At 38.4% G+C, this 144,179-nt stretch overlaps 1 protein-coding gene across 1 annotated transcript; it reads left to right on the top strand.

Moving 5' to 3' along the window:
- The first annotated feature begins 39,704 nt into the window (after window positions 1–39,704).
- On the top strand, window positions 39,705–141,004 carry ARHGEF12 (Rho guanine nucleotide exchange factor 12). The gene is made up of 41 exons (XM_065881648.1): window positions 39,705–39,721; window positions 41,250–41,335; window positions 42,954–43,010; window positions 61,687–61,785; window positions 62,464–62,513; window positions 64,651–64,708; window positions 66,998–67,176; window positions 68,858–68,935; window positions 69,132–69,251; window positions 70,783–70,923; window positions 75,746–75,820; window positions 78,102–78,194; window positions 79,770–79,880; window positions 80,168–80,266; window positions 85,510–85,552; window positions 85,842–85,947; window positions 86,378–86,515; window positions 87,011–87,043; window positions 87,358–87,472; window positions 88,179–88,284; window positions 89,726–89,938; window positions 94,745–94,877; window positions 95,180–95,215; window positions 95,582–95,736; window positions 96,711–96,857; window positions 97,954–98,039; window positions 101,169–101,294; window positions 102,921–103,035; window positions 104,684–104,784; window positions 106,661–106,738; window positions 107,859–107,934; window positions 108,464–108,631; window positions 109,482–109,569; window positions 110,053–110,139; window positions 110,277–110,356; window positions 110,652–110,885; window positions 113,045–113,515; window positions 114,408–114,724; window positions 115,859–115,928; window positions 138,287–138,897; window positions 140,912–141,004. Exons 5-41 carry the CDS (start codon window positions 62,475–62,477, stop codon window positions 141,002–141,004), a joined length of 5,019 nt encoding a protein of 1,672 aa, XP_065737720.1. The 5' UTR covers window positions 39,705–39,721; window positions 41,250–41,335; window positions 42,954–43,010; window positions 61,687–61,785; window positions 62,464–62,474.
- The last annotated feature ends 3,175 nt before the right edge of the window (window positions 141,005–144,179 follow it).

Genomic DNA, 144,179 nt, shown 5'->3' with positions numbered 1-144,179 from the left:
TTTTTCTTTTCTGTATGAATTTTGGGATCAGCTTATTAGATTCCATAAAAAGCCCTGTTGGGTTTTTAATTGTACTTGCATTGAAGGTTGAGTTTAATTTGGGGAAAATGAACACCTTTATGATGTTGTCTTCTTATACCTGAACATGGTATTTCTTTAGAAGTTTCAGGTCTTCTCTTATTTTCTTCAATAATAATTGGTAATTTTATCTGTAGAAGTCTTAACACATTTTCTGTTAAGTTTATTCTAGATACTTCATAATTTTCACTGCTGTTATGAATGGTTGGCCTCCCTTCCCTCCCCTCTCCTTCTGTTTCCTCCCTCCCTTTCTTCCTTCTTTCTTCCTTCATTTTTTTCTTCTTTCCTCTACCATTCCCATCTCCTTACCTCTGTCCTTCCCTCCCTTCTGTATCATCTAATATTTTAATTTTGTGTGGTCTTCGCCAAAAGTTCTGTTTAAAGTAGTGTAGCATAGAGGAAAGCATATGGACATCAGAATTGCTAAAATGAATCCTAGCTTTGTACCTCAAGGATGACATGATAACTAAGTCAACTTTTTTGTTCTGTTTTTTGAGCCTAATTCTCCTAATCTATATGGGAGAATAATACTTTCATACCATCTACATCACAGGATCAAATGAGATTTGATTTTTTTTTCTAATTAAAAACTCAGTGCAAAAAGTTGTTACTTTGGGGCAGAGGGAGGTATTTATTAAAATCAATAATATTAAAGAAAAATGCATGAATACATACACTTATTTTGACTTAAAAAATTATTTATAATGTTTATACTCCACTTGCCCAAAAGGATGTGAAGTGGTTTATAATAAAGAACACACACACATATACACACATCCCAACTGAATACATGCAAAGAAAAGTAGGAAGTCAAGTTATTACAGCGAGGTCAGTGCACATATTACAATTATGATTAATACAACCATTGTGGTCAATCCTCTCTGCTTTTGGGATGCTGTGGGAAAGAGATAAATATGATTTGGCTATTAGTGGGTTTATTTCCTCCTTTGTAACGAAGCAAAATTTTTATTATTTGCCATTAAATTCATAAAAAATATTAGTCACATGGGTTTCATGACAATACTGTTTCTCCTACAACAGTTTCATGACAAGTTAAAAGCAATTTAAAAAATGTCTTTTCTAATCACCTTTAATAAAAAACTGAGGAAGTAATATAAAGCGTAACTTACTGAAACTGATTCTTTGAGTGGACTAAGCTACTGTCAGTTAGATATTTTGTAATCTAATTTATAAGGCACTAACTTGGATTGTAATCTAGAGAAGTGGTACGCTATATAAACGTTTTTGTGTTACCTTCATACTTTTGAATATTGGAATTTATGGTGACACCTTAAAGCCACTAAAATTTTCAAGAGAATGCTAGATAAGTAATAGTAACTACAAGATAACCACTACCACAGTAAAAATACCTTATAAATTTCAAAAGAATCCACAGCTATGCCATTATTTAAGTAGTCCCCATTAGCACTGCAATCTGGGTTTCAGGAGAACTGTTTATTGCTCTAATAATGTTTTCTTTTGTGTTCAGGAAGCAAAGTTCTTATATGTTCTAATAGATATACCATCTTTAACATTGACTTGATATTATTTAATGTCTCTGAATTATAGTTGTTTGTGCTTCACTACACACTGTGTCATGTACTAGGCTAGTACAGGGTTCTTTTAGCAAACCTTTCTCCCAGTGTGTTATTAATCAGTTTGCTTTGCAGGGTTGGATCTGCTCGTAAACATATCTTGATCTTCTCTAGGCAAGTGAGCAACAGAATGTAAGAATCCTTTCTTGGTTAACTCCTTGCATTTGAAAGATTTATTTATGGAAAACTGAAGTTTGTTTTTTAGAGGTAAGACAGGTGCTCTTTTTTTGTGGGATTTCCCACATTTTTTAAGTGTCTCTGTAGCAGTTCAGCAGGTTAAGCATTGCTTGGATATTTTATTCTTGGGAGGAGGAGAAACATTCACTCCTTTTGATTTAATTGCCTTTAAAGAGTAGGGAGGTACTTCTGGAGATTAAGTTGGATTATTGTTATAGCGAAGTATGTGTGTGAACATTATGATACTTGATAAAAACAGCTTCACTGAGCTACTGAACCTCTCTAGCTGATTTTTCTGCCCATTTCCATCCAGAAGTTTACAAAGCTAAGAATTTCTTGAAGTAAGTTTCTTTCTTTTTTTTAAATTGAAGTATAGTTGATTTACAATGCTGTGTCAGTTTCTGGTGTACAGCAAAGTGATTTCAGTTTTATATATATATATTCTTTTTCAGATTCTCTTCCATTATGGTTTATTACAGGATATTGAATATATTGGGTTGGCCAAAAAGTGCCTTTGGTTTTTAAGTAAAAATAAAAGACATATTTTTCATTTTCACCAAGAACTTCATTGAGCAGCGTATCCACCCTTTTGTTCCACTACCTTCTGCCATTTTTCATGCAACTCCATAATTCCATCTTCCCAAAACTTTTTATCTTTTCAAGCAAAGAACTGTTCCAGGTGCCTTTCACAGTCTTCCAGGGAATTGAAATTTTTTCTGTTAAGAGAATTTTGTAAAGACCTAAGTAAATGGAAATCCAAAGGTGCAATGTCTCGTGAATATGGCAGATGAATCAGAACTTCCCAGCCAAGCTGTAACAGTTTTTGCCTGGTCATCAAAGAAACATGCGGTCTTGCCTTATCCTGATGGAAGATTATGCGTTTCCATTTGACTAATTCTGGACGCTTTTTGTCGAGTGCCGCTTTCAGTTGGTCTAATTGGGAGCAGTACTTGTTGGAATTAATCATTTGGTTTTCTGGAAGGAGCTCATAGTAGAGGACTCCCTTCCAATCCCACCATATACACAACATCACCTTCTTTGGATGAAGACCACCCCTTGGTGTGGTTAGTGGTGGTTCATTTCTCTTACCCTGCGATCTCTTCCATTCCACATTATTGTACAGTATCCACTTTTAATTGTCCATCACAATTTGGTTTAAAAATGGAACGTTTTTGTTACGTTTAAGTAGAGAATTGCTTGTGGAAACACGGTCAAGAAGTTTTTTTTCACTTACGTGGAACCCAAACATCAAAGCGATTCACATAACCAAGCTGGTGCAAATGATTTTCCACACTAGATTTGGATTATAGTATGTCAGCTGTCTCTAGCGTGGTATAACGTTGATTTTTCTCAATTAATGTCTCGATTTGATCGCTATCAACTTCAAACTGGTCTACCCGACCATGGAGCACCGTCCAGCAAGAAATCTCCAGCACAAGACTTCGCAAACCACTTTTTTTTTTTTTTTGCGGTACGCGGGCCTCTCACTGTTGTGGCCTCTCCTGTTGCGGAGCACAGGCTCCGGACGCGCAGGCTCAGCGGCCATGGCTCACGGGCCCAGCTGCTCCGTGGCATGTGGGACCTTCCCGGACCGGGGCACGAACCCGTGTCCCCTGCATTGGCAGGCGGACCCTCAATCACTGCGCCACCAGGGAAGCCCCCTAAATCTTTGTTTTATTTATTTAAATCTCTATTTTATTTCCTCTCTGATCTTTAGTATTTCCTTCCTCTGCTGAGTTTAAGTTTTGTTTGTTCTTTTCTAATTCTTTTAGGTGGTAGGTTAGGTTGTTTATTTGAGATTTTTCTTGTTTTATGAGGAAGGCCTGTATTGCTATGAACTACCCTCCTAGAACTACTTTTGCTGAATCCCATAGATTTGTATGGTTGTGTTTTCATTGTCATTTGTCTCAAGGTATTTTTTCATTTCCTCTTTGATTTTTGTTGTTGACCCATTGAATTTTTAGTAGTATATTGTTTAGTTTCCATGTAATTGTTTTTTTCTTGTTTCCCTTTCTGTGGGTCGTTTCTAGTTTTATGCCCTTGTGGTCAGAAAAGATGTTTGATATAATTTCTATCCTCTCAAATTTGTTGAGGCTTATTTTGTGTCCTAGTATGTGGTTAATCGTAGAGAATGTTCCATGTGTACTTGAAAGAGATGTGTATTGGTTTTTTTTTTTTTTTTGATATAATGTTCTGAAAATATCAACTAAGTCTAAAACTATTCTATTGTATCATTTAGGATCTCTGTTGCCTTATTGATTTTCTGTCTGTAAGATCTATCCATTGATGTGAATGAGGTGTTAAAGTCTCCTACTATTATTGTATTCCCATCAGTTTCTCCCTTTATGTCTGTTAGTATTTGTTTTATGTATTTAGGTGCTCCTGTACTGGGTGCATATATGTTAGCAAGTGTAATATCCTCTTCTTGTATTGATCCTTTTATTATTATATAGTGTCCTTTATCTTTCTTTGTGGCCTTTGTTTTAAAGTCTGTTTTGTCTGATATGAGTATTGCTATCCCTGTTTCCTTGTCATTTCCGTTTTCATGAAATATCTTTCTCCATCCCCTCACTTTCAGTCTATGTGTGTCCTTTGCCCTAAAGTTGGTCTCTTGTAGGCAGCATGTTTTAGGTTCTTGGTTTTTTTTTAAATCCAGTCTGCCAGTCTGTGCCTTTTGATTGGAACATTTAGTCCATTGACATTTAAGGTAATTATTGATAGATATGTGTTTATCGGCATTTTAAACCTTGTTTTCCAGTTGATTTTGTATTTCTTCTTTGCTCTTTTTGTTTTTCCTCTTGTGGTTTGATGGTTTTCTTTTGTATTATGCTTGTGTTGTCTTCTTTTTGGTTTTTGTGAATCTGTTGTGTGTTTTTGATTTTTGGTTACCCTGTTTTTGAATTAAGTTTCTTACTTAATTCAGAATTCAGTAATACAACATATACAACATTGCAGAAATTACCTTTCAGTATATAAAATTAACCTTGTGAATTTTGATATAACATTCTCAGTCCTCATAAGTTGCAAACTTAGAAAAAAGTATTTTTAAAAACAAATTTCTCTTTGAATAGTGAAGAATTTATGTGATGGTTTTAGCAAAGAATATGTTTTGATGAATAACTGATTACACTGAATCATGTAGATTAGTGATTTAACTCACCAACATAGCTCTATTAAGTTAAATCTATGATACAGAATACAGATATTTTGGATTTTGAAGTTTCAAAAATGTTGGAATCCACCCTCAATTTTGAAGGGCACACTAACAATTTGCTTTTACCCAACCAAATCTTTTTCAGACTTGTAAAAGAAATGAAAGAGATTGGTATTTCACTCTGGTTTCCCAGTGAAGATTAAGAATGAGAGTTAAATGACTTAAAAAGCTAAGAGAGAAGACTTAATTTAAACTTAATTTAAGCATGCTTCGAATGACCCTCTCCATTTCTGCCCTTCCTCCTCCCATAGTTCGCCACTATAATTCTCAGAGTTTAAGCAAAATTAGTTTTCTCATCATGGAAACTGTTGACATTCATTAACAAGTGGTTTTACTTTGAAATTTATACAGCAAACACCAAAGAGTGAAATGTTGCTATAATCCATGGGAGTCTTGAGATTGACGTCAAAACACTAGTACAGCTGTATAAGCAGTGGGAAGAGTATTTTTAACATCCTTGTTAGATCATCTTTTAACCTTTTTTTTTGTGCATTCTCTTCTTCCAGTAAATAGTTAAAAAAAAAAAAAAGGCTTTGCAATGTAATTTTCTACCAAAGCTGTAATGATGTTCTTTAAATTAGCACCTGTACCATCCTTTTCTTGATCCCCTTCCCGTTGTTTCTTTCCCTTCCTTTCTTGTAGTGTTCTAAGTTTTAGTGATGAGATGGACTTTTTAATTTGGCAATGAGGGAATGGAGGAGGGAGAGCTTTTTTTAAGAGTTTATTTTTTAGAATAGATTACATTTATAGAAAAATTGAAAAGCTAGTACAGAGGGGAATGTGTATCCCATACTTGACCTCAGATTCCCGGATTATTAACATATTACCTTAGTACTGTACATTTGTTACAATTAATCAGTGAGTTTTAATACATTATTATTAACTAAAGTCCAAAGTTTATTTTGATTGCCTTAGTTTTTACCTGTTCTCCTTTTTCCGATCCAGGATCACACCCAAGATACCACATTACATTTAGTTGTCCTGTCTCCTTGGGCTTCTCTTGGTTGTGACAGTTTCTTAGACTTACCTTGTTTTTGATGATCTTGATAGTTTTGAGGAGTACTGGTCAGGTGTTTTATAATATGCTGCTACATTGGAATTTGATGTTTTTCTCACAATTAGACTGGAGTTATGGTTTGTTGGAAGGAGGATCACAGAGATATAGTGCCATTTTCATCATACCATATCAAGGGTATATACCATCAACATGATTTATGACTGTTGACAGTGACATTGATGACTGGGCTGAAGTAGTGTTTGTTAGGTTTCTCCATTATAGAGTGTTGGAATGTTCTGGTAAGAATATCCTAGTTACAGGAATTGCTCTGGTAATTACTTGGCTTTAGGTATTAAAGTAAGTCATCAGGCTTCCCTGGCAGTCCAGTGGTTAAGACTCCACTGAAGTGCTTCCACTTCAGTGGATGCGTGTTCAATCCCTGGTTGGGGAACTAAGATTCCGCATGCCACGTGGCGTGGCCAAAAAGATCATCATATTGATATAGTGCTCATTGAAATGTCAAATATTTTTACAAACAGTATTTTCAGAGCTAAGAATTAAATTTTTAAAATGTTCAGCCTTTCAAGTTTTATCTTTGAAATAAAAGTTTATTTTCCTGTGTCATTCTAAAGATTTTATGTTTATCTAAAGCAACAATTAAGGTTTTAATATTTTAGGTAGGAAGTTACAGAAGTTAGTCAATTTATAAGCTGTTTAAATTCTGGACTTACTCTATTTTATCTTTTAAAAATAAACTTATTTTGAGATGCAGTTTACATATAATAAAATACACTCATTTTAAGTGTATATTTTTTTTTTTTTTTTTTTTTTTTCGCGGTACGCGGGCCTCCTCTCACTGTTGCGGAGCACAGGCTCCGGACGCGCAGGCTCAGCCGCTCCGCGGTATGTGGGATCTTCCCAGACCGGGGCACGAACCCGTGTCCCCAGCATCGGCAGGCAGACTCTCAACCACTGTGCCACCAGGGAAGCCCTTAAGTGTATATTTTGATGAGCTTTGACAAGTGTATGTAATTTTTAATTAACCCTATAGTTTAACTAACACTATAGTTACCTAACACTGTAATTAAAATACAGAACATTTCTGTCACTCTCAAAAGTTCGCTCATGCATTTATTCACCTAAAACCATTGATCTGCTTTCTGTCACAAGAGTTTTGTCTTTTCTAGAACTTCATGTAAATGAAATGAAACAGTGTATAACCTTTTTGTGTCTGTCTTCTGTAATGCTTTTTTGATTCATTCAAGTTGTTACATATTACAGCAGTTTGCTTCTTTTTCGTGCCATATAGTATTCCATTTGTGTGAATAGTTTCTTTATCTATGTACCTGTTGATGGGCATTTGGATCATTTCCAGTTTGGGCTATTTCAGATAAATCTGAACATTTGCATATGAGTTTTTGTGTGATACACATTTTCATTTCTTTTTGGTAAAAGCCCTGAATTAGGATTGCTGAGTTGTTTGGTAAGTGTATGTTTAACTTTACAAGAAACTGCCAAACTCTTTTCCAAAATGATTAGCATTTTACATTCTCATCAGCAAGGTAGGAGAGTTTCACATGTTCCACATCCATATCAATACTTGGTATTGCCAGTCTTTTTGGTCATTTTTGTCAGTGTGAATGGCCATTTCATTGTATTTTTTATTTACATTTCTCTTAAGATTAATGATGCTGAGGACTTTTCACATGCTTTTTGCCATTTGTTTTCTTTTGTGACGTGTCTGTTCAAATCTTAAAAAATTGGCTTATCTTGTTATTGAGATACAAGATATGAGCCCTTTATCAGGTATGTTTTTGGTAAAATTTTCTCCCAGTGTGTGGCTTGTCCTTTTATTTCCTTAACAGTGTCTTTCAAAGAACAAACGTTTTTAATTTTGATGAAGTTCAATTTATTAACTGTTTACATTTTTGCTTTGTGGATCCTATCTGAAAAATCTTGACCTAACCCAAGATCACAAGAATTTTCTCCTGATTTTTTGTCTAGAAGTCTTAGTTTAACTCTTATGTTTAGGCATTATGATACATATCAAGTTAACATTTGTATATGGTGTGAGGTAAGGATTGAGGTTTGTTTGTGTGTGTGTTTGTTTCGGCATATGTTCTAGTGCTATTTGTAGAAAGGACTATTCTCTCCTTACAGAATTACCTTGACATCTGTGTTAAAAACTTATCATCTTCTCCTGGGTCTATTTATGCTCTCTCTGTTACGTTTTTTTTTTGTTTTTTTTGATAAATATGCCTATCCTTATGTCTTGTTTTAGCTTTACCTTAAACCTTGAAATAAGATAATGTAAGTCTTCCAACTTTGTTGTTTTCCTAAAAATTCTTTTGGCTCTTCTAGGTCCTTTGTATTTTCATATGAATTTTAGAATCAGCAAGTCAGTTTCTGTTTTTTTAAAAAGTGCTGTGATTTTGAGTATGATTATGTTGAATCTAGTTGAGATTGGGGAGAAACAGTATTTTAACAGTATGAGTCTTCTGATCCATCAACATATTCTCACTCTTCATTTATTCAAGTCTTTAGTTTCTCTCAAAAGATTCTACAGTTTTCAGTGTAGAGGTTTTGCACGTAGTTTAACTTCATCTCTATCTGTTTCATGTGTTTTGAGGTTATTTTAAATGGTATTTAAAAATTAATTTTTGATTTGTTGCTAGTAATAGAAATATAATTGCTTTTGGTGTATTGATCTGTGTACTGTTTTCTTGCTAGACTTATTAGTTCTACTAGGTTTTAAAAATAAATTCCTTTAAATTTTTTACATAGATTACCACCTTTCATTAAAGAAAATTGTACTGCTTTCTTTCCATTCTGTGAGCCTTTTATATTTTTATTTTTATTGTGTTACTCCTCTGACTAACATGTTAAATGGAAGCTGTGAGAGCAGGCCTGTAGACATCCTTGCTGTGTTTTTGATCTTAGAGGGAAGGCATTCAGTCTGTTAAGTATGATGTTAATGTGTTTACTTTTTTTTTTTTTTTTTTTGAGGTATGTGGGCTTCTCACTGTTGTGGCCTCTCCCGTTGCGGAGTATGGGCTCTGGACACGCAGGCTCAGCGGCCATGGCTCACGGGCCCAGCCGCTCTGTGGCAAGTGGGATCTTCCCGGACCGGGGCACGAACCCGTGTCCCCTGCATCGGCAGGCGGACTCTCAACCACTGCGCCACCAGGGAAGCCCCTGTGTTTACTTCTTTATAGATGTCCATTATCAGTTTGAGGAAGTTATTGTCTGTCTTAGTTTGCAAGAAATTTTTATCATTAATGGGTATTGAATTTTGTAAAACGCAGTTTCTGTGTTTACTGAGATGATATATATATATATATTTTTTTAGACTGGTGTTATGGTGAATTACATTGAATTTTGAATGCTGAGCCAACCTTGCATTCCTGAGATAAACCCCATTTCATCATTATGTATTATTTTTTGTATATATTGATAGATTTGGTTTGCTAATATTTTGATAAAGATTTTTATATCCGTGTTCACAAAGGATATTGGTTTTTTATTTTCTAGTAATGTCATTAACTTGTTTTGATATCAGGGTAATGTTGGCCTCAGAAAATGAATTGGGAAGTGTCATCTGTTTTCAGGAAGAGTGGGTATAGGATGTTATTGTCTCTATTTCTTTTTTTTTTTTAATTTTATTTATTTTTGGGTGCTTTGGGTCTTTGTTGCTGCACGCGGGCTTTCTCTAGTCGTGGCAAGGGGGGGCTACTCTTCATTGCAGTGCGCGGGCTTCTCATTGCGATGGCTTTTCTTGTTGTTTAGCATGGCTCTAGGCACACAGGCTTCAGTAGTTGCAGCACATGGGCTCAGTAGTTGCGGCATGAGGGCCCTAGAGCGTGTGGGCTTCAGTAGTTGTGGCACGTGGGCTCAGTAGTTGTGACTTGTGGGTTTTAGAGTGCAGGCTCAGTAGTTATGGCGCATAGGCTTAGTTGCTCCGTGACATGTGGGATCTTCCTAGACCAGGGATTGAACCCGTGTCATCTGCATTGGCAGGCGGATTCTTGACCACTGTACTACCAGGGAAGTCCCTATCATCTCTTTCTTTATGTGTGGTGAGAATTCATCAGTGAAGTCATCTGAGCCTAGAATATTTTTTGTGGGAATGTTTTTTTTTTTTAAATACTTTAATTAATTAATTTATTTGGTGGCACTAGGTCATAGTTACGGCAGGTGGGCTCCTTAGTTGCAGCTCGCCAGCTCCTTAGTTGCAGCGTGTATGTGGGATCTAGTTCCCTGAGCAGGGATTGAACCTGGGCCCCTGCATTGGGAGCTCAGAGTCCCAACCTCTGCACCACCGGGAAAGTCCCTGTGGGAATGTTTTTAACCAACAGTTGCAGTCACTACCTAAGAGTGCTTACTATTCTGACTTTAGCATCATGGGCTAATTATTAAATAACGTTTTTATTTTGGAATAATTTTAGATTTAATGAAAAGTTGTGAATAGTATAGAGAGTTTCCATATACCTCATACCTAGTTTTCCTCATTGTTAACATCTTACATTACTGTGGTACATTTGTCAAAACAAAGAAACTGACACTGGTATTAACTACCAATGGTATTAACTACACTACAGATTTTATTTGTATCTCACCAGATTTTTCATTAATGGTCTCATTGACCAGGATACCATATTGCATTTAGTTTTCTTATTACCCCAGTCTCTTCCGGTTTCTCAGGCTTACCTTGTTTTTCATGACCTGAACAGCCTTGAGGAGTCCTGGCTGGGTATTTTTTAGAATATTCTCCTGTCTGGGTTTGCTGCTGTGTCTCATTATTAGGGTTATGCATCTGTGGAAGGAATACCCAGAGGCAGAGTCCTCTTTTCCCTTTATCTTATCAGGGTATATGAAGTCTACATGACATTCATGTAGCATCACTGATGGGATTAACCTGAACCACTTGTCTAAGATAGTGTTTGCCAGCTTTCTCCACTTTAAAGTTACTCTTTTTCTCTTTCCATATACTGTTCTTTTAAAGCAAGTCACTTAACTCCAATCCACACCTGAGGGAGAAGGAAGTATCTACATATTTGATCTGGAATTCTTCCGTAAGGAAAATTTGTGTCTTCCATCACTTATTTATTTATTCAATTATCTATATCAATATGGATTGTTGTATATTTATTTCATATTTTGAGTTCGAATCCAGTACTGTGTTTTTATTTTGTTGCTCATATTGTTCCAACTCTGACCACTGGAAAGGCTTTCAGATTGGCCCTTGCCCCTATGCTTTTGTTTTTTGAGTGCTTCCTTACTTCCTGGTGCTGTAAGATGCTCAGCCTCATATTGTATACTCTTTGCCCTGATTATAGAATCAGCTGTTTTCCCAAGGAGCTATGATTCCTTTTATTGGAGAATGGTTTTTAGAAGCCAAAATGTGGGCACTGGGTGTGCTCATTGCTTTTGAGGTGCCATTGCTTTTAGGCCCTCTTGAGGGGTAGAGCTAGTAATGTATGTATATCTACACACATATCTATAATTGTTTCTGTATGCATTTGTATCTGTATTAAATTGAACATGAGTTCATACTGATCTCTGATTTTAATCCAGTACCACAGGGTTCACTCTGTTCTTCCTTTCTTGTTTATGTGTAACTTCCCTGTCTGACAGTGAGAAACCTGGCTCTGACCATCCATTATCCATTTACTTATTTGTTCAACTCCAGTATACATGAAAAGCTATTTTAGAACCATTACTCCGTATACCCACGAGAAACACATTTTCCATTTAGAGTACAGTGTTTATTTTTGTTTATTAGCCTTACAATTTCCAGTCAAAACATTGTTTTCCAAAGTTAGTTAGGTCAGCTCCTCCCCTCCCCCATCCCTTTGGTGCAGGTATGCCATATTTTGTAATGCTGTTAGATTCATTCGTCACAGTCCACATTTCATCTTGGAATCTTCCAACCGTCTGATTGATGGTTTTTGTTGTTGTTGTACAGTCAGCATTCAGTGAAGTTCATTCTTCCTAATGTGCAGTTCTGTTGGTTCTGACAAAATAGTTGAGTCATGTATCCACCACCCTAGTATTATACAGAACAGATCCTGCATTCTGAGTGTTCCCTTGTGTGTCCCCTTTGTAGTCAGTCACTCTCCCCTCCCCTAGTCCCTGGTAATTGCTAATCTGTTTTTTGTCTTATCTGTTTTTAACTTCTGCATTTTCTAGAGTTGCATATGAATGGAATGGGATGAAAATCTTTGGATTTTGCACCTGACTTCTTGAACATAATAAAATACATTTAAGATTTATCCATATTGTTGTGTGAATTAATAGTTCATTCTTTTAAAATTGTTAAAGAGTATTCTGTTGTGTGGATGACTCATTCCGCCATTGAAGGACATCTTGATTAGTTCCAGTTTTTTGCAATTATGAATAAAGCTGGTGTGAACATCCATGGACAGGTTTTTGTGTGAACATAAATTTTCACATCACTTGGGTAAACACCTAAGTGTGATTTCTGGGTTGTATGGTTGTGTGGTAAATCATATCACTACTTCTCTATTAAGTACTTAGAAACCATAAATTCAGTAAATCTGTCCTTTAATATTGCCCAAGGAGAGCATTAAAATCAGTCTCTAGTTTAAAAAATCTGTAAAATCTACTAATTTATCTATCCTTTCGTTATTCTTTTATTTTTTACAAGCTACATTTGCCATGGTGTGCTTTCTTAGAAGGCGATTCTTCGTAGATCACTATTTGTGGTTCTGAGATTCTGTGAATTCATCCATAAATTCATAGAACTCTGGGCTATAATTTATGTGAATGACATGATTACTGGGTTTAACTTATAATTAGATATATCCAAATGTTTTAGGGAATGTGTTTTATAAAACAAAGAGTATGTTTTTCATTCATTACTAATGCATTGATCCCAGGAATTATGTGTATGCAAATTGTCAAGTTGTGTTGATTCTTCAGAAAAGGAAGGTAGAGGCTAATGAGTCTAAGTTCTTAGTGTGTCAGTGCATTTGTTAGAGAACAGTGTTTGGGGAAAATTAGTGTATAGAAGAATTACATGGCTTCTAGGGATTAGATGGAATGAGTGTGTGTATTGTCCCTCCCTCATTCTAGTGTAAGTGGCAGGGATGCTAGTTAACAGAATGCCAGACATCACAGTGCCTGGGGCATATTTAGAGACCAGGGAAGATTTACAATAATCAAACACAAGTTGACAGAGTAGCATGAAGAAATTTCAATCCTCTCAGCCTTGCTTACAAACTTAATTAGGCTTATTGGGTCAGAAAATATTTTTCCTCCTCCCATTTTTTATCTGTTTCTCTTTCACCCCCACCTCTTGTTCCAGAGTATCTTTGAAGGGGTCACACTACCAACAAAAGGAGACTCTTTGGGTTAATCCTAATGTATTTGGTTTATTTGGCTTTAGGGAAAGGAACAGTGGCAACAACAAAATTTTAAGATATATGAGGAACTCCATTTTTGATAGAGACACTGTATGTTTTTCTAAAAATCATACTTTATTCAGGAAATTATGAAGAAAATTAATTTTTTGTGGCTCTAGAATTGGACCTTTTACAAGTATTTTTAAATTGTGGGAGCTGCTTGGCCCACCCCCTTAACATATTGCCAGCTGCATCTTTGCTTTATTTATCATTTATGTAATTTTACAGTGTAATCTTTTAGAGCAGTGTGTGTGCATGCTGTTCTTTGCATTTCCATTAGCAGCGCAGTGTTGGGCTTCGGTTGATGGTGGTGGATGATTGGGGGGTGGAGAAGAGGTGGAGTTTCTTCATATCATCCCTCTTGTGGTCAGTAAAATCATCCGACAAATGCCTTTCCAAGGATGTCGAGTATATATAAAGGAAAAGCCTAGGAATGCTAAGGGAGTGGTGTTTTAGTGAGGATTTCATTCTCCTCTACTCCATGGAAACGAGCCTTTTGAGCGTTTACTTGTCTGCTGATTTGTCCGGTGATCCAGGTAATCTACAGCAGTCTTTGTTTTCTCGGTGGTGTATGAAATGTAGCAAAATGGTAGAAAAATAGCTTTAGTGAAAGGGATGTACTTACAAAAGAGGAATAAAATTTAAAAGAAAGAGGGTATTTTACATTGTTCACTATTCTTAAAATAGCTTTTAAGGTTTTTTTTCATGTTTAAAGAGACTAATTTGACCTAAAGGAAGAAAATTCCTAGTTTTAAAAATCTGTGCTTTAATTGCTTAGCTTGAGAACAAAGGTTTTAACATCCAGCATTGCAGGGATATTTTTATTCAAAAGGTTAGGAAGCAGCACCCTTCTTTTACCTTTTGAGAACTGAATTGACATAACTTTTCTTGAACCTTAGCTAGGGATTCTGATTTATTAATCTATAAATTGTGAGTTAATTATCTGAAGCTTCAGGATGCTTGTTTCCCTTTGATACCTAAGAGACCTTGGATGGGATATGAGGGGGCCAGGGATTAATCCTATAGTGGGGGAAGGGAATGTTTTTACAGAGTAATCTTCATGATTTTTCTTTCATTTGAAGCTAACTTGAAATATACAATCATTTGGAAATGGTGAAGATATCCATGATACCAAACACTCTTATCACTTTGAATTATTTTATCCTTTGTTCAGTTTGTGGTATTTTTGCTCTTATCAGCTAAAATGTTGGTTATAAATGAGAAGAAGCTGCCAGATTACTATGTGATGGCTTTGGAATTGCAATTCTGAGGGTTTTTTTGTTTTTTTGCATTCATATCTGTGAATACAGGAGCAGAGGCATGAATGTAAAAAGTAGAAGTGGTATAAAATGCCGCAGGCTTTTTTGCTTTCTTTTGAAGGTGTTCTTCATGGTGGAAGCTGTTTTATTTTAAACAGAAAGACCCAGGACCATAGTTTATGATACTAAGAAGTGTTTAGTGCTACAGACTTTTCTGTTGAGAAATGAGAGACCAAAAACATTTTAAAGTATACTCTGAAGCTTTCAGTTAGTTTGATTATCTCCATCATAGTGATATGAGTTATCATACTATTTGCCACATTTTGAAAGCTGGTTGTTTCCTTAGAATACTAACAAAGTAACAAATGCTCATTGAGTTTACATTACTTTAGTACTTTAGATATAAACATGGTTTATAGTGTAGCAGAGGGTATAAAAAACCTATGCATATCATGCATTATTTTTTTTATGTGTGTGTGTGTGTGTGTGTGTGTGTGCGCTGGAATACAAATATTGGTTATATACTTACGTACTGACATGCAGGTATTTTACGTAAACTACTACATTTAATCCTCATAATAACATCATCACAAAACTATCTCCATCCCTCTTTTATAGATGAGGAAATTTATATTTTGAGAGGTTAAATAATTCATCATAAGTAACAAAACCATAAAGTGATGAAGCCCAGGTCAGTCAAACTCTAAAACTCTTTCTGTAGTTTTAATATGAGTGGATTAAAACATTTTATCACAATTATTTGACATCACAAAGAGTGATGCCAATAGAGTGAGCAGGAGATCCTAGTCTCCGCCAGGAATTGAATGGATAAAAAATTTAGCATCGTATTTATAAAATGTCAAGGTTGGACTAGGTCACCTAAAGTTCAGTTCTAACATTATATGATTGTATTCCATGTAAGAGATTTTCATGTGTGACTTATGGAAACAAATATCATTACTTTCAAGTTTTTATTATAAATATATTTAGTTTCCACTCCTGATCCTTTATAACCTGCTCTGATTTTTCTTCAGAGGCTCTCTGTAGTGCATATCACCACCTAATATATTACAGTATACATTTATATATTAAATCATTGTTGTTTATTGTCTCCCTCTTCCCTTTCCCCCAGATACATTGCAAGGACATAGACTAGTGCCTGAGTACATAGTATGCAGTTATAAATTCATTTATTGAATGAATGAATAATAGACTTTTATAGTACATTGGTGAGATATATAAGTAACTTCATACTTTTTAATACAAACAGATTCTCTTGGGGCTAGCATTATTCATTTTACTATTACAATGACCATTTAAGGAACTAATTAGTGTGAGAGTTTTGAAAAGAAGAAAACCTACAAAACAATTGAGTTTAGGCAAGTAAACTTAAATTTGTTAGAACTTCCCCATACAAAATTATTGATAGTATAGAACTTGCCAACCATAGGTTTACCCAATATTGTATTTTAAAATACTAAAGCATTTTTAGATTCTTTCACATACGCAAAGAAAAACATAGTAGCAAAGTTCCTTTTTGGTTTATCTGTTAATTTATGTATACTTTCAAATGTTATTAATTTACAATGGACAGAAAATATTCAAACCCCACTGAGTCTTTTACTTAAAAGATATTTCATGACATTATGTATGACATTATGACATTATGTCATATGACATAATGTATGACATTAGGTATGACATTATGAAGTATGACGTTATGTTAACTGGTAGTTTTGGTTCATTTGAATGTTAGACTTTCTGAGATTTCAGTAGCTTTATTGAGGTAAAAATTGATGTATAATAAACTGTATATGTCTGAAGTATAAAATTTGATATGTTTATATATATATATATATATATATATATACACACACACACACACACACACATACACACACAACTGGGAAACTGTCCACCCCAATCAAGATAATAGACATATCCATCACCCCATACCTTTTTTAATTCTTCCCTCCCAACCCTCCCCACCCATCGTCAGGCACCCACTGATATTGTCATTATAGATTAGTTTCTATTTTCTTGCTTTTTGTCATTTAGATTAGTTTGCATTTTCTTGAATTTTATATAATTGGAATTTTACAGTGTATGCTCTTTTTGTTTTTCTTTTATTCTGCATAATTACTTTAAGATTTGTCCATGGTGTAGTGTGTATCAATGGTTCATACCTTTTTTTTTTTTTTGCTGAATAATATTCCAGTGTATGGATATACCACAATTTGTTTACCCATTGATGGACATTTGGGTTATTTTCAAGTTTTGGACTATTAAGAATAAATTTGCTTTGGACATATAAGTCTCTGTATGGACATATATTTTCATTTCACCTAGGAGTGGAATGGCTGAATCATGTGGTAAGAGTGTATTTAACTCTTTCAGAAACTGCCAAACTAGTTTTCTGAAGTGGTTTTATTGTATTACATTCCTACCAGCAAAGTTCCAGTTGCTCCAAAGCCTCACCAATACCTGGTATTGTTAGTCTTTCTCATTTCAGCCATTTTAGTGGGTGTGTAATGGTATCATTGTAGCTTTTATTTGCATTTCATCTCATGATCAGTTGACGTTGAGCACCTTTTATGTGTTATTTACCATCCCTGTGTCTTCTTTCATGAATTATCTATTCAAATCTTGTTTTTAATTGTGTTCTTTGTTAATATTGAGTTGTAAGAGTTCATTATATATTCTGGATATGAGTCCATTATTATATATATGATTTGGAAATATTTTGTCCCAGTCTGTGGCTTGTCTTTTCATTTGCTTGGTATTCTCTCTCTTTTTAAAAAGCTTAATTGAGATGTAGTTCACATTTCAAAGATAGAAGTTTTTAACTTTAAATCTCAGTCTGTCAGTATTTTCTTTTATGGATTATGCTTTTGGTATGTCTAAGAAATATTTACCTAACTGATATTTTTCCTGTATTTGCTTTTAGAAGTTTTATAGTTTTAAGTTTACTTTTAGGTCTGTGATACATTTTGAGGTAATTTTTAATATGGCTTGAGGTGTAGATTGAAGTATATATTTTTACATATGAATATTCAAAAGTCTAGCACCATTTCTTAAACTATCTTTTCTCCATTTAATTCCCTTTGAACCTATGTTGGAAATCAGTTGTCCATATACATGAAGTCTCTATTCCGTTCTATTGATTTCTTTGTCTGTCTTGACCCCAAAACCACACTGTCTTGACTACTGTAGCTTTATAATAAGTCTTGAAATCAAATAGAGTTAGTCCTCTATGCTCTTCTTTTTTCAAAATCGTTACCTGGTCTAGGCCCTTTGCATTTCTACATTAACATTGGAATCAGTTTGTCAATTACTGAAAAAAAAGCATGTTGGAAATTTAATTGGTATTACGTTGAATCTGTAGATCTTGTTGAATCAGTGTTGTTAAAATGATGTCTTAACGATATTGAGTTTTCCAGTCCATGAACATGACATATCACTGTACTTATTTAGGTCTTAATTTTTCTCAGCCATGTTTTCTAGTTTTCCATTTTCAGGTCTCATATATCTTTTGTCAGATTTACCCTAAATATTTAATATTTTAATGCTATCATAAACAGTATTGTCTTTTCAACTTTAATTTCTAATCATTCATTGCTAGTACAATATACAGAAATACAATTGATTATTGATTTTGAATCCTACAGTCCTGTTAAGCTTATTAATTAGTTCTAGTAGCTTTTTTGTTGATTTCATAGAGTTTTCTACGTAGATCATTATGTAATCTGTGAATAAAGACAGTTTTACCTCTTCCTTTCCAATCTGGATACCTTTTAGTTACTTGTTCCTGACTTACTGCACTGGCTAGAGTAGTACAGTGTTGAGTAAAAGTGGTTAGAGGAGATACCCCTGTCCTGTTCCTAATCCTAGGGGGAAAGCATTCCATTTTTCACATTAAGCATGATGTTAGCTGTAGGGTGTTTTATAGATGCCATTTACCAGGTTAGGCTTTTCATGAGTGTTTATTGTTATAAGAACTAGAAATGTAATTTATAACACTGTTGCTCAAATTAAATAAAGGTTTTTAAAAGTAGAAAAGATGACATTTACATTTTTTAAGAAGAAAGGCTTTCGGAGTATTTTTCATATAATACTCTTTTAACAGGTGAATTCCACCACTGCAATATTCTGGCATTGCAAGGGACATCATAACTAAACATTTTTAGTATTTTTTCTGCTATGTAATTGTTGTGACATAAATTTGAAGTCAAAAATATTATAAGAACATGATGGGGAAGTAGAAACTATAGATACATAAAATGTCCTTTAAAATAAAGCTTTTTTATAAGTTTATGGATATTTTGATTCCATAAAAATCAATAATAAGGAGTAAAATCATATAACTTCTTTAGCAGTATATCTCAGATTTAGTCTAATCCTTACATTTTACAGATGATGTTAAGTGAATCTCTTGGGGAGTCTCATGTACTTTCATGATTTCTGCTGTCATGGCGATGTCATCCAAATCTGAATTGCCAAATCAGTCTCTTCTCTGAACTCCAGTCCTTAGTAGACATGTCTACTATGATGTCCTGCAGGTACCTTGACTAACATAAAACTGCTTATTTCCAAAACCTGCTCTTGCATTTCTTTCCATGGTGAGTGGCACAGTCAAATGTCTTGCTATCTAAGCCAAAATCCTTTTCCACCTTTTTTCCTAAATCTGCTGGAACTTCAGTGCTTATTTTCATAGTATTATTTTTGGTATTTATCCCCTTTTCTTCATTTCCTTTGTTATTGGACTCTTCATCATTTTTTAATCTGTAATATTATTACTTTCTAATTAGTTTTCCAGCACTCAGCTTCATACCTTTCCTGCCCATTCTTCATGCTGTTTTCAAGGCGGTATTTCTAAAATACATACTGGATCATATTACTGCCTGGCTTACAATCTGTTGGTGTTCCTGCATTGTCTTTAGCAGTGGTTTTTTGGAGGAAGAGTGTTATGGACCTCTTTTGAAACCCTCTCTAGAGAGTCTTATAGTCTAAAATTTTCAGTACCTATAGAAGCTGAAACCTGGATTAAGAACCTTTCTACAGACCGAAGTTTGAATTCCTCCGTACGGTATATAGACCGCCTTTGATCTGCTTACTGTTTATTCTCTCCAGACATCATTACTCTCCTCCCACCCAACCCCCATACTCCAGCCATACTGAGCTACTTGCATTTTCTCCAAACACATCAGTGTATGCTTCTTCCCTTGCTTATAATTTCTCTAGTTGACTCTTTTCTTTGGTTGAATTATTAATTCATTCAACAAATACTTATTGAACACTTTGAGGAGCTATGCCAGGTGCTGGATTTACTGTGTACTTACAGAGCTGTCTAATGATTCAGACCAACATTAAACACAAAATAATTAAATAATTATAAAATGTGGTAAACGGTATTAAAAAAGAAAGAAAAGGGTGATTATGGGAGACAATAACAGGAGGAGCTTAATTTAAATTGGAGAGCAGAGGTCAGGAAAGGCCTTTCTGAGGTAGCACCCTTTAAGCAGAGACCTAAAGTATACGCAGGAGTTGGGCTGGTAGGGAGAGTGTCTCAGAGCAGAATACAAGATATCCTTTTGGGGGGAAGCATGCATGTGAAGCACTAAAGGTAGGCCATTGTGGCTGGAGCATAGGCAGTGAGCAGGAGAGTGGTAGGGTTGAGATTAGAAAGGTAACAAGAGTTATGTTTCATATTTGGGCCTTGCATGTCATGTTTGGTGTTTGGATTTTTTCCTGAATGCAGTGGGAAAGAATTTAAGTGGGGGAGGACATGTTAAGATTGGTGTTTTGAAATTATATGGCTGCTGTATGGGAAAATGAATTGGAGGATGTGTGCAAGACTAGAAGTGGCAAGGCCTATTAAACTATTGCAGTAGTCTAGGTTTGAGATGAGATGGCTAGCTCTAGGCTAGCAATGGTGAAGGTCAGAAAAAGACAAATGAGATATGTATCAAAGGTAAAATCAGTAGACTTTGATGATGAATGTTAACTCCTTGAAAATAATGACATTTATTTTGTGTCTTCAATTTCTAGATCAGTGCCTGGTATACAGTTAATGCTCAATAAATATTGTTGGATGGATGGAGAGTTGGATGCATTGGATGTGGGGCCTCACGGAGAGGAAGCTGTCACTAATGATTTCTAGATTTCTGACTGGATCAGCTAGGTGGGTGGAGGTCTGTTTATTAAGATGGAGAAGCAGGTTTTGAGAGGCAGAGTAAGAATTTAGTTATAGATTTATTGAATTTGAGATGCCAGTGGGATATCTAAATGCATATGCCCAGACGGCAGTTGGTTGGGGCCCAGAAGGAGAGGAAGTCCATCTGACAATGTCTAATATCCATTCTTTCATTAGACAAATATTTATTGAGCACCTACTCTGTGCCTGGTACTGTCCCGAGATATAGCAGTGAACCAGAGATCCTTACATCATAGAGTTTATATTCCTGCAGGTTAGGGGTAGGATGGGTGATAGATCAACAAATAAATGCTTTTTAAAAAATGAGTACAATATGGGGTATAGTGAGGGCACAAGATTAAGACAGATTCTCCATTGAGGAAACACTCATCTTTCACTGGATGGCAGTGGGGGGTTGGCTTTTGTTACAAGTATGTATTAATTTCTGTATGTTAGTTGATTTAGTGCTTACCCTCAGTTCTCTCACCTTAGCTTCTACATTCCTGAGTTGTTTATTTTGACTGTTTTTTATTGGATGGATTTTGGCTTTAAGTAGATTTTCCCTCCTCTCCAAGAAGAGCTCATAGGTGCTTTATTACCTTATTTCTCTAAAGATTTCTTTTATTTCTATTTCCAGTATGTATAAAAACTTTTAAAGGAAATTTAGACATTGTGTCATTTCTCTTCTCACACTGGAGTCATATCTTCTAGCATGTGGAGTCTTATTGTGGAGAAATCTTGAGGCTAACTTAATCTTTCCCATTTGCACATAACTTACATTTATTTGTCTAGGTGCTCATGTAACTTTATTTAAAAATCTTAAATTTCTATAACTTTAACAGTGTATGTGTTAGGGTTGATTATTTTGTGCCTGTTTTTATAAGGTGCACTGTATCCTTCTCATCTTCAGACACAAATTATTCTGTATTTTTTTGAATTTTTAAAAATATATTTTTGAATATTCTTTTTATCCCTGTAAAGCATAATGGTTACGAACAAGGCTCTAGAACTGTAAGGTCTGGGTTCACAACTCAGCTTCTCTGCTTACTATCTGGCCTTGGGCAAGTTCCTTAATTTTTCTGTTCCTTAGTTTCTTCATTTAAAACAGGGATAATAGTAGTATTTACTGAGGATCAAATGAATTTATATATATATATATATATATATATATATATATATATATATATATATATATAAAAAATGTAGTTGCAACAGTTACTGGCGTATGTTACATGCACGGTAAGTGTTAGCTATTACTATTAACTATTCCATTTTCCTGTTACCTACTGTTCTTTTCTGTTAGTGTTCAAAAGGCCTGTGTGGCTCACAGCAAAGTTCTTGAGGTCACAGGGTTTTCTGTGTTTTGTGGCAGTTGCTCTGTGTTTCTATCGTTATCTCCACTTTACCTCCAGCATTTTCCTAAACCTAGGAATGTTTCAACATGTTTTGTTTTGTTTCGTTTTCCTTTTAATTTTACTTTGTCCTGTTGTTCTGTTTCTACAGAGACCCGCTATTGCCTTGTTCTAGCCACACATCTGGATGTTGTGTTCCTAGTCAAAGGATAGTTAGATCTTCATTTCAGATCTGTGATCCTTAGGCTTAAGGAAATCTGATTCCTGTTCAGGTCTGCTAAGACTTCCTTGGTATGCATCGAGAATTTAATAGATTTGGCAGATATGTTTTGTAGTTAGTGGTTTAAGGTTATACTCATGTCCTTCTTTCATGGAAGATGGATTTTTTTCCCCTCTATTTTTGCTTTTAGTGTTGAGGAAGGCTAGTGGAGTAAAACTGCTTTCGTTCTTTTCCATCTTTACCTGGAGTTTAATGCATATTTATTGCGTTGAAGGAATGAGTGGTTTGTGAGAACATTGCCATGAATAAACACATTCAGGTGGAAATAGATTTCTCCTTAGATGCATAGCTGGCAAGTTGCCCGTGTGGCAAGTATATGTTAACTAAATTCTCAACCAAGCTTTGAGATTTGGAGACACAGATTCTGTAGGGTTGGGAATTTTTTCATAACCAGTTTTTATTGGCTTATCTTTGCCTAAAACAAATGAAGGGTATGAATACCTTTCTAGCTAAATATTTTGTAGTTATACCAGATATAGTTTTCTGATTCTCACTCATGTGAAAACTTTTAGTTAACTGTAAAAAACTATACAAAGGGAAGATAATGTTTTCTTGTAAGGTAGTAGTCTAGAGGTTGACAGTAGGGACTCTAGTTAGACTATGAGGATTTCAGTCAGAAGTCCTCCATCTACTAGTTATATAACTTGTATAAGTTACTTAATTTCTTTGAATCTCACAGTTTCCTACTATAAAAAGAAGCTAAAAATAATATTTCTCTCTCTGAATTTTTGTTAGAATAAAATTAACTAATATATACGTATAAAATACTTCATGCAGAGACTGGCATATGGTAAGTACTCAAGTACGTTTTAGCTAATATAATCATGATTTTAACTGTTAATGATTACTCTTATCCTGGGTAATGGAGGACGTATATTTGGAGCAATCTGCCTAACATAGTTTTTAACTACCAAGTGTAACCTGAAGGTATTGAGTGTTCCTCAGCTAATAACCATTCTTCCCAAATGAGTATTTTTCAGGGAATCTAACCTCAAGAAATATGGACCAGCTTACTGTGTTACTCTTTTTTAAAAAATTAATTAATTAATTAATTTATGGCTGCGTTGGGTCTTCATTGCTGCGTGTGCGCTTTCTCTAGTTGTGGCAGGAGGGGGCTACTCTTCATTGCAGCGTGTGGGCTTCTCATTGCGGTGGCTTCTCTTGTTGTGTAGCACGAGCTCTAGGTGTGTGGACTTCAGTAGTTGCAGCATGCGGGCTCAGTAGTTGTGACTCGCAGGCTCTAGAGCGCAGGCTCAGTAGTTGTGGCGCACAGGCTTAGTTGTTCCATGGCATGTGGAATCTTCCTGGACCAGAGATTGAACCCGTGTCCCCTGCATTGGCAGGCAGATTCTTAACCACTGCGCCACCGGGGAAGTCCTACTGTGTTGTTCTTTACCTCTCTAATTTATGCTTATTTCCAGCCAGTTTATCTCTTCTTTAAAATACAAGTTCAGCAGAACGATTTTTCTCATAAGAATTCAGAAACCTTTGTTCTGATGATGAGCCCATTTAAATTTGGGTTTGAGCGCTGATAGAAAACTAAGCTGGATTCCCTTAATGGGGAATCTGTCCATTCACCCTCCCAGGGTAGAATTTTTCTCAGGAACTAAATAGCTTTATCTAGCAGGGTCTTCCTGCCATTAGCAGTGGAACAGTACAAAGGCCACATTGAGCATAGCTGCTGGGGAAACCTTTTTCCTTCTCTGGCCTGTAAATGCCATTCTGTCTCTGTGAAAAGCCCTGACATCAGCTCTTGGAAAAATCCAAACACTTGTGTTAGAACAGGGCTGAAGCACTTGCCTGGGCAGAGACTAAATGGCTGAGCTATGGTTCTAAGTTTACCAGATGGCTCTCAGTCATGCTATGCTTAAAAAAAAAATTGAGGGGCTTCCCTGGTTGTGCAGTGGTTAAGAATCCACCTGCCAATGCAGGGGACACGGGTTCGAGCCCTGGCCCAGGAAGATCCCACATGCCGTGGAGCAGCTAAGCCTGTGAGTCACAACTACTGAGCCTGTGCTCTACGGCCCATGAGCCACAACTACTGAGCCCGCGTGCCACAGCTACTGAAGGCCATGTACCTAGAGCCTGTGCTCTGCAACGAGAGAAGCCACTTCAATGAGAAGTCTGCGCACCACAACGATGAGTATCCCCTCTTGTTGTAACTAGAGATAGCCTGCGCACAGCAGTGAAGACCCAGTGCAGCCAAAAAACAAATAAATAAAATAAATTTAAAAAATTGAGTCTATGAGTTTCAGATGTTATCTAGAGAAATTAGGATAGAAAGGATAATCTAACAGCTACCCCCCCCTTTCTTTGCTAGTTTCCTCATTTTATTCTTTTTCCTAACTTCAAGATAATGTGGAATTCATGCTTGGTGGGGACAGAATATATCAACATTATAAACTTTATATAGTATTCTCCACATATTAGGTGCCTCATAAGTATTTGATTTTGGGGGCAAAATACACTGTTACTGTAAACATAGACTGAACTAAACTTTCTTAGTGTTCACATCTGTGGAATATGAAAGTTCATTCATTAGAGGGCTCCTTTAAAACATAAATCAGGTCATGACTTAAAAACCTACAGTGGTGTTCCATTGTACTTTGAATAAAATCAGAATTTGTTGACATGGCTCATATTCTTACATTATCTGGTTCCTGTCAAAAGATCTGTTGATCTTGTCTTAGTACTTCTCTCTTGGTCTTTATGCTCAAGCCACGGTGGACTTTGTATTTCTTGAAAACAGTAAGCTTCTTCTCCCTTGTGACCTTTGTACTGGCTGTTCCCTTGGCCTGTAAACCTCTGGCTCCAGATCATCTCATGGCTGGCTCCTTTACCTCATTTATGTCTCAGCTCAAATGCTTTAGAGGTCTTTTTTGAATAAACTAAATTAACTCATTTAATCACAGTTACATGTCTTTTATTTTTCTCATAGCGCTTACCACTATCTGAAATTATTTGGTACAGTTATTTGTTTGGTCTGTTGTCTTGTAGAATATAAGCTTCTTGAGAGCAGAGGCCTTATCTGTTCACCGATGAACCTCTAGTGTCTAGAACTGCTTTGGCACAGATTGCTGTTCCTGTAACTCAGTATGCATTTGGCTGCCTGTAACGGGAACTAAGTCAAACTGACTTAAGCAGTAAGGACATTTACTGGCTCACATAAAAAGTCTAGAGGGAGGGTTGAGGGATTTTTGACTTAGTGGCTTAACTGTGTCAGTGGCCCAGGTTCTTTCCATTTTTCCACGTTTGCCATCATTGTCAGCTTCATCTTAAACTAACCTTTAAGATTGGATGCTAACTAGCAAGTTAGGGCTACTCGCTTCCTCATTCACATCCAGTGGGAGGGGAAAAGAAGTTTCATGTGGTTCTCTCTTAAGAGTAAGAAAATACTTTCACAGATGTGTCTGGTAAACTTTGTTTCTATTCTCCAATCGCTTTCTGAATCAATCACTTACCCGAGAATGGAATTACATTAGGCCAAAAAGTTCCATCTCTTTTGCTGGAAATGGAGTCATCTTTCTCTGAGTCAGCTTGGCTCTGAGGAAAGTAGTAGATAAGATAGTCGTAGAGTAAAATTATGGTTTCTGGATTGGGAATCACTTATATCCTCTGTAATTCTAAATAAAAATTTTTTTAATGAATGAATTCATTTAGTAAACCTGTATTGAATTGTCACATATATGCTCAGCACTCTACTAGTTAATTGGAATACAAAATCAGATAGAACATCGTTTTCCCTTTCAGATAATTTAAGGTTTAGTGAGAGAGTCAAACAAGTTAACAGAATATTAAAATTGTTTTAAAAATCAACATGATGGGGCTTCCCTGGTGGCACAGTGGTTGAGAGTCCGCCTGCCGATGCAGGGGACACGGGTTCGTGCCCTGGTCCGGGAAGATCCCACATGCTGCGGAACGGTTGGGCCCGTGAGCCATGGCCGCTGAGCCTGCATGTCTGGAGCCTGTGCTTCGTAGCGGGAGAGGCCACAACAGTGAGAGGCCCGCGTACCGCAAAAAAACACACACACACACACAAAAACAAAAAACAAAAAAATCAACATGATGCACCATGATGACTATAGTTAACACTGCTGTATAACTTGTAGGAAAGTTGTTAAGAGAATGAATTCTAAGAATTCTCATCACAAGGAGAAAATTTTTTATCCTTTTTTCTTCTTTCCTTTTTATTGTATCTTTAAGAGATGTTTTTTAGCTAAACCTATTGTGGTAATCATTTCACAATATGTGTAAATTAAGTCTTCATGCTGTACACCTTAAACTTATCCAGTGGCGTGTGTCAATTATTTCTCAATAAAGCTGGAAAAAATCAATCGATTAATTGATTTAAATAATTGAATCCAAGAGAAAGTGGAAAAAAGTGAAAAGGGGAAACAAAGAACAGATGAGACAAATGAAAAGCAAATACCAATCATGATAGACTTAAACCTATCCATATCAGTAATCACATTAAAGGTAAATGGCCCAAACACCTCAATTAAAAGGCAGAGATTATCAGATTGGATAAAACAGCAAAGCCCAACTATATGCTGCCTACAAGAAACACATCTTAAAAATAAATACACACAATTTAAAAGTAAAGGGATAGAAAAAGATATGCTATGCCAACACTAATCAAAGTAAAGTTAGCATGACTGCATTAATATCAGATAAAGTAGATTTCAGAGCAAAAATATTATGAGGGATAAAGAAGGTCATTTCATAATGATAAAGGGGTCAATAAAGGAGAAGAAAACATAGCAGTTGTAAACTTTTATGCATCTATTAACAGAGCTTTAAAACTCATGAAACAAAAACTGATGTAACCACAACAGACAAATGTACAATCATTAACAGTGATTTCAGTATCCCTCCATAATTGAAAGAAGTAGACTGAAAGTCAGCAAGGATACAGAATACTTAACACTATTGACCAGTTTGATCTAATTGCATTTATAGAACACTCTAGCCAACAACCTAATACACTTTTTTTTTTTTTTTTGCAAGTGCACTGTGGAACATTTACTAAGATAGACCATATTCTGGGCCACAGAATAAGTTTGAATAAATTAAAAAGATTTAAGTCATACAAAGTATGTTCCCTGACCACAATGGAATTAAGTTAGAAATCAATAAAAGAAAGATTTCTGGAAAGCCCCCAAATATTTGGAAATTAAACAGCAGAATTTTGAATAACCCATGGCTCAAAGAAGAAATCAAAAGGGAAATTATTTTGTGCTGAATTAAAATGAAAACACAAAATATCAGAACTTGTGGAATGCCATTAAAGCATTACTTAGAAAGTTATAGCATTAAATACCTATTAGAAAAGAGGAAAGGTCTAAAGTCCGTGACATCAACTTCTGTTTTAAGAAACTAGAAAAATAAGAGGAAATTTAAACCAAATTAAGCAGAAGAAAGAAAAAATAAAGATCAGAGTAGGAATCAATGAAGTAGAAACAGTAGAGAAAGACAGTGAAAGCGAAAGCTAATTCTTTTGAGAATATCAGTAAAGTTGTTAAATCTCTAGTCAGGCTGATCAGGAATATAGACGAGAAGACAAATATTACCAATTTCAGGAATCAGAGAGGTGATATCACTACAGATTCTATAAATATTAAAAAGATTATAAGGGGGCTTCCCTGGTGGCGCAGTGGTTGAGAGTCCACCTGCCGATGCAGGGGACACGGGTTCGTGCCCCGGTCCGGGAGGATCCCACATGCCGCGGAGCGGCTGGGCCCGTGAGCCATGGCTGCTGAGCCTGCACGTCCGGAGCCTGTGCCCCGCCACGGGAGAGGCCACAACAGTGAGAGGCCCGCGTACCGCAAAGAAAAAAAAAAAGGTTATAAGGGAATATTATGAATAGCATGCCAGTAAATTTAACAATTTAGGTGAATTATGGTTTGGAATTTTATAAATCCCAACAATATTAATATATAATACATAAGTATATATAACTATGTATTATATAATATATAAATAGCATATAAAATACATATATATGAACATATAAAAGACGTGTGTGTGTGTGTATGTATATATATATATATAAACATATACATAGATGGGAGCTAGATTTCTCACTGTCAGATTGGGAAGTTAAGCAAAGAGGGAAGGTGAATGAACTCTGTAGTACTGGATTAGAATCAGAGACATCAGTATGAACTCATGTTTAGCTTAATAAATATGCAGATGGATAGAACTCATGTTTAGCTTAATAAATATGCAGATGCAGAGTTAGTATACACACATGAATTTCTTAGCTTTGTTTGCTGAGAGGGCCAAGAAGTGTTGACACCCCAGTAGCAGCAAGTACACTCAGCACCCAGATCTTGGTTTCTAAATACCATTGTCCAATAAAATGACTCCTTAGAGAAATGGTTGATTCTAGGGCTGGAGTAGGGAAGATATAAGATGAGCCTAAAGCACTTTGTAGTGCCAGAAACAGGAAGTGCTCAAAAAATAAAACAGTGGGGGCATGTCAAAGGGATACAGGTGAAGGAACTCTCAATGGCTGAAGCTGAAATCATTTGAGCAAGAAAATAATGTAGTATTGGATTAGAACTCAAAGTATAAAATAAGTATACATGAGTTCATGCTGATAGAAATTATTGCATAAATAAGAGGAGAAGACACAAATTTTCCTTATGGGAAGAATTCCAAGTAGCATATGTAAATTCTGCCTCCTCCAGGAGATGGAGCTTAATCTTCCCAACCCCTAGTATGGACTAGATTTAGTGACTTGCTTCTAAAGAGTAGAGTATGGAAAGGAGAAAAAAGGAACTTTACAGGGAGAAGTCTGGCAAATGCTAGCTTAACCAAATGATCAAGGTTAACATTGCTAGTGATGTCACGTTGATATTGTACATCCTTTGATATGTGATAAGAAAGGCATTTCACCTCTGTGGTATTCCAGAAATAGGCCCACATATATATTTACAACTGATTTTCAACGAAAGTGTAAAGGCAATTCAGTAGAGAAAGGATGGTCTTTTCAACGAATGATGCTGAAACAATGGGATATCCATATGCAAAGAAATAAATTTCTATCCATACTCATGCCCTATACAAAAATTATTGCAAAATATGTCATAGACCTGAAAGTAAAATTGAAAATCATTAAGCTTTTAGAAGAAAAGCTTTGTGTTAGGCAAAGGTTTCTTTTTTTTTTTTTTTTTTTTTTTTTTTGCTGTACGCGGGCCTCTCACTGTTGTGGCCTCTCCCGTTGCAGAGCACAGGCTCCGGACGTGCAGGCTCAGCGTCCATGGCTCACGAGCCCAGCCGCTCCGCGGCACGTGGGATCTTCCCAGACCGGGGCATGAACCCGTGTCCCCTGCATCGGCAGGTGGACTCTCAACCACTGCGCCACCAGGGAAGCCCAGGCAAAGGTTTCTTAGATATGACACCAAAAGTGTGTGCAAAAGACTGTTTCCAAATGAGATCACATTCACAAGTACCAGAGGTTAGAACTTCAACGTATCTTTTTGGAGGACACAATTCAATGCATAACAAGTGTAGTGGTTCCCAGTTTAGGGATTGCTTCTATGTTTGATGCAGGGGAACTGAGAATTTCTCTATATACTAAGTGCAATTCCCATACTGTGTAAGTAAAGCAGCTTCCATATCTTTGCTTACTTTTCTTTCAAATGCAATGATGGCGTTGTAATTAATAAATACAAGTTCATTTGAAAATATTATGAGTTTGTTGTAGCTTTTTGGCATTTATTCAATTTGTGGATAATATACCTCTAACTGCTATTATGTGGATCTCTGCTTTGTCTGTTTTTACTTTTAACAGCAATAGTCTCTTTCACCTATTTTGTGCCGAACTTTGACACTCAGACACCAAAATAATGTTACCTTGGCCCTTTGTCTTACAAAGTCTGTTCCTAAAATAGCTCCTTCAGCTTCTTGCTTCTGTGTGTTTCCTTAAGGGATAGAAATGAGTTCATGGGATTGAGCTAGGGGGATTGAGACACTGCTGTGTCTTCTCTTTTCTGTTTACCTGGTATACACAGAAACTCCTCTTTACTTCTAGCCAAACTCCCATGTGGATTCCTTACTGTAGATAAATTCATCTTAAGGAAGAAATCAAGAGGGAGTGCATAACTTGAATTACAATGATATTTTGTTACAACATTGTTTATTATACTAAAAAGTGGATCTAGCCTAAATATTTACAAATGGGAATTGGTTAAATTAATTAAGTAGCTATATCACAAAGCACTTTGCAGGTATCAAGAATTATCTAGAGCCCTGTTTTTTTAAATCTTTATCTCATTTGTAAGTTCAATATATACAATAAATAAAAGCTAAGCATCTCTGATGTATAGGGAACCTAGAGTCTTCATCTACCCAATTTTGTCCTCTGAGGGACCTCTTTCGAACCTCTAGGATTTTATGCAGCACAATTTAAAACCAGTGCTGTAGTGAAAAATGTAATGATGTAAAATTATGTTGATATTAAGTTTAAAAAATTACCAAAACAATATGTCCGTTATGCTTTAAGTTTTATAAAGAGAACGTTTGTACACTGTTTATACTATATACAAATACAGTAATCTATATCTTGAGAAAAGATGGGGGAAATATTCATTAAAATGCTAGGTGTTGAGATTATAGCTGATTTTTGGTTTCTGTTTTGTCTTTTTAATTTTTAAATTGTGTACATGTATTTCTTTGGGAATAAAAGATATTCTTTCATATTAAAAAGTAGAGAACCATTGCTTAATAGGAAACTTTACATTTTGGGAAAGATAACAGTCTCATTCCTCAATCCCTTGAGAGAGAGGAATTATCTTGAAAATGTTATAAAAATGATATTAGTAGCATAGGTTTATTTAGAAATTATTAATATCAGTAGTCTTATGTGTTAAGCACATTAGAGGATAAGTCCCATTTTTAGCATCTAAGGGAGAAAATGGAACTGAATGTCAGTGAATTCAGAATGAACTGAACTTTGTAAAGCAATGATTCTCAATTCTGGGATGATGTAAGAAGAATGTCAAAATAATTGAAACACCCTTTCTCTCTGCCTTTCCAGATTAAGTGCTCTGGTGAGCCATTGTTACTGATAAGAGTATATACCTCAGCTCTAGTTCCTTGGTTTTAGATCAGGAAAAACTTCTGTAGAAGAAAGGGTGAGATGGCATGCATATCACTGATTTTCTCACCTTTGCTCCACAAAATCAGAGGTTTTTTTTTTTCTTTGCGGTAGTTTGAAAGTTTGGGGTATTCAGGTTGGCAGCAGAAAGTGTGGTTTTATGGTAAACTAAGTGGACAGTTAAGAGGAATTGAGGAATTGTTGATATTTGATGGCAGAACCAAAGTGTTTATGAAGAGAAATGTCTCTAGTTTAAAACCAAAATTTTCATCAGATCATTCATTGTATACATAGACAGTAAAAGTATTTTCAATGAAAAATAATCTCCTCAGAAGAAAATAAAACACTTTTATGGATGTGGAAGGTGTGTTATATAGAAAACTTAATTGTAATGATATTGGCTGTGATCAGTTTTTTCAGTAGTCTTATCTTTACCTATATTTTATATCCGTATAGCCTCTAAATTTTCATTATTTATAGAAATATTTCACCAACTAAGGAATATGACTTAAATATAAGGATATGTAATCAAAATACTTACCCATAAAGCATTTCTTATATAATTTATACAAATCGTAAGTAGAAAACATAGAATATGCTCAATCCTTATTCCCTTAGAGTTCTTCCTGGAAAGTGTATGAGGTTTTTATCTCCTCAAAAGAAATAGACAAATGTTGGTTTAGTTCAAGGAAATTGTGAACATTTTTAGAGTATGTGGGAACTAAGTTTATACTTTTCTCATTCCCTATATTTTCTTGTGATTTGGGGGGCAATCCTTGCCATTTAACTTGGGTTAAGTATAGCTATGGCAGTGATTAGCCTTCCTGTATTCAAGGAATGAGTGCACACCAAGTACCAACACCTGAAGGTAAGCAGAGATCAAGAATAATCTTTTGTGATTTGGGAGTTAGTGTAGTTTCGGTTATTTTTCCTTCTCCCAAGATTTTATAAATAAAAGAGTCCTATTCCTGTAATTGTGTTGACACTTGATAAGAAATGTTTAGGCGCACTTAAGATAAATCCATGATAATTTGTTTTCTTGTTTAATTGGTATTCCTTGCTAAAGAATTCTTCTTTTTTTTTTTTGGAACGCGGGCCTCTCACTGTTGTGGCCTCTCCCGTTGCGGAGCACAGGCTCCGGACGCGCAGGCTCAGCGGCCATGGCTCACGGGCCTAGGTGGCCCATGGCATGTGGGATCTTCCTGGACCTGGGCACGAACCCATATCCCCTGCATCGGCAGGTGGACTCTCAACCACTGCGCCACGAGGGGAGCCCCAGAATTCTATTTTTAAACTGATACATAATAATTTAAATTTTGAGTAGAACTTTTTTATATAATAGAAAATAAAATATTATTTGACATATTTTATATTATAATTTTATATTTTATGAAATTGTCAAGCTCTGATTAATGCTGAAGCTTGTCTCAGTGGCACCTCAATGCAAAAGGTAAAAAGCTGATAACTAAGACTTTCTACTTCTTCAGAAGCACAATTGTATCTTCCTGCAAATTTGCAGAAGAAAGCAGCTTGTCCTAACAAATTTTGCACATTGTCACTTCAGTTTACAAAATATGAACATTTAATATTAATGTATGTTATGTAAAATCTTGTTGGGAAACATGCCTATCCCAGATTGAGGCCTTTTATTCTCTCTCTCATTTTTATTTTCACAAACATACCCTGAAATAGGGAGTTATGAAACAAGATTAAGATTTAAATCCTTATCTAATGAAAATCATACGTTGTCCCTGATTTTTAAGTCATGAGATTATTCCGTAGAGTCCAGTTTCTTGCTGATATTTGTTTAATAATGGATTTGATGGTTTGAATGGTATTTAATGAGATGAGGATACTTAAGTAGTTTGAGGGTCTCAGACTTTTTCAAGTTTTTTTTTTTTTTACTCTTTTTTCTTTTGGAGTGAATAATTTGAAGTCTAAAAAGACACTAAGTTAATGGTGATACTCATGATCTCAAAGGAAATTTATTTAGAAACCTTACAGGAAATACTCACAAAAGTGATAATGTTCCAGATTGTCAATAAAAAGGTGAAAGTTTAATAAGCTGTTATTTTTATTGTGAATTACTTTTTCCAGTTCAGAAACAACCAATATACAGTTTATAATAGCTCTGGCAGAGGGAATTAAAATAATTTAGAATTTACTATTTGATTTGTCAAAGTGTGTCCAAGAAATAAGAGACATTTACTTAGGGTCTGTCTTGTGTTTAAGTTCTTCAGTAAAAGTGGCAGTATACAAGCTATGTTTTAAAAGTTAATTTGAGACCTTACATTACATTCTAGTGAATCATTTTTGGATTTTACACAGAACTGAGCTCCTTGTTCCTTGTCATTCTGTGGTTTGTATTGCAAGGTCCACAAGTTTAAAACTAATAACACCATGAAGAATTCTCCATGAGTCATCCTGTCAGCTGTAGCTTCTGCTTTAGAGCCTGTCTGATATAACTAATTAATGTTTTATTGCCAGCTCTGCTAAACTTTTCATGCTTTGGATCTGTATGCTAATAAAAAAGTACAATGGTAGGCTTCCCTGGTGGCGCAGTTGTTGAGAGTCTGCCTGCCGATGCAGGGGACGCGGGTTCATGCCCCAGTCCGGGAAGATGCCACATGCCACGGAGTGGCTAGGCCCGTGAGCCATGGCCGCTGAGCCTGCGCGTCCGGAGCCTGTGCTCCGCAACGGGAGAGGCCACAACAGTGAGAGGCCCACGTACTGCAAAAAAAAAAAAAAGTACAATGGTAGATAATGTTCAGACTCTTTTTTTGGCTAGTTCCAAAATTTTTAGTTCTTCTAGTGACTCTAAGCTAGACCAGTTATAAATTATAGGTGGGGGCTTCCCTGGTGGCGCAGTGGTTGGGAGTCCGCCTGCCGATGCAGGGGACACGGGTTCGTGCCCCGGTCCGGGAGGATCCCACGTGCCGCGGAGCGGCTGGGCCCGTGAGCCGTGGCCGCTGGGCCTGCGCGTCCGGAGCCTGTGCTCCGCAACGGGAGAGGCCACAGCGGTGAGAGGCCCACATACCGCAAAAAAAAAAAAAAAAAAAAAAAAAAATTATAGGTGGCACAAGAATTTATGACTGGTGTGTTTTTTTTTTTGGTGGGGGGGGGGTAAGGAAGTGGTAGTGGTCATTTACTACTTTTGGCTCTATGAATCTTGCTGTCCAGAGATCTAAAGATTGAATTAACAGTTCAGCTGAAGTCAGTACCATGGTTTGAATCCCTATACTTACGGGCGCTGTGTATTGTAGACAAATGTTCTTTTAGCTGTTATGTTTGTTATTTTGTGAAAAATGATATAATACTTGAGCTAGCTGGTTCATATTCATATTAGAGTAATTTCAAAATTAAGTGCTATGCTTCAGGTTATTTAAATTATTTAATAGAAATATATAAATGAAAAACTCGATTTACATCTGGGACACAGAATGCCTTAATCATTCTTGATATTTTAAAGGAGATGAGGAAATAATGGACTTTTTTGCTAAGTGGCAGGTATGGTCAACATAATTTCACTATGTTTAAAAAAAAATCACTGACCTTACTTGCCAGGAAAATTAAAAGTTTTGGTCGTAACCCGATATTTTTTCTTACCCTGTAGCATCTGGGAAGTTTGTTAACTTGAGTATTGCCATTAATTTTATGTAATATGACTTGGCAGGTTACGTTTATAGTTTCATCACTGGCTTTGAATTATGCATTTCTGTGGATTTTACTGAGCTAAAAACCGATTGGAATATTGTTAGTCTTTATTTTTATTTTCGATTGAATTTGAAGTCATGCAGCTAAAGTTCAGATTTTATTTTTGTTCTCCCTAATAGGTAATAATAATTAAGTGGTTACCATGTGCTAGGCAGTGCTTTTCATTTAATCCTTCTCATTTTCTGATTTAATCCTCAGAACAGACTTGTGAGGTAGGTCTAGTATTGTCACTGTTTTACAGATAGGTTAAGCACTTGCCCACGTTCAAGTACCTTCTCATTGTGAAACTAGAATATGAACCTAGTTATATTTTTTCTGAGGAGTCCCTGAACCTAAGGCCCTGAGATCACTTGTAATTTTCATCGACTATAACAATATTGGAATAGTCTGGTTTTTTCACTATTGTTTATTATCACTTTATGAGGGGTTGAGCCTTAGAATTATCTTAATTGTTATCTGTTTTGCAGAGTTCTTTGTCTAGTAACTCTCCTCACTGGAGTGATTTTTTTTTTCCCCCTGCATTTTAATATCACTAAAATCAGGATGTATCTTACAATGGAATTTTTGAGAATTCTAAATTTAGTAGCTAACATTGTTTGTTAATAAAAGCTTGACCACTATCCAATGTAGGTAAGATTTCCTTAACTTCCTCCCCTTCATTTCAGTTATCCATTATTAAGAACCATCTAACTCCCAAATTCCTCATCATAACTAAACCCAAGGGAGAAACATCTAATATCTTGGAGGAGGCAGAGAGTAGGAATTAAGGTTTGATTGTGATATCCCTCTTTCTGCTTTCAGAACACTTCTCACTGGAGTAGTATCAAAAGGCTAGCTCTTTTCTCACCAAAATCAATAAAAGGAAAATACGATTTCTAGTAGGCTATTTATTATAAGCAAATATGTGATGACACAAAACTTTGGCAGTTCTTTGCAATATTTTAGATCCAGAAGAAATTCTGTTTAACGATCTTAAAAGTTTTAAGTTTTAAAATCTTAAAAACAAGTATAACATCGTGTATGTGTATGTATATTGTAGAATAGTTAAACCTGTCTGGGACTTCCCTGGTGGCACAGTGGTTAAGAATCCGCCTGCCAGTGCAGGGGCATGGGTTTGAGCCCTGGTCCGGGAAGACCCCACATGCCGCGGAGCCACTAAGCCCATGCAACACAACTACTGAGCCTGCGCTCTACAGCCCGCGAGCCACAGCTACTGAGCCCACACGCCACAACTACTGAAGCCTGCGTGCCTAGAGCCTGTGCTCCACAACAAGAGAAGCCACCGCAATGAGAAGTCCGCACACCGCAACGAAGAGCAGCCCCCGCTCGCCGCAACTAGAGAAAGCCTGCGTGCAGCAACGAAGACCCAACGCCGCCAAAGATAAATAAAACTAACTAAATACATTTATCTAAACAAACCCAAAAAACAAAAGCCTGGGTAAAAAATGGAAGTTTTACTCCACTATATATTAATTATAGGTTAGGGTTATTTAATTACCAAATCACATTTCCCTCTATAATAACATATTGGGAGGAATGGGAAAATAAAAAATTGGGGGAGGCCTTTGTATATTGCTACCTAGTGATTTAATGCTAGAGCTCAGAACGAACGAGGAAAAGGCATGCTGAGTCAAGTGAGTGAAAGTATTGTGACATTTAAGGCCCTTGGTTAGGATTTTTGGCATACGAATATGCTTAGTATAGGTAATCAAAAATGAGGGCATCTAGTCACCTTATCCCAATGGCTCAAATTCCTGATAACCCTTTTCTTTACATATTATGGTTCTTCATATTGGCAGTTTGACTTCGTCTTATAACTAGCAGAATACATATACACATATATAAATATGCACAAAACATGTTCATTGTTGGCTAAATGTCTATGTCATCAATATGATACTTTCAAAAGCCAGACACATTTGATTAATTAGGCATATCCAACATGTCAGCATTCAGATACAGCTGTTCTACTTAAATATCTAACCAAAGGAGATTTTCACAATTTTATGATTGGACTATACAATGGACAGGGACTTGAAAATAGGATTTTGTACACCAGAATTGTTTCATCAGCCTTGTGTTGGGTTACTCTGTTGCTTAGAATATGGCCATTTCTTAGCCTTTAGACCTACCTTTCTGTAGCATTTGATAGTATTATCTCTTCTTTATTGGTTCCTAGGGCAACCCTTTCTCCATTCTGATTTATCTTCTTAATCTCCTTCTTTGGCTCTCACATCCTTTCTCAGTTGTTCAGAAGCTAGGTTTCTTTTCCCCAGGATTTGATCCTTGGTGTTTTCTCTTTACCTGCTGTTTTAAATTTCAGTGGCCATCAGTGGGTTGGTGACTCAAATCTACAACTCTAGCCCCAAGTTTTTCTTTGGGGTTCTAGCTTTCTATTTCCAGTTATCTGATTACATCTTCATCTCAATATCCAGCAGACGGTAGGGATTTTACAAAACCATGGGATTCTCTTGGTGATTTTCTTAGCTGGAGCAGAGGGAAGAATGAAATAGCCAGGAGGGCCCTTGACTTTGTTACTTGCATACATGCAACTGCACATACATAGGTACATACATATTTGTTTGTTTTACCACATACTTTAAAGTGGAATTTGGTGACTAGAGAAAAAGTATTGTGATGTAAATAAAGCTTTTCTTGAGAAAAGTTCTTTGTACTTTCTGAATATAGTAAGTCGATTATGATAAGCAAGTTATACTGTAGGGCGGTCCTTCTTCTTTATCTTTTCATTCCATTTTTGTCCTCTTTCCCTTCCTTTCCATTCCCTGGTAAGAGAAAATAACTCAGGAAACTGGTTTACAGTCAGTAGTCTGGGAACTTCCAGATTTCTTTACCAGAATCTCTCTGGATGATGCAGTTTCTGACGCAAGCAGCATTGTTTTTGGGTAGCAGTTTTTATAATGGCTGTCAGGCCAAGTGGCTAAGGTTGCTAACTGCAGGTATTGTCCTTTGCAGAAATTCAGCTGGGAATTCTGCCAACTTTTATGTTCATCTTTAAATTTAAATCCCATTCCCTCCCACCTCCCCCAACAAGTAAGGATGGACTACTTAGGAACTCTTATTTCTGAAGGTTTGGTTATCTTTTGTAATCAGTATATTCTCTAGAGCAGTGTCCTCTCTTTTATCCCGGAACCCCCTTTCCTTATTATCCCTAACTTGGTCGTAGAGTTAATATGCTATCGCTTATTAGGGAAGTTTTTAGATTCTCTGTCTTTTTCTTTGAATCAATTTTTATTTATATAGGAGGTAAAGGGATTTGTAATTAAAGTTGTATTTAGACTAAGGTTTTGTTTTTTTTAAACTAAACCACCTCCATGCCAAATAAAATAGTCAGGTATCATTTTATGTTTTATTTCTTACCACCGTTACTAGTAGCCTTAAAAAAATTTACTGATATTCTTAATAAGCCCTGTTCTTATCACCTAAATAATCTTTACATAAAATGTTATACGTTGAGATAATTCTAAAAAGGACAGAAATGAGAAGAGGAATGGGAGGATGTTTGAGAACACTCTTTTAGACTTAGGTTAGCATTTATGTGTAGCATCAAACTCTTATCAAGAAGCCTCCAGTAATATTTCCTTTAAAAAAGACAACCAGGAGAAAAGGCTGTGGTTCTTTTAGCTTACAAACTGAAAAAACATTTAAAGTACCTTTGTTTTCTACTTTTGGAATATATTTTTAATAACTGATAGTACCCCAGTGGTAATTTTTTCTAGATTTCTGGTATTACCTAAACATAAATAATTGAGAATAATGATTTAATCATGATCAGAGGTTAGACACAGACCAACCAATAGAGCAGTAATAAGTATCCAGATATTTTGAATGGGGAGAGGTGAAGAAGGAACTTTTGCTGGGAAAACTAAGTATAATATTTTAATGGTAAAATATTTCTCTTTGCTTAAGTTTTTTTAATCTGTAAAATGGAAATAATATCTTCGTAGTTATTTTTTTAGGATTAAAAAATATTACAAGTGAACAGTTCAGAATAGTGCTTAGCATCTACTAAGCTCTCAATAAATGTAGCTATTGCTATTATTACTTGAATTTTTAAAAAGAACCCATACTCGGGGACAGCTGATGGTAAATACACCTGCAATTTAAGATTTAACAAAGTAGTTAAGATGTTAAAAAATGGTATCCAACTCCACCTGTTTGTTGAATCTTGCTTTGGGAAAGTTAGTATAAGATTTAAGTCCCTTTTTCTGGTTTTGTAGAATGGATAAGCTTAATAACAATCTTGCAAGTGAAATAACGACATCTACTCTTTTTGTTTTTTCTTTGTTTCAGGTTTCCCCTCAAAAAACCTATAAGGTAAGTTGTTCAGTTGCACTTCATATGTTTAGGTTAAATTTTACTTAGAAGTGTTCCTTCAAAATTATGGTGCATTTTTGTGGTTTTAGAAAATGTGGATTTAAGTAGTTTAAAGTTTCAAAATGTTTTACAAATTTAAAATATAACAGGTGTTGCATATTTTTTCTGGAAGACAACATTATTTTGATAACATTTCCAATGTTTTTAATATAAGCATTTTAAAAGTTTGTTCAAATTGATACTTAAGATCACTCCCTATGAAGAGATTTAATTTTAAAATCTATTGTGACTGTTTTCAGTTGTGAGTAGCTTGGGGAGTGTAAATGGATTGCCAGTTTTTGATGTGTTTTATCACTTGGGTAACTGTAACTGCCTTTTTAGTTAATGAACTTTGACAAACTGGATCAGTCTTAATTACCCTAAGACAGTAAAGGAAAAAATCCAAAATGTCCAAATATGTCTGTGCCTATATCTCCATATTTATTCATTTCCTGGGATTAAATGCCTCTTCCTCAGTACTCGTTCTTCAGCATCTTTTTTCTCTTTCATCTTAATTGTTGTATGTGTTATTTAAAATGTAGGTAGTATGTCATTCCTAATTATTACAGTATTTTATCATTTCTAGTGATGGCATAGTCCAGGATACCAATGCTAATCTTGGCATTTCAAGTAATTAGAAGTGTATGTATTATAGCAGTGGTCTTGTTTACTGCCCAGCCATTATCTGATCAAGTATAATTGGGTAGGTCATAGGAAGAATAATAACTCTTATGCCATCTGGGCCTTGGAAAGACTTCTGTGGCAAGAATTATAGGCAGGCTTTAAGAGAGCCTTGCCCTAGAGAACAAATGTATGGATACCAAGGGAAGAGAGCAGGGGCGGGGGGGTGGGGGGTGGGATGAACTGGGAGATTGAGATTGACATGTATGCACTAATATGTATAAAATAGATAACTAATAAGAACCTGCTGTATAGCACAGGGAACTCCACTTCACTGTACAGTAGAAACTAACACAACATTGTAAAACAACTAAACCCCAATTTAAAAAAAAAAAAAAAAGCCTTGCCTAAGATTTTTCTTTTTTAAAACTGTTCTCATCCATGCTGTATTTACACAGTGTTTTTGAACCTGGCCATAATATACATAGGGTTGGGGAATATGTTTAATTACTTTTAGGTACTGTTCTCTTATCTGTTAAATGGAAATAATAGTGATTAACCTGTGAAAACCACTAAAAGGTTTTAAGCAGTTATGTCTCAGAATAAAGTAGACTTTATTACTAAATACCACTCATTATTTTTAAGCACTTTTTATAACCAGGTAAATAGACTCTGTATCAAACATAGTATAGACTGAATTTTAAAACTCCTTGAAAAATATAAATTAGAGAGTTTTATGAGACTGTCTGTGTAAGGTAAACTGATTTCTTGGTTTCTCTTTGTAAGACACACTTGGGATTTTTAAGTTAAGTTTTTATTCCAATTATTTCCTTATAGTAAAATATTGAATTGCTTTTATTTAATTTAGGCATGGAAGTATTTTGAACCGAGAGTCACCAACAGATAAGAAGCAGAAAGTTGAGCGCAGTACATCACATGATTTTGACCCCACAGGTAAAGCGCTTTGTTCTGCCAAAGAATATTGAGAGTAGTGGAGTTTCCAGTAATAACACTTTAAGCTGCATGACCACCTGAAACACTCAGCAGTAGCTGTTTGATCTGTTTAAGACTCTCCTTCCTCTTCAATTACATAATATAAAACCTTTGCACTTAGGAGGAATACAAGCATTTTTAACTTTCAACACTGTGGATTCCACTATGGAAGCATCGTTATAGACTCTATTATATTTTAAAATAATGATGATAATAGAAATGGTTATTGTATCATAATTGGAGATTTTGGTCAGACCAAGAACTTGGGTAAATCCTAGGTATGAACAGTAGTATGTTTATAAAATCAAGGCTATATTCAAGGCTTGATAACAACTACATATTCTGTAGTCATCTAAAAATTCAGGTGTGATCATGGTAAATTGGAGTATTAGATAAAATAATTTAAAATTAATGATCATCTCATTTTAGAATAAGCAAATGAATAGAAATCCCTTTTTCTTCAAAGAGTATTCTAAACTCAGACAGCTGTCTTTCAACCTCAGTAGTGTTGATCTTTCCTAGAGTCTTCATGCTGGTGGACTTTTGACTGTTTATATTCGTAATTTTGTATCTATAGGTTGAACCCCTCCTGTAATATGTAGGCCTTTGCTTTCCCCTTGTAAACCCACTCAGTATTTAATTTAGAAAAATTGCTTGATAATTTTGCTTTTGTCATTTGAAACTTATTCTTTGTTCATATACTCTTTTATTACTTGTATGTTTCTATGACAAAAGATGAAGTAAGTAAATGCTAAGGTCTCAGATACATAAATATAATATATCTATTTTTAAGTATTTTCACTTAGAAGTAAAATTTTTAATTTTTAATGGAGTATTTTTTGTGTCTAATTAAGATTGTTTAGACTTTTAGTATAGACTGCTAGTTTATTTTGAAAAATATAAATATTATCTAGGAAGGGAAGAATGGGAGGTGAATAGCTACTAAGTTACCTGCATCTTGGGTGGTAGGTGAAAAATCCCAATCATCAATTTAGGAGGCTTTGGTGGTAGAAGTATGTAATATGTAAGTTCTTGCATCTCCATTAAGAAAAATCCTTTATTTCTGACACCTAATTTTGATGTCATAGGGCTCAGAGGCTTTCATTTATATGATTAGTTACTGTCTTGATAATTAGGGTCACATGTTTCTGCCCTATGCTCATCGAAGCATTATAGTCTTGTTAGATTGACTTGACTCTGTATTGGTCACCTGTGATGTGCCTGTCTCCAAAGACAGATTAGCAAAGTGGTATTCAGTGCTTCATAATGAGATTATTACAGCTTTTAGTACTTTTGTCATCTCTACAATTGTCAGATGATATATTTTGTAGACTTTTCATGTATTGTTTTGTTTGAACATATTTTTATTGCACTGTCTTTTCTTTGATAAATCTAAAATATGTCATTACCTGTGCTGTTCGTGACTATTCTAAGGGCTGTCACCTGTGATGTTCATACTTTGTGTTTGCACGATTTAACTTGATCATGATTCATTCCTTTTTCCCCCCCATGAATTTTTCCCCTTACATTGGTCTCCATATTTTCTATATCTCTCTCCTTTTCTCCCGCTCCTGTGCAGATAGCTCCTCCAAGAAGACAAAGTCTAGTTCAGAGGAGAGTAGATCCGAGATATATGGTAAGCTAATGTAGCCAATTCAGCCTTGCACCTTTGGAGCTTGCTTCATGCTGTTTCTTTTCTTTCTTTCTTTCTTTTTTTTTTTTTTAACTGCAGTCTCTTTTGTGTCTGCTCTGCATGGCATGATCTATTGCAGGGAAAGGGAGCCTGGGGTTTTAATGTGGCTGTGATGTGGAAGCTTAAGGTTGCTAGAAACTAACATTGTAGAGTAAGAATAGGCACATTACCCATCTTCTCTTTCGTCTTGTTTATGTTAGGAAAGTGATTATCTCTAATATGTTTGGGTCAAGTTTCTCCATATAACATGGATGAGCTTTGAATTCTTGGCATTTTCTTCCCATGTCCCGTTTGCAGAGTTTGGATCATGTAGAATTTCATCAGTGCTACCAGTCTTTTTCTCTAAGTATAGTACTGATATAGTTTGATGTGTTAGCAGTTCTTTGGAATTTTAATTTTAATTGTTTATTTTTAATTACCTCATCATCTGGAAATGCTGTTCTTGTGTAATTTATCCACAACAGCAAAAATAGCCTAAGTATTTTATTTTTGTAGCATGAAGAATGTCTCTGCCTTTCATAAGTTTCCCTAAAGCTTATTCTGAATGGGAAGATTTCAAAATGACACCTTTAAAAAATAATCTTCGCAAAGAGCAGCTTTAACCTGAATGGTCAAGTTTTGCAACAGATGATTAAAACACTAATATTTCCAGGCTATGTCCTGTCTTCCAAAGATAATATAAACCATGTTTGTGAATTTCAGACATATTTTTCCTTTTCCTTTTCTTCTGCATAGTTTTACCTGTCCTATTTTCTTGATTTGGCATCTAATTAGTGTTTTGAGAAAAGTGGATAAGAGAAGCACTGCCTGGAACCTAGACTTTTTTTTTTGTGGTACGCGGGCCTCTCACTGTTGTGGCCTCTCCCGTTGCGGAGCACAGGCTCTGGACGCGCAGGCTCAGCAGCCATGGCTCACGGGCCCAGCCACTGCGTGGCATGTGGGATCTTCCCAGACCGAGGCATGAACCCGTGTCCCCTGCATCAGCAGGCGGACTCTCAACCACTGCGCCACCAGGGAAGCCCTAGACTTTTAAAATAATCTCTGAAAGACCAGTAAGTTTTTTTTTTTTTAAAGAAGATTCCAAATTTGGCCTCAAAGGAAAACCAGGTCTTCTCCAATAGAGGCCAAAAGTCTATCAAGTGGAAGTTTCCCTGGGTGTAGCTGTTTCCTAGCTTGATATACACATGAAAGGAAAAAATACATGAAAATGCCCCCTTTCTCTTTTAAGACACTTTATAATTTATATCTCCTGACACTTGAACACATAATGGCAGATACTATTTAGTATTATGAGGCCTGTGTTTGGTTATAAATCAGTTAATGCTTCTGTGTTAGATACATACATATAGTTTTTTGCTTGGGTTTATGTGACCAGTACTTTTTCTGTGTAGTTAAACCTTTTACAGTAGTTCAACAGGAAATGTGTACCATGCCCTATAGCATGTCAAGTTCATGCTTTTTCTTCCTTCCAAAGTATTTGGCTCCTCATAAGTTCTTGAGACCCTGTCTTTCTGTTCTATATAAAGAACTTCCTATGGTTTATTCTCTTCTTAGGAATGTGAACACTATCTTTATAGCACCATTCTTTTCCAGCAACCTTTGCAATGTTGTAATTTCATCTCCCCCACCATTTTCCTAGATCTGTGGTATGTATGCAAAAGCTTGCTGTTTGCTTTGGATGAGACTAACAATTTAGGAATCCATGACTAGAAATAGTATACTAAGATTTTTCTTACCAGAGATGGGAATATTAACACTAGTTCAGACATGCCATTGGCTTGGTAGTAATAGAAACATTTTAAGTGGTAATGGGGAAGTAAGGTGTGGCTTCTCTGTGTTTGTTTCTTGAGAACCCTTGAAATACCTTTTTTGGAAGGAACTGAGCCATGAGTTCTCAAAAAGAACTTTTGAGAGGGATGAGTTGATCAGAACAGAGTTAGCATGCTAAATTAAATCTCTTTGACATTACAAATATTTTATCACCTGTGTGAATAGACTTCTTCAGACTGTGTGCAGTTAGCGTAGGTGAAAAGGAATCTCTAGAGAGTTATGGAAAGCTTGGAAATACTGGAATATGACTGAGTAGAATCATAGCAACTGGTGACATTGCTTTAGTGTAGGGTCTCTTAACAATCCCACGTTTAACTTCTAAGATTATATACATTGTCTTCTCTTGGGGTAAAATTGTTAGCTGGGTACTTCACACAAATACTAGTCATTCACTTACAAATTATTTATTTAAACTTTCCTAGCCATTTTTAGAGCCATTTTGTGAGACAGATTTACTTTGCTCATTTTAAGAGGAAACCAAATGTTTGTTTTGTATTCACTTCTTTGTTAAGTTTCTGCCCAGCGCAGTAGGTCAATATTTGTTCCTTTTCCCCTTATTTTCCCCTCTGAACCTTTTGGAGTCTGTTGACCGTGTACAGGTATATTTTCTGATCTGCAATTTTAATGATACTTAATTTTCTATTTTCCTTACTAATATTGTAATAGAGAAATTTTGTGGGGGTTTGAGGAATATGAGAGATTTAACAGGGGAATTTTGAGTTAGTCTACAGCTTCTGTCTTGGTGTCCTGAAGAGATTACAGCTGATGATATTATGTACAAGAAAATAGACCATGTCTTTTTGAAACTGTCTTAGTCTTTTTCAAAAAGACTTCTGTAACAAAATACCAGAGGGGCTTCTATAACAAAATACCAGAGACTTGGCTTAAACAACAGAACTTTTATTTTCTCACAGTTTTGGAGACCAGAAATATGCAGTCAGGCTGCCAGCATTGGTCCGGTTCTGGTGAGAGCTCTTCTCTGGGTTTAAAGACGGCCACCTTCTTGCTTTGTGCTCACATGGTCTTTTCCTTGGTGCAAGCATGTGTAGAGAGGGAAACAGAGAACAAACTGGTATCTTATAAGGATACTAATCCCAGCATGAGGGCCTCACTCTTATGACCTTATTTAACCCCAGTTCCTCCCCAAAGGCCTCATTCCCAAGTACTATCATGTTGAGAGTTAGGGTTTAAACATATGAATTTTGTGGGGGTGACACAAACATTTAGTCCATAACAGAAGCGAATTGTTAGTACTTGAAATATCCAGGTTTGGATACTTCAGAGTGTATTTTCTTTTAATTCATATTTCTTTTTATTCCAGCTTCTCATATCTGTCAAATGAAAACTTCTTGGTTTGATTTTTACTCTCACCAAGTTATTATTCTCTGTTCTTTCTTCAACCTTGCAAAGAGCATTCTACATGAACTTTCTGTGTCCTCGTAAATCACTCACTTCCTAACCTCTTCAGATCTGAACACATACTATCTGGAAGGTGAATCCAAATATCCAACTTGAAAATTTATGAACTTTTTCTCAGTTCTCACCTTCCCGTTGTGCCATCAGGCAATGTTGATGCCCTTTCTTTGATGTATATAATATTAAGTCAACCTGTTTCTTTTCTCTTTATAATGGTTTTGTCTTTTCTGTACTTGCTTTCCTTTTCCTTCTTATAAATATAGGCATGACTCAAGTTTCTGTCCCTGATTTTTCTCCCTGTTTCCAGTCTCATATTTGTAACTGTTTGCTGAATACTTGCACTCTAACTGTCCTTCAAATCCAAATGAGCAGTCTGGAATTTACCATTGTTAACTGTGGCTGGAAATCAGTCTGCCCCTTGATTTCCCTGATTCTTTTAATGACTTGGTCATTTTCCCATTTACTTAGTCTTATTTTCTTAAATTTATCTTTGACTTCTCCGTTTCTCTTGTCCCCTATGGTCAACTACTTGTCAGGTTTAATTGGTTCTGCCATCACATTATTTTTCACCCCCTGCTGTTCGGTTTCATCTCCACTGCCTTGTTCAGTTTGTCATCATGTCATTAGACTATTTTAATCGACTCATAACCTTCTTTCATGTTTGTTTCACATTGATTCACTTCCTTTTCTCCATTCTACTGTATTCAGTCAGATGAGTGTTAACTGAAGTAAGGATTTGGTCATTCACTTTTTGGGAAAGTACAAATAGTTCTTAAGATATGCCATAATTTGTTTCCAATTCATCATTCTCCATTAATCTAGTACGGTTCACCCAAAGGTACCAGACTGTCCTCCAAATTTTCCTTTCCCACACGTGGCTTGGTCCTCTTTCTTTGCTCGTGCCATTCCCATTGTTTTGAATGGATTATCTCCTATAACTCGCTATTAGAATCCTCCCCATCCTTCACGGCCTAGGTTCAAATACTACCTCTTTCATAGGGCTTTCCTAGGTTTACCCAGTTACTTTTGTTGTCTCAGCTTTGACATCCTGCTTTGTATCAAGTTATTTGTATTTTTATTCATCTTTGCATCTCCCATAATGCCTGACACACTGGAGTCACTCAGTTAAGTGAGTTTTGAATGAATGGCTGTTGAGATTGGGATGAAGTATTTTAGTAAAGAGAATTGATGGAATACAGTGTTGATCCATCATAATTGGATTTTTCTTTCCTTTGAAAAATTTTAAGGTAGAAGAAAATGTAACTTTGAAAAGAGACTTACTGTTGGTTATAGTCTAAAAGAATGGAATCGGCATGCTTGGAACTTAAGCCTCCTCTTGCTGGCAGCATTATGCATTTAGAATCAAGAAACTTCTTAATCAAAGGCTTATCTGAGGCCTAACGCATAAAACATGATGTCTGGCAGCGGTTTAAAAATGAGCTGTTCTTATGGAGTTGCACGTGGTCTTTCTCCACACCCTTCCCTGAAGCTAATTTTTAAGAGGTGAGACTTAGAGAAGTTTGGTCATGCAATAAAATCAAAGGTGAAGAAAGACTAATGTGCTTTTCCTAAAGTAAATGCAGTATGAAAGGTTTAGCATGTTGCCTTGCATTTTCATTAGTTTTCTGTTTGGCAATATAGTTGTTGCATTGTTCAAGGAATGTATTACAGTGAAACTTGAGAGTACTTTTTCACCTTTTCAGAATACCTTAAAGACTTCTTCCCCTCCCCACAGCAAAGCATTACAAAGACTTAATTTTTTTCACTTTCAAAATACAATCCTTGGTAATTCACTTTTGAGTAAAAAAACAGTCTTTTTTATATGGGTTTCAAATGCTGCATTGGAAAGGGGGATCAAGGTGGTGGAGTAAGAGGATATGGAGCTCATATGCTCTTAAAAACATGAAAAATACATCCACATGAGGAAAAATTCTCACTGAAAACTAACTGGAATCTGGCAGAAAAACTCCTATACAACCAAGGCTGCAAGAAAGATTCCCACATAATTGGGTAGGATGGGAAGAAAAACATCAGGCTGAGATCTCTGCCCTTAGAAGGGAACTAAGAGGAAAAGGGAGATAGCATGGGTGGACACTCACCCTGGGGAGCCACAGACTGGGCATCCCAGTTCTGGAATCCTGTGTAGAGGAGACAGGCCTCCTTGGCTGCTTGGAGAACCAGTGGGACAAATAGAAAGGCTGGAGAAGCCTAGACTCGACTTGTGAGGTGTATGCAGGTACTGGCTTGCCATCAAAACACATATTTAAAAGGAACAGAGCCAGTTGGAGCCTGACCATCAGAGATTCTGCTCCAGCAACTTGAGAGCAGACTCCACCCCTGACAAGGCGGTGACTGCCACTGAGTAGAGAGGAAATCTAGCCTTAGACCCTGTGCAGCCTCTAGTTCCCCCAACACCAGCCACACTCCCTATCAAGGTGATAGTGGCTAGCATACCCTGAGGATAAATGTGGCTGGCATCTACATCAAGTTCAGCCCTCACACCAGAGACAGTGGCATATACAGTCTACAGTGGGATGCTCCCAAATAAAAACATCCCTCAAGACCACAATGGATAACTGTTTCACCTAAATTCATAGAGACAGAGAACATTAAGTAAAATGGTAAGGAAGAGGAACTACTCTGAAAAGAGCAAGAGAAAACCCCTGAAAAAATAAATAATGAAACAGAGATAATCAGTCTACCAGATAATTAATTCAAGAAGTTTGTTATAAAAATGCTAAATGAATTAAGAAAGAGAATTGATCTAAGCACAGATCATTTTAACATGGAACTAGAATCCATAAAGAAGACCCAATAAAAAATAGATAATTCAACTTCTGAGATAAAACGCACTCTAGAAGCAACGAATAGCAGACTGAATGACACAGAAGAATGCATAAGTGATCCAGAGGATAGAATAATGCAGATCACCCAATAAAGCAACAACAGAAAGACAAATAAAAAAACAGTGAAAGCAACATATGAGAACTTCGGGATAATATAAAACATGCCAATGTTTATATTAAAAGGGTTTCAGAAAGAGGAGAGAGAGAGACAAGGGGATCAAACATGTATTTGAAGAAATTATGACTGAAAACGTTTCGAACCTAAAGAAGGAAACAGATACAGAAAGTACAGAAGGTCTCAAACAAGATGAACCCAAACAGACCCACATCAAGACATATCATAATTAAAATGGCAAAATGCAGTTAAAGGTAAAGAGAGAAGTCTAAAGGCAGCAATAGAAAAACAAAGAGGTATACACAAGGGAATCCCCATAAGGCTATCAGTTGATTTCTCTGCAGAAACTTTGCAGGCCAGAAGGGAGTGGCATGGTATATTCAAAGTCCTGAAAGGGAAAAACCTGCAATCTAGGGTACTCTACCCAGCAAGATTATCATTTAGAATAGAAGGAGAGGTAAATAATTTCTCAGAGAAGCAAAAACTAAAAGAATAAAGCAATACTAAGCCTACCGTAAAAGAAATGTTGAAAGGTCTTGTCTAAATGGAAAAGAAGTAAGAATCTACAGGAAAGGGAAAATCCCAATGGGAATGGTAAATATACAGTAAGGATTAAAGATCACTTTTAAAAAATTGTAAAAGCAACTATAAATACAATAAACAGTAAAGGGATAAGCATGAAGATATAAAATATGACCTCAAAAACACAAAATGTGTGGGAGAGGAGTAAAAAATGTAGATCTTTTAGGATGTTTGAACTTAAATGATTATCAGTTTAAAGCAAGTAGATACAATTATGGGTCAGCATATATGAACCCAGTGGTAACCACAAATCAAAACCCTACAGTAGAGGGTACTGTAAAAGAAAGGAAGAAAGGAATTCAAGCATACTACAAAACAAAATCATCAAACCACAATGGCAGAAACAAAAAGAAGAGGAAATGAACAAAGAACTACAAAAACAGCTGCAAAACAAGGAATAAAATGACATAAGTACATACCTATCAGTAATTACTTTAAATGTCAGTGGACTAAATGCTCCGATCAAAAGACACAAGGTGGCTGACTGGATTAGAAAACAAGAGCCTTCAATATGCTGCCTACAAGAGACTCACTTCAGGGTGAAAGATGCACACAGACCGAAAGTGAGAGGATGGAAAAAGATATTTCATGCAAACAGAAACAACAAGAAAGTGGGGGTAGCAATACTCATATCAGACAAGGTAGACTTTAAGACGAAAGCTATAATGAAAGACAGAGAAGGGGTAAAGGAATCAATACAAGGGATTATACAATGAAGAAGGGATCAATGCAGGAAGAGGGTATTATACTCGTTAAGATATACACACCCAGTATAGGAACACCTAAATATACAAAGCAAATACTAACAGATGTAAAGGGAGAAACTGACAGTAATACAATAATAGTAGGAGACATTAACACCCCACTGTCCTCAATGGACAGATCATCCAGACAGAAAATCAGTAAGGCAACAGAGGTCTCAAATGACACAGTAGATCACTTTGACTTAATTGATACCTACAGGACACCACATTCCCCCCAAAAATGCAGAATACACATTCTTTTGAAGTGCACATGGAACGTTCTCCAGGATAGATCACATACCAGGTTACAGAACAAGCCTCAACAAATTTAAGAGCATAGGAATTATATCAAGCATAATTTCCAACCACAACAGTATGAAACTAGAAATCAACTGCAGGAAAAGAACAAACATGTAGAGACTAAACAATATGCTACTGAAAAACCAATGGGTGAATGATGAAATCAAAAAGGAAATTGGGAAATACCTTGAGACAAATGAAAATGAAAACACAACTTTCCAAAATCTATGGGGTGCAGCAAAAGCAATTCTAAGAGGGAAGTTTATAGTGATACAGGCCTTTCTTAAAGAACAAGAAAAATCTCAAATGACAACCTAACCACCTAAAAGATTTAGAAAGAGAACACACAAAGCCCACAGTCAGTAGAAGGAAGGAAATAGTAAAGATTAGAGAGGAAATAAATTAATTAGAGATAAAACAATAGAAAAGATTAATGAAACCAAAAGGTGTTCTTTGAAAAGACAAACAACATCGATAAACCTTTATCCAGATTCACTAAGAAGAAAAAGGATGCAAATGAGAAATGAAAGAGAATAAAAACAAAAAAAACCAAATAGGACCTGTTCAAACTTATAAGCTTTTGCACAGCAAAGGAAACCATAAACAAAATGAAAAGGCAACCTACAGAATGGGAGGAAATATTTGCAAATGATGTGACCGACAAGGGCTTAATTTCCAAACTATACAAACAGCTCATACACCTCAACAACAACAAAAAACAACCTGATTGAAAAATGAGCAGAAGGCCTAAATAGACATTTCTCCAAAGAAGAAATACACATGGCCAATAGGCACACAAAAAGATGCTAAACATCGCTAATTATTAGAGAAATGCAAATCAGAACTACAATGAGGTACCACCTCACCCTTGTCAGAATGGCCATCATTAAAAAGTCTACAAATAACAAATGCTGGAAAGGGTGTGGAGAAAAGGGAACCCTCCTACACTTTTGGTGGGAATGTAAGTTGGTGCAGCCACTGTGGAAAACAGTATGGAAGTTCCTCAGAAAACTAAAAATAGAATTATCATATGTTCCAGCAATCCCACTCCTGGGCATATATCCAGACAAACCTATAATTCGAAAAGATACATGCACCTCTGTGTTCATAGCAGCACTGTTCACAATAGCCAAGACATGGAAACAAACTTTCATTGACAGATGAATGGATAAAGAAGATGTGGTACATATATACAATGGAATACTGCAGCCATAAAAAAGAACAAAATAATGCCACATTTGCAGCAACTTGGATGCAGCTAGAGATTATCATACTAAGTGAAGTAAGTCAGAAAGAGAAAGACAAATACCATATGATATCATTTATATGTGGAACCTAAAAAATGACACAAACGAACCTATCTATGAAACAGAAACAGAATCACGGACGTAAACAATAGACTGGTGATTACCAAGGGAGAGAGGGGTGGGAGAGGGATGGATTGGGAGTTTTGGATTAGCGGATGCAAACTGGTATATATAGAATGGATAAACATTTATGTCCTACTGTGTAGCACAGGGAACTATATTTTATATCCTGTGATAAACCATAATGGAGAAGAATATGAAAAAGAATGTGTATATATATGTATAACTGAGTCACTTTGCTGTACAGCAGTAATTAACACAACATTGTAGATCAACAATACTTCAATTAAAAAAATACCAAAAAACAAAACAAACAAATAAAAGAAATGAAAGAGGAGAAATAGCATCTGATACCACAGAGATACAGAAAATCATAAGAGAATACCATGAACAGGTATATGCCAACAAATTGGACAACCTAGAAGAAATGGACAAATTTCTAGAAACATACCAGCCTGCCAAGACTGAGTCAAGAAGAAACAGTCAACTTGAACAGACTGAGCACTAGAAGTGAAGTTGAGTCTATAATTAAAAAAAAAAAAAGCTCCCAGCAAACAAAAGTCCTGGACCAGATGGCTTCACAGGGGAATCCTGCCAAACATATAAAGAACTTATACCTATCCTTCTTAAGCTATTCCAAAAATTTGAGGAGGAGGGAACACTCCGAAATTCATTCTATGAGGCCACCTGATACCCAAACCAGACAAAGACATTATAAAAAATTACAGGCCAGTATCTTTGATGAATATAGATGCAAAAATCCTCAACAAAGTATAAGCAAACGAAATCCTACAATACATAAAAAGTATCATATACCATGATCAAGTTGGATTTATTCCAGGGTCACAAGGATAGTTCAGCATACACAAATCAATGTGATACACCGCATTAACAGAAGGAAAGACAAAAGTCACACGATCATCTCAACAGATGCAGAAGAAGCATTTGACAAAATTCATCCATTCATGATGAAAACTCCCATCAAAGTGGGTATAGAGGGAACATATCTCAACATAGTAAAGATAAAACAAACACACAGCCAACGTAATACTCAACAGTGAAAAGCTGAAAGCCTTCCTGCTAAATTCAGAAACAAGGCGAGGATGCTCACTCTCACCACTCCTGTTTAACATGGTATTGGAAGTCCCATCCACAGTAATCAGACAAGAAAAATAAATAAAAGGTATACAGATTAGTAGGGAAGAGGTAAAACTGTCACTCTTTGCAAATGACATGATACTCTATATAGAGAATACTAAATTCTCTTCTGAGACACTACTAGAACTAATAAATGCTTTCAGGAATGATGCAGGATACAAGATTAATATACAGAAATCTGTTGTGTTCCTATACACTAATAATGAAATATCAGAAAGAGAAAGTAAAAAAGACAATTCTGTTTAAAATCACATCAAAAAAATAAAATTACTAGGAATAAAATTAAGCAAGGAAGTGAAAGAACTTTACTTTGCAAACTGTAAAACTCTGATGAAGGAAATTGAAGATGATTCAAAGAAATGGAAAGATATCCCAGGCTCTTGGATTGGAAGAATTAATATGAAAATGGCCATACTATCCAAAGCAATCTACAGATTTAAATGCAGTCCGTATCAAAGTACCCAGGACATTTTCTGCAGAACTAGAACAAATAATTGTAAAATTTATATGAAACTACCAGAGACCTCAAATTGCCAAGGCAATCCTGAGACAAAAGAACAAACTGGAGGTATAACCCGCCCAAACTTCAGACTATACTACAAAGCTACAGTAATCAAGACAGCATGGTATTGGCACAGAAACAGGCACATAGATCAATGGAACAGAATAGAGAGCCCGGAAATAAATCCATGCATCTACAATCAGTTAATCTACAGCAAAAGAGGCAAGGTATGCAATGGAGAAAAGACAGTCTCTTCAACAAGTTGTGCTGGGAAAGCTGGACAGCCATGTGTAAAACAATGAAATTGTAACATTCCCTCACACTATGTACAAAAATAAACTCAAAATGGTTTAAAGACCTAAATGGAAAATCTGAAACCATAAAACTCCTAGAAGAGAACATAGGCAGAACACTCTTTGATATAAATTGTAGCAAAGTTTTCTTGGATCAGTCTCCTGAGGCAAAAGAAATAAGAGCAGAAATAAACAAGTGGGACCTAATTAAACTTAAAAGTTTTGCACAGCAAAAAACGAAAAGAGTACCTATGGTATGGGGAAAAATATTTGCAAATGATGTGACCAGCAAGGGGTTAATATCCAAAGTATACAGACAGCTCATACAATTCAATATTGAAAAAAAAAACCAAAACAAAACCCAAACCAATCAAAAAATGCGCAGAAGAATTGAATAGACATTTTTCAGAGAAGATATGCGGATGGGTAACAGGCATGTGAAAAGGTGCTCATCATTGCTAATTATTAAGAAATACAAATCAAAACCACAATGAAGTATCACCTCACACCTGTCAGAATGGCTACCATTAAAAAGTCTAGGGCTTCCCTGGTGGTGCAGTGGTTGAGAGTCCACCTGCTGATGCAGGAGACACGGGTTCATGCCCCGGTCCGGGAAGATCCCACATGCCGCGGAGCGGCTGGGCCCTGAGCCATGGCCGCTGAGCCTGCGCGTCCGGAGCCTGTGCTCCGCAACGGGAGAGGCCACAACAGTGAGAGGCCTGCGTACCGCAAAAACAACAACAACAACAAAAAAGTCTACAAATAACAAATGTTAGAGAGGATGTGGAGCAATGGGAACCCTTGTACACCATTGGAGGGAATGTAAATTGGTGCAGCCACTGTGGAAAACAGTTTAGACGTTCCTTAAGAAACTAAAAATAGAACTGCCATATGAGTCAGCAGTTCCACTCCTGCTTATATATCTGGAAGAAGGAAAACACTAATTTGAAAGGACATGTGCACCACAATGTTCATAGCAACACTATTTACAACAGCCAAGATTTGGAAGCAACTCAAGTGCTTGTCAGCAGATTATTGAATTAAGAAGATGTATATAGCACAGGAACTACACTCAACATCTTGTAATAACCTATAATGGAAAATCTGAAAAAAAATATATGTATATAACTAAATCGCTTAGCTGTACACCTGAAGTTAACACAATATTGTAGGTCAACTATAGTTCAGTTTCAAAAAAAGGATGTCTTGTGTATACACACACATAGAGACACATACACACACACCAAGGAATATTACTCAGCCATAAAAGAAAAATAATGCCATTTGCAGCAATGTGGATGGACCTAGAGAGCATTACGCTTAGACAAATACTATATGATATCACTTATATGTAGAATCTAAAAAATAATACAAATGACTATATCAATATATGCAAAACAGAAACAGACTCACAGATACAGAAAACAAACTTTTGGTTACCAAAGGAAAGAGAGAAGGGAGGAGGGACAAATTTGAGGTATGGAATTAATAGATACAAACTACTATATATAAAATAGATAAGCAACAAGGATATACTGTATAGCACAGGGAACTATATCCAGTATCTTGTAGTAATAGATAACAAAAATACTGAATCACTATGCTGTATACCTGAAACTAACAGAATATTATAAATTAATGGTACTTCAGTAAAAAAGCATTTAAAAAGAAAAAAAAGTCACGTTATTGTAAGAGGAAAACATGTCCTTTGTTTCTAAAGAAAAAAAATAGGAAAGGATAATATTTACATAAGTTTGATAGACCATCTATCTTTACTTCACTGATAATATGAAGCATGACATTTATTATCAGCTTCCAGGTGAAATATCATATTCCTTAAAAGACAGGAAGTAAAGAATTAGAGGAGTTATTTTAGGGTAGATGGAGTATCAAATTACTTTGGTTAGAATTTAGCCAGGGCAGAAGGTTAGTGTCTGTGTAGAAGTATTTCTCTACTTGGCATAGTTTTCATGGATATGATTTTACTTTTTCCTGAAAAGTGACTGAGTATGATTTATTTATAAAATAAGTTCAGATTTACTTAGTAAATATTCATTGAGCACCTATTATATGCCAGGTACTATGTTAAGGGATAGATATCAAGATAATAGGAGACTGTACCTGCTTTCTAGAAGTTTACAGTCTGGTACAAAAGAAGTGCTTTTTTGTAAGTATGATAATAGAGATGCACTTGGTTACCAATATTCCATATGCACTTAAAAACTAGATAGTTGTGGGGCTTCCCTGGTGGCGCAGTGGTTAAGAATCCGCCTGCCAATTCAGGGGACACGGGTTCAAGCCCTGGTCCGGGAAGATCCCACATGCTGCGGAGCAACTACGCCCGTGCGCCACAACTACTGGGCCTGCGCTCTAGAGCCCACAAGCCACAACTACTGAAGCCCGTGTGCCACAACTACTGAAGCCCAGCCGCCTAGAGCCTGTGCTCCACAACAAGGGAAGCCATCGCAATGAGAAGCCTGCGCACCACAACGAAGAGTAGCCCCCGCTCGCCGCGACTAGAGAAAGCCCGCGCGCAGCAACGAAGACCCAATGCAGCCAAAAATAAATAAATAAATTTATTTAAAAAAAAAAAAAAACAAAACTAGATAGTTGTGGAAAAAAATGTTCATATGGGGCTTCCCTGGTGGCACAGTGGTTGAGAGCCCGCCTGCCAATGCAGGGGACACGGGTTCGTGCCCCGGTCCGGGAAGATCCCACATGCCGCAGAGCGGCTGGTCCCCTGAACCATGGCTGCTGAGCCTGCGTGTCCGGAGCCTGTGCTCCACAACGGGAGAGGCCACAGCAGTGAGAGGCCCACGTACCGCAAAAAAAAAAAATTCAGAGATAAACACACTTGTATGGTGATTATAATTAATACTCTTTATACCAGAGAATAAGGGAATTAGCAAAATAAGCCAACAAACCAACCATGGGCTATATGTGTTTGTAAGAACCAGAAAAAGTTAAAATGATGGAAAGTTTTTTTTTTTAAATTAGTGAAATTCAAAAATGATTATTTTGGAATTAGGAGTCCACCTTTTCTCTCTCCCTTCTTTAATAACATATAGGGCCTGTTATCATATCATTTTAGTTAGATGTTGCCATTGTCTCTCTATTGGTTTCTCTATTATCCTTCCCTTTCAAGATTTTAAGTTCTTTGAGAGCAAAGACTCCTAGTTGTTTTGTATTCCTGCAGGTTACAGTGTTAAATAACGAGCAGACAGATGCTCAATACAAATTTGCTAAAGCAAAGTGGAGGTTTTTTTTTGTCAAAAAGGACATTTCAAAAGTATGATAGTCAGTATTGGTGATGTCAATGTTAAGGGTGGAGTTTATCCTGTGTGGTGGGTTAAAATAGCTTCTGGGCTACAATAAGTAGAACATTTCAGTAATTTGAATTCTACAGATTCTGAATTGGCTATGTATGTATGTTTTCTTTTTGTATTGGTAGTCTAGTAATTCTTAGATATTCAAGTATATCAGAGTCTCAGATTAGTAGATGGACTTAGAATAATAATATTGGTAAATGGACAGTACAGTGGTGTTGAGGAGAGGAAAAAGATGAGTATGATGCTCACATAGCTCTTTCCCTTTTTCCTCTTTCTTCTTTGTTCCTTATCTTCTCCTTTTAATGTAGAATTAAAGGGGAAAGTTATCATGCTGAACAGTTTTGAATTGGAGAATACAGGTTTGCAGTATTCTGAGGCAACCCTAATAAATGCTTTCAGTACTTAGCAGTCTGTTAGGACCCTAAGCATATTTGCTAAAGTTAACTGTGTGTAGTTGTATTTTTTTTTCTCTCTGATCACCTCCCTTTCTGAGCTTCCGTTCATCTCTAGACTCCTATACTTTTGTGATTTTTCGTTAATTCGTTAGCAATTTAAAAAAATTTCCTTTTATGCCAGAACATATACCAGGTCCTGAGATAAGTTTGTAAACAAGATAGAGCCCCTGAACTCTTTCAGGGGAGTATTTAATCTAATGAGAGGATAAAAACGAATACAAATCAGTTGTGAGTGATAAAGATACTCTGAGAGTAAATAGAGGGTGCAGTGGGAGTCTAGAAGGGGGCACCTAACACAGTCTTGATATTTAGGGAAAGTTTTATAAGAGGAGATGATTTGTTTCTTGAGGGCGTCATGCTGTCTCTCATCTTCTAAAGTTACCTATCACAAGAAGCTCTGTAAAATTTCCTTACTTCCTTCCCCATCTCAAAGTAATTTGCTGGTCTATTAAACCAAAACAAAATTCACACAAAGACATCATAAATGAGAATTGATGCTTCTGAGGAGCATTTACATTAATGATAGGAGTTCGTTAACACAAATGTATTTTTAATTGATGGCATGGGTAAATGAGTAATATATTTCTGAGCAGGAAAATCCAAGCGCAACCCACCCCTAGTCATAATAAAATAATACCTAACATTTAGGAACCCTTAGTATTTGTTAGGCATTAAGCTGAATACTTTAGGTACATTATATTCAAGTGAAATACATAAACATAGCAAACTGTTAACCCCCACTACTCCTCTCCCTCATTGTGTACAAGTACCCGATTCTCTACAGGGACCTGGAAGAAAGTCTTAAGAAGCCCAGTGGCTTAGCACAGGAAACATCAATATTAGAATCCTTCAATTCACTCATTTTCAGCCCTTTGAAAGTGAGATGAGATAACTGGGAGGGATGATTATAGCATGAAAAAAATCTATATTCAGTGCTGCAGTTGTCGACTTTTAAAAATTCAAAGTATGTAATTTATTTTGAAATTTCAAATGACTGTAAAGAAAGGCATCAGATGTTTATGTTTCTAAAAGTGGGTGTGCATTTTAAAAGATTCCTGTAAAACATTATTCTCTGATACTTATATTTATTGTATTATGTACTAGAAATTTATAAAGAATGTCTTTTTCCTTGATTTTATGTATTTATACCCATTCTATTTAGAGTTTTTCCTAATTCGTTGAAGGAAGCAACATTAAACAAAAGAAAAATGGTTAAATTCTGACGGGTTATCTTTCCTCTGACCCCATTGCAGTTTCCTATTTTGTAGGAGTGGTGACACCGTGAATTCAAATACTGTTCAGTATTTAGTAGTCTCTAGAATTGAGGTCTCACTCATTTTTTAAATGTTGAAAATTAACTTTTTTGAGATCTAATTTACATAAAATAAGATGCATTCATTTTAAGTGTGTAATTCACTAAGTCTCGACAGATGAATACTCATGTAACCATTACCTTAATTAATGTACAGAACATTTCCATCAACCCAAAAAGTTCCTTCATGTCTCTTTGCAGTCATTCTTACCTCTCCACGCCATCCTGCCCCTAGGCAACCACTAATCTGCTTTTCCTTACTAGTTTACTTTTTGCCTGTTCTACGCTGGAATCGTGTAGTATGTACTCTCTTTTGTATCTGCCTTCTTTTGCTTAACATGATGTTTTTGTGATTCATCCATGTTTGTTGCCTGTGTGAGTAGTTCCCTTTTTTTCTTGCTAAGTAGTATTTTATTGTAATGGCTGTACCACAGTTTGTTTATCCATTTGTCTGTTGACGGACGATTGAGTTGTTTCTAGTTTTTGTCTCTTATGAGCAAAACTGCTGTGAACATTTGTTTACCAGTCTTTATGTGGACATGAGTTTTCATTTCTCTTAGGAGTGAAGTTGCTGGGTCATACGTAAATATATACTTGCCTTTATAAGAAATTTCCACCATTTTACATTCCCACCAGCAATGTATGAGAGTTCTAGTTGTTCCACATCCTTGTTAGCACTTGGTATTTATCAGTCTTTTAAGTTTTAGCCATTCCAGTTAGTGTATAGTGGTATCTCATTATGGTTTTAATTTGCATTTTCCTGAAGACTGCAGATGTTGAGCACCTTTGCATGTGCTTATTGGCCATTGGTGTATCTTTCTTTGTTCAAATCTTTTGTCCCTTTAAAATGTGTCTTCCATTATTGGGTTGTAGAGTTGTTTTTTTAAATGTATGTCTGGATACAAGTGCTTTATCAGATAATTTGTAATGTGAATATTTTCTCCCACTCTGTGCTTGCCTTTTCATTTTCTTATCAGTGTCTTTAGGAAAGCAGCTATTTAAAATTTTGGGTCCCATTTACCAGTTTTTTCTTTTATGGATGCATTTTGCATCCTAAAAGTTCTCTGCCTATCCTAAGGTCTTGAAGCTTTTCTCCTATGTTATCTTATGAAAAGTTTTAGCTTTTATGTTCAGGTCCATAATTTGCTGTAAATTAATTTTTGTGTAGGGTTATAAATTAAGGTTCAAGTTTGTGTTTTCTATTCTGGGATCCAGTTATTCTAGTTTTTCATCTGTAGTAGGCTCATACTTGTGTCATTTCATTAACAGCAAGAAATATGCCTATATATTCATTAACATGCAATCTTTAGCATTTCCTTTGTTTTGTACATCAGACTTATTTAAAAGATCATGGCTCTTTGTATAAAAATCTTAATTTTGAAGTAGTTTTTGTTTTCTAATCATCATTATACTTGTGTTAGTTTACATGTTTTGCATACTGATTTTTGGTAAAACACTTAGATTCTGAAAAGCTGGAAGTATATATTAAATCTTTGGCTAACAAAGAGTTCAGGATCTTCTGATCTTGATCTACGGTAAAACAGCCCTGGGCAGTAATCAGGGTTCTGTTTTGGGACGTCCCTATTCCCTTGGGTGTGGTCTTCTTCTTCTCACCTTGCCTTGACAATTTTTGTTTGCTATTTAACTAGAAGGAAAACAAATTCTCTGTAGGAATCAGGTAAGTATATGAAAGAAATCAAAGAGTTGGTTGAACTCACAGGTTCTTTCTTTATCTTTCCTACTTTTTTTCTCTTTCCTTTTTATTTTTTCTACGAGCCAAAGTCTTTCTTCCCTTGGACTTTTCCTTTTCTTTCCTTTGGACTTTTCCTTTTCTTTCTCCCTTTCAGGAGAAGAGCTGCAGGTGCTCTGTAAGCACTTCCTTCTTTTTTATAGTCTGTTTTTCTGAGTATATTTTATTGAGAGTAAGGTTGGACTTCTCTAGAGTTTACCATGGGATGCTTCTAGCCTAATGTCCCCAAATATTTGATTATCTTGGGTTTAAACACCAGTTAGAGCACCAAAAACACAGGGAGGTGGGGGAGGATTTTATATTACAAATTAATTGCATAGATGTGAATGGGCATTCTGTCTGTCTCCTCTCTAATACTTCATATTTTCCAGTTTGCCTTAGCTGTTTTTAATCTTGGAGCAATTCTGCTGTACCTTCCCTGTGAGAAACCAGTATATATGATTCTTTGTGATATTCTTGTGTTTGTTTTGCTTATGGGGTTAGTGCTCTTATTTTTTATATGGGTTTCATGTGCTACTTTGTGCTTCTCCAGATACACTACAGTTCATTACTAATATGTAATTATTGTCTTTTTCTCTGTTTTCTCTTTCCTTCTCTCTTTACCCTTTGGTTCTTGTGCAGGTCTTGTTCAGCGTTGTGTGATCATCCAGAAGGATGACAATGGATTTGGGCTGACGGTCAGTGGAGACAATCCAGTGTTCGTACAGTCTGTCAAAGAAGGCAAGGCATTTTTAAAAACAGTCTTGTCACTTGGGAGCAAACAGAGTAAGAATAGAATAGTTTAAAAATGTCTATTGCTTAGAATAAAATAATCACATACATTACAGGTCATATGGCCTTATTGTGCTAGAGTTGTCTCTGGTGTTATGGTTATAGGCATGAATTTACCCCAGTTGATTTTCTTTTGTACTTTATGGAAAGAAAACAGTTCTTATATTGTTTTAGAAATCATATGACTCCTTAGTCATGAAACTTTACTCATCATCACTTATAGAAGTTTGTGGAATTTTATTTCTTAATGGCACCAGAGATATTTGGGTAGAGACAGATTAAAGAAGGGGTTGTAGACTCAAAAATATCCATCCTTTTCTCCCAAATGACAATAATATCTTGAACTACTATTACCATATATTGAATACTTCCTTTATCTTGGTTGCTGTAATTTGAGGTAGGTATTTTTTATCTCTATATTACAGGTGATATCGAGGCTTAGAATAAAAAAAACATAAAATCTGTCCATGGTCATCCAACTAGTGAGTGGCAGAGGCAGGATTTGGACCTAAGTCAGCCTGACTTTACAGTCCATGTATTTAACCATTTTGTTACACTGCCTCTCTTTCAAGAAGATTATCAGTGAAGGTAAATGAATTGCATTTTAAGAATTAATTTCTCTTACAGATGGAGCAGCCATGCGGGCTGGCGTACAGACAGGTGATCGAATCATCAAGGTAAGGAAAAGACTATTACGGAATTTATGATAGAATTAAAAAACAGCATATATTAGCCATATTTTGCTTTTTTTAACTTGGATTTTTATTAAAAGCTACAGATTATATATGATGGATTTATTGACTATAAAAACTTACTTCATTCATTCTAAAATTAACGTTACCCTTTACTGAAAAGCATAATAAGAGGCTTGAATAAATGGAGTCATAACTCGCTGTTGTAAAGATCATATTTCTCCAAGTTAATCTCTTAGCAAGAAATTCTCTTCAAAATTTATTAATAAATTTGGGGAGGTGTGCCATTCCTTGTCAAGCTTCCAAATGATTATTTGTTCTAAGTGAACTTTGCAGAGGTATTATGTGTATGGATAAGTGTGAGGTGAGATAGTGCAGATTGATTTGAAGCAAGTGACTCTATTATACCTAGGGACCTGTCTGTGGAACACAGTAGAGAGTCCAGAAACAGCCCTTAAGTTCTGATCAGTAGGGAAAGAATGGATTAGTCACTAATTACTCTTAAGACAACTAACTAATGTGATTACTTAAAATCAAATTACTATACAGGAAAAGACACCATGAACATATTTACAAAGAACTATCTGGAAATAAATATTTGAAATATATTACAGAATATGATAGCCTTAATTGTAAAGAGCACTTTCAAATTACTAACAAAAGAATAAATAGTCTGACAGAAAAAGGGGCAAAGAATTTTATAAAGCAATTCTCCAAAGTAATTGAAATAATATATCAATGAGGATATGTCCAACCTCACTGATAAGAAAGAAGTAGAAATTAAATGATAGGTGAAAATATATTTGGTTGTCAGAAATTTTAAAGATTAATGATACACATTTGGCATAGTTTGGGTATGGTAAAATGGCTACTCTCATAAACATGTTGTGAATATAAATTAGGTAAAATCTGTTTGGATGGAAATTTGTGAATATGTATCAAAAGTTACATATTTTTAAAAAGTATATAACCTTTGACCACAGTTTTGCTTTTAGGAGCTTATCTAAGGTAATAGGTGTTTAAATGTGAAGTGATACGTGTACAGGAAAATTCATTTAAGCTTTATTGTATCGAAAACTTGTAAACAATCTAAATATGCGTATACTGAGGGCTAAAGAAATAAATCGCATTTCACCTCCAGCTTTTAAAAAGAATAGATTAGGTCTGTTTGTACCTATATTGAAAGACATCCATAATGTAATAAAACAGTGCTTTTTTATTTGCAGGAAAAGGCAAGTTACAAAGTATATGTATGTGTGTCTGTGTATCTGGTGTGTGTATGCTAGAATATGTCTCAAAGATTAAACATCATGCTTAACAGTGATCATCTCTGGTGGGCATGACAAGTGTACTTTTACTTCTGTTTTATACCCCGATATATTTGAACTTGTAAAAATTAGTGTTACTTGCATCAGAGAAAAAATAATGTTAGATTCATGTTTGATATTTTTACCTTAATTTGTTTGGTTTAGTGGAAACTTTGGATAACAATTCCTACATTTAGCGTGTCTGAAAATTAATTTTCTTTGTGAAGGTTAGGTGATGATTGGAAAACTAATAGTAAATTGAATATTATTGGAGAAATATTGCTTATTCGTCTTTTAAAAAATTTATTATGCCTTTGGAAAATCAGTGAATTTGTAATTAAAAGCAAAGGGAGTTTTTAATTTGCAAGGGTTCTTCACTGTGAAGGATTTGCAAATCTGTTGCATAGTACGTTTTGTCATTTTTCATGGTGAATAAGTTATAATAGTTATAATATCCTTTTTATTTTTTTAAGCATCTTTATTGGAATATAATTGCTTTACAATGGTGTGTTAGTTTCTGCTGTATAGCAAAGTGAATCAGCTATATGTATACATATATCCCCATATCCGCGCCCCCACCCCGGCTCTTGCGTCTCTTTAAATCAAGGCCTTTTTTTGTGCTCAAGTTCATTTTGTTGCTGAGTATACCTTATAGAATAGTGGTAAAAGTGACTATTGAACCAAATATATATGCATTTTAATATAGTCCTGTTTACTATGTTATAATTGGTTGTATTACATATGATAATTCCTGAAGTCAGTTTAATTGTCTCAACTAGAATTACCTGACAGACACTATTTTTATTTTCTTACAGGTGAATGGAACTCTGGTGACTCATTCAAACCATCTGGAAGTGGTGAAGCTAATCAAATGTAGGTGAATGTTATCCTCAGTTTTGTTTTCTGAAACCCTTACAGCAAAGATAAGCAAACATTTTCTGCAATAGGCCGGATAGTAAATTTTTTAGGCTTTGTGGGTCAGATAATCTACTACTCGACTCTCATTGTAATGTGAAAGCAGCCATAGACGATGCATAAATGAATGGGTATGGCTGTGTTTCAGTAAAACTAAATATTTGCCAAAACAATCTGTGGGTTGAATTTAGTCCCTTGGCTGGAGTTTACTGACCCCTGTATTAAAGGAAAGTCTGAGGTGAAAATTCTTAATTTACTAATAACTGTCTTTAGTCCACTTCATTTATGTGGTTGATTATAATGTCCTTGTTATTCTTGGTAATAATGAAAGTATATTTGAAAGAAATGCATAAGTCGACCTGAAAGAGAAGAGGTTGAGAAATCAGACACAGTGGCCTGGATGAACTGAAATGGAACTTTCAAAATCACGTAGCATAATCATGTTCCCTCAGATAAGTAAATGATTAAATAATCCAGGGAAGTGGTCTTCTCTTGGAAATCTCCAGGGTTAAGAATTTGTAGTCTTCTGCATCAGACTATTTCACAGTGTAATAGACTACAATTAAGAGATAGTTGTTTAAAAAAAAAAAAAGAGATAGTTGTTTATGGCCAAGCAGAAACACTACTTTTTTATTTAATATTACTTCTTTTCATTAAGTGGACATCTTTAGAATAAATTTAATAAACAAATCCTTCTTGGCCTTATTATTGCTTAGATAAAGCAACCTGTGAATCCCTTTATCTCTTCATCAGAGTACCAGTGCTCTAAAATGATCACTTTGATCTTAGTTCTTAACTTTAGTACATTTTAAAAAGCAATGGGATGATCAGAATTAGATCCTCATACTAGAATAAATTTGATTACTTATTTAATGAGATTGTGATTTATGAATTTTTATGTGCTACATAAATATGATGGTTTACGATAATATATGCCTGGTAACTAACTGTTGCAGAGTATGAAAAGATTATTTCTTTAGCTTTTTAGGTTATATATTTTACTTGTTCCAATATCAGTTTTACTTAAAAAATTAAATCCTAGGACTGTAGCAATAGATTACTTATCCAATAACAAGAGCCTAACTAAAAACTCAAAGTAAGCATAAAACACTCTGAGTATCGAAAACGGATATAAATTTGAAATGCCTAAACCCTGTGTGCTATACTTGTAGTAGAGCTCCCTCATGTCCTACTCTTCAATGCATATTCTAGACATAATAAAAGTGATTTCAAATCAAACCAGTTTAAAAACATCTAAAGAAGAGAAGGGAAGAACGAGGAGGCTATGAGAACCAAGCACATGGATGAGTCAATAAGATATATTAGATGACTTCGTGACAGAGAGAAATATGACTGAAAAACTTTAAAAAGTGTGTGTGCTTAAAATCTCCCCAATATCACAGCATTTGTGATCATTAAGTATAAAAAAAATTTTTAGAACCCCAAACACTGTGAAATAATTACTAGCGAGTTTCATGGGAGGATTAAATTGGGGGAAAAAGTATGAAATACAATTTAAAGTTCTACTGAAAAGTCTAAGAGAAAGATTTTGTCATTAAAGGTCAGTTATCTAGAAAAGTTTTTTATTTGGAAAGCATTATTTCTTCTTGATTCTAGATAACTCATGAATGTCTGTTTCAGAGTCTTTCTGGTTATGGGTAATTTTGCTTTCCATAGTTTTTTCCCTGTAAAATGCCTAGTGAATTTGTCTTCTCCAAATTTTTAAAATTAAAACTCACTACTTATTTGTTGTGGGGTTTTTTTCTGCTTTTTGTCGGATATTTCTTGTCACACACATTTCTTAAAGTTAATTTAAAATTGTATCATTACAGAAAATTAGTTAAACCTTGTCTAATTAGTATCATCTTAATATGGTGATTTTTAAAATTTGCATTTGAGAAATTGATTGAACATAGCCATTGTTGATAGTTGATAGTTGATAATAACTTATTCTTCCCTAAATTAAAAAAAAATCACTGGATTTATAAATCTTACTTGCTTTTAAGTAATATCTGACCTCATGAGTAAGTGATTTGCTATCTGAAAATTGCATTGTTCTTTTAGAATTTTAGGGGAGCCATAAAAGAGAAATGACAAGATTCTTCTTCTGTGGGGAAAATGATTAGCAGATGATGAAACTTTCTCATATATCTGGATCTTTTAGAACTATCAAAGATTAAGTAGTAAAAATTTTTTGACAATGTTATTTTCCCTTCCCTCCCCTTTCTTCCATCTGCCCACCCCAAGCGGGTTCCTATGTAGCTCTCACTGTTCAGGGACGCCCACCTGGGTCGCCCCAGTTTCCACTTGCTGATTCTGAAGTAGAGCCATCAGTCGTTGGACATATGTCTCCCATCATGACATCCCCTCATTCACCTGGAGCATCTGGGAATATGGAGAGAATTACTAGTCCTGTGCTCATGGGGGTAAGAGTGGGAAAACGTCTTTGTAAATGCTCAGTTGTATAATAATGCCTTTGCTTTATGTTGAGTTTCAAAGTGTTGAGTTGATAAACAAATTTAAGTTTAAGATTCTAGAAGATAACTTGCTGATAAAAATAATTACCTAATAATTTGGAATGATTACAGGGTATGGGGATAGCAGATATAATTCAACAAATATTTAACACCTACCATATACAAAACAGGGTGCCACCCACAAAAATATAATTAAGATATCCTATGTTCAATGTCCTTTGTTATCTTCGAATATACACTCTAAGAGGACAGGGTTTTTTTGTTTATTTTATTTATTGTTGTGTCCACAGAGCCTGAAATATTGCTTGGCATACAGTACTAAGTACTTAATAAACCTTTGTTGTTTGAAATTGAATCAAGAGTATACAAGTAATTTTACTACAGAGGCAGCTGTAGACATTATGAGAAGGAAAATATTAAGTTCTATGAGATTTCAAAGGAGGGAGAAAGCACATCCAGTTGTGATAAGGAACAACTTTATGGAAAGCTATTATTTGAATTGAGCCTTAAAAAACAGGTAACATCCTAATGGTGGCAGTGGGGAAGAAGGCAACCCAGGTAGAGGAAGCAGGATTAACAGAGGTAAAGAGCCAAGAAAGCATCAAGTATTTTGGGGAAATAGCCAGGACTCTTGTTTGGTTGGTTGCCCGTTAAAGATTTATGAAGTAAGAGATGAGAAAAAAGTAAGACTATTTATTTTGAAAAGTCACAACTACGAGGCCAATTTACAAGTAACTGAATGGGCAGTAAGAATATATTACAAATTTTTTGAGGAAGAGAGTGATGTGATTATAACAGGATTTTAGGAAGACTTATTTGATAAAATATTATAGGGTTGTAAAACAAGGAGAAATGACAGGAGATGAATTAGTGATCTGTCTTAATACTTCAGGTAGGAAATACTGGGAATTTGAACCATGCATGGGGGTTGATAGTAAAAATCCAAAGGAGGGAAAGTGTAAGATATTATTCTTTTTTTCTTTCTTTTTAAAAAAATATTTATTTATTATTTTTTTTCTCCGTTGGGTCTTTGTTGCTGTGCTTGGGCTTTCTCTAGTTGCAGTGAGTGGGGACTACTCTTCGTTGCGGTGCGCAGGCTTCTCATTGTGGTGGCTTCTCATTCCGAGCACGGGCTCTAGGCGCGCAGGCTTCAGTAGTTGTGGCACGTGGGCTCAGTAGTTGTGGCTCACGGGCTGTAGAGCACAGGCTCAGCAGTTGTGGCACATGGGCTTAGTTGCTCTGTGGCATATGGGATCTTCGTGGACCAGGTCTCGAACCTGTGTCCCCTGCATTGGCAGGCAGATTCTTAACCACTATGCCACCAGGGAAGCCCAAGATATTAGTCTTATACTTAAGGCAACTTCATTTCTTCAACTAATATCAATATTTAATGTTTTTTGAACCTAGTTTAGCAAAAGTGAAATAGAAGAGTTGACATTTCCCTGTAACCTTTTATCTTTAAGTGTCATGTTTAAAAGTTTGTCTTCATAACCACCAGAAATAAGAAAATCCTGATAGGTATTGAAAATTGGAGCTGAGATGTAACATTGTATGACTCATTTTCGATACTGAGTTTCACTTTCCTTGTATTGGTTCTTGTCTTTTTGTTTGTTTTTTTATCTTTTTCTAGGAGGAAAACAATGTGGTTCATAACCAGAAAGTAGAAATTCTGAGAAAAATGTTACAGAAAGAACAGGAACGGCTACAGGTACTAAGTTAGAAATGGGGCTGTTTTATAGGCCAGTAAAAATGTGAGTGGGCATAGTTGAGTTGGTATTTATTATAATCATAATTAAGCACTATTGTAATCAACGCCATCAGCTATTTTATTGATTAAGAATAGACTTTTAAAGATTTTCTTGACATAAGTAATTAATTCTTGAAATATTTTTATAACTTTTCAGTTATTGCAGGAAGATTACAGCCGAACACCTGCCCAAAGATTGCTAAAAGAGATCCAAGAGGCCAAGAAACACATTCCTCAACTGCAAGAGCAGTTATCCAAAGCCACAGGCTCTGCTCAGGTAGCATCGCTATTAAAAGTGCTACCCAACCTTTTGCAGGAGAATTTTCTTCTGGGAATGTGTCAGAGAGTGTTGCAGTTGCCTTTTTTTAAAGTTATTTTTTCTAGCATAGGCCAACAGGAGGTCCTGTGTTGGATGTTACAGAAATAATGATTAACTAAAAGAAATGTGGGCTTCTCATTGTTTGCTTGCTCATGATACGATGCTTCTTTGTTCCACAGTAATTTTAGAAAGAATTGAGTGTTTTTGCTTTGATATCACAAATTACAAAAATATATTTAGATACATATATTTACATTTTTGAGATGTATTCTGCCATTGTAAAACAGAACAGCAGTTATGTTTTTAAGTAGGGACGTACAATTTTTCTTATTTAATCTGCACAACACCCTTTGAGATTAGATGTTACTGTTGTTTCCCCCCATTTTACATAAACACTTAGAGAAACTCAGAGAAATTAAATAACTTGTCTGAGGTCATGTAGCTCAAACGTGATGGAACTGGTATTTAAACCCAGTCTGATGAATTCAAAGCACATTCATATTAATAACTATTTTTATTCTAATTTTAAAATAGATTTCAATAGACCTGCTATATAGGTATGTTTTGTTTTGAAGATGGTAGTCTCACTAGAAAAATAGCTTAGCATTTATACATCAACCAGATTTATGTTCTATAATATTTAGATTGGGGATATGGAGAAATGAGTGAAAGCTGCTTACTTGTTATTCTTCATGAGTTAGGTCTGTAGGTTCACAGAACTGAAAGGATTCTTTGAAATCATCTATCCTAATCTGCTCATTTTAAAGTTAAAAAAAAATCATGCAATGGTTGAGAAAACTAGGGCCTAAATTGGTTAAGTGACTCAAACAAGGTCACACATTTGTAAGGCATCCCGACTTCCTGGTTCAGTGTACTTTTCATGACACATTTTTGTTGTTGTTGTTACTTTTAATCCCATTAGCTATATGAAGTTTTGAGTATTCCGCCTCAGTAATATCGACAGTTTATGTTGTGGTTATTACTGAGCAAAGACAACAATCTTACTCTGTTTGAATAGTAAAACTGTTGTTCCTGATTTAAAAGCTTATAATAATTTACGGTATAGCACTGTGTCCCAGAATTGGCAATTTATTGAAATTCTAAAGTGTTGGAAGGCAGTTAACCACAAGTTATAGTGTCATAATCTTTACTAAAGGGCAGGGAATATAAATTATATAAGTTAAACTGTTTTATCTTTTTGCTTTATTTGAAGTTTGAGATTTTATTCTCTTTACTGAAATACCACTTTCCCTGTCTTTAAGGTCATGCCATTTGAGAACCCCAGAATTAGTAGTCATTTACGCTTTTGACTTTTAGAGCTTTTAGCATTCTTGATTACATCAAACTGGGTGAATTTAAACAGTCTCCATTGAGGTTCCAGTGCAACTCTGTTTCTTTATACAGTCCATAATGAAAGGGTTTTTTGTTGTTTGTTTTTAATGTGTGTGTGTGTGTGTGTTTGTGTGTGTGTGTGCTTGATCTGTTTTAGGATGGAGCTGCAGTTACATCCTCCAAGCCATTAGGCGATGGGCTAGCAGTCAGTGAAATAGAAGCAGATCCTGGTGATGGACTAGGCAGAATTGACTATGGCAGTGGAGATGCTTCTCGGCCCAGTAGTGAAAGTGCAGATGTAAGTGTTCTACACCTTTATCTTCTTGTATTTTTCTCTACAGCCTCTTTCTCGATTTGATTGTAAGTTTTGTGAGCTACAGGTGTTTTCTTATTACTTACTTTTTATTGCCACCATCTTTAATATAGCAATTTGATGAACAGAAATTCTGGATACCGTTGTATATGAGCTTTTAATTCCAGACTTCACTTTTTCCCTTGGACACCATTGCCAAATGTTTCTTTTGAGGAGATGGAATTTCCCAGCAGGCATCTTATTTGTGGGTAGAGAAGTTAATAATGCCAGTGCTTTCTTACTGAACCGAGAGGCCAACTGTTGATATCTTTAAGAGCATGTTAATATTCCATTTGTGGTCAGAGTGACTCAGTCTTGAATCATGGGGCACTTTGCCATTACAAAGAGGAAAAGCCTTAGTCCTCTTAGGTAGACTTTAGTTAATAGCCCATGTTTAGTAATGCTTTCTCGATTAACCCAGAAATTACCAGATGTACGTGGATTTTTGTTAAGAAGATGATCAGAAAGTATTTTAAGCTGAATATGATGTAGCACCATAGTTATATGAATACTTAAAAGCTAAGTTCAGTGTTACCTACTCAGCAATACTTTGTAAGTAGTGTGCAATAATAGGAATAACGAATTAAAAATAGATCACCCTCTTTAAAAGTGATGAGGAAAGTAATCTAAATCAGGTTTTTTTTCTTCCCAATGTGGGCCATAAGATCAGTTTAGTGGGTTGGGGCCAGCATTTTAAAAAAATAATAGGATAGGAAGTAAGTAGTACTTTTCATGTAGAAGAGCTAAGTGTTACTTTTTTGACTTTTGTTGTACACACACATATATACACACGTGTGTATATGTACACATGTATCAGTGTGTGTGTGTATGCATGTGGGCACATGCTGGTTAGCAGTGTGCAATTTCTCTTATTGGAGGTTGTAAAAAAAAAAAAGAAAGCCACTGGTCTAAGCCATCATTTAGGAGATCTTTTGAGGCTTAATGCTCAGTGACTCAGTTCCTCATGCAAGGAAAATTTGAGGATTTTTTTTATTTTTTGAAAGATGTTGATAGGAATCTTATGATTTAGGCTGTCTTAATGAAAGATTTCAATTTTGACTCAAGAAAACAGTTATAGTAGTTTACGTTTATTGGGCATATATACCATAAGCTGTAATATGTGTTATATATTTTTTATCTTAGTTAATTCTCAGAACAGCCTTATGAAGTAGTAGTGTTGTTATCACAGCTTAACAAAAGAAATAACTGAGGCCAAAGTGAGTTAGCTAACTTGCCAAACTTACCCAGCTAATAAGTGATCTGCCTCTACCTCGTTTCAAAATACCAGTACTCAGAGACTCCAAGGTATGCAAATGCATAACATTTGGGGAGAGCAGTGAAAATTTTATAGGTGTACTAGGATTATAGATGAAATGGCTGGAATCGATCTTAGAAGCAAAGCCTTCAGCCTTGAGTCCAAGTTATAACTTGTTCTAGCAGTACTGCTTTTGGGAATCCTCACATTTTTCCTTTTTGATTTAGTGCTGGCTCTCCTCTCTGTTTTCATGGCTTGTCTCTACCATTAGATGGAAAGTTTCTTGAGAGGCAAGCACCCATCATATTTGACTTTATGTCTACAAAGACTGGCAGATTGTAGGAATTCAGAACAAGTGATTCAAATGAAAATTTTGAATTTTATCTTGTATTTAGAGAAATGTTAACAATAAAATCCGTGGCTTAGAAATATAACTTTATGAAATACAGAGTGAATTGGCAAGTGTAGGAACAGGCATTCCAGCGAATTAAGACTGTTTGACACATGATTGGTGTTTAATTGGTATTTGAACAACAGAATGAATGAGTAAAGAGTTTGGGCTTCATCATGCATGCAGAAGAGAGGCACAGTCAGAAACATGTCAGTGTGGAAAATGAATTGGAGTAAAGAGACAGGGAGATCAGCAAAAGAAGACTGCTTGGCTTAAGAGGAACTTAACAAATGTGTGTTAAATGGCTGATAAATTGTCACCATATATTGAATACCTACTTTGTGACAGCGGTTGTACCTAATGCTTTACAGATATTCTTTTTAACTTTCATTGTAATCTTGAGGAAGTTGAGGCCAAATACGTGGATGTTGTGGAAATCCAGGTGAGAGATGATATGGTGCAAACTAGGATATTCGCTGAACACCTAACAAACTCGTGTAATTCCTACAGGTGTCTTTTTGAAGCTAGAGATGTGCTGCTTTTAGCTTATGGATTTCCACGTTTGTTTCAGTTGTACTGTATTAAGATTGTAGGAACCGATCAGTGCTTTTAATTTTTTTTTTCAATTTTCTTCTCCTTTTTTTATAAAATAATCTCTTTCTGGTGTTTGTGATATCATTATCATTGTAAAATTCCCTGCTTTTGATCACCTCAGAGAAGGCTTTAAAGAATAGCCACATTTCTGGTTCTCACAAGAGAAGCAACCTGATCACAAATCATCATCTCAAACTTAGAACATCTGCCTCTCTGATTTTCAGTTTGCACCTGACTTTTTAAAAATTATTTTCAGGAATTTCAAACCTATTCAAAAATAGACTAAGCTAATGATCCCCCTCATGTACCTAATCATCCAGCTCAGCACTCATCAACAAGTGCTCAGACTTGTTTGTGTCTGTCTTCCCTCATTCCTCATAACCCTCCAAATGCTGGATTATTTTTAAGGAAATCTAAGACATTATTTCATTAATATGCATCTTTAAGAGAAAAGAAGACAAAGAAATGATAGCCATAATACCATTATCAAATCTTAATTAATATTTTCTTAATATGCACTTTGACTACCCCAGTAGTCTTATAATGATCTTTTGTCAGTGGGTTTATTTGAATCAGGATCCAGTCAACGTCTTCAGCCTTTGGTTGATAAGTCTCTTAAGTTATAATAGTTCCCTCCTCTTATTTTTTTTTGCTGTTTTGTTGTTGTTGTTGTTAAACTGGGTCACATGTCCAGTAAAACCACCCACATTCTAATTGTATCTTCATGGTGTTGTTTAGCATGTTCCTTGAGTATATATTTGCTGAAAATTGGTAGTAAGATCTAGAGTCTTGAACAGATTAACGTTTGAGAGTTGTTGTTTGGCAAGAACAATTCATGGGTGGTACTGTGTATATCCTGTTATATCACATCAGGAGGAGAATGTCTGGTTGTCTCTTCGTGATTGTTAAGTTTGTATAAGGTGTTCAGATGATGTCAGCATGATTCCTTCATTATAAATTTCTCCATTAAGCTTTTATCTAATGTTTTTACCTGCCATTGATAGCAAAATGCCTGCATCCATTATTTAATTAGAGGTTTCAAAATGATAATATAATATTGTCTGTCGTTCTATATTTATTAGATGGAATTATTTTATAAAGAAGAATTTTCCCTTACTAGTTTTAAGTTACCCTAAAATATAGCTTATATATAAACATTTGATTATTTTCCTTTATGTATGTTTTCAGAAGAGTTGATGCCCTAACATACTCCAAAGGTCACTAATGTGGGATGTGTGCCCACATGTGTGTACCTGTGTAATATTTTGAATTTATAGATTTTTAACATATTTGCTTATTGCATTTCAGTCCATTGCAGTCATTATTCTTTTTGATACTTATTAAATTGTCCCCTTTTTTGGGCTGGTGGTAGTTCCCTCAATTTGTCTTCTATGTTCTTTTGACATGACTCCCCAGTAACATAGCTTTCTTTCATTTTGGTGTGACAAAATTATTCTCACTTTATCTTTTATATCTCTTGACCCAGAGTCATCCATTTCTCCCAGGTGGGGCTTATATTTGAAACTACTGTTTTCTCTATCTTGTGGTATCTAGGCATGTGTATAGGTAGCATATATCTTCCGTATAGGCATTCACACAAAAATCTCTTGTATCTCATTTTCAGCTGCTCTGAAGAATGGCTCCCATTGCTTGGGGTGTTCTTCATCCCCCCCAAAATTGAAGTTCTGTGTATCATATAGTTTGTATTTTACATTAGGTCATCCCCAACATACCATGTAAAGTTTATAAAAATCCGTAGATCAGTTTACATGAGGTAGTAACAGAAAAATAGAAGCTTATTTTCATTCATATAAATAGGCCAAAATGCTTTTAACTTGGTTAGAAAGAATAGTTTGGGGCAGAAAGGTTTAGAGGAAATGGATAAATATACAGTTTGATTTTGACATGAAGAACTTTTTTTTTTTTTTTTTTTGGCTGTGTTGGGTCTTCGTTGCTACGCACGGGTTCTCTCTAGTTGTAGCAAGTGTGGGCTCCTCTTCGTTGTGGTGCGTGGGCTTCTCATTGCAGTGGCTTCTCTTGTTGCGGAGCGTGGGCTCTAGGCATGCGGTCTTCAGTAGTTGTGGCTCGCAGGCTCAGTAGTTGTGGCACACGGGCTTAGTTGCTCCATGGCATGTGGGATCTTCCCAGACCAGGGCTCAAACCTGTGTCCCCTGCATTGGCAGACAGATTCTTAACCACTGTGCCACCAGGGAAGCCCTGATATAATGAATTTGTGATATATAATATATCTGGTTAGAGTTATTTGATAGAAATAAACCCTCAGGCCTAAAGATGAAATAAAACTATTCTATATTGTTTTATCAACATAAAACTAAAAAGCTAAGAGAATAAGTGACTTGCCAAAGTCACGTAAAAAGTAGCAGAGCCAAGTATTATATGAAAGATATTCAGTAGTTTCAAACACAAATATGAAATTCAGAACATTATTCTTTCACACAATTTTTCTTTATCTCCTTTGGTGAGCCTATCGAAATGAAACGAATGTCTTTTTTTTTTTTTCTCGTTAGAGTCCCAAGAGTGGCCTGAAAGAGAGGATTTATCTAGAGGAAAACCCAGAGAAAAGTGAAGTAATTCAGGACACTGTGAGTATGAACTCCATGAAATGATAATGTTTTCTTTAGCTTTCCTTATACTTAAGTGACAGAGATATCTGATATGTGTGTGTGTGTGTGTGTGTGTGTGTGTGTGTATTTTTTGGAGCAAAAGCTTAAACTTATTAAAGGAACTTAATAAAGATTTGGTAAATGGAGAGCTACTCTATAGTTAGTAATATTAGGTGGTTAAATTTTTTTTATAATAAAGTGCACATATCATAAAATATACTATTTTAACCTTTTTTAAGTTCATCGGCATTGTTACATTCACATCATTGTGCAGCCATCACCACATCTATCTCTAGAACTTTTTCATCTTTCCCGACTGAAACTTGGTGTCCACTAAACACTAACTCCCCATTATCCTCTCCGTTCAGCTCCTGGCAACCATCATTCTACTTTCTGTCTCTTTGAATTTGACTAGGAGTAGAATCATACAATATGTGTCCTTCTGTGACCAGCTTATTTCACTAAGCATAATGTCTTCAGTGCTCATCAGTGATTTAGCATGTATCAGAATTTCCTTCCTTTTTAAGGCTGAATAATAATCCATTTTGTGTTTATACCACATTTTGTTTATCCATTCATTCATCAGTGAACACTTGGGTTGTTTCCACCTTTTGGCTGTTGTGAATCATGTTACTCTGAACATGGATGTACAAATAAATATCTGTTCAAGTTCTTCCGTTCAGTTCTTTTGGGTGTATACTCAGAATGGAATTGCTAGATCTTGCATCTTCTTAATTGAATACTTTTAGCATTCTGAGTTTATTTTTTAATTAGGACTTGTATAAGGTTTTATAGTAAAAAGATTTAACAGCATATTATGATTCATCTATTATTAGCAACATAAGGACTGTTGAAAAATCAGAAGTATCACATCAAAATAAACAAAGACAAAATAAAAAGTTGTCTCACTGATACTCTAAACAAATTTCTGTTGTTTTACCTGATTTTTTAAAAAAATTATTAAAGGCTTATGGTTTAAAAAACAAGAGTAAAAAGGGCGGAATCAAGTTCAGGAAATGCAAATACATAGAGTTGCAACACACTTAAGGAAGAAAAACTACAGCTATGTGTTATTCACTTAATTTATAACTTGTTGGTCCATGTATATAGTTTCAACTGTAACTACTGTGCAGATAACTTCCAAGTCACTATCAAAGAGAGTCTCACTCTCTTCGCTCAAATCCAGATCGTACAGCATTCAACTGCTGTCATATTTCAGCCAAACTCATTTTTTTCATATTTGTTCCAAATTTTCTATTTCTCTTAATACTGTATGGTCTCTGATTTCAGTGTTGGTAGTATTCAAATATCCCTTATTTTTTGCACTATACAGTAATGTTCCACCGCTGCCTTTTTCATGTGAAATCCAAATTTGTAAGTGAATTGACACATAGATGAGCTATTGCACCGGAGTGAGATCTACCGACCTACAATTTATTTTTACAGTCTTGTTGTCATTGTTTCTATAGCAGTGTTTGTGTGATTACTTGAACATTTTATTGCATTATGGCAGTGATTTTCAACTGGGAGTGATTTTGTCCTTTGGGGGACATTTGGCATTTGGCAATGTCTGGAAACATTTTTGATTGTCATGACTGGGAGGCTGCTCCTGGCATCTAGTGGGTGGGGAGAAGCCAAGGATGCTGCTACACATTTTACAATGCATATGACAGCCTCCACAACAAAGAATTATCTGGCCCAAAACGTCAACAGTACCGGGATTGAAAACCCTGCATTATGTACTTATGAAAATGAACTTTAAATGAAAAAATAAGGTTCAGTGACAGCTTTCAATTATATGACCTTAATAGAAATTTTTGTATTAACCTCTCTGCTAAACTTACTTCTATTCTCATTTTTCCTTTGTCCTGTTGTCTTCATTCACTTTTAAACTAACTTTTAAAAATTGTTAACTATTTATGTAAGCCAGCTTTATTTCTTTCTATAACAAGGTCTAGATATGTATGAAATAATAAATGAAGTATACAGAGAGGGATTAGAATCAGATAACCAAGGGTATAGTAAGCAAAGGGTGTTTATTATTTCCAGGGGAAATGTTCTCCCCCGCCCCCCGCCCCCAAGAAACAATCAACACTGGAAAATTTGAGAACCACTTTGAAAATAAAGTACCTAAAGAAAATAAATAAAAAGAAATCCAGTCAGTTTAGTGAACCATGTCTTTGTGATGGTTTGGCTTTATCCTGTCTCTGAAATTGACCACTGGATAATTTTTCTGTTCCTTTTCTCTGAATGTTACCAGGACACTCAATCACTTATTGGGAGTCCCTCTACCCGTATAGCACCTCATATTATTGGAGCAGAGGATGATGACTTTGGTACTGAACATGAACAGGTGATGACTTTTTTTCTAAAAAACAAATTATTAATTCTCTGAGATGTTTGATTTCTTGCAAAAATGAACACTTTCTGGAGACTGAAATTATATTTATAAGGATTTGAAGCTAAAATCTTAAAACTAAGATAAATTAATTGGCTAATTACCCAGGTTAATTGCTTATTTTAGCTTTGACCAATAGAAATGGCTTTGCTTTTGAAGCTGATAAGAAGTCATTGATTTATACCTAAGTATCTCATCTTGGGAGAGGGGTATGTTATTATAAATTTTTTTTAAAATTTCAAATTCCAGTTGTTTATTGATGGTATATAGGAATATGATTGGCTTTATTCTTGTCCTTGTATCCCATGATCTTGTTAGTAAACTCACTACTTCTAAGAGCTTTTTAAAGTAACTTTTTAGGATTTTCTACATAGACAACCACAAACAGAGACAATTTTTATTTCCTTGTTTCCAATCTGTTTTATCTTTTATTTCTTGCTCTTACCTTTATTGTACTAGTTAGGATTTCCAGTATGAGGTTGAATCGGTGTGGTGAGACAGGACATCCTTGTCTTATTCCTGATCTTAGGAAGAAAGCATTCAGTCATTTATTATTAAGTATGATGTTAGCTGTAGGTTTTTTGTAGATACTGTTTTTTTTAATTGAGAAAGTTTCCTTCTATTCCTAGTTTAGTAAGAGTTTTTATCATGAATGGATGTTGACTTTTGTTGAATGACTGAGATGATCATGTGTTGTTTTTTTAAATTTAGTCTCAATATGGTAAATTACATTAATTGATATTATGAGCATTTTGAAACAGCTTTGTATTCCTGGGATAAACCACAGTTGGTCATAAGTATTTTCCTTTTCATAATAATGTTGGATTCAATTAACTATTATTTTGCTGAGGATTTTTGCATCTGTGCTTATGGAGGATATTAGTCTGTAGTTTTTTGTGTTTTTTTTTAATAATGTCTTTGGTTTTGATACTTGGGTAATGCTGAACTCTTAGAATGAGTTGAGAAGTGTTACTCCTCTTGTATTTTCTGAAAGAGATTGTGTAGAATTGGTATTATTTGTTTAGATTAACTTATATGATTCTAGGTTACCTTAAGTTTAACTATTGCTGTTTTCTGTGTTCAGTGTAGTTTGGGAATATACAAGTATTCTAGGAGTTGTCTTATTTAAAATCATACAGCTCCCTTTCCTACCACCATTTCTACGATTAGCTCGAAAGGAAGACAGCTATTTTGTTATTAGGCAAAAAGCCTTCCATTGCATTTTTAGAAGTGTTATTAGCCTGTTTTTTTGCATACTGATTTGTAGACATGTGAGCTCTTTGATAATCATCTTCTGGACTTTTATTCTCCCAGGATGGTCTTCCCTCCATCCTATTCCCAAGAGATTATTTTCAGAAGAGGAGATTCCATAGCCTGTATTGCTAATAAATTCTAGTGACATTTTTTTAAATCTTGAATTTTTTTAGGGTAGGTTAAAGTGAAATTTGGATGGTTACGTTTAATTGAGCTGATATTACATTTTGCATTTATATATTGACATTATTGATGTATAATTACCTCTTTTTCTAGATCAATGGGCAGTGCAGCTGTTTCCAGAGCATTGAACTGCTAAAATCTCGCCCTGCTCACTTGGCTGTTTTCTTACACCATGTAGTTTCACAGTTTGACCCTGCAACATTGGTAATATATTTTATGATTTCACCAATTCAGAGTTCTTATATTGATTCATATACCATAAAACTTTTCACTTCAGCAAGATGAGTGGATGGACCTTCTTTCAGTTTTCTAAACATATTAGATACGAAAGATGATTAAAATGTTACTAATTTATTTTTTTATAAGACTTGGTTATATGGTAATAACTACATTGTTTATGGTGACCTACTTGTTCAAGGCATTCCTACTCGACGAGGATCCAGCAGATTACATTTTTCATGATTTCTCCCCCATTTCTTTCTCTGCTACAGCTCTGTTATCTCTATTCAGACCTGTATAAACAGACCAATTCCAAGGAGACTCGTCGTGTCTTCCTTGAGTTTCATCAGTTCTTCCTGGATCGATCTGCAGTAAGTTACCAAGTTAATATTATAATCTTTGCTTTAGTACATTGAAGTATTGGCCTCCTACTTCTAGTCTTCCCTCCCATGTTTTTGGACTTCATTGTGCTTTCTGACATCTATATTATATCTCAATTACTGATTATTCTTGACTATAATTTTTGTATCATTTCTAAGTTAGTTGTAGGCATATGAATTCTCACAGTAAGTTTTAAGGGATATATATGTATATTGGGGTTTATACATGTGCATATTTAGGATGAGGGAGTGAAAAAGAGAACATAAATGATATACATATATATTAGGGTTGAAAGGGCAATATTTGTATAATTGAGCTCTGGTTGGCCTCTTTGAAGTTTGGAGGCACAAGGGTAACTGAAAAATGGTGGAAAAGATCTTACTAGTGTAAATGATAATAGATAATAGTAGTGTTTTATTTTACCAATAGAAATCTTAGTAAGGTTTTAAACTAATATGTTTTTGTTTTTTCTGTAATTTTCTTTTTTTGTAGTATCTGTCTGGTTTTGGTATCAGGGTGATAGTGGCCTCGTAGAATGAGTTTGGGAGTGTTCCTTCCTCTGCAATTATTTGGAAGAGTTAGAGAAGGATGGGTGTTAGCTCGTCTCTAAATGTTTGATAGAATTTGCCTGTGAAGCTATCTGGTCCTGGGCTTTTGTTTGTTGGGAGATATTTAATCACAGTTTTAATTTCATTACTTGTGATTGGTCTGTTCATATTTTCTATTTCTTTCTGGTTCAGTCTTGGAAGGTTATACCTTTCTAAGAATTTGTCCGCTTCTTCCAGGTTGTCCCTTTTATTGGCATAGAGTTGCCTGTAGTAGTCTCTATGATGCTTTGTATTTCTGCAGTGTCTGTTACAACTTCTTCTTTTTTCATTTCTAATTTTATTGATTTGAGTCCGCTCCCTCTTTTTCTTGATGAGTCTGGCTAAAGGTTTATCAATTTTGTTTACCTTCTCAAAGAACCAGCTTTTAGTCTTATTGATCTTTGCTATTGTTTTCTTTGTTTCTATTTCATTTATTTCTGCTCTGATCTTTATGTTTTATTTCCTTCTACTAACTTTGTTTGTTCTTCTTTCTCTAGTTCCTTTAGGTGTAAGGTTAGATTGTTTATTTGAAATTTTTCTTGTTTCTTGAGGTAGGATTATATTGCTATAAACTTCCCTCTTAGAACTGCTTTTGCTGTATCCCATAGGTTTTGGGTCATCGTGTTTTTGTTGTCATTTGTCTCTAGGTATTTTTTGATTTCCCCTTTGATTTCTTCAGTGATCTCTTGGTTATTTAGTAATGTATTGTTTAGGCTCCATGTGTTTGTGTCTTTTACGTTTTTTCCCTGTAATTTATTTCTAATCTCACAGCGTTCTGGTCAGAAAAGATGCTAGATATGATTTCAATTTTCTTAAATTTACCGAGGCTTGATTTGTGATCCAAGATGTAATCTGTCCTGGAGAATGTTCTGTGTGCACTTGAGAAGAAAGTGTAATCTGCTGTTTTCAGCTGGAATGTCCTGTAAATATCAATTAAATCTGTCTAGTCTATTGTGTCATTTAAAGCTTGTGTTTCCTTATTAATTTTCTGTCTGGATGGTCTGTCCATTGGTGTAAGTGAGCTGTTAAAGTCCCCCACTATTAATGTGTTATTGCCCATTTCCTCTTTTATAGCTGCTAGCATTTGCCTTAAGTATTGAGGTGCTCCTATGTTGGGTGCATATGTATTTATAATTGTTAGATCTTCTTCTTGGATTGATCCCTTGGTCATTATGTAGTGTCCTTCCTTGTCTCTTATAACACTCTTTATTGTAAAGTGTATTTTATCTGATACAAGTATTGCTACTCCAGCTTTCTTTTGATTTCCATTTGCACGGAAAATCTTTTTCCATCCCCTCACTTTCAGTCTGTATGTGTCCCTAGGTCTGAAGTGGGTCTCTTGTAGACAGCATATATATGGGTCGTATTTTTGTATCCGTTCAGTGAGCCTGTGTTTTTTGGTTGGAGCATTTAATCCATTCACATTTAAGGTAACTATCGACGTGTATGTTCCTATTACCATTTTCTTAATTGTTTTGGGTTTGTTTTTGTAGCTCCTTTTCTTCTCTTGTGTTTTGCACTTAGAGAAGTTCCTTTAGCATTTTTTGTAGAGCTGGTTTGATGGTGCTGAATTCTCTTAGCTTTTGCTTGTCTGTAAATGTAAAGCTTTTTTTTTTTTGTAAAGCTTTTGATTTCTCTGTCAAATCTGAATGAGATCCTTGCAGGGTAGAGTAATCTTGGTTGTAGCTTCTTCCCTTTCATCACTTTCAATATATCGTGCCACTCCCTTCTGGCTTGTAGAGTTTCTGCTGAGAAATCAGCTGTTAACCTTATGGGAGCTCCCGTTCCCCTGTATGTTATTTGCTGTTTTTCCTCTGCTACTTTTAAGAATTTTTCTTTGTCTTTAATTTTTGTCAGTTTGATTACTATGTGTCTCAGCATGTTTCTCCTAGGGTTTATCCTGCCTGGGACTCTCTGAGCTTCCTGGACTTGGGGGGCTATTTCCTTTCCCATGTTAGGGAAGTTTTCGACTATAATCTCTTCAAATATTTTCTTGGGTCCTTTGTCTCTCTCTCTTCTCCTTCTGGGATCCCTATAATGTGAATGTTGGTGCATTTATTGTTGTCCCAGAGGCCTCTTAGGCTGTCTTCACTTCTTTTCATTCTTTTTTCTTGATTCTGTTCCACAGCAGTGAATTCCACCATTCTGTCTTCCAGGTCACTTTTCCGTTCTTCTGCCTCAGTTATTCTGCTACTGATTCCTTCTAGTGTATTTTTCATTTCAGTTATTGTATTGTTCACCTCTGTTTGTTTGTTCTTTAATTCTTCTAGGTGTTTGTTCTTTAATTCTTCTAGGTCTTTGTTAAACATTTCTTGCATCTTCTCGATCTTTGCCTCCATTCTTTTTCCGAGGTCCTGGATCATCTTCACTATCATTATTCTGAATTCTTTTTCTGGTCAGTTCCCTATCTCCACTTAATTTAATTGTTCTTCTGGGATTTTATCTTGTTCCCTCGTCTGGTACATAGTCCTCTGCCTTTTCATTTTGTCTCTTTCTGTGAATGTGGTTTTCATTCCACAGGCTGCAGGATTGTAGTTCTTCTTGCTTCTGCTCTAGTATGTTTTATTATTAGCCTTGCTATAGGGTAAATAACAGTTAGCCCTTAATACCTCTTGAAGAATCATGCTGCATGTCCCTGGTTCTTTCATATTTGCATTTCTCTTAGATGACTGTTTCACACCTTTTCTCTCTTAAACTCTCCATCACTTCCTCACTTTCTCAACTGATGACCTTGCTGTTTCTTTGAGAAATTTAAATTACACGGAAGATAACTTCTACCAGATATATCATCCTACCTCTGTCATACCATATGCTCTGCCCTCTCTCCTGATGCTATATAGGGATTGTTCTGCTTTTATCTAAGGCCACCTCTTCCCCTGTTTATCCAGAGTGTATTTTCTTATACCTACTTAAAGATTAGTTATTCTAGCAGTTCTTCTCTCCTGCATCATCAGTTGTTTTGTTTTCTATTGAATCATTCATATTAGCATGCAGACTCACATAGAAACATTTTGGCTCCACTTCGTCCTCCAGCACTTGCCCCATTTTCTTTGTGTTTTTTGCAAGGTTACCTGTACCCCTACACATGGCTTAATACAGTTACCTTCTCAGTGAAGCCTGAATTCCCTGACCAATTTACTTAAAATTTCATCTCCCCCGACTTTCTGTCACCTTTCCCGTGTTATTTTTGTCTATAGAATTTATGTTTTCTTTTTTAATTTATTTTTTGTCTATATTCCTACTCTTCTACCCCAAATGTAAGCTCCATCAGGGCAGATATTTTTGTTCTGTTTGTTCACTGCTATTTCACCAGCACTGAATAGATCCTGGCAGAGTGGTCACTCAGATAGTTACTGAATGGATTAGGTAGGGTTCTGATTACACTGCCATTGTTTAAAATATTATACAATATATTTATTAAGGTAACTTTCTTTCATGAAGAAATGACAGTTTATTTGTATTTCACATTTCTTAAGAGTGCTTGCTCCATGCTAAGTCAGAACTTTATACTTTGCTGCTCGTGATCTATATAAGTTTATCAAAATGATAAATGATTAATTTGCTAATTATTATTTTATGCCACAGGTCATATTTATTTCATATAAATACCCACATACAGAAATGAACATATACTTTTTTGCATTTGTGCTAGAAATACTTTGAAGAAAGTTGATTTGAGCTACTTTATGGCAACTTCAGTTAAAGAGAAAGCTTTGAAATCCATTTCACTGTTCTTCAAATAAATATTAGAGATCTCATAATTTTTAGCAGTGACTTATTTTCAAATGTAAAACTTCAGGTCTCATGTTAATTGTTTAAATTCTGAAAGGATATGACTTAAGTAGGTGTATAATACAAAGTAAACACGAAGAAGTTAATATATTTTCTCCAAATGCAAAACAATTTTTTTCCAAGACATTTCCCAAATTAACAGGAGATAATTATCTGGTAATGGGACCAAAAACTGCAGTTATTATGTCAACAAATCCTAGCTAAGAAGAAGTAAATTATGACACAGTCGTCTTAGTTCAAGAGTAAGAGCTACACATGGAAGAACTAGAGATTTAAGACTCTAAGGCCTCAACATTGATATCCAACACTTTCTCATTGGGAGTGTGACTATTACTGTGAGGGTTCTTTAGCTTTACATAGCAAAATGGTTGGGAATATCATGGTCTGTAGTGTGAGTATATCAAAAAAGTAAATAAAAATCATCATTATATATGAGTAAATTTTTCATATGATATACACATAGTTGAGGTTTTACCTATATTGATTCAAATGATGTATAACTGATTATCTTAACCAATGATTCTAGAAAGCCCAAGCCAATATTGATTCATTTTAGAAAACTAAAGCCAACAGGAATAAGTAAGGCACAGAAGCATTCAGTCATCTAGTAAAACAAGTGTAGATGTTTCCATTATAATATGATCCTTGGGAAAAAGGCTTATTTTCAAGTTTAACAATAGAACATTCCAGAGCTATGAAATTTAGACGGGTGAAACCCAAAAAATGAGCTTATACCTGAATATTCTTGTAAAAATAGATATTCAAGTTGTATCTCTTTATTTTGTGTAAGTCCTTATATGCATCCTGAAAAACTCTTAGTACTATTTCACTTTTTGTTTGCATTTTTGTTTTAGCACCTGAAAGTTTCTGTTCCTGATGAAATATCAGTAGATCTAGGTAAGTCTGGAGCACCAATATGCTGGAGAATTACATCTCTGTAGATACGTAGCTCAGCTCCTCCCTAAGGTTTCTATCTGTTACGTGGTGACTAGTAGGTGATATGACTCACAGCAGAGAAAAAGCCTATAATACATTTAAGGGTAAATGAAAGATGAATTCTGAGATGAAATACATAAAATGTATTGAACTTCTCTTTGTCTTACTTCAAGTTAAGTTTGCACCAAATAGTGCCAGTTATAATGCAAAAAATATGCCTTAGATCAGGTGACTTCTTCTATTTATGCAGAAAAAAGAAGACCCGAGCTTATTCCTGAGGATCTACATCGCCACTATATCCAAACTATGCAAGAAAGAGTCCACCCAGAAGTTCAAAGGCACTTGGAAGATTTTCGGTAAGCTCGGTGGTAAGCTGATATGGTTGTTCTGAATTAATTTTCTTTTTAAGTAGGAAAAGGTTATACATTAAGTCCTTGGCTTAGCATATCGTCTTTAGCACTGTTACTAAAGCCTAATGCACATCTGCAGTCAAAAGGTTGGCATGGTACTGAGAGCGCATAGTCCCCATTCCTTACGCTCTCAGGAATTGTGCCTAGTATTAGTACTCTGTGCTAAGTGTGTCCTTCAGGATATGTGCCCTGTTGAGTGATTGCCTCTAGAATTTTCTTCCTCCAGTGTCCTAGGTGACATGGGCCCCCAAATAGAAAACTGTGACATTTTGCCTGTTGCTAGAAATTCACAGCTATGGAAACTCTGATGAAACATCTCCAGAGGGAGATAGTTTTTCTCTAGGCTACCTCAGGAAATTTCTCCCATTCCCTTTAGACAGAAACGTAGCATGGGGCTGACGTTGGCTGAAAGCGAACTGACTAAAATTGATGCAGAGAGAGACAAGGACCGGGTAACTCTGGAGAAGGAACGGGCATGTGCAGAGCAGATTGTTGCCAAAATTGAAGAAGTGTTGTAAGTAACAGAAATACGTGTAGAAAAGCCTCTCTACTAAGATGCTAACTGTGCTTCAAGAGAACAGATTTAAAAGGGGGGTCAGGTTGTCTATGTGGAGCTGTTTATTCTGTCGTAATACTTGAGAAGCTGGAATTTTACATTTATGCTGATACTTTCGATGACGTTCTTGTATTTCTTTTTCTGGGTATTGGTAAAATGAGTAACTGTAAAATTTCTAACTGATCAAAAACAGGTTGAATACTTATACTGGCTTCAATTCACAGACTTTGGAAATGTTTCTTGCTATCAGACATTTACGGTTGGTGACATGAGTGTGGAAAGTATATGGTTCCTTCAGGGATTAGAATTTTTCTGATGTTTTATACCAGGTGACAGAGATTTGGGGTGGGTCCCAAAGCATTTGGCTCTGTGCTGCTGTTTCAGTTATCTGAGTTTAATAACAACTCTTTTATTAAACTTTAATATTTCATTTTTAAATGTTTTTATTTTTAGAATGACTGCTCAGGCTGTAGAAGAAGATAAGAGGTAATATAACTACTTTTTTCCTAGAATTTTAAGGAAAAGAGAAACTATCTTGTCTCCTGCCCTAAATTATGATTGATTTCTTTTAACATAAAAATATAGACTGTCTCCCTCTGGTGGCCTGTATTTTACTTGACTAATATTCTAGTATCTTGAGTAGAATCCTTTACTATTCACAGTGAATAGATAGCTCCTTATTTTTCACTTGATGAATTCTAAGAATTTCAGCATTGGGGTTTTGGAAGTCATTTGATATCTTTATTCTACCCACCATCCCTTCCCAGAAGTCTTATTTTACTTAATCCTCTCTCCCTCAGTTCAACAATGCAATATGTTATTCTCATGTACATGAAGCATTTGGGAGTAAAAGTGAAAGAACCTCGAAATTTGGAGCACAAGCGAGGTCGGATTGGATTCCTTCCAAAAATCAAGGTAAGACTAGAATAATAATAGTGTGTTAAGGTCTCCATGCTTCTTTACATTTGATTGCAGTGCTTTCCTTCTTCTTAGTATTTACTTTTTCAGCAAATTAGTGCTAAGCATGCCAATAGGAATAAGATGTGGTCCCTGTTCTCAAGAAACTCAAAATCTGGTGAGAAATCCAGCCATACAAACTAATTTATTAGGCAGTGTGAAAAGTGAAACTAGTAGTTTATACAGAGAGCTGTCCCTAACTGTTCTGGCCTCATACTTTTCTTTTATGGTGCCTGTCAGTGTTTGTAATTATGTATGGCTTGGTTTCTTTTTTGTTAGATTGTAAATCTGGATGAAGATAAGGACCTTCTTCATTGTATCCCCAGCTTTTAGCATAGTGCCTTCGTACATTATTAGCTTAGTAAATATTGTTCAACAGATGAATGAATTACTTAGAACAGGCTCCCAGTAAATGTGCTATAAACCTACCTTTTACTTTCCAAAATTGTCAGTTCTGAAGGGTTTGAAAAGGCATCTTGAGTTTGGTGTGTACATAGTACTGTGTCCAGCCTCTAATGAGTGCCCTGTGTGTGTCTTTCATTTACATTTAACCAATTTCTTTCAGCTGACCATTAGAATGTTTAAAAAGTTTCTGTTTAAAAGCAGCAAAAGAAATCTACTCTGTTACGTATCTGTTATCTTTTTGATTGTACCTCAACTCTAGCAAAGTATGAAGAAAGATAGGGAAGGCGAAGAAAAAGGGAAGCGAAGAGGATTCCCCAGCATCTTGGGACCCCCAAGGAGACCAAGCCGTCATGACAACAGTGCAAGTACGTTGAAGTTTAAAATGCTGCGTTCCCACCATTCCATGCCGTCTTTACATTTAGGCTCATTTAGCTAGAATGGGTTGCTGGAAAAAGGTGTTCTAGAAATGTTTCCACTGAACTTCCGTTGTTTCTATTCAATGTGATTTCTGAACTAAAGCCCCATGTGACTTCATAGTTGTCATAATCATCTTATTTAATGTCAGTAGAGTATTCCATTAGTTGTCCATAACATAATTTACTTACCTGTTCTGATTTTGTTTGCCGTCAAATTCTGATTATTAAATTTATAAAACAAGATGTGCATGGATTTCTCCACCATACTTTGTTTTACCTCTTTATACATACGTTACTCACTTACTCCATACTTCTGCAGTTTTTCCACCTCTTCATTGTGTTTTATTTCCTGATGTCCCTCCACCCTCAGGCCTGTTGGAGAGGCAGTCTCCTAGAGAGGGCTGCAGGAGAAGTAGGGGTGGGCGAGCTGCTGTGGGGAGAGAAATTAGCTCATATAGTGGTCTTCAAGGTGACAGGTACCACATGTGAAAATATTGGCATGGGCTGGAGTTGGGGGGGGTATTGTGATACAGGGAACCTGAATGTCCCACACAATGAGGAACTCTCACTCAAAATGTCAGTGGTGCCCCTTGCTGAGAAACACTGAGAAGATGAAGGAAATTTTTAGAGAAGAGGTTGAGGAGAACAGAGCGTTTCACAGATGCTGACCATGTGTTCCAAGGGATACAGAAGAGGAATTGTAGGAATTGGGGAAGGAAGCATTTTAGGATTAGAGATGTACAAAGCTGTGTGGGCATGTGCCAGGTTATGGGGGATGATGAGCTGAGAGTCTTTAGCTTCTCATGGTGACTGGTGTGAACAGTGGTAATGGGCAGCATAGGGATTATTCTGCATGGTCTCTGAGACATGTCGTGATGATGAAGTTATGAGTGTTAGCGAGAAGCTAGGGGCTTGCTAAGAGCTCACAGAGCTAAAAGGCTTCATCTTCTCTCTTACAAATGAATACAGCTTCGTACGTGTCCATCTCCGGCTCTCGGCATCCCCTCTGCCCCCACCCACTGTTGCTCTCTTCAGCTCCTTTTCTCATGACCCTTCTTCTCCTGCCTCTTCTCACCCACCTCATCTTCTACCATCTCCCACCCTTTTCTCTTCATCCTCCTTCACCTTCCCCTGCCTTTCTCTCTTTCTCTCTCTCTTGCTCTCTCTTTCCTACCTCCTTCCTTCCTTCTCTTTCTTTCTTCCTTTCTTTCCTTTCCCTCCCTTCTTTCTATCGATCTGTTTATCTATCTATCCCTCACTCTGTATAATAATTCATGTTATATTTTTCTAGGGCCCACCATGTTCCAGACATTTTTCTAGATTCTTTCTGTCATCTTTTTTTTTTAAGCTGTTTTGCAGCATGAATTATTAACTATTGCTTTCTGTTCAGTTGGCAGAGCCATGGAACTACAGAAGCAGCGCCACCCTAAGCACATATCCACACCCTCATCTGTGAGTCCTGAACCTCAGGACTCTGCTAAGTTGCGCCAGAGTGGATTAACAAGTGAAGGAGCAGACATTGGATACCTGCCAGCCAATTCCATGTCCTCCGTGGTTTCAGGGGCCACTCTTTCCCAGGAAGGAGGGAAAGAGAATGATATGGGTGAGCTAATGCTGTAGTTCAACTTAGCTAAGTATCAGGATTTTAAAACAACTATACTGAGAAATAGAGTGGCAGATTATTTAAATCAAGACTGAATCCCAGTTTTAGTTTTAATATTTTAATATTATATAACCAGTGACAAATCTGTGCTGAATGGTAATTTTGAGTTCTTGTCCATTCAAAAAATATTTATTACGGACTTCTCTGTCAGGCATTAGCTCTGTGCCAGATGTTATCATACAGTAATATGTAGATTCTTGCCCCATGCAGCTTAGTCTTCTGGGAAGATAAGTCATACAAATAAAAACTTCAAATCGTGGGGAGTGTTGAGAGGACTGGTCAGAAGTTAGAGGCAGATGTGTGTATGCGGGGAGCAGGGTGCATCTAAAGAAGACTTTTTTAAAAAAATCTAAGATTACCAGGGTTGTTTTTTGTTTTTAATGCTAAGGGGAAGCCAGTTGAGAGGAAGAGGTTGAAAATGCGGGAGCTGGACTATGTATCTAATAGAACAAAGTTTTGAGAAGGAGAGAAGCGATGATATGTGGGGTGTATGTGAAGGGCAAGGTTATTAGCTGAGAGTTAGGATTTAGTGAGAAGGGCAAGGGGATTTGAAAAGTAAAGAAAGATAGGAAGTAATTGTAGATAATTGAGGAAAGAGCTTATTACCATATTTCTTCATACTTGTTATAATGGGTTTCTGAAGCAAGTGATATGGAAGAATTAGGTGGTTTTATTTGGAGAAGGAAATGCCTCTCTGTATTGGTGATTTTGGAAGCAGTTCAATTTCTGGTATGACAAGATCAAGGATAAATCTGTGGGAGTGGTCACCAAGGTGGCAAAGAGGGGGTTACTAGAGATGAAGAGGGTAAGGAACCAAGGAACCAAGGGTCTGAATACCTTTATACCACAGACTTTGAGATCACTGCATATGGTAATAGCACAGAGAGGAAAACTGTGAGCCAGCAGCCAAAGGTTCAGTGTTGCTAGATGGTTGTTGGTGGGGGGAGAACATGTGATATTATTCAGAGAGTGAGAGCCTCAGTAGAGCAAGGGATTTTTATAAGAAGGTAAGATAATAGTCTATAAGTAGTACTGAGGAAAAAGAAGGGTCTCTATCTCATCTCCACCCTGCAGTACACAGTGTATGACTGAAACATCAGTCTCTGTTTGAGAGGGCTGTAGCAGAAGAGGTTACCTTCCATGGGATACGAAAGTTTTTACTTAAGACAAAGAAGTAGGGGTGACATTTGTAGAGAAGTGTGGAGGTTCTGTCTTATATGGAATTCTGAAGATGTAGGACTGAGTAATGCATTAATTCATGGCTCTCATGTCTCATTGAAATAAAAGCATGGTAGGTAATGAATAAACAAAAATCATAAAGAGAAAAGAAGTAGAGGAAGAAAAGGTATTATCATTCAGTAAGAGATTTCAACAAATTTTGGGGAGATTGAAAGTGGGCAAGAGTGGTTTGATGGATAAAACAACATAAAGGAAGTCGGAGCCTGTAGTTCGTTTAAGGAGTCCAAGGTGGGAGCCAGTCTGTCCATTAGAACCCAGGAGAGACTTTGGGCTCAGAGTTGGCATAAGTTACGGAGTACATGAGTGAGAAGTAGAGCTGAAAATGATGAATTAATCGAAGGTCTGTAATCAAAACAGTTATGTCAGCAGCTTCTGATCCTTACATTGTAGAATATAAGCAGTCTGTCATTCCTGTATCAGAAGAAAATGAATATGCTCTTTGTTATACAAGTTGAGTGAATTGTATAAGGAGTTAAGTCCTCCATGGTATTAGTGCCCTGGAGCTCACTTTAGGGGACCTGGAGCATGACAATAGGCACGCGGGGGGCTTACCCTGCTCTGAGGAGCTTCCGGCTGAAATGGCCCTACTTCCACATAGCAGAACGGAAAGCCAAGTCAGCTGCCCAGTCTTCTGTTCTTACATATGAACAGCATTACTCACTGTTGGCAAAAGTTATTAGAGTCCAGACCTAAGATAATACATAATGCCAAACATATTAGTAGCATAAAAAAGAAAATACAAAATAAACACAAAAACTGCCACTAGCAGAAAATAAATTAGGCAATAAGTAAGAACTTATAAAAATACCTCTAAATTAGATAGTATTCTTGAAGAAATTAAAGAGTTTATTATATCTAAAGCAAGAATAGGATGTTATAAAAAGGGAGCAGAGACCAAAATGTTTTAGTAACTATTACATATAATAACTGTTTTATTAGTTATTAATTGCTTTGTGATAAATTACCCCAAAGCTTAATGGCTTAATACAAAAAATATTTACTACTTCACATTTTTGGTGGGTAAGGAACTCAGGAGCAGCTTAGCTGGGCAGTTCTGGCTTGGAGTCTCTCATAAAGCTATAGTCAGGATGTCAACCAGCCATCTGAAAGCTTAATGGGGCCAGGAGACCCCTTCTGTGCTTCCGCAGGTGGCTGGTGGCAGGGAGACTTAGCTCCTTGCTGGAGGCCTCAGCTCCGCACCACATGGGCTTCTCCGTGGAACTGCTTGAGTGTTCCCTGACGTGGTAGCTGACTTTCCCAGAGTGATCCAAAGGAGAGCAAGAAAGAAATCCCAGTGTTTTTCTATATGACTTAGTCTGTATGGATATACCCCCTTATTTCAGCAAGTTAGAAGCAAGTCACTAAATCCAGCCCACATTCAAGGAGAGAAAAATTAGGTGCCACTGCTGAAGGGAGGAGTAGCAAAGAATTTGTGGACGTATTTTCAGACCACCACAGCTGCTAATAATTAAATAAGAAGAAAAAAAAGAAGTCCCTAAAAATAAAGTCAAGGAAATTTTCAGAATCTGTATCAGAGACATCAAGAGATAGAAATTGGAGAGACAAGAATTATGTAGAGAGCCACCACGGAGATTCACAAAACATCAGCAGAGGAACTGGAGGAGAGGCAGTTAGAGAAATGACAGAAGAGGGCTTCCCAGGGCTGAAAAAGAATAGATGTCTTTCGGGCTTCCCTGGTGGCGCAGTGGTTGGGAGTCCGCCTGCCGATGCAGGGGACACGGGTTTGTGCCCCGGTCCGGGAAGATCCCACATGCCGCAGAGCGGCTGGGCCCGTGAGCCATGGCCGCTGAGCCTGCGCGTCCGGAGCCTGTGCTCCGCGACGGGAGAGGCCACAACAGTGAGAGGCCCACGTACCACAAAAAAAAAAAAAAAGAATAGATGTCTTTCAAACAGAAAGGGCTCACCCGGAACCAACTACAATGAGTAATAATGTTTTAAAAAAAGACCCATGCCTAGAGTAGCTTTGGAAATGTCAGTGCATCAGAGATAAAGAAAAAGAATCCTGAAAGCTTTCAAGAGAAAGAAAATGGAGATTATGCTGTCACATTTCTCAGAACATTAGGTGCTAGAATACAAAGGAGCCATGCCTTCAACTTGCTGAAAGAAAATGGTATTGAACTTAGAATTCTTTATCCATCCAAACTATCCATCAAATATGAAGAAAGATATAAAGACATTTTCAGATACTCCAGGATTCAGAGTTTAACTGAAATGCACCCTTTCCTTGAAGATAATTTAAGATACACACTCCAGCAAAATGAGAGAAAAATTAAGAAAGAAAATCTCATGGGGTCCAGGAAACAGTGGAAACAACCCAGGAAAGTGGTGAAGGGCAGTTCTAGGATGATAGTTGTGTCACAGGCCAAGGGAACAGCTGTTCCAGATTGGAACACAAGAAGAACCTAGGGGATAAGAGAAAAGGAGATTTTAAGCAGTTTATAGTAACAGATGAAAAAGTTTGTGACTTGGTAAAATTATATTACTTTGACAGCAATAAAAGAAAGGCATTTAGAAATGCTAAGAAGAACAGAATTGTTCAAGAAAGTTGTCATGATTTGAACATGAAGCAGAATTTAAAAAATGGCATAATCTTAAAGTAATTGATCGAGTATATGACTTTAATGTAATAAATACTCTATTTCAAGTGGCCTAGGAGTTGTGTGGTTGGACCAGTAGAAAAGAAAACATAATCCTAACTAACATGCCTCTTAACCTGGCATGAATAATATGTATATATATGTTGTATTACAATATGTGTATGGTCATAATAATGTAAGCACACTATTTGTTTTCAGACTTTTAGAATCAACCTAATAGGCAAAGCACAGAATATTTAGTTGTAAAGGAAAGAAATATAATTAAAGAGAAGGTTATGGACACTAAATACCTAATTTGACATAGAGGAGAATTAAGATACTAACACCTTGTTGGAAAAAAGATACATATATAATTCTATCATTTAAGCTTAGGGAATAACGAATAAGCCAACTAGGAACAATAATATAGTTATTAAACAGTGGGAAGAAAAAGGGGAGGGAGGTGAAGATGGGGCGTATAAGTGAGCAAAATCCTCTGAGGAAGAAGAGATAGATATTTCCTAAATATAATAAGTCAAGAAAAAGAACTATGAGGTTATTATTTGGAGGTGGACCCCCATAATAACTAAAATTTGAATAAAAAAGATTGGCATTGGGGGTAAAAAAGGATAAAGTAAAAGAATGTTTCTCCTTATCATATGCCCTTCTGAGTTGTTGCCATATCTTATGTTGATTTTTTAAAACCTGCTTAAAAATGATTTTCCTGTTTATTTTTTAGTGCATTTAAAATTTTTATATTAGAATTTTGTTTCTAGCTAACCTGCAATTGTTTAAGTGAGAATTTGGCTATGGGTGAGGTTGAAACTTTCTGGGTTACTAATTCTTTTTTTTTTTTTTTAATCATTGTCTTTAGTAACACCACCTGAATGTCTGACTTGTGTCTTTTCAGGATCAAAGCAAGTTGGAGAAACGCCAGCATCTGGAGACTCCTTAGATGGCACACCTCGTACTCCCAGTACCATCTTTGACTTCCCACCTCCTCCATTAGACCAAGTGCAGGAGGAGGAATGGGAAGTGGAAAGGTAATTCAGTGATATCTTAGGGGCGTTTAGGACATTGCTTAAAAGTTTTTCACTGTATAGTATGCCTACACTCTGTAGCATTTTTTCCCCCATGTGTTTTTTGGGGGAAGAAGTAGAACTTACTGGTAGTAAATACTAGATAGGTACTGAAATGTTTTTTAATTTATTTGATACTAGATCATTGCAATATCCAGAATTATTTATCAGCCACTGTAGTTTAACACAATTTTGAGCATCTTTGTCATAAATTTCTTGATTTCTGTTTTGTTTTTGTGTTGACTCTCTGTTCTCCATCATTTTAGGGTGACTGAACATGGGACACCAAAGCCCTTTCGAAAGTAAGTATTCCTAAAGTAGCTTTCAATAGGGCATATTTTAAGAAATATATCTTTTCTCCCCAAAGTCCTAGTTTTAAAGGAAAAGAAACCCTGTACACAAATCTGTTAGATAGTATAAAAGAAATTTCTTAATAAACACAATTATTTAAAAGATATTTATAGAGGTATTGATAACACACATAAGCTGTTTTGTAGGAGACGATGACGTACTTATAACACATGTAAGCCGTTTTGTAAGAGGATGATGTTTCATTCTCTGTGCTAAGCAGTGCTTCAGAAATATGACTGATTTACTGTAGTGTAAAGACTTGTGCTATTGTCCATGTGATATCCTCAAATAGAATCCATTATTTTTTTCTTCATTAGGTTTGACAGCATAGCTTTTGGAGAAAGTCAAAGTGAGGATGAACAGTTTGAAAATGACTTAGAGACAGATCCACCCAACTGGCAGCAGCTCGTTAGTCGAGAAGTGTTATTGGCACTAAAGCCTTGTGAGATCAAAAGACAGGAAGTAATTAATGGTGAGTTTAATTAGTTTTTGTTGTTGTTATTCACATACATTGAGTTGTATTAGAGTTAAACCAACCCCTGAGCCTTGGAGTTTGCTTCGAAGTGTCTGCTAGCCTTTTGTTTTGAACAGAGAGGAAATTAAACTAATAGATCGATGATCCTTGAACTTTCCAACTTAAAAATGCAAATGATTATATGATTCTTATTGATAATTTAAAAGGAAAATGCATTTAGTGTTCAGGTTATTTAAAATTCATAGCATTATAGATCTTAAACTTGAAAAATCATTGAGACATTTGTCCCATCACTTTACTTTCAGGCTAAGTTATTTTTATGCATAGATTGTAAATGAGGAAGCTAAGGCTCAGGATGAGTGGCTGAATTAGTCAAGATCATACAGCTGATAAGTGACTGGAAGAAAACTAGAATCTAGGTCTTCCTTTATCCTCGTGCATGTTCTTTATTTTATCCTAGCATATATGTGACAGAGAGATGACATGGAAGCTGTACCTGCTACTATCTTTAGGCTGTGATTTGAATAAATATCCTTCCTGTCTCTAGCAGCATTGGGACATAGTGAGATTATAAAGTCTGGCCTCAGAAATAAGAGTTTATAGGCAAATTAGGTAACACAGAGTGCTATTATTTCTGAAGAGGGTTCAATTCAAAGTCTGTATGCTATTTGGGCTTAACAGTTTTCTAATGCTGTAGTTGTGATCGGTTGGTTCTACCAACCAACGGATTTTGGAGTACATTGTTAAGTTTTAAGTACAAAATAGTTTTGACGATATTTTTCATTTGCCAGTATTTATAGCTCTGTAGGAGAGTTTAATGTAATCAAGAAGTGACTTCAGAGATACTATATCCTTTCAAAACTACAAATAATTATTGTATAACTCATTTGCTACTTAATTTCAGCTAAAGCCTATGTTTGACCCCATTCTAAGTAAGGCAACGTTTTATATTTCCTTTTTCTCCTGCTTAGAATTGTTCTACACTGAAAGAGCTCATGTTCGAACATTGAAGGTTCTAGATCAAGTGTTTTATCAGCGAGTTTCCAGAGAAGGAATTCTGTCACCTTCAGAACTACGGAAAATTTTTTCAAACTTAGAAGATATTCTTCAACTTCACAGTAAGAGAAATTGACTCTGATCTTTTCCCCTAACATTTCTAATAGATAAAAGATTGTGAATATGTAAAGGGACCATAACAGTAAAATCTTATAAATGTATCCATGTGTTAGATTTCCTGAAATTATATAATTAAATGTGAGCATAACATAAAGAAATGATTGGATCTTTGAATTTCTCCCCAACCCTTTACCCCCACCCCACGCCCCCATCAGCCTTTTTTATACAGTGTTAGCACAGGACTTAGGGCCTAAAGTCAATGCCTGAGATGAAACACATGAATAGTTAAAATTACCCTTGGAAATTTCCTATTGATTACAATATATATGTTTTTAAAAAATATATTCTATATAATAATATATGTATAAATATATCTTATAAATAGTAATATACAGCATATAATCCCATGGTGGGAATATTTTCAGGAATTAAATTATTTTATTGTTTTGTTGCTTGGAATGCTTGAGTGAATACATTAAAAAATCTGTCTTGCTGGCTTTCCCTGGTTGTAGTTATCTTGGACTTTTGTAGGCAGTAGTATCAGTTCCTCTCTTTTTAAGTCACTGTTTCTCCAGACCCTTAGTTTTCAGTCTTTCTTTCATCAAGGATGCCATCACCACCTACCAACACCCTCCCACCAAATGGTTGCTTTTTGCTCCTTTGTGGGTGATTCTAGGTCTCACCAGTGTACACGGACACATTCAAGCATGATGATGTCCATTGCCTGGGAACACACACATTTAGAGAGGAACGGTGGACGGAGTCACCTGTACAATTGAACTTTGTTTTTTACGAACACGGTTGGTTATAGATGGAGTCTTGAGGTTAAATGTGTATTTGATGCACCTATACTCTGTATAATGTGCTAGTTTCCACATTGTTTTATGCTTTGGCAACTGTTTTTCAGTTAGAACTCAAAACATTTAGGTTTATAGGAATTGGGTCCAGATTTATATGTAAGGCCGTCAGAAGCAGCTATATGCTACTCTGAAAATCCTTTTTTTTTTTTTTTGAAAATTTATGTTCGTGGTATTACCAGTATCTCAGCCTGAAATGAATGTATGCTTAATTTTTTTCATTGTTTTTTTTCTCCCTTAGTTGGGTTGAATGAGCAAATGAAGGCTGTTCGAAAGAGGAATGAGACATCTGTTATTGATCAGATTGGGGAAGATTTGCTGACTTGGGTAAGGAGATTTGCTATTTAATTTAAAAATTTTCACAGACACTTGATCAGATTCAAGGTTAAGTTGCTAACCTTCCCAAGTATGCAAACTCATCCATTTTGCAAAGCTAATGTAAAGATGAAAAGGGGTCCAACTGTGTATTCGTACTTATTCTTCTAATAAGTGCCCAATCAACTACATGCTCTTTTCTCATCAAATTAAAGATACTAGTTCTTTGTGTTTAAAAGAATGTAGAGTAACATGGATATTGATAAAAAATAATTTAACTGATGTAGAATTTTAACTGTCTTCTGTTGTCAAAATCTCAGAATTGTACTGTAAAACATTAGACAACTGTAGATCCAGAACTACCATCACAAAAGTAGAAAGGTGAAAATTACTTAATCTTATGTACCAGGAAAGAGTTCAGAGACTATAGTAGCTGTTTGTCAAATCGTATTTATCTTTCCAGCTGACTCTTTATCAGTATATACTCCATAATATATACTTACGTGCCAAGCACTGTTCTAGGTACTGGGGATGCAGTAGCAGTCAAAACAGATATGGCTCCTGCGCTAGTGGAGCTTATAGTCAATGGGAAAAAAAAAATTAAAAAACAGTCGTTAGTTATTTCAAGTGTGATTAGTGTTACAAAAAGGGGAGAATACAGGTTATTATGGGAATAGATAGCAAGGAGACCTGAACTGGAACATACAGAAAATCTTCCTAGGGGAAAGTGGGTTTGATCCAGACATTTAAAGAAAGTACTATAGTTAAGGCTGTGAATAATAGTAAAATATGTGACGTAGTTCTCAAAATTTTAACACTGGTTGAACAAGAACTGTTTAGCTGTGCCGACTGATATTTACTTCAATATGTAGACTGAGGAAATGTCACAAGATTTGGGTAATTTTACAATGATTGATAATTTTACAATGATTAAACACTAGAAAGTTGACTAAAACAATCTTGATCCTACTCCTTTCATTGATGGTGAGACCGTAACTCAGAATCTCCTAATCTATTAGTAGAACTCTTCTTAGCCATTAGCCACTTGACACGTAGAACAAGATCAGGGAATCATAATCCAGTCTCATCTTGGATTTACTGAACTTTCCAAAGCATTTTCTCCTTAGGCCCACGCTGGCATCATTGTTATTAAGGAGACTTAACTTCCTTGAAAAATCCAGCTTATTCCGTGGCTACCCTGTGATGGTGGGACTCGTTTTGTTTCTTGATCTCTGAGTTCTGTTGCCTTGGCAGCACTCTACTCAACTTGAAACAGAACTCGTAGTATGGCACAGCGTAGCGTCAATTTTCTTGTTACATTTGGATTAAAAAGTTGTAAGTCATATGGACTTAACGATATCAGTCTTGATTCCTAAGCAGTTTAATTTGCATCTAACAAAAATAATGTTTAACACCAAGTGTCAAGTGAGATTCATCATTAATAAGGTACAGAAGTACATTGGTCCTCTTACCACAGTCCTTTGGACTGCATAAATCTACTACATGGTAAAATAAAGTGGAGATACCTCTTAAAAGTGGGACCACAAATTTATTTTAGAACATTCAAAAAGAATTGTATTCTTGACCAAGGTGATATGCCTATAAAATGTTGAGGAAAAGCAGAATGGACTAACCAATTTGGTTAGTAGCTGCTAAGTACAAAGGGTTAATTTAGGGCAAAGTGTTGGCCAGAAATACTAAAAGCAAAAATCATAAACAGGTGTCTAGATTTACTCTTATTTTTTTTTTCTTTTTTTTCTTTTTTTTTTTTTTTTTGCGGTACGCGGGCCTCTGACTGCTGCGGCCTCTCCCGTTGCGGAGCACAGACTCCGGACGCGCAGGCCCAGCGGCCATGGCTCACGGGCCCAGCCGCTCCACGGCATGTGGGATCCTCCCAGACGGGGACACGAACCCGTGTCCCCTGCATCGGCAGGCGGACTCTCAACCACCGCGCCACCAGGGAAGCCCTACTCTATTTTTTAAAAAATAGTTTTGGAGAATATTTTTCCAATATTGGTCCCTTGAGGTCACCTTATATATACTTATGCTGCTAGTAAAACCACTGTAAAACTGCTTAAGGCTAGAGTGTTATTTTCTTTTGTAAACAGCCACTGTTAGTAATTGCGTGACACCTGGATTGACTAACATACCAAAAATGCTGCCAGTCTCATCTCTAAATATGTTGAGTGATATTTATAATAGAATAAGAATACAACATTGGAGCAACCTATTCAAATATCACTTCGTATGTGTCATAGTTGAAGAAAAAATAGTCTGAATTTAACTACAAACGCCCTACAAAAGGATTTTTTACAAAATGCCTTCGTGTATAAACTTTTGGAAATATGGCTTTAAATGGGAGATTTTTATGAAAAGCTTCTTTATAAACCATAAAGCAATTACTACAAATATAAAGGTGGTTTTAAAAATCATTTATTCGACCTGTACTTATAAGGATACCTATTATGAGTGAAGCACTTGTTAGGTGTCTTATAAGAAACCTTAAAATCATGGCATATACAAACTTAAATTTACAAATAAAAAATATCAGTAAAAAGTATACTTTTTAGTAAAAGAGGGTCATAGGCTCATGAATCTTCCCCAAGAGAAATTCAAGGGATGGATCCCTACCTTCTACATAGGTGAAGCAGCAGTGATTTAATTTTGTTGTGACCCAGAAAAGTTATGACCTGCCCCGGATTTCACAGTAAGAAAGTAAGCTAGAATCCCAAGGATTTTCTTCCTAGAGCAGTAAGACAGTAATTTTTGTGAAGGTGTCACGTTCTAAGAAAATCAAATTTAATCCCAGTCTTTAAGCATTTTGTGTCTCATATTCCCCCAAGTGTCACTGTTTCTATCTGATTTAGAAGTGGAATAGACTGAAAAAGTAGTAAGTTATGGTAGAGGCTACAAGCAAGAAAACATTGGGTGATGATCAGGAAAGGTCTGGATATGTCAGGGTCAGACCCTTTTTAATGGAGAATCATTGATAATCCACGTAAAATGTGTAGATTTCTGTTTCTTGTCACTTGAGGATACTTATTGGAATATTGGAAGGATTGTGGCTGTCTCTCATCTTGCCTGGCCTCATATAGACTCAGTATCCCATTCTCTATTGTGCTCTTTGCATTCTTGGCACAGTTCAGTGGACCCGGGGAGGAAAAGCTGAAACATGCTGCTGCTACCTTTTGCAGTAACCAACCCTTTGCCCTGGAAATGATCAAGTCTCGTCAGAAAAAGGATTCTCGATTCCAGACTTTTGTGCAAGTGAGTTGAGTGAGCCATGTAAGAAAAAAGAAATGCAAATTTTTAATCAATTATGGAACAAACTAGGGGAATCCTAAGACTAAATTTTTTACAAGGATTATGTCTGTGTTTACGTTTTTAAAGCCATACATTTTCTCTTAAATTACTGGAAAATATAAAGATGATACTGGAATGGTGAATAATAAAGAATATATGACAGGATTACAATACTTGACATAGAAGTCCACATTGCCATGGAGATACTGTCAGGACATGGCCCATGTACACTATTAAAATAATACCGTCAAAACATCAGAATGGCCTTATATCAAGCCCAGGGAAGAGCGTAACAAGCAGTCATGCTTACTAGGGTATATATTGGTGTAGACCAAGGGTCAGTAAACTATAGCCCACCAGCCATATCCAGCCTCTTCCCTGTTTTTGTAAATAAAGTTTACAAAGCTGTATTTACACAGTTTATATTTTTATTGCTGTATAACAAATTACCACAAATGTAGCAACTTAATGCAAATGTATTATGTCACAGCTTTTATAGTTTAGGAGTACAGATATAGTTTATCTGTGTCCTTTCTTCATGCTTTCACCAGGCTGAAATCAAGGTATCACCTGCAGCTGCGATTCTCATCTGCCACTCTTCTAAGCTTATACTGGTTGTCAGCAGAATTCATTTCCTTGTAACTATAACCGGGAGCCCTGTCTTCTGGCTGTTGTTGACTAGGAACTGCTCTCAGCTCCTAGCGAATGCCCAAATCTCTTTGCTACGTGGCCCTTGTAGGCAGTTTACAAGATGGATGTGTCCTTTTCCTCCAGGCCAGTAGGAATGTGTCTCTCTGACAGAGCTTTCCTTTAAAGGCTCCTCTGATTAAGTCAGACTCACCTACGACAATCTCCTTTCTGATTGACTCAGAGTTAACTGATAGTCACCTAATCACAGGAGTGATAACCCCTCATATTCATAGGTTCTGTCCACACTCAAGGGGGGAGGGGGATTATATGGTGTGTACACCAGAAAGTGAGAATCTTGGAGGCCATCTTAGAACTCTTCACTACACATAGCCAAGTTCATTCCTTTATGTATTGTCTGTGGCTGCTTTGTGTTAAAACAGCAGAGTGGAATAGTTGTGACAGAGACGGATGGCGTGCAGAGCCTAAAATATTCACTGTCTGGCACTTCACTGAAAAGTTTACAGAACCCTATTACAGTTGAGCTGATATATCGAGACTGGTGATCTATTGTGCCTACTTGGAGTGGCAGATAGCAAATTAACTGACTAGCTTTTGGTAGGAATGCCAGTCATTGAAAAATGTAACTAGATTTTTTTAATACGTGAAGATAAAACTTTTTTCACAAGAAAGCAGTTCTTAGAGTTGATTATGGATGCTCTCAGTCTTTGCTTGAATAGATAACACAGAAGCCATTGGCTGAGTGATAAAGGCAACATTATGTGATTAAAGGAGAAAGCAGAAGTGTAGTGTGGCAGTGGTATGTCTTGGCAGGTTTTAAGTCTTGATTTAATAACCAGAACTGTGTTGCTGTAGATAGTTACATGATGAATATGTGGTACGTGTTAGGTAATCATAGTCCTAATAAGAATTACAAATTCACTTATTTGACTTTAATTTTAGGATGCTGAGAGTAATCCACTGTGTCGTCGTCTGCAGCTGAAAGATATCATTCCCACCCAAATGCAGAGGCTTACTAAGTACCCTCTTCTATTGGATAATATTGCCAAATACACAGGTACAGCATTCTCACTGAACTTAAAGAGCTTAGGAACAACAACAACAAAAACACATATTCCGTTGAATAATCTCTCACAGCATCCTGGTGTCTGGACATTGAATTTCCAAATAGTACGGCAAGATGTTCTAACAAGATTCAATCCAGTCTTCTTTGGGCTGTTTGATTTAATGTACTCTGTTAATAGCGCTAGCACAGGGTTTAGCAGACTCTGGATCATGGGTTAAATCTGGCTCACCATGTATTTTTGTAAATAAAGTTTTATTGGAACATAACCATACTCACTTGTTGAAATGTTGTCTCTGACTGCTTTTGTAATACAGCAGCAGAGCTGAGTAGTTGAGACCATATGGCCTATCAAGTGTGCCAAAAAAGCTTACCAATACTTCCTGTAGCATATATCATATTTGCTTTGAAGAAGACTTATACTGGGTTGCAGAGATGTTTTGTATCTACATATATACTTTCATTAAGTCCAACCGATGCATATCATTCCAACTCTCCTGTTTTGAAACGTGAAGTGAATCTGAGTTTCTCAATTGAGCTTTAGGCTCTTATACTTAGTTCTCATTAATAATTCTATGCAATCAAACACCTGTTTCTTATGCCTGGGAATTTGAAAATACTCATACACATTAACTTTTATACTTTAATATATTTATTCAGTATAGTTGGACTATTGTTTGGAGGATTGTAATTTTGAATATTCTGATTTTGGTATTCTTTACCAAAATAGAACCTCAACATAATCTCAACACATTTTGGTGAAGTTCATCTTCTTTTAATAATACAAATGTTGTAAACTATTTTCTTTCTTTAATATAATACCAAATTCAAAGAAACATATTTTGGAGTTACTTTGAATTGTTTTATCATTCAAAATATATTGTTTAATGGGTCCACTGTCCATAATCATGTAGGCTGTCTTTGATAGGGGGAAAGGGGTCCCATTTATATAGCTTACAATGTGAATGAAACCCACTCCTTTGGGTGGGCCTGATACTTGATATAAAGCATCTCTCCTTGGATTTGGTTTCTTTTTAAAGGTTAGTATTGATGCTTAAAGTACTATGATAAGAAGTCTTACCTGTCCATAGACTACCTGAATTGAGATTCTGCTGTAGGATTTTAGCCTGGTATAAAAATATTCAAGGTCTTGGACTTCCCTGGTGGCGCAGTAGTTAAGAATCCACCTGCCAATGCAGGGGACACAGGTTCGATCCCTGGTCCGGGAAGATCCCACGTGCCACGGAGCAGCTAAGCCCGTGCGCCACAACTACTGAGCCTGCGCTCTAGAGCCTGCGAGCCACAACTACTGAGCCCACGTGCCACAACTACTGAAGCCCGTGCGCCTAGGGCCTGTGCTCCGCAACAAGAGAAGCCACCGCAGTGAGAAGCCCACACGCTGCAATGAAGAGTAGCCCCCGCTCACTGCAACTAGGGAAAGCCCGTGCACAGCCAGGAAGACCCAACGCAACCAAAAATAAAAAATAAATAAATAAAAATAAAAGTTAAAATAAGTAAAATATTCAGGGTCTTACTATGCTTTTATAACTGTTGAAATAAAGTGGTATCTCATTTATGTATATACTTAAATTCTTTTCTTATTTCCTCCATTTTACATTTTGGATTTCTTTGCCGTATTTAGAATGGCCAACAGAAAGGGAGAAGGTGAAGAAAGCTGCAGATCACTGTCGTCAAATCTTAAATTATGTAAATCAGGCTGTTAAGGAGGCAGAAAACAAGCAGGTAAGAAGGAAAAAGCAAGAAGACACAGGATGACAGTGAGAATAAGAATATTAAATTAGTGTTACCTGGAATCTGTTATTACATAATTGAAGGGCAGGATGTTTGTTAACTATTCATGTAGTAGGTGGGTCCAGATTAATTTGGGATAGAACATCAGAGTTGTATTTGGCTTTTTTGAGCATCTCTAGCTGCTTGTTTGCTCATTCATTCACTCTGTTGGTGAGGCTGTAGAAAAATGGGAACTTCCAAATGTATTGTTTGGAGTGTAAAATGATGAAAACCCCAGAGGACAATTCGGCAATTTATACTTAAATTAAAAATGTACATATTCGCACGTCCATTCTTCGATCCAGCAATTCTCTTCCTGGTGATTTACCCAAGAGAAATGTAGATACGTGCCCATAGACTTGTACAGGAATGTTTATAGCATAAACCAAATGTAAATATAGTCATAAACTAAAGTAATACTAGCAGTAATGGATGACTCTCACAAACATTATACTGAGTGAAAGAAACCAGACACAAAAGAGTACAACTATGTAATTCTATTTATGTGAATTTCTAAGGCTAAACTAATTTATGGTGGAAAAAATCAGAAAAATGGTTGTCACTGGGGATCTGGGGACAGAGATTGGCTAGGAAGAAGTATGAGGGAGCCTTCTGAGGTGATCAATGGTCATATTTCCTATCTTGATAGGAGCTTGATTACACAGGCATATGCATTGGTAAAAACTGGTGGAAAGGTATACTTAAAGTGTGTACATTTCACTGTATGTAAATTTTAATTTAAAAAAAGAACGGTCGATAAATATTGAACTCTTGTTAATGAGATGCATGCTAAAATGTTTAGAGATAAAGTGTGTTATATCATTTTGAGACACGTCCAAAATATAAGCTGGATTGATGGATAGATAGAGGGGTGAATAGATGGATAGGTATATGATAAAACAAATGTAGCAAATGTTAGTTGTGGAATGTAGATGGTGGGTATATGGGTGTTTACTGTACACATTCAGACTTTGCTGTATATTTGGAAATTTTTATAATCTTGGGGAAAAATGTACCCTTTAGTCAGTCCAACAGTTGTTTCTCTAGAAATTCATTCTAATATACATGTCCATCAGTAAGGTGTAGTTAAAAAAACTATAGTTCATTCACAGAGTTGAATACCATGCAGCCACTGGAAAAATAGACTACTCTCTCTCTATGTGCTAATGTGGAACAGTCTCCAAGATATATTGATGACTGATAAACACACACACACACACACACACACACACACAGGGAGAGAGAGAGAGAAATGTGTATATGAATATATTGCATTACCTTTTGAATGAGTAATACACATATGAATGTATTATGTTACCATATAGTTCTTTTTTAAAAGCTATACCTACACGCAACAGAGCCAAGCGTGCTTACCTCCATATGTATTCTTTTTTCTTAGAGTTTTTCTCATAGGCTACCCAAGAAATGGGTATTAGAGGTTTCTTCTTTAGGGAAAATTGGGGCTGGGAAGGCAAGAGGACAGGGTTAGAGGGAGACTTACTGTTTATTGTGTGCCTTATATTACCTTCTGAATTCTGTGCCATGCACATTATTTACATATTTAGAAAGTAAATATATGCTAGTTAGCAGCCAGAGAGTTTGAAAAGAAGATTGGAAAAGAACAGCTAACGAGGTAGGAGGAAAGTTAGGAGAGGGTAATATCACCAAAGCCAACAGAAGGGAGTGTTTTAAGGAAGCGTGAGTTGTCGGTTGTGTCTGATGTTGCAGAGTTCAGCAGAATGCAGGTACAGTGTCCATTTGATCTAGGAACAGGGAGGTCGTCGATATCCAAAGCAGTAACCTTAGCTGTTTCCTGTCTCATTTTCAGCGCTTAGAAGATTATCAGCGTCGCCTTGATACCTCCAATCTGAAGTTGTCAGAGTACCCAAATGTTGAAGAGCTCAGGGTAAGGGATGGTCTAATCATAATTAAAAACATAAAATTTGCTAAAGACTTGGAAGGTAATTAACATCTCAGTGGGAACATACATCACCTGAAGGAGTTCTTGCATCATAGATTGTCTGTATTTATGGTTCTGTTCTTCCTTTTAAATGTCTTGGTCTGTGTGAGGATTGCTTTAGTCTTTCAGTAGGGGAATATTTTATGTGAAACTAACTTCCTGTGACAAGGATTTATAGGAGACCAAGGAACATTACTTATTATTAAAATTAATTTTATTGTGTTCTGTAGTTTGAATAAGAGTAAGGCTGTTTACTGTGGGAAATTTCCAGATTTTTGAGTAAAGGAAGATAAATATTTTTCTGTGAAGCTCTTCAAAAGCATAAAAGTTGAAACCATTACAGGAATGATAGTAAAATATTTATTAATTGCCCCTTCTAGTACATGGGGCTTTTGTATTGAGTCACTTAGGATTTTAAGTCTTTCTTATACTGTTTCACTGGTTGTTCTGGCAGATTTATTTGGTGGCTGTTAAAATAGACTTTTATTTATTAATTTTAAGAGCTTATCAAAAAGCATGCTAATATGCTGAGCCCCTTAACTTCCAGAGAATGAGATTTTTCTAGAGCTACTTATGCTAAAAGATGATTCTCTTATTAAGTTATTGATATTTAGAGCAAGCCTCAGTACTACCTGGACTTCTGTGAAATGCTATTCCTTAGAACTTTTTTTGGAATGAGAGCCTAGATCAGAGGCTTCTTACAGATAAGCTATACATCATCCTCATCTAGTTAGTTATTCATAGAAAAAATAAGGAAGGGGTTGAGAATCTAGTAGCTGAATATTTACAGCTTCATTTTCATTAGCTATTACCTCTGTTTAGAGTGAAATTTGGAAGACAGTACTCCTGAATGTTTTTCTGCAAGATGCTTTTTCCTTTCTAGAAAATTTTATGCAGCTTACTTGAACCTGATTTTTACTCCATTTTCAGTAGTTGACGGATATCAATAATAGTGAATGTAAATGGTATCTTTTATAGTAAGAATTTCTGGAAAGGAGACTAAATGGAATATCATCTCACTTAGTGCTTGGAAATAATTTGTGTGTAATTCTCTTTATTTTGGCAGAATTTGGATTTAACAAAAAGGAAGATGATTCACGAAGGGCCATTGGTTTGGAAGGTGAATAGAGATAAAACTATTGGTAGGTGTACTGTCTGTTGGTTTGGGGGAGTGTGGAGAAAGGAAAAGAATAGGAAGTTTTCCTTATGCCAAAGAGAAGAGATAGCCGTTCACATTTTTCAGTGACAGCAATTAGCAGTGGTACTTTGTGTTATTACTCATTTACAGAAGATCTGCTTATGTTATTTTGTTATATGTGAAGCATGTTAAATACTCATTTGGGGATGAAGCAGAAAATTTTGTCATGATTCAGTCCTGTCTCCATCCTTGTATTCTAATGAGTCTCAGCTTCCTTTAAACCACTGTATCTCAAACTATCTGTGGTGAAGAACCAGTGTTTTTTATCTCTTGTCAGTCACAAACAGACACTTTGGTGTAATACATTAAAGATGAATTATTTAAAAATGAAATTAAAAAAATACAATAGCAAGTACATTTTTAAAATTTACTAGATTTAACAGAAATCAGTTTTTGATGTCAGATTGTTATCAAGTTTATAAAACACGTCTCAGTTTCTGTCCTGATCACCTCTCCTACATTTTTATTTCTAGATCTATACACTTTGCTGCTGGAAGATATTCTTGTATTGTTACAAAAGCAGGACGATAGACTGGTGTTAAGGTGTCATAGTAAGATTCTGGCATCTACAGGTGATAGCAAACACACCTTTAGCCCTGTCATCAAGTTGAATACTGTGTTGGTTCGACAAGTGGCAACAGGCGAGTATGTCTGCTGAATGATGCTAACCTCCAGGTTCACCGTGACGTTGCATAAGATACTCAGTGTCGTTGAAGTAGCACGGCTGGCGTAGAGTTTTGTTCCTTTTCTATTCTTATACAGATTAAATGAAATTTATTTACTGCTTAGGACGTGAATACCCCCAAATTATTGAGGATGCTTAGATTCTCTGAATAATTTTCTGCATTTGAAAAATTTCTGCATATTACTTTTGTCTTTATGTCATGTTCAAATCATTGATGACACTAGTGAAGACAATGAATTGGAGGTAATCCCGTTGAAAAGGTTTCATTTTTTGATATGGTGGGGAAAAGGCAAAAACTGAAGAAGTAGGTGTGGTTTAGGTTTTTAAAAATCAGTTTCAGTTAGGAAGTTACATATTAACTGTACTAGTAAGGAGATCCCTTTTAAAACTTGTTAGTTCCATAGTGGTAAGATAAACTTATGACCCCTTTTCTCCAACACGCGCTGGATGTTACTAACTGTTTAGCAAAAGGGCAATTCAGAATAAATGCAAAAAGAGCAATAGTGTTTATAGCTCAGTAATTTAGATACGTTGACACTTGTTTTTAATAAATTACTGTGGAATTAGTGCTAGCTTTTATAATCTCTGTTTTATTAAAGTATATTATATATAGTTTAACATACAATAATTTGCACAAATTTTAAGTTACAGTTTGATGAGTTTTACAAAGTGAATGTGTGTTTACAAAGTGATCAGGTGTAACCTTTACCTAGATTAAGATGCAGAATAATACCAGGACCCTAGAAACATCTTTCCCAGCCTCTGTGGGTCATATTGTTAGAGTAATTTTTGTCTTGTTTTCCCAGATAACAAAGCTTTATTCGTCATCTCCATGTCTGACAATGGAGCCCAAATTTATGAACTGGTGGCACAGACAGTTTCTGAAAAGACTGTGTATGTACTGGATATAGCTACCTTGCTCTAATATGTTTTATTATCCTGAATATAATATTCCACAATTTAACTGCTTTTGTAAAAGGACTTTGAAAACCAAAAACGATGTGGAAACAAGTACTTCCTCTGTCTTCTTTGAGAGGTGTTCTTCTAAGAATTTGTTCCTTTTTAGATGGATCTCTCTTATTTTGGTTCTATCCTATTGAAAGTATCTTTCCTAAAGAAAAAATTCTCAGAAGCTTCAAGTGAAGTTTTTTTCATGGGTAGTGTATCCATAACATTGTTAGGTTTTATAATCTCTACTTAATAGTATGTCACCAAAATAAAGCTATTCTCTGGCAGAAATAGTGTTTTTTGACTGTTGGTTTGATTTGGTTTCTGGTATGGTTTGTTAGTTTTTATTTTTGCTTTCTGAGTGTATTTAAAGTGTGTTTCTTTTTCCTTTCCCTCCTGTGTTCTGTATTCTTTTCAAACTTCCTGCAGCTGGCAGGACCTAATCTGTCGGATGGCAGCGTCAGTGAAGGAGCAGTCCACAAAGCCAATTCCACTGCCACAGTCGCCACCTTGCGAGTGAGTCTGCCTTTGCTTCCGAGTAGGAACGACTTTGTGGTTTTGGTCAGAGGAAGAATAGATAATTATAAACGTTTTGTTGCACTGATGTTTAGGCACCTCATGAAGCTGAAAGATTTTTTTTTTCCCTTCCATAGAGGAGACAATGATGAAGAAGAACCTCCAAAATTAAAAGTGGAACATCATGGCATTTCAGTCACTGGTCTGCAGAGTCCAGGTAAACTGATCTGTTAAGTTAACCTGGAAGAATGGAGTCTACATGTTACTCAATAAAATGTGAAGAAACGTTAACTCTCTTGGTTTATGCAGGATCTGGCATCAGCTATTCACTTTAACAAAATTTGCTTGTGCGCCTTCTGTGTACCATTATCACACTGCACTGAGTGCCGTGTATTTTACTTAGCGGACAGTCTCTGTAGCTCATGCGGTTATTTTTTTCCAAATATTTCCTGAATGCTTCACGTTAAAAGTTTTGTTAAGATACGTTCTACTTTTTCTGTTCCATTGAACAGACAGAGATTTGGGATTAGAGTCTCCTTTAATGTCGTCAAAACCTCAATCTCATTCACTGGATACCTCTGGGAAATCGGAGGTGGATGATCTCTTTGTGGCTGAGAGACAGTTTGCAAAGGAGCAGCATGCAGATGGAACTCTAAAGGAAGTTGGAGTCAATTATCAAATCACAATCCCAGATCCACACTTGCCTGTCTCAGAAGAGCGGTGGGCATTGGATGCACTAAGGAATTGTAAGTTTTATTCGTAAGTTAATACAGATACTTAGTAAGCACCAGAGTTTTGTAATGTACCATGAATTTTCCCTTCAAGAGTTTTACAATCTAGTTGGGAAGATGAGAGAAAACTTTCCCTCACCTTCTTAAGTAAAAAAAACATTATAGGTATGTCAAAATTGATCTGGTTGGCGTGACCAGAGAAGGGAGGCATTAGAAAACCAGAGAGGTGTGATTATTGCCTTGAAGAATGGGTAAAATTCAGATAGGTATTTAGCAGAATATATAGAAGTCAGTCAGACAAGAAAAATGGTAGGACCAGATAGGACCAAAACACAGAGGCAAAAACTCTGAGGGTGTTCCGAGAGCAGTGGGTAGGGCAGCTGGCCTGGGGCAGACCGCACAAGCTAAAGGAGTCATGGGGGACAAGGTTAGAAAGGTGGAGGACGCGTTGTTGAGCCCGGCTGTTGTGGACCTTGAAGAGCAGGTTGAGTCCTCCAGACTTGAAGGGTGGCAGGCTGCAGGGTTTTGAGGAATTCTTCAGGCTACAGATATTCTTCTGTTTTCTTGTGGAGATTGTAGTATTCTTCACCAAGACCCATCCTTCTCGCACACGCACTCGCACACGCACGCACACGCACACGCACACACACACACGAATGTGTGGTCCTTGCCACTTGGTTAGCCACCCACTCCCTCTCCAGCCTGGTTGAGAACCACTGCTACAGGTGCGAGCGGATCACATGTCTCAGGTGTATTGGAGGTGGGAAAAAGGCTGAGAATGATTGCTTTAGCTGCAGAGAAAGAACCATTTGAAGTTGCTAAGCTAGGGGGTATGACTAATGGAAAAAGATTACTCTGGCTGAGATCTGCAGAAGGATTTGAATGGGAATACAGTTGGAGTGGTCTGGGCTTGAGGCGAAAAGGGTTTGGGCTAGAATGGTGTTAGAAGAATAAAAATAAAGTGAGAAACCAACAGATACTTAAAACAATTGGCTTCTTTGGCTGTGAGGGCAAAGGTAAGGGACTATTTAGAGATAATTTCAGTATTTTTGTCAGAAATAAAAATTAGAAGAGACCACCACTGCTACACTTTCTTTTTTCCTCCTTTTCTTTGCCATAGGTTATGGGCTTAATTTTAAAACATGTTGAGATTATGGTAATGAATGGCAAGCCATTTAAGAGGAAGGATGAGCAAGAAGTTGAGAGTTTTAAGACTAGAATTTTGGAGGAGGTCAGGGAGAGAGATGGATCTGAGTGTCAAAGCCATAAGTATTCATAGCGTCTCTCAGGAAGTGACTGCAGAGCAAAAAGAAGGAGGGTCAAAGACCCAAATCTATGTGGAAACTTTATTTAAAGAGACAGAAGATAGAAATTAAGGCCGAATTGAAAGTACAGAATTGGTCAAGTTCTTTAAAACCTAATTTATTCTAGACTCATAGAGTTAACAGTGGTAATGATTTCTGATGGTTCCACTAACATTGTCCCAGTGTCCCTCTCATTGGGTGAGTGACCTCACAGCACGCACTTGTCCATTTAAAATTAAATCCATTCTATATTCAACAACCAAAGGAAGCTGTGGTACTAGTGAGGTCATTTTAAAAAACTAATAAATATTTCCTTATCCTTTGAAATTATGTATGCTACCAAACATTGGAATTAAATTTACAGGGCAGTTTTACTTTCTTCTTCACCATTTAAGGAAATTCTTTGGGTTATTATAGATGATAAGATAAATGTTCTCTGTGTCTAATAAAATTAGAAAAAAATAATGCCTATGTAGATAGTGTCTGCCTCTGGAAAAAGCAGAACTTTCAGGTTCTTTTGTCTAGATTAACACGGCTTTTCAACATCCTTTTAAGAAGTACCTTTGGGGTATTATTCCAGTTATATGGTAGAAAATGTGGAGGTAGGCATATAGGAGAATAATAAGAGAATTCCCACTGAGAATTCTTAAATTTTTTTAAAGACAAGTTTGATGTTAAATTTTCTCTAGATGGTGTTTTATTTCATTTCTCAAAACAAAAAATGACTGTATGAAATTAATATTTTTGCCTGCATGTTACTAAAACGGTACTTACTTTAAGAGAATTGATCATTCCTCTAATTTAATTCTGTCAGTTTGAGGTTATAGTTGTGAATGCGTGTGTCTTTTCCCCCCTTCCTAAATCTTTTAGTGGGTTTGTTGAAGCAGTTGCTGGTACAACAGCTGGGTTTGACTGAGAAGAGCACTCAGGAAGACTGGCCACATTTCCCAAGATGCAGGACAGCCTCTCTGGGGGTGCAGGCAGACAGTGGAACCCAGAAGCCTGACAATATTAAGGCCTATCATCCTTGTGAAGGACAGATGCCCTTTAGAACTGGAACTGGTGACATTTCAACTTGTTACAGTCCACGGACTTCAACTGAATCTTCTGCTCCACGGGATTCAGTGGTACTGGCATTCCAAGATAGCCAGGCAAGTAACATTTTAGTAATGGACCACATGGTCATGACCCCAGAGATGCCTCCCGCAGAGCCAGAAGGGGGTCTTGATGAGAGTGGAGAGCACTTTTTTGATGCCCGTGAAGCACATAGTGATGATAATCCATCAGAAGGTGATGGAGCAGTTAAAAAGGAAGAGAAGGATGTTAATTTGCGCATCTCAGGCAAGTTCCTTTCGCATTTAAACTTTGATTTCAATCATTGTTATTTGTCCTATGTGCTGAAATGGATGTCGCTCGGGTATCCAAGCATTCTCTCGTGTGTGTGTGTGTGTGTGTGTGTGTGTGTGTGTGTGTGTGTGTGTGTAGTATCTGTTCTTTCATGCAATAAATAAATACTGAATCTACCCTGTGCCACACCCTATCCTAGGTGCTGGGAGATACAGCATGGAATAAAACACGGAAAAATCCACCATTGTCATGATGCTTAAGCACTGGTTGGGGAAGGAGTAACTAACTGTAAAGGAGTTAACAAATAAATAGATGTCAGATAGTAAGAATTAGGAGGAAAAATAAGTCAGACTGAGGGACAGAGGGTAATGGGGGCAGACGAGGTGATGAGGGAAGAAGGCCTCTCAGGAGGTAGCATGTGAACAGAGACCCAAGGGAAGTGAAGGAAGAAGCCATGTGGGTACCTGGAAGTAGAGTGTTCCAGCAGAGAAGAAGAGCGCACAGGCTGTGAGGCAGGAGCAGGCGTTCTGTGGTTAAAGAGTGCAGGGTGAGGGAGACAGTGGTGGGAGATGGAGCAAGGCCGGTGTTCGGCAGGGAGGGTGGTGGCAAGATCATGTAGGGACTCGGTAGTTTTCGGCTTTTCACTTTTAAAATGCTAACGAATATGAAGTTACTCAGAAATTACCAAGAAAGTTTGCTAAGTTTACCTTTAACCTGATGTAAGAAAATTCTGAGGTACTTAAAGCTTAACCTGGGAATTTGGGAATTAATGGCCTTTCCCCTGCTTTAATAACTTTTAAAGTTGTCAGCAGATCGCCCCACGTCTCTTTTCTGATGTGATGATGGCAGCACTAATCTCATCAAGCTGTTCTGTCTCCATCGATAGGAACCTGTTTGACCCTTGATGGCTGTGAAACAGCGCAGGAGAGCTCCACGGATGAGGAGGTTGCTTCCTCGCTTCCCCCGCAGCCCGCGGCGGGCATCCCCTCTATGGACTCTACCCGCCGGCAGCAGCGTTCTCCCCAGAATCCTCATTCTGATGGGGCAGTTTCACCTTTCACCCCGGAATTCCTGGTCCAGCAGCGCTGGGGAGCTATGGAGGATTCCTGTCCTGAGATCCGGAGTCCCGCCTCTAGTGCAGATTCACCAAGCCAGATCATGGAGTACATTCGTAAGATAGAGGCTGACCTTGAACACTTAAAGGTACCTCAGACTTCAGCATCCTTGGGACTCGGATATAAAAAACACATTTAGCAGAGAGGAAGTGTAGAATGATTAACAGGCTGTTGTCAGTAACCTTGCTCAGGGTCTAGATTTGTATGTTTTCTTTGACGATTGAATAGACCTGGATGAAATAGACCTGGATGTGAATAGACCTGGATGAAAAACCGAGATCAGCATTTTTTAATCTGATCACAAGAACAGAAACAATTGTAGCTCTGTAAACTGTGTGTTTGTATGGGTTTCTAAGTTTAAGAACCTAAATATATTTGGGGTGATTGGCTGGCCTCCATGAGAAGATATGGGCAGTGAGCTGAGATAGGTGGGGTTGGTGTAGTTAGGAATCTAGGCTGGGAAATGCTTTAACTTGCCATAACCTGTTAATTATCTGTGAATTGTTAGGTGATGTTGGTAGTTTCCCAGGTGCTGTGACAGAAATTGTCTCCAGTGGCTCCTGTAATTTAAAGGCCTGCCTATGAGTGGGAGTTCTGTAAATTGATAATGTCGCTGCATAAGCCACCATTGCAAAACTGACCTGTGTGGTCATTTCTGACAACAGGACTTTATAAGTTTGCCATCAGTAGGCACAGCTGCTAGAGCCCAAATGTTTGTCATGACATCATTTAGTAGAGGTTTCAGGGACCAGAATTTAAAGTGTCCTTAGCCTCTTAGCTAAAGACTGATCTCCCTTACTTTTTCTTTTAACTTCATGTGGTAGGTTTTCCCGTCTTCATAGGTTATATGTAGGGTCACCCTGTGGCTGATAAGATTCTAAAAGGCCACTGAGGGCACACTGGCTCTAATTTAGTTCATGCCGCATGTGGGACCATTTTCAGGGTGACTCCGGGCGGGGAGAGGGTCGGTGGGGTAATCACCTCTACCGGTCGCCCTCTCCTCTACTTTCTTCTGTATGGGAACATTTTAAGTTACTCACTCAAGAGAGGAACAGGTAAAAGGAATGAAATTTACTTTTTTCGCCTACTAACAAAATTTTTAATGAAGTTAATGTTGAAATTTGGAAGCATGTCCCTATAATATAAAAAAGGCTTCTTTCCTATTTTCAAAATAAATTTTTCATGATGTTCAAATGAAAAACCTATGGGTTTTATTTTACAGAAGGTGGAGGAAAGTTACAGCATTCTTTGCCAAAGGCTGGCTGGATCAGCCCTCACAGACAAGCACTCAGGTATGTGAAAACCGTGGATTTCAGACTCAAGAATCATCCTGCCTGAACAGTGCATTGAATGAAATGATTTATTATTCTCTAAAGTGGAAACCTTCTGAGATTCCATTTCTTCTCTGTCTTAGAAAAACTGCCTGTTTCCAAACATCATATATCAAGCAGAGGCCGCTGTCTACTGACACAGCTCAGTCCCCACGCCACCCTCCTTCTGTCTTTCTTCACCTTTGCAAAAGCAGAAGGCAGAGCTGTGGTGGGCCCAGGAAACTGAGGCTCCCTAGTGGTGGAGGCAGGTCCCCCTCAGGTCTTGCTGTGCTTTTGTGTCTCCCCTGACGGCGAAAGCAGTGTCCCCCTGTGGCTACCGACGGATTTGTGTTCAGTGCAGCCATTTGTGTTCATTCGCTCTCATGCTTTTGGATGAGGCTATTCTGATCCAGAAATAAAGGTGTTAACAGTGTCCACACATTTCAAATATATTCCCTAAGTGTTCATTTTAATTCGTTCTTTCTTCCTGATTTGATCTCCTCATCTCCTTGTTCTTCCCAGATAAAAGTTAGAGCCGCGTGTCCTGGAGGTGACTGCAGGCTGTTGGATTTGAGCATCGGCCTTGTATCACCACGTCCTGGCTCCAGTGTGGACGCAGAGAGAGTGTGTGACAGAGGACCTGCTTGCAAACACCCTGGGGTAGCCACGCCCCAGGGGCCCGGAGCGGGACTGGTTCTTCACAGCCTGGCAGCTGCACTAGTCTGTCAGTGAGGGGACGTCCGTTCTCTCACTCTGCTCTCCTCACTATCAGAAATGCATTTTGATTCAGAACAAAAACCAAATGTATAGAGCTTTGGGTGTAGAATATGAAATTTTACTTAGACTTAAGAAAAAGAGAAAATCAGATGTATTTATTTGACTTCATTCCGTATTTGAAAGCACATTTTAATTTTTATTTTGCCATGTTTTGTTTTAATTGAGTAGTGAGAGTTTTAGCCCTTTGTATTTAGTACACCCAAGCATCGATTGCTCCCGAAGCAGAGTTCAGTACGGGGTATTAGGAGGTGGGGTAGAGAGGTGAAGAGCAGGACGGGGTAAGCAGGGCGGGGGAAGCATGTGGCCTCCACCAAACTGTATCCCGTGGCCTCTGCTATCCAGTAGGCTGCTCGTCTGAGGGCCACCTCAAAAGCGTAGTCTGCTGGGACTCCTGAGTGCAGAGGACTTGAGCTCTGCGCTCCCAGATAGGGCTTCCTCCCACCCGAGGCAAGCACCTCCTCTCTGTAGCTGGGATCCACTCCCAATGAACAGGAATCCTCAATGTACTAAAGAGCAGGCACTTGAAAATGGGTGTATTTTCTTCTATTGTCTCCTTTTCTGTTGAGGGTTGGGATTTGGGAGGGAGAGGAAAGCAAATTTTATTTTCTTGACTGTAAGTTTGTTATTCTTGGTATTGTTTCATTTTTATAATTATACGTTAGACTTTGGCACTTGTGTAAAATTACCCCTGCAGATTGAGCAGGAAGTAAAAACAAGCAAACGGCGATGCTTCAGGTGGTGGCAGGGGCGGGGGTCGCTGAAGGAAGGTGGGGTGGGAGCGGGTGAGAGTCTGGGAAGGTTGTGTAACTGAATCACTACTGAGTTGAACAATGGCTTTCATTAGCCACGGGTACTGCTGATTATAAGGCCAGTAACATTTTAGTACCTGGAGGTTTGACTCTAATTTTTGCACTGATGGTGCCAAAGGGCTCTTTGAGTTAAAAAGAGAGCCGAGAGTGGAGCGGAGAAAGCTGTGGTGGAGAAGACAGAGCTGCTCCAACCAGCTCCAGAAGCACTTCCTCTGACTTCACTGCTGGAGCTTTTTCCACACTGGTGCGTGACTGACCTTAAAAATTGCAGACCAGAACATACACTGGATACTGCAGGCAAGGCATTGGTAACTGCCTGCTCTAGAATGAATAGTAGTACTGGCAGCACCCTCCAGAGGATAAATGTTTCAGAACTGTAACTTGAGAACTCCTTCAGTTCTGGTGGCTTTCTGTGGTTTTCTTTGTGCATCAGGTATGTATGTTTTGGAGTATTTTTGCCAACTAAAACTAAATCATTTGTCAAATATGAAAATTCTGTTAGTATGCAAGGAGTTCATCCACTGCTCATGTCTTTCAGTAGTGCCCTCTGAACTCTGTGGGTAGTTAGGATGTAATTTTACTCTTCCTTGCCATCCCCCCACCCTCTGCCCAAATATATACATATATATATATATATATAAAATATATATATTATATATATATTATATATATTATATATATATATATATATATATAAATTTCCCCTCATCACAAGTGGTAAGGATTCCCAACTACTTTTATAAACACCACTACAACTTAACAAGCTCATCTACGTCCAGATTCCTGTTTGTGTTTTTCCAAACCTGATCTGTGTTTTTAAGTAGACCAACTTGGATTGTTGGACCTCATCTATAAATTAGAATTTTATTTTGAGTTGTAGCCCAAGTATAAATTAAATCAAAATGGGATTAAAATTTTTAGAAGCAGAGGCTAATATATAAGTAAAGCTTGGGACTTGAACTTTCTGTATCTCTTAAGAGAAGCAAGTAAAAACCAAATGGTTACATTGTGCTGCTGGAAATAATGTAGTCACTCCCAACTAAAAGAATTACACCTGTAGTTACTTGACACTAATACCATCTGTGGACAGTTAATCAAGAGAATGGTAAATACAAATAGAACTTTCATCTTAACTTCAGACGCTACAGGGTAATTGCTTAATTCGCTAGCACTCATTCCTTTAAAGAAGCTTTGTAGGTTAGCAGAGTTTTGGTTTCTCTTCTAGCTCAGCCAGTCCCTTGTCCTTAGCAACTATTTGCTTTTCTTTTTCCTGAAGTTTAACCTCTCCTTGGAACAAAAACAGGGCTAACTGGAAAAATATTTTGACCATAGCTCTAGTACTTCCAAATAAATTCGTATCCAGATTGTCAAACAAAGCCCCCAAATGAAGTCTAATTCTGAATAGATTCCACAATTTTGAGTGTTCTTTTTATCTTACCAACCTAACTTCTTCCCTTCTTCTCATGCTGGCCTCCCACACCCTCTTATTTTCTTTTGGCCATTATAATCACATCCATTCGACTTTGATACTCTACCTGCCTTTCAGAATGATGGAATTAGGTATTCACCCTGTCTTTGAGTGAGGCTGGTTACCATCGAAGCCATTTTCTCAAAGTTATGTGACTAGAAGTTGGAATCTACTTCCATACGGAAAGATCCAAGGGTGGTAGACAAAGCAACCTTCCCGGAGCAGGAGAGCTGGGTTTGAGCTCTATTGCAGTGACCTGCTGTGACCCTGTGCTCTCTCACGTGGCCCTAATGGCTCCTTTGCTATTAAGTGGCAAATTACATTTGGAGTGTCTCCTTCCTTTTCAGAGAACAGAATTAATCAAGGCAAATCAACAAACGCCCAGAGTGCTGTAATTTAAAGTCATGATCACTGCCCTAGAAACGATGTATTTGGCATACTTTAAAATCAGCTAACTTGGACTGCTTGAGTCGCCTTGGCTATGAGGACCTAAACGGTTACTATTTATGCTGCGCAGAAGGTATATTTTATAAGCTTTTTGGCTTTCTTTTCCCTAAAACAACTGTAACAGCTGTTAGAAGGGATGAGTCCCTCTAAAGTTTTTTTGTTAATGTGTTTATGGAAGCGGGTGGGGAGCTAGTGTGATAGTAGAGAAGAGCCCATTTTTTCCTTGTTTTCAAAGCTAAAGAAAATAATTAGGCTTCCTGTGAGTTGTCTTTTACTCGCATACTTCTTTTTTCGTTTTGATATTGTTAAATTTGGTGTATTATGTGGAGCTTCTGTATTTCAAACTGGAGGCTGTCTTCTTTGAAGGTGGTATGTGATGTTATTTTGAGCTACTAGAGCTTTGGTCAATATTTCCTTCCCTGTATGTCACGGGGGGCACCGTTCAGAACTGTGTACAGAAGACCTCAAACAGAAAATGAGCAGGAACTTCCAGTCAGCTTTCTGCTGGCTAGCTTTTTTGCCCCCAGTATTACAATTTTTGTTTTGTAAATCATGTCTTTGCTGACTTTTCTGCCCCTTTTCAAAGTGATCTGAAAAATTGTTTTTTCCTCAAGAAAAGAGTTCCTTTGCCTCATTCTTCCCCACTGGTACTGACGGTTTTGAAAATAAATTGCTAGGAAAAAATTGTACCTCCTAGAAGGAAGCCCTGTCCACCCTTTCCAGGTGCCGATGGCTAAGCAGACGTACTGCAAACATAACTGTAATGCACGCTGTGGGTTATTCTCAGTCAGCCTGTTCCTGCTAGAACATTTTATTTTCCTTGTTCACCATACAATCATGTACTCTTTAACAGAAATTACTTTTAAAGAAATCTGGAGCTATCTTAAAAAAAAAACTTTATTAATAATCATGTATTTTTACTGATCACACTTTGAAATGCCTAAAAGACTTTATTCTAATTATCCAGATGTACCTTTGTAAAATAGCTCTTTTATGAATTAGCTGATAAGGCTGTATGTTTCTGGAACAAAATATTGGTCATCTAAAAACTCTGTTTTCTGGGGTCTGGGAAAATAGAAAATGAGAGTTCAAATATTAAATATGCTTAAAGGAACCAAGTATGTGACTTTTTATTTATATTCCTCTTGATTTGTCTTATACAAGTTATATTAGAAAAGTTTTAGCACCAAGGAGGCCTTAAGTGATCTTACTGGCAATGACTGTCAGATATCTTCCTGCTTGTTAGAGCATCTTTACTAGTGAGACCAGCGAGTTGATCTCCGTAATACATAAACTTCCATGAGGACACTCACAGCTGGAATTGCCCCAGCATCTGGGGCAGCTTTGTTGTTGTTTTTCTAACAGCTTTATTGGGATATAATTCACATAACATACAATTTACTCATTTAAAATGTACAATTCAATGATTTTTTTTCTGTATTACATTATTTTTTTAATGGTGGTAAAATATATATAACAAAAATTTTAAGTGTACTTTAGTGGGATAAATGGGGCAGCTTTTATGGCTCACTTAAATATAACTTTGGTTTAATGCTACCCTAAATGAAGTAAGACATCTTTATTACCTTTCTTATCCTCAGTGTTGGACTTCCTAGACTAACAACATTTCTGTGCTTTTATGGATCCCATTTCAGCTCTCCCATTTCAAAACCTTGAGTTTTGGGCTTTTTTGTATGTTGGTTTTGACACAGAGGTAAACTTTGATTTATTCTTGGGATAATAGTTTAGTTTCCAGTCACTCAGCAGGGCCTTTGGCTGATAGAGCTGATAAGCATAATAAAAAATGCTTAGGGGGAGTTCCCAGGTTGCCTAGTGGTTAGGATTCTGGGCTTTCACTGGGGTGGCCAGGAGTCAGTCCCTGGTCAGGGATCTGAGGTCCCGCAAGCCCCACGGTGCGGCCAAAAAATAAAAAATATATTAATAAAAATGCTTAGGATTTTGTAGATCTTTTAAACGTTAAAAAAAATTAAGTCAAATGTACTTTGCAGAAATTAACCTGTCTGTACTCTTAGCCCTGTTTATAAACATAACTGATAGAAGAAATAAATACCCATACTATTCCCACTTGCTCCTAGACAGCCATCTTCTTACGGGAATGGAGAAGGTCAAACCCTGTCTTTGCATGTGAGCAATTACTTCCACTTTTTGCCATCCTCTTTAAGCCAGATGACTGGCTCACCAAAGTTTTAATACCGACTTGAAAGGTAAGAGGATCTATACTGATGAAAAATTTGCTTTTCAATTGAACTTGATATCTTCCTATTATGACAGATGTCATAAAACATTACAGATAAATAGCTAGATGTAGGTGTTTTCCTTTTTTTTTTCTGTAGCGTCAAGTATAATTCTTGTGACTGATTGAAAACACTTCAAGGGAATATTTTGTTTTGCCCCCTATTATTACTAGCGAGACATCATCATTCCCTGAGCATCAGCTGAGGCCTTGGTTTGAAATCCTTAAAGGTAGGCAGAGCTCTCTATTCTAGTCCTTTCCCTTCATTTGATTGGGGTGCTGTCGAACCCGTAAGTTAAGGCATCCTTTACAGCATTTGATTTCAGAGGATCCCTTTCTTTGTAGGTGTGACCACAGGGTTGGGGCTGCCTGAACACATTCTGATCAGTAACAATAATTACGGTACATCTTGGTGATCTTTTAAAAAATTTTGGAGAAATGTCTATACAGAGAAATTTTTTCTACTATCTTATTATTTTAAATATTAAAGGCAGTTAGCATGATATAATGTGGCAGTTCTCAATCCTTTTGATCTCAGGACCACTTTATGCCCTTAAAAATTATTGACCTTATGGAGGAACTTAAGTTCATGTGGATTATTATAGATATCGATATTTACTTTATTAGAAATTAAAATGAGAAAATTTATGAGACATGAGAAAAGTAATAAGAACACTAATTCATTTAAAAATAATGGTAAACCCATTACAGGTTTTTATGAAAAATTCCTATATTTTCCACTCTTCTTTATTTAGAAGAGTGTTTTATAGTTTTCAAATCTCTAAGACCTGACATAATAGAAGATAACTGAATCCTAATATCTACTTCTGTGTGCAGTCTGGTATGATACATTGTTTTGGTTGAAATAGATGAGGAAAATCTAGCCTTACACAGACATATATTTATAAAAGGGAAAATAATAGCTTTTTCAGATAATTTTAGATATTCTTTTTGAAATTTGACAAGTGGTAACTTTTTTTTTTTTTGGCGGTACGCGGGCCTCTCACTGCTGTGGCCTCTCCCATTGCGGAGCACAGGCCCCGGACGCACAGGCTCAGCGGCCATGGCTCACGGGCCCAGCCGCTCCACGGCATGTGGGATCCTCCCGGACCGGGGTACGAACCCGCGTCCCCTGCATCGGCAGGCGGACTGTCAACCACTGCGCCACCAGGGAAGCCCGACAAGTGGTAACTTTTAAAAAACATAGCTGCAGTGTGGAATCTGAAGCCATATCAATGAAATTTTTATACTTTGTCACAGTCAAATGCACCAATCCATTTAATACTTTAAATGTGTAAAGTATGGAATATTTTTCCCATCCCATGCATGATTTTGTAATACCCTGTATTGATCATTGGGAAAATATTGGTTTACTGAATTATTCAGGTCTTCAAATGTTAATACATTTCTTTATATAATATCAAAAAAATCACATTGGTTAATGTCAACAGCCAGTCTCATCAGAAAAGTCTCATGGCGGTATATACAAATTTCCAAAGCTTTTAATTTTGGCTTAAAGGCTCACACTTTACCATTGGCAACAAATACAGTTGTTTTCCTTCAGATACAGGCTCACTTTTTTCAGTTTTGAGAAAATATCTGCCAAATACAGAAATCTGAATAGCATCGCCTTACCAGTCATTCTTTCAAGTTCAAATAATCCTCCATTTGGTGGGGGCGGGGGGAAATAGTGGCTAGTTTAGCACCCAACTCCAGCAATTGCACAAGTACTTTTCCTTTAGACACAACTGGGGTACTTTTGTACATGGCAGAGGTGCTTTATGCATATTTCCCATTTTGTCACAGAGTTGTTAAAAGATGTGTACTCAAGGGTTGAGATTTAATAAAGTTTTTAATTTTTACTGCTTCATCAAGGGCATTCTGAAGTGAAACTGGCAGTGTTTGTATTGCAAGTGAGTGGCAGTGAAGAAAGCCGTGACTCTTAGTGAACTTTACTGTCATTACCTTGACTTAGGCTAAGATGCCAGCAGCTTTACCCTCCATTGCTTTTTTGCACCATTAGTGCAAATGTTAACATAGTGAAAAGGCAAATGATGTTTTAGTAGTTTAATAGTTTTACTCCCTGGATGCTTAGTAGTGAAAATAGTTTTGACTCCCTGGACACTATGAAAGGGGCTTGGAGACCCCCAGAGGCTTGCAGACCACACTTGCAGAATTGTTGACGTAGTGAAAAGGGCCTGGACTTAGATGATCTGGGTTCAATTCCACCTCTTCTCCTTACTTGCTATGCAACCTTGAGCAGATTACTCTCTCAGTTTCCATTTTCTAATCTGTAAATTGGGGTAAATAATACTTATCCTAACAGTTGTTGGAAGAATTGGTAAGTGAGAAGTCATCAAATATGTAACTGGTGTCTCTCCAAAGGTTTTTTTTCATTGTAAGATTTAAGTACTTAAAGCAGGAAAGGTGAAAAATGATTAATAAATTTAGAATATGTTAAATATCTCTTACCAATACAGCCATATTTCATGTTTTATAATGGTTTTGTGTGTCTAAACCCTAGGTTCTTAGGGTGTGTGATATTGTGTGTATGTTCATTTTTAAAGACTTGGTTGCTGACCTCTATAATAATATACTTGTTTAACCTGATTGTTCTTCTAAATGGAAGGAAAGAAGGAAGGAAGGAAGGAAGGGAGACAAAAAACCGGTGCAGTTTTAGAGAAACCTGTATATTGTGCTGTTTTTATGCTACTATTATAACGGGGTGGAGTGTGGTGGTAGTAGATGTTCCAGAAATTTCAGTAATCATGTGGAATTAGTGGTTTTCATCTTGCCCCCTTCTATAATGCAATGTGCTACTACTACTTGGGTTTATCTTCCATTTAAAGCTAGATCTTGGCAGTTCTGAAACATCTTCATTCTCTTAAAATATATGACTGCTTTCATTTTTTTTAATTAATGGGAGAAAGAGTTATATTGTGGTAATTTTAATGAGAGTTTGTGTTTTCCTAAAAATGCACTGATCACCACTCCTACAGCACTAAAGAGCATGAGTGATTTTCATATTCAAATCACGATAGTACTTTAAGACGACCTTTTCTGGAGAACCCAAACGCAGACATCATGGCCTGAAGCCCAGTGTGTGGCAGGGTTTCTGGATTTCTCTCTGCCTTCCCTCCTATCCATAGGAAGAGGACCATACATAGGGCCAGGGAAGCAGAACCACACCATATTTGAGTTCTTTCCACTCTGTTCTGTTAGCAGGTTGTCTAACCTAGAATAAGTCCTTACTTTATCTGAGCCTCTGTTTTCTCATCTTACACTGAGCAAGTCTGTGAAATGGACACAGGAACCTAGAGGCAGCTTACCTCTTGCTTGCTGGCTAGTCTCAGGGAGGCTCTATCCTTTCCCCACCTCGTATTATGTTGCTCCAAATAAGAGTATAATTTTAGTATCACTCACTGAAGGACATTTCTTTTTCTCCTATTCTTTGGAATATTTATCTTCTTATTTTGATAGCTTCCTCTAGTTCAGTGTCACCTATAGTCTGATGAAGTGTTATTTGAATTTTTATTTTGTCCTGATCTCGCTGCACTTTACGAGAAACTTGGGGTTTTTTCTGGAAGAAGATCTGACATTCCTGGTTCAGAGGAGACTTTCTGAGCATCGGCTGAGGGGAGGCTGACAGATCTTATCTCCATCCCAGCTCATGTCCCGAGTGATGGCCGATTCTGAAAGGTTTATGAAACTTAGAGAATTTACAGTGATTGAGTGCCCACAACATGAGCTAGCTGGATCGATTATTTAGCAAGAAAATGCACTATCAGAAAAACTGGTCCAGCCACAAGAAGTCCCAGAGAACTTGGAAGCTTCCATGCAATCCAATATTTATAAACTAACAGCTCAAGGACAAGACTGTTCCTATGCCATGCCACCTACTGAAAGTAGAAGACTCATATTCTTGACTGTCACTTTTTTTTCTTTTAGAAATTGTGCCCTTTGGGATACATTCTAACCTGCCACAGCAGTCAGTGACATTTAGCTGCAATACATATAAAGCCTAGTGTTTGCTTCGGGGAGGGGAGGGGGACGGGTATCTGCATTCTAGGAGGAGTGTGTAGGGAAGATTCTGGGTCTTCAGACATGAGTTATGATGGATTAACTTACATTTCCAACTTCCTTCTTCCTCTCTCTTCAGTTCTGAAGTTCTGAGCAGGAATCTTTCTGCCTTGGGCCAGAATAGCTTACCAGCAGCGACTAAAGAGTTTATTGATTAATTGGTCAACTGATTCCCACCTTTGTTTCAGAAAACGAAGACTTGGAGGAGTAGAGTGTCTGAAATGGTTTGAGAAAAAAAATAAAACATAGGCCTTAGGGAAGGGAGGCTAGGGATCAAGCTCATTTATAGTACTTGTTCCTAGGGCCTGTGATTTTTTTTTTTTTTTTTCCATTCAAAATGTCTTTTTGATTTAGCCCTTGCTCTGTTCCCGCTGGAGCCAGGTCATTTTGCCACACGTGTGGATGTCTAAAACCCCGCGAGAATTGCCTCCTCGTGCTCTCCCATCTGCCACGCACGCGGCTACCCATCCGGTTTTCCAAAAACACTACGCTCATCGCCGCATTTGCCTGCCTAAGAGCCTACGATGACTTTACGGTTACTGCTCTACAGAGATTAAACTCTGCTTCGTGTCTGAGATGTTCATGATTTATCCAGCCAACCTTATTTCCCTCTACTGCCTGCCGTGAACCTGCTTCTCCAGGAGGGTTTAGCCTCCTCCCTGCCTTCCTCACCTGGCATCCAGGTCCTGCCTCAACCTTTGCTTCTACGTCCGTCATCTGAAATGCACCTGGTCCTCCTCTCTGTCTAACTGGATCCCGCTTCTCTTCTCCAGATCACCCTTTTCATTTTCTGCAACCACTAGTTACTGTTCCCTTGGCCTAACTCTTCCTGCAGTCATGGTTTTCCCTTGTACCCCACCTGACCGCTGCATTTCCACTTAGAGGATGTGTATGCTCCAGGGCCCGCTCTGTACAGTGCAGGGTGCCACGTTTGGGGAGGGCTCCACCATGAGTGTGAAAGGAGTAGCCACAGTTTATTAGTACCAACTATGGGGCTAGGTGCTGCACCCTTTCTGTACACTACCCCTAATCTTTACAAGCACCCTGAGAGCTAAGTGGTTCTCCCCTTTTTTAATAGATGAGGCAACTGAAGCTAGTGGTGATGATGATGTTCCCAGTGGAACAGCCAGAATTCAAGGCAAGGTCTGTCTTCCACCAAAGCCTATCTTTATCACTCCACTGTGGAAAGGACACCCCACTTTTTTTTTTTTTTTTTTTTTTGTGGTACGCGGGCCTCTCACTGTTGTGGCCTCTCCCGTTGCAGAGCACAGGCTCTGGACGCGCAGGCTCAGCGGCCATGGCCCACGGGCCCAGCCGCTCTGTGGCATGTGGGATCTTCCCGGACCGGGGCACGAACCCGCGTCCCCTGCATCGGCAGGCGGACTCTCAACCACTGCGCCACCAGGGAAGCCCCACCCCACTGTTTCTAAAAGTGTTTACAATCAAATGGCAAAGACAAATACATGAATATCACTTTTCTACCTTTCTCCTTTACTAAACTGCAGTTACTCACACTGGGCTCAGGGGCAGAACTTTGCCTGTCATTTAAGGTGGTTGACCCTGGGAGTGGTTTGGACGCAGCTGAACATAAAAAAGATGAATTCAGCAACTGAGTTACACTGAGTTGTGTAGAGTAGAAATGGGAGAGTTAGGAGGCAGAGAGACTAGTGGAAGCTGCTGTAATATCCAACAGGAAGCTCCAATTTGGTTAAGTGACAGAATGAGGGGGAAATGGTATAGTTAAGATAGAATTTACAGATGTTCGCATGTAAGTTAATATTAAACATATAGGAGAGGGAGGAGCTTAAAAAAATGACAGTTTTGCAAACTTATGGTCACCGAAAGGGAAAGGGGGAGGAATAAATTAGGAGGTTGGGACTAACATATACACACTACTTATACATAAAACAGATAAACAACAAGGACCCCCTATATAGCACAGGGAACTCTACTCAATATTTTGTAGTAACCTGTAAGGGAAAAGAATCTGGCTGAATCACTGTGCTATACACCTAAAACTAACTCGATATTGTAAATCAACTATGCCTCAATTTTAAGGAAAAGAAAAAAGGGACTTCCCTGGCAGTCTAGTGGTTAACACTCCCACTGCAGGGGAATCGCTAGTCAGGGAACTAAGATCCCGCATGCTGTGCAGTGTGGCCAAAAAATAAACTAAAAATGTAAAAAGTAAAAAATCAAAAACACATAAAAAAGGGACTGTTTCGTGGACCTAAGAGATTGGTATTGCCCTTAACAGAAGTCGGGAATCGTGGAGGAGAGACCGACTTCGAGGGGAGGATTAGTTTAACTTGGCCATGTTGAGTTTCCGGCAGCAGTATATCAGCTTGGGGATGTCCACCAAGAAGCTGCACATACAGCCCCGGAGCTGACTTGAGTCGAGTCGTACATGTGAGTTGTCCCAGCTGGATTAAGGACGGGAGCCTTGTGTTCATAAATTCTAAGAGTTGAAAATACTGAGTCTGCCAACTGATGGATGGATAAACGAAATGTGCATATCTGTACAATGGAATGTTCTTTAGCCACAAAAAGAAATGAAGAACTGACACATGCTACAACATGATGGACTTGAAAACATTACACTAAGTGAAGAAACCAGTTACAAAGGACCATATATTATATGATTCATTTATATGAAATGTCTAGAATAAGTAAGTCCACAGAGACCGAAAGTAGATTACTGGTTGTCAGAGGCTGGGGAGAGGGGACATTGCTAAGGGTATGGAGTGGTTAAAATATTCTGGAAATTTTTGTGGTGAGGAAAATGTTCTGGGATTAGGTAGTGGTGATGGTTATGCAACAATGCAAATATACTAAAAACCATTGAATTGTACACTTTAGAAGGGTGAATTTTATGGCATGTGAATTATACCTTTTCAAAAATGGAAGAGAAAAGGACCTCGGAGATCACCTACTCTGGCTCCACACCGAGGGATTCAATGCTTTCATCCATCCTCTACTTACACTGGAGATGCTTAAACATCTCCTGTCATGGGGAACTTACTCTCTCACACAGTAACGCATTCCATGTTTTTGGACCTCTAACTGGTGTACGTGGCACAGTGCATACGGAACACGGACTTTGGACGTCAGACAGTCTTGGCTTTGCCACTTACTAACTTGCATGACGTTGGGCACGTTAGTTAACGTCACTAAGGCTCAGTTTCATCATCTGCAAAATGGGGGAAGTAATGGTACCTGCCTCACAGGGTTGCACTGAGGAAATGAAACAATGCATGTAAAGTGCAGTCGGCACTCCCTAAGTGGTAACGCTTAGTTTTTTGTTATTTATCGCCTGCTCTTTCAACAGCATCGAATACCTAGTAAGGACCCAATTACTACACTTAATGATTTGGTGGTCCAATAGCCCCAAAAGTCTAGAGCACCAAGTTGAGGAACACAGGACAATGACATTATGGGAACAAGCGGTGAAGATGGTTTTTTGTCGGTTTCGTTTAAGAATCTTGATAGGCTCTACTGATGCGTTTACTGTCAGTGATGTCAGTTTGCCGACAGTTTTGTTTTTCCCTTCAAGAGACACCTGCACAGTGTGGCAAGGGATCCGAGGTGCTTTGGGATCTCGACAGCGGTATGGTGACCAGGCAAGATGCCGGAGAGCTCGCATTTTTTTCCCCCCCAAAGATCCAATAACACTAAGAGGGTTGACAGGAGTCTTATTTAGCATAAGGCAGCTGACCCAAACCTTCCGAATATCCCAACGCTCTTTGGTAATTAAAAGACATACAAAGAAAGATAGTTGGTAATGTGTGTGAAAGCAACAAGGAGTTGTTTCCTAGATTCTTGTCCTAACCTCAGCCTTCTTGTCCTTGTTTTGGCGAAGGTTAGACAAGTGCTCTGAAATTATGGGGCACCAAGTCCTAGACAGGAGACAGTTGATGCAGGCTCCATCATCTAGAATATTTGGTAACCTTTTACAAGCTGTTTGTCACATTACATGTCTAGTGCAATCCTGGTGTTAGCTGAAGATGTCTGGGTAATCTCCTGTATTGCTTCATAAAATACTGTAATAAACCCAGTAGTAGCTGCCTTCAATAGCTTTGCACCAATGGAGCATACACTCCCACCTCTCATTCCCTCTGCTTCCTCCTCCCCACCCCCTACCTCATTCCCTCCTGCTGGGTAGCTGGAACAGCAGCCAGTGTTACTTTCAGAGGAATAAAAGAACCTAAATCTCCCTGCCTGCTTTTTTTTTTTTCCCCCCCTTCGGTACGCAGGCCCCTCACTGCTGCTGCGGCCCCTCCCACCGCGGAGCACAGGCTCCCGACGCGCAGGCTCAGCGGCCACGGCTTACGGGCCCAGCCGCTCCGTGGCACGCGGGACCCTCCCGGACCGGGGAACGAACCCGCGTCCCTTGCAGGCGGACTCTCAACCACTGTGCCACCAGGGAAGCCCTTTTTTAAAAAATTTTATTGGAGTATGTTGATTTACAAGGTTGTGTTAGTTTCAGGCGTACGGCAAAGGGAATCCGTTATACATATACATATATCCACTCTTTTTTTAGATTCTTTCCTCGTACAGGTCATTACAGAGTATTGAGTAGAGTTCCCTGTGCTATACAGTAGGACCTTATTAGCTGTCTATTTTATATGTAGTAGTGTCCTCGCCTGCTTTCTAAGTGGTTTGTTTCCAGATGTCAGGAGTGTGAAATATTGCCCCTAATCAATGTTTTAACCTTCTTGTTGATATTTATTTCAGCTGTGTTGAATATACTCTATTAAGCTGAACTCCATGGATGGGAGAATAAATCTGAATTTCTCTCTGTTATCTGGAGACATCATAATATTTCCTATTATCGGAGGTTATTGTTTTGCTAGGATGTTAATGAGCAGTTTCCCTGCTGGAGTTATCATTGCTTCCTCCTTCCTTAAGCCCCCAAACCGTTTTGAATTAACATGGAAACCAAGCTTAATTTCTTGAATCGTCTCCTCTGGTGTTGAATCTCTTTCTCCGTTTCATGCCACTGTAGATAATTTGACGCTCCCATCTGTCCCTCTGACCCTGCTACTGATAATATGATTAAACCCTCCACTCTGTTGCTTTTCATTTACTTCTCAATTATTTCTGATTATGTGTGCTGTATTTTCTTTATTTGGATCCCAGGTATAATTAGGGAAGAGAGCTGAACAAAAGAGGCTGGTTTTTCTTTCTCTCTCCTTGGCGGTGAGTGAAAAATGCTGTCCAGCACGTCCGGTGGGAGACCAACTGGTCTGTGTCTTTTGTAGCAGCCTAGGGATGCGCGCAGATCCACATGTGTGATGGCAGCTCGTTTACCTTACTTGGTGCTTAATGAGATGTTCAGATATTGTCACTTGGAAGCACTGCTTCTATTTTTATTATCTAACATTTATTAAATGGCAACCATATGGTCAGTAAAACACAAAGAATAGCATAGTTCTGTCTGGATTAAGAATCTAGAGTACATGGGAGTTGCGTTTTAGCCCTAATGACCAAAAAAAAAAAAAAAAAGGTATAGTGGACAACGCATATCATCCTAGGGGATGTTTTCCAAATATGTTCTATTAAATTAATAAACATTAGACCCTGCCCCTGGGGGAGATGTATATAAAACAAGGCACAAAATAAGAGACAGAAATAAAATACACTGGGAACTCACTTTAAAAAGTAAGATTGATTTAAAAGTAACATTTAACTTTTGCTCTTATTTCAAGTGATAGGTTGAATTTTCCAGGTATTTTGGTTTCACCTCGTTTTTCATTCCACAAAGAACGTTTTGATCTTTTCATTTAGCCCAGGGCAAAATTGGTGGCTTGGCTCCGTTAACAAGGAGAGAGCCTGGAAGTTTAAGGAGTTTAAGTCTGGACTGTAGCTCACCTAACCAAGAAGTGGCATTGCTTTGTCAGTTACACCCTCTATACCACAGGTTCTATATGTATTACATGAGGAGGGCAGAGTTAAAATATAACCATAACAGAAGGGGAATTTTCTGGTTTAAAATCAGAAAATACAACTTGGGGGCTCATGATTTACTACTGAACAGGTTACTTTCCTGACTTTGAAATGAAGATAACATTGTCACAAGCGCTGAGATGAGGAACCCATGTGATGGTGGCCATGAAAACACTTTGTCAACTGTGAAGTGCTGTACAAACGTTAATTGTTATGAGATGGGCTAGGCACCTACCTGATGACAGAATTGAAGAGTATTTATCCTGCGAACTCTTACTATCCATTTGCATATGTTTACCTGTAAGAAATGTATCCAAACGTATTTACTCCTGCATTCAGATTTATTTTGCCTTTAATGAGGAAGGTGCAGGGGCAGCAGTGTTGCGAAGAGGACTGGAATCAATGGGGTTGACTCTCTGGACCTCACAGGGGTGAGGGACCATGTGTGTCCCCCACCTCTGGGGCAGGGCCTGGTGCCTAGTAGTAGCCACTGAGCAGCTGTTCACCAAACCCAGCTGAAGATTGAAAACACATCCTCAGCAGTAACTTGTTATTTAATATCCTCTCTCACGCCTGCCCCCAACTACCGCTTTATCCAACTACTCCATAAACCATATCCCTAGAGCACTATGGAAAAGTAAAAATCTTTTCCTTGGGAGTTGGGACAGGGAAGACTTGCTTCCTGTTTGGGTTATTAAATGTCTTTCTGTGTAGGCAATGTTGCTTGGCTCTACTTGTTTCTTCTTCTTGTGGTGGGTTTTAGTTTTTCAGTTTACTTTCTTTATTCCTCTTTCCCCACCAAATTTCTAAGTCAATCATAATCACCTCTACAGTGCGCCTAATTAATTAGCATTTAAAAAGCAGTGCATCCATCAGACTGGGGGAAGGGTGACTTGGGGTTAATTTGTACGCTGAAGAACAAGGTATTATTGTGTGTGCCAGGCTTCACCCAAGTGCTTGAAAATGCGTGAAGAAAACCATCCTTCCGCTAGCAGGAGCTACAGTCTGATTCGGAGCCTTAAAAGCAGTAGATATATGGAGATACTTTTTCCTTTTGCTCCACTCACTGTTTCCATTTCTGCATCTGTATGCATGTGTGTGTGTTATAAGAAGTCATTTAAAAAGCAAGCACGACGTTCATCTATTCAGATTGGCCTTATTTTGGAATTATCTTCCTTTCATGTAAATAGATTCCCTTTTTCGAACAAGGTCGTTAATGCTGTTTACCTAGTAACACTTGAGTGTGTCAACAATATCACTTTTGTCAAGAGAGCATTTAAGTAATTACTGCATTTTCTAGTATTCAGTGTCTTCACTGCATTTAAAGAAAAGTGCCCATGCATCTAAGAAGGCCCAAATACATACGGCATGTTTTTACTTTCAACAATAAGTATTACGTGTCTTCAGAGATTGAAATTTCCTTTTAGCCTTGGGCCAAGGAGACAGGCTAAGAATCCAAGAATTTAGAGACGGAAGGTAGCTCATTCAACCTCCTAATCCAATGTTGGAATATCTTCTACGGCAATCCTAGCAGATGGCCATCCATCTGCTTGTATACTTCCAATGCTGGGGAGCTCATTATCGCCTGAGGCAACTCATAAATTCTTTCTTATTTGAGCTAAAATCAGCCTGTAACTTCTGTCCATTGGTCCTGGTTATGGAGCAACGTAGGAAAGCTCTTAAGTATTTGAAGACAGCTGCAACATCTTCCTTTACTCTTTTCCAAATTAAGATAAATAGAGCCTTTTAAATTAAGACTTTTGCCTGGAATCTGGAAGAACAAGAATGGAAATGATTGTTATACCATGCAATACCCAATACAATACTTTTGTTGCAATTGCAGCTAGCAGGTAGGCATCTCTTCTAGTATTTCAAACTTGGGCAGAGCCCATACTAGTGCAGGTGAATCCAGTCCCTCTTTCCCACCAAGGTGCAGCCTCCAGCCACAGCACAGGTCCTTAGAAGATCCAGGCTGAGAATTCTGGGTGTGGACCCGAGCCAGTGTGTGCTGAAGGCCCTCAGTCCCAACTCCGGAATTGCCATGAATCACACGCCCCTGCAGTCTGCTCCCCACCTACACCCAGTCAGCCAGCCTAGACTATGACTATGTAACTGAATTAACTGTATGTGAAATACCATACAGAAGATACCTGATGTCAGAATGGACCACAGCTGTTAGAAGGAGAATGTCTACCTCTCCCAAATCTTTCACTTGACTGTGAACTCCTAGAGGCCAAGCCCTGGATTTGTCTCTCTTTCTTTTTTTAAGTAAATGTATTTCTTTTATTTTTATTTATTTTGGGCCGCGTTGGGACTTCGTTGCTGCGGGCGGCTTTCTCTAGTTGTGGCGAGCGGGGGCTACTGTTCGTTGCGGTGCACGGGCTTCTCATTGCGGTGGCTTCTCTTGTTGCGGAGCACAGGCTCCAGGCGTGCAGGCTTCAGTAGTTGTGGCGTGTGGGCTCTAGAGCGCAGGCTCAGTACTTGTGGCGTCTGGGCTTAGTTGCTCCGGGCATGTGGGATCTTCCTGGAACAGGGATCCGGGAATTCCTTATCCAGGGGAACCCATGTCCAGGGGAACCCATGTCCCCTGCACTGGCAGGCGGCTTCTTAACCGCTGTGCCACCAGGGAAGCCCTGGATTTGTCTATTTTCTTGTCTTCTATTTTGTCTCCAGTGCCTGCACATAATAGGCACCAAAAATTTCTTGAAGTAGTAATTACCATGGCGGCTTATCTCTTCTGCTCGGTGGTAAACGGAAACCAAGGTACATGGTGGGATGAGTTAGGTTCTCTCATTAGGGGTGAGAGACAGGGCTGCAGGTTGTATTCTGATCAGGGATGATCCAAGTTTTCATTTTAATTTCAATGTGAGCAGTATTCTTTATGCCTAGACTCATAAAATGGAGACAAGAGGCATTGGGGGAAGGGAAGTGCGTGATAATGTAGTTGTCAAGTGGAGGTGGGGCTTTTTAGCATCAGACGGAGTCTTTGCAGCCAGCTAGGCTGAGTGACCTGCTGCTAGGAGGCTCGGAGGCTACAGAAGTCTAAACTCACATGCGTGTATATTTGCTCTTTGCCAACACTTGGCCACAATGTCACTAGGCAAAACCACGGCTTGTCTCATCCTTCAAGGCATGAGTAAAAATCAAAGTCAAAGAACAGTTCTCTTTCTAATTTCAATTCTGCCCCTAAACTGGTTCTGTTAGACATCATCCTTTACGAAGGAACCATTCATCCCCAAACAGGTGGCAAGAAGAACACAGAGAATCATTTTCATTTAATCTGGAGTTTGAGTGCAGTAGTACTCTGGCAGGATTGCTGCATTTTAATACTGTGTGGCAAGAAGGTTATTCAATCAGGCTCTTGCTTCTTTCAACCTCATTCCCTCAAACGTGAACCCCAACTTTAGCTTAGGTTTGTAAAGGCTTCAATGTAGCGGGGACCAACGCTTCATATTGCCAGTTAGGTCATTTCATCTGACTCGTTTGGTCCAACCACAGAAGCCAACTTGATTTGCCAGACTTGTACTGGCAAATCACTAACTCTTACTCCACTAACACCACTAACTCTTACTGCATGGCCGTTCATTCACTGAACACATTTACTCGCCTCTACCATCCCAGGCATTGTGCTGTTAATACAGCAACATGTCACCATGAACTTGTGATGAGCCTTCAAAGGGATCTTTGGAAAAGAGATGGTAGGTAAACTTAAGATCAAGCATTCTTTGTGGATATACCTGAGGCAAATACAAAGAAGAAGAAGAGAAAAATAAATCCAGGAGACCAAATTCATAGTCTCTTAGTGAAAGCAGACATGAAACAAGTGAGTAGCCATAAGCTCTAATAAGTGCAAGCAAAGTCTAGAGAAGAGAGTGATTAATTCTGTAGGGAAGGGACCAGATGGCAGGTCAGGAGAAACTTCCAGGAGGAAGAGATTCCTAAACCGAGTTGGGAAAGGTAAATATTACCTTGTCTGTCTGTGTGTGAGGGTTGCGGGGTGGGAGTGGGGGGATGGACTCCAGGCAGAAGTCAACGTGTTAAAGGCAAAGAGGCATAAACTAGGAGGACAGGAGGACTATAAGCGTTTGGTATTGATGGAGTGTGAGAGGGGGCAGTGGTGGAAGACGGGTGAGACAGGAGAAGTGAGCAGAGCCTTCAGACTGTGCTAGGCAGTCTGGAACTCGGTTTTACCTTAGGGGCCATCTGGGGTCGTGAAAGGGTTTTAAGCCAGAGTGTGAAGTAGCTTAAACGGCAGGGAGCCAGTCTAAAGGCAGAGAGGTCAGTTAGGAGACTGTTGCAATAGTTTCTAAGAGACAGTGACATGAGGATGGCACGTGCCCCTAAGCAAGTGAGGACAAATCACCCAGTCACTGTGTGCCTGAGTTGGCCCTGCTTATGCAATGGGTTCATTATGAACTGGCGATGAACCTTCAAAGGCACCTTTGGTTAATTTAAGATCAAGCATTCTTCAAGGATACACCTGAAGCAAATACAAAGAAGGAAGACGCTAACATAAATCCAGGAGAACAAACTCCTTCCTGTGGGCTGCAGCCACCAAAGAGCTCGAACCCACTAGATTTAACCATGATGCCCTAGCACCCGGGACCCTGTCTGTCTAGCCCAGCCCAGCAGCTGGCTGTGGTGGCTGCTTCAGATGAGAGGTTCTCGGGGAGGGACCCCATTTCCAACCCTTATGCTATTTCATTCAAGGCTGCAGCCTCCGAGGCAGTTCAGCTGGGCCGGCCTCAGTCCCCTCCGACCCAGCCCTGCTGTGGGATCCAAAATTTATCTGGACCAACCTCCCCGACCCCAACCCCACCCCTAGTCGAGTTGGGAACTAAGCTTGCCTGGAATTAAGTTTTGGTTGACAAATGGCACTGCCTTTCAGGAGTAAAGAAAGCGGACAGCAAGCAGTGATCACTCAGAAGAACTCCGGGGTTATAGTAGCAGAAGGAAGAGACAGCAAGGTGGATGGGGGACAACCAGGGTGGGGCTGGAGGCAGGCATCTCTGCCACTGCTGCCCACCATCTGACTGCTAGTGGGCCCCTTGCTTCTAGGGTCAGAGGCCTTAAGGAAGGGAATGAAAGAATCATCCTGGCAGCAAGGAGAGAAACTGGGGTCCTCGTTAGGCCACAGCAGAGTCTACCTCCAGACCTGTCTGCAATCCCTCTGATCTCGCCGACAGCTCCTTCCCACCCTGCCCCCCCCCCCCAGGTTATCAGGAGGCAAAGGAATAAGATGAAGCGTTTCACATAGATGGTATTTTTCTTTCCAAACACTTAAGCTTCTGTGGTCTCGCTGATCTTGCATCTTTCTGGGAAAAAGGGCCCAGGACGCAGGCTTGGCATTTCAGAGTTTGAGGTAACTTCAGAGGTTATTCAGTCTGCTTCCCTCACATCTAGGGATGCGAACACTGAAGGGGAGAGATGTGAAGTAGCTTGCCCGGGGTCCCAGGGATGCCCCTCACTCCTCCAGTCTGCTTGGTCCATGTTGCTGTCTGGCCTCTTTGCAAATGAGGCCCCGTGTGAGGAAACAGAGCTGGAATTAGATAGTTCTGTGCAGCCTGTTCACCCCAGGGTGTGGCTGCCTTAAGGGGGATCTTACGCTTTAGTGGGCTCCCTTATCTGTGAAATGAGGTTAGTGTCACCTTCACACCTCCCTTGCAGAGTTGATGTGAAGGTTACTGGAAACCACACTTGTGTGAGTGCTGTAGTCCTGGCACCCAGCAGGGGTACGCGGTGTTTTCCCTAGTGAGCTTTCGCCAAGCCCATTGCGTGGAGGTGGGCATGGAAAGCCAGCACTCTTGTGACCCACGTTCCTCCGTGCAGCCTGGGTGGCAGAGAAGTGGGAAGAACAGGGTGGTTAGCTCTCCCTGGGGAATGCAGCGTCATCGAATATTCTCTAGTCCAGATGTTAGCCTTTCACGCCCAAGACCAAACCAAGGGCGTCTGGGAACAAACACTTCACTGAGAATTTGACTAGGTTGTGGGTAGGCAGAGAGTTGCGTGAGGCGGCCCAAGACGTTGACGATGGGAGGGCTCTGTGATCAGTTCGTTGTTTGCCCCAGACAGAGACCGTGCGGGTGGGAAAGGAGGAACTCACGTCTGAGGAGGTCACGTATCCTTGGACCGCCCTCCTCAAGATCCCCGATTCCCCAGCTCCTCCTGAGGACAGCTGTGATAGAGTAAAATGAGCCACGACCGCGTGTCAGAAAGCTTGGTTGCCCTCCTGGTGCTGCCATTCGCTGCGTTGTTCACGTGGAGCCCTGGGCTCCTGGGCTGGTCCCTTGGTCTCTCCGAGCCTCGGGGTTCTCATCCGTGACATGAGGATGACGGCTCCTCCAAAGATGTTTGTATTCATAAAATAGTGCCCTGGAACTACTAAATACAAGCCGTCTCTCTCCAAACTCCTGGAACAATTTAGTCTTTTCTCTCCCTGAGACCTCGCGCTCTCCATTCTCGCCACCACTGAGGCCACAGTCTCCAGTAACCAGCTCGCTCGTCCCTCGAGCTGTTCCCGAAAGCCCCACCAGGAGGCGTCCTTTGCCCGCCGAAGCAGGCCGGGCTCGAACTCCTCGGTGCCGGGGTGGGCGCCCCTTTGCGCAGGGCGGTGCAGGGTGCGGGCTGCGCCCAGGTCCCCCAGAGATCGATCAAACACAGCCCCCACACCTCGTCCCGCGGCCGTTCTGTCGCGCGCGCCCCTCGCGCCCCTGCCCGGAGCCGCGTCCCCGGCCCCGCGCCTCCCGCTCGGCCTCGGTCCACCCCCGGGGCGGCGGCAAGTTTGCCTCTGGCCGCTCGGCCCCGCCACCGCTGCGCTCCTCCAGCACCCGGGCCCCGGGCGCGCCGGGAGAGGCGGCGGGCGGGCGGGCGGCCGGCCCGGCGGCCCGGCGCTCGGGCCCCGAAGGGGCGCCCCCGCGGCTGGCGTGCGCGGGCCGTCGCAGTTCCCGCGCTGCCCGCCGGGCGGCGCCCCGCGCCTCGACCGCGCTCCTCCCGCGCTGCCGGCTCCACGCTCGCTCGCAGCCGGACACAGACTCTGCCTTCAGCTGCCAGCGGATCGCGCTGGAGCCGCCACGGCTGCTGCGGAAGAAGAAAAAAAGGGAAACAACAGCCCGGCCGTCAGCGGAGCAGCGCCCAGCCCCAGCTCAGCCCTCGGAGTGCGGAGCCGCCCAGGTAAGGGCAGGGCCCGCCGCGGCGCCCCAGGCCCGCACCTGCGCTGCCCCTGCGCCCCCCGCGTCCCATCCGCGCGGAGCTCCGCGCGCGCCCGAATCCCCTACTTCTGACGTCTCTGCCTCTCTTGCCCTCCGGGGCCGCGGCCCCGCACCTTCCCCTGCCCCCACCCCCACCCCCCTTCCCTGCGCCCTTCCCTCCCTCTCCCGCCTTCAGCCAGCCTGTCCCCTGCACTCTGGTCCCTGCGTCTCCCTATCAGGCTCCGAACCCCCATGGCTCTGCGCCCGTAGTTCCTCCAGTCTCCATCCCCATCTCCCTCCCTCCGCATCCCTTCTTCGGGCTCGCCGTCCTCCCTCTCTGGTCCTCCCCCTGCCCCTGTACAACTCCCAGCTCTGCCTCTGCCCCCTGCAGGGATGACGGCCCCTTCCCCACCCCGCGCTTCTCCCCACACCTCGTCACCCTCCGCTTCTTCGGTCGCCTCGGTCCCCGGCTCCAGTGCCCCATCCCAGCCCGGAGCCCACGAAGCCCCCTCCCCCTTTCCTCACTGCCATCTGCCTCGACTGTCCCCGGCCCCTTCCGTGGACTCCTGTCACCACCTCCCCACCCTACACGCCGTCTTGCTTCGGGGGAATAGCGTTCTATGAGAAATGACCCTCTTTCCCTGGACTAATGAGGCTCCTACCCATCCCACCCTAGTTCACCCGAGTGGGAAGTGAGGGAGAAACTCTAGAGACCTGCATTTGGGCGTATGATGCAGGAGGGGGCTGGCGAGGAGAGGGGGAGGGGAGCTGCCTGAGATCCTCCCCAGTGAGGACTGGCAGAGTGGTGAGAGGCTCAGACCTGGCCAGGGTTGGTGGCCAGCTTGCGACAGCTGGGACAGGGGTTTTGGGGCTGCGAGAGCACCTGTGTCTCTGTCTCTGGCTCCCTTGAGCTGAGGAAAGTGAGAGGGGAGGAGTTGGAGCCCGGGGAGAGTTGGCCTTTGGGCTGGGGAGGTCGCGGCAGGGGAGGACCTGAGCCCTCTGGGCCGCCGGCCTGGCAGTGGCGGGGCAATGCGGCCGAGCTTCCCTCCCGCTGGACCTCTGGCTGCACAGCTCTTGGCATCTCTGCTTTATGCTGCCATCTTCCTCCTGGTGCTGTTGTCTGGTGATGCCACAAGGTGCCACCTCCCTGCCTCCCTCCAGTGGCTCTCCTGGGCATGTCTCCCAAGGGCCTGGGTTGTCTGGAAAGAGGAGGGGCCCTCTGGGCTTGGCTGGGCCCCTGTGCCAGGCAGTGGGTGCTAGTCAAGACCAGACCGAGAGGTCCCAGGACTGGCCAAGAGCCCGGAGCCCTGCCAGGAACGAAGAGAACTACCTTCACCTAAGCTCCCTGGGTGACAGGGATGCTTCCAGGAGCACCTGCCAACGGCAGGCATGGTATCTCCTGGGGTAGAGGATGCCTGGGTTGGCAGTGGGCACCTGAGAGAGAAATCTGGACCTGTTTGCTCCCTGAGTGTCTGTGCTCATGGGATGGGGCGAGGGCCGGGGAGAGGTCAGCTGTGCTCCGGTCCCACCCGGAAAGGAAGCCCCGGGAACTCCGCTGGCCATCATCAGGCTCGTATTTGCTGAAGCTGCATGCAGCTCATGCCTCTTCATTAATCAGGTTTATTATGTTCCTCACTGGCTGGATGTGTTCCTCAAGGTCACGACCCTTTGGAGAGTTAATCTCATATGCACACATTACAGTGTCTGGGTTTGTTTGTGGAGGGGGGTTGAAAGGAGGTTCTGGTTTTCTGTTTTCCCTGTCACCCCACCTCCCTAGGCATCTTGATCGTTGGCTAGCATTTTCCCCAGCGCTTAGAGTTCTTCCTAGAGACTGGGTCTGCTGCTTGGTCTGGCTGTCCAGTGTGGTTTTCCCTGAGGATGGAAAGGGAACTTTGCATGGTGAGAGAGACGTGGAAGCTCCAGGGAGAAGGTCCCAGCTGCTGGGGTGCAAGGCCTCCTGGACAGTGGGCCTCAGCTGCCCCCGGTGTGGGTCTCAGCCCGACCGAGATGGAAGGAAGGAAGAAGGGCAGGATGACCTGTCCTGGGTGACGGGGAAAGACTGTGCGGAAAACAGGAGGAACAGCGAGTAGGAAGCCGTTGGCCATGTGGCTGGTGCGAGTGGGTAGTGGCAGGGAATATGTGTGGGAAGAAAACATCTCTTGTTGCTTCTGCATAGTACGGATCCCTTATGTGGGGATTGAGTTCTGCAGTTTTCCAAATGCTTTTTAGAAAAATTTACTTCACTTGATCTGAACCAGACAAGCATTTTGTCTGTACCACTGCCCTGTGGGGAGCTGTTATTGATCCCCCGGAAACTGACGCTCACAGAGGTTAAGTGACTTGTCCAAGGCTCTGCAGCCACACCTGAGGCCTCTGGGCTCCCAGCCCAGGCCTCTTGTGCTACTACTTGTTGCTTTTTCAAGTCTCAGCTGTTCAGCCCTTCCTCTCCATATCCCGTGCTTGAGCCCTCATGTTCTCCAGTGTCAGCTCAGCACCTCTCCCCGCTCTGGGGGCTGGCTGGTCCTTGGTTCTGCATTCTCCCTGCCCGTAGACTGGCTGCTCCGGTGCCCTGGCTGTCCTGCCCCCCTCACCCCAGCAAATCGCTTCCTCTTGACCCCCTCCTGCAGAGAGTTCCAGGTTCTCCCAGGCACGTGGCCCGGTCACCTTGGAACCCACGGCTCCCCCCATCCCACTGGTGCCCAGCCTGACCTTTCTCCCCGGCCACTGTCCCATTTGGGGCTCCAGTGGCTCACCCCTGGGTTATGGTAACACACCCTTCTCCCTGGGCAGCCTGCAGGCACCCGGCCACCACACCTGCCTTCCTGCAAAGGATGGTATTTGTAACATGTGACCAGGTCTCCAGAGCGTTGGCGGCCCCGGGTTTCTGGAGAGAGTTCCCAAACTGTGGCCTGGAGTTTATGACGTCCACATGCTGGCCCTGACTATGCCTCTGGACGTGACCCTCTGCCCCCCTCACCCCAGACACTCTATGCCTCGCCTTTTCCTTTCCTCCTCTTTTCTGCCCGACTACACCTTTCCCAGCCTTCAAGGTGCAGCTGGAGCCACACAAGGTGCAGGCTGGGAAGGACCCCCCCCCCGCCCCCATGTTGGCCTTCCGTCCCAGCAGGAAGTGGAGGCAGCTTCAGCTGCTAAGTGCTGGGTAGACCTGGGGTTCCTATCCTGGTGTCACTCCCTGAGTGACTTTGAACAAATTGCCTAACCTCTCACTTGCCTCACCTGTAAAATGGGGCTAATCTCACCTGCCTGAAAGGGTTGTTGTGGGCATGAATGGGAGCAGAATGGGAATGTGGAGGTGTCCGGGGAGCATCCCCGGTGGCTCCTCCCACACTGCCTCTGTGGTTTAGCTCCCAGCTCCTACCTGCTCTGGAGAATTACCTGTCCCTGTTTGTCTCCCCACCTAGATGGCAGGTCCCCTGAGGAGCAAGGCCTTTGCTTGGTGCCTTTTCACATCCTTGGCTCCAATGGAGCAAGCCCTGTCCTTGAGCATCCCATAAATCGGCCCCTGCTCATAGTAGGAACTAAGAAATAGTTGGTACTTGATAAAAATATTTGGTTACATAAAATAGGGTATGCCTTACAGGTAGCAACTCCAATATGAAAAAAACATTTTAAACCACAGTACCAGCCAAGGTAAATGATGGGAAGGAAGGAGAGAATCAATTTAATGTTATACCGCCTGCAAAGTCTACTCATTTCACTCAGTCACCCCCGAGACCCTGTGAGTTAGACGTGATCATCTCCATTTTTACAGGTGAGGAAGGGGGTTCACAGGGGGCCCTGTGGTGTAGATGTAGCCCACTCCGTGCCATGTCACAGACCAGGGAGGGCTCCAGAACCCCACTTCCTTCCCCTAGACTTGGGCCTGAAAAAGGGAAGGAGAGGCTCTTTATAAAAAGATACGTCCCAGGCTTTCTTTAAACAGCTGAGCACCTCTGTCATCTCCATGCAGCCCAGCAGGGATGGGGGCATGGTTACCAGCACCTCGGGAAGGCAGGGCCTCCTTCAGCAGGGTTATGAGCAGTGGAGAGCACAGGAGGGCACGGTTGGAACGTGCGGCATGGGTGTGGACGCGCAGTGGCCTCCAGCTGAGCAGGTGTTCAGACAGGGCTGGAGCTCGGGGATGGGAGGAAGGACTTCCCAGCGAGGAGGGGCTGCACAGGTCAAGTGGGGACAGGGGGTGTCCCAGGGATTGGGTGATGGGCAGAGGGACGGGGCAGGTGAGGCAGGGTCCTGTCTTCGGGGAGGAAGCGGGGCAGGGCTGGGGCAGAACTAACTCGAGGCTGCAGGACCTTGAGAGCCAAGCAAAAGGGGTTTGGGATCCTTGGGCAGAGGAGAGCGGTGCCCGAAGGGGTGCGGGCCTGAAGGGTGGTGGCGGCACGGGGCGTACTTGAGCGACACTTCCACGGAGCAGCGGAATGGAATGCGCTGACACATCGGGCTCGCAGAGGAGGGAGCAGGAAGTGTCGGAGGGAACTTCGAGATTTCCAGAGATTTCCAGTCTCCGTCTGGAGGATGGTAACAACGCTTTCGGGAACACGGGGGCCAGGGTGGGGTTGGGGGTCTGAGGGAGGCTGGGAAGTGTGTTCCCAGACGTGCTGTGAGCAGGGCGATGGGGCGTCGTCCTGGGTGGCCGTGGGGTCCTGGACAGCAGCCCACCAGTCTGTGCGAGGGCGCGTGCCTAGGGGCATGGGCCGCCCACAGGGCTGGTACCAGGTGGTTCTGATGCCTGGATCTCACTCCCCAGCCTCCTGGGAGCCCGCTCCGTCCTCTCCTCCTGGCGCTGGGACCCTTGTGCCCAGCACTTACTGTGCCTGTCACCTCCAGGGGACCTGCCTTGCACAGAGCGGCTGCTGAATAAATATTTGTCTTATTTAAGTGGCCTCAACTGGTGTTTAGTGTTTGTTGCAGAGATAAGTTTGTAGAACACGGTGGGTGAGGAGGGGAGAGGAAGGCTGGGTGGGCCTTCAGCCGCTGGGAGTGAGGGTTCCCGGGCTCCTCCGTCACACTGGGCATTGATCTCTGTGACTCTCTCCTCCCCTCCATGGCCCCCCACTCAGTGCTGGACCTGCCTGTTCCCCAGGATGCCGGGGCCGTGTGGTGGGGGAAGGAGCGAGGGTCCAGAGGCTGGTAGGCCTCCCTTTGTTACTGAGTCCTGGGTTTGAGACTGGCCTGCCCCTCACCTGGAGTTAGCCCTGCCCCCAACCTGGGGGTTAGCCCCGCCCCTCACCTGGGGTTAGCCCCGCC

The sequence above is a fragment of the Phocoena phocoena genome, chromosome 8 (assembly GCF_963924675.1).
Source record: "Phocoena phocoena chromosome 8, mPhoPho1.1, whole genome shotgun sequence".
In the NCBI taxonomy this organism is placed as follows: Eukaryota; Metazoa; Chordata; class Mammalia; order Artiodactyla; family Phocoenidae; genus Phocoena; species Phocoena phocoena.
Note: the sequence above shows the minus strand (reverse complement) of the source record. Positions and strands in the feature narration are given on the sequence as shown.

Bases quoted from the DNA above. Each gene is read 5' to 3' on its own strand.
- ARHGEF12 (XM_065881648.1), top strand. From the start codon at position 62,475: ATGCGGGCTGGCGTACAGACAGGTGATCGAATCATCAAG. The intron at 78,195-79,769 runs GTGATGACTTTT...CTCTTTTTCTAG, and splicing joins TTGGTACTGAACATGAACAG to ATCAATGGGCAGTGCAGCTG. The intron at 108,632-109,481 runs GCGAGTATGTCT...TTGTTTTCCCAG, and splicing joins GGTTCGACAAGTGGCAACAG to ATAACAAAGCTTTATTCGTC.